We start from the raw sequence: 144,179 nt of genomic DNA, 5'->3' as shown, positions 1-144,179 counted from the left end.
GCTGGTTATTCTAGTTAGCAGTTCTTGTAACTTTTGTCAAGGTTCTTAGCTTTCTTGCATTGGGTTACAACATGCTCCTTTAGCTCAAAGGAGTTTTTCATTACCCACCTTCTGAAGCCTACTTCTGTCAATTCATCAAACTCATTCTCCATTCAGTTTTTTCCCTTGCTGGCACAGAGTTGTGATCCTTTCAAGGAGAAAAGACATTCTGGTTTTTGGAGTTTTCAGCCTTTTGCACTGTTTTTTTCCTCATCTTTGTGGATTTATCTAACTTTGGTCTTTGATGTTGGTGACCTTTGGATGGGGTTTTTACATGGGCTTCCCTTTTGTTGTTGTTGATGCTATTGCTTTCTGTTTGTTAGTTTTCCTTCTAACAGTCAGGAGCCTCTGCTACAGGTCTGGTGGAGTTTGCTGGAGGTCCACTCCAGACCCTGTTTGCCTGGGCATCGCCAGCAGAGGCTGCAGAACAGCAAAGATTGCTGCCCACTCCTTCCTCTGGAAGCTATGTCCCAGAGAGGTACCCACCAGAATCTAGCTGGAGTTCTGCTGTGGAAGGTGTCTATCAACCCCTGCTGGGAGATGTCTCCCAGTCAGGAGCCATGGGAGTCAGGGACCCACTTGAGGAGGCAGTCTGTCCCTTAGCAGAGCTTGAGCACTGTGCTGGGAGATCCACTGCTCTCTTCAGAGCTGGCAGACAGAAACGTTTAAGTCTGCTGAAGCTGCACCCACAGCCGCCTCTTCCCTTCAGTGCTCTGTCCCAGGGAGATGGGAGTTTTATCCATAAGCCCCTGACTGGGGCTACTGCCTTTCTTTCTGAGATGCCCTACCCAGAGAAAAGGAATCTGGAGAGGCAGTCTGGCTACAGTGGCTTTGCCAAGCTGTGGTGAGCTCCACCCAGTTTGAACTTCCAGGTGGCTTTGTTTATACTGAGGGAAAAACTGCCTACTCAAACCTCAGTAATGGTGGATGCCTCTCTCCCCACCAAGCTGGAGCATCCCAGGTCAACTTCAGACTTTCAAACCAGTGGATCTAGGCTTATTGGGCTCCATGGTGTAGGATCTGCTGAGCAAGACCACTCAGGTCCCTGGCTTCAGCCCCACTTTCAGGGGAGTGAATGGTTCTTTCTTACTGGCATTCCAGCTGCCATTAAGGCATGAAAATAAACTCTTGCAGCTAGTTCAGTGTCTGCCCAAACAGTCACCCAATTTTGTGCTTGAAACCCAGGGCCCCGGTGGTAGGCACCCAAAGGAATCTTCTGGTCTGTGGTTTGTGAAGACGAAGGAAAAAGCATAGTATCTGGGCAGGATAGCACCAACCCTCATGGTACAGTCCCTCATGGCTTCCCTAGGCTATAGGAGGGAGTTTCCTGATTCCTTGTGCTTCCCAGGTGAGGCAATGCCCCACCCTGCTTCTGCTTGCCCTCCATGGGCAGCACCCACTGTCTAGTGGGTCCCAGTGAGATGAACTGGGTACCTCAGCTGGTCCCAATGATGAACTGGGTGCCTCAGTTGGAAATGCAGAAATCACTTGCCTTCTGTGTTGAACTCACTGGGAGCTGCACACTGGAGCTGTTCCTATTCAGCTATTTTGCCAGCTTCCCTATTTGTTATTCATTTATATAGACACCCAAAACATCCTTATCAGTACTTTCTCTCTTTCCCATTCTCTCTTTTTCTACTTCCCAGCTTTTCCCCAATCTCTCTTTTGGTCTTCCCTTTGCTCTCTAGTGCTAACAGCCTGAGTTTGATTAACCCAATAATTAAAGTTGATAATTATATGATTTCACCAGGACAAATTATGTAAAATGTACAAGTAGATTATAAATGTAGCCTCTTTGTTTGGATGTCTTTACATATATACATATGTAAAGTAACCATGAATGAAATCACTAGAAACTAACAATATATTTGGGGAGAGAATTTAGTAGCTTGTGGTGGGGAACTAGCAAATAGGAATAGGAATAGAAACAGGAAATAAAATTTTATTATATTCCCTTTTATGCCTTATGAATGATGTTTCTTAACACCACTGTTCTCTGTGGTAGGCAGATCTATGCAAACCTACCTTCAGAAGCTCAGGAAGCTAAGAGGCTGAAGACAGGCCAACAAATCTATTTTCTTCTAAAGAAACATTTAAAAGGGACTTACAAACAGAAGCCATGTCTGTGTCTCAGGTGGCAGCAAGACAAGATGGTGGATCCCTGCACCATTGTTGCCCCAGACCAGGGCTTATATGCCATTGGAAAATGGTGATTCACAGGGATGTGTAGGAAGACTGAAGCATGAAAACATCAAGGTTGTTTTGACCTAAGGGCAGGATATAACATAAGTCTGCTCTTACACAAGGAACAATAGACATACTGGAAATCTTACAGACCTTCCCAGGATTGGGGTTAATCAGAAGTCAACATGGTGTATTGGCATCCAAGATGGATTTACTTTAGCCTTCTATTCAAAAGAAAAATTAAGTCTAAAACTAAATCTACATTTATATCTCCAAATATACAAAGTTATTAGCTTAACAGTACACAGGCAGCTCTCCAGATTCCATAAGATACTAAGTGCCCAGAGCAACAAAACCACTAAAAATAACAGTTAGCTTATAAGTCTGCAATGGAAAAAATATTTTTCTTTTCTCTGAAAATAGTTTTAGTTGCCATTTTATAGAAGAGTGCCATGACAGGTTTAGGGCACCATGTTTGAATCATTGGCCCGGCAAAGGCACACCAGTGCCTTTCCTATTGTGGTGCTCTGTCAAGCTGTATGTTAGGACACCTGGTCTGAAAACACACACACACACACACACACACACACACACACACACACACACACACACACAGAGAGAGAGAGAGAGAGAGAGAGAGAGAGAAAGAGAGAGAGAGAGAGAGAGAGAAAAGAGTGGTAGAGAAATCATCTGAAACTGTTCCTTAGTTGCATTGGAGGCAGCTGCAATGAGGTAAGAAAAGTGACAAAGTTGAATTTTAACATTGGTTTTTTTTTGAAGCATAAGTTATGGCCATTCTTGGTTACGTAAGTCATATTCATGCCCCTTTGGCAACATCTGTGTGGCAGAGATGCGTGTTCAAGTCTGAGAGTTAGTTATACAGGGATCAGATGTTCTTGATTTTGCCTCACAATTTTCTTGCTCTTCATTTGCAGGTAGTGAAATCAAAATTATCCAAAGAATATCACTTTATTAAAATGAAAAGATCAAGAAATCATGTCATAGGAAGATATTTCAGCAATCAAAGCAAACTACAACAAGGCACTGTAACAAATTTTCAATCACCATATCATGTCAGAGGTCCAATAAATCAGGTTTGTTCTGAAATCCTTCTCAGCAGGATGTGTACAAGTAAAAGGACTATGTAGGCTCCCTGCAGGAGAACTGAATCTGGAGCTGGAGACAAGCTACTCACTTGGACAATGGTCTAGGAGCCAAGCACTGTGCATCACACACATTTGGGATTGACCACACAAGCTTGTGCACACCAGCACATGTATGCACACCAGTACACACACAGCTAAAACAAAGCAATGATAACACTTTTTCTTACAGCTTTATGAATTCAAGATGTGACCTTGAACACCAGTTCATTTCACAGTGAAATATATAACTAGAAAAACGTTACTTGAAACATAATTTTTAACCAGAACCACTGTGGGCCAGATATGGCATTGTGATAATAAAGAGAAATATAAACACTTGAATTATGTGAAAAAAAGGATAATGCTCTTTTGTCTTGTCTTACCATCTCTATAGGTACATCAATATTGAAAAGGAGAAAAACCAGTTACATTCCACTGGCACATAGAGGTTGTGCTTGCATTCATTACCAAGAGAAAATGTGGTGTTTATGATGGCTTAGGCTTTGTGAATCTAATGCTTATGAAAAACATTTACTCCTATACTTTTTTAAATTTTATTAATGAAAGGAAAAGAACAAGAATGTTCCACAGGGAACTTGAAGAGATTCTGTGAGAGAGATATAAAGCGAAGTATTTTATAGTTAAAACACCAATATATTTAACTTTACACTTCTTGTGTTTTTCATAAACATTCCCTCTTGTCCTGTCTGTAAACTTGGATGGGTAACGGCAGTCTGAATTGATGAAATACATGATTTTAAAGTGAGCAAAAAAATGTAGTTCCTCATGTATTACTTTATTACGTTTCATTGATGATATTACTCAAATCTTGTGTTTGCCGTTACAGCCCTATGTAACTTAAAATTACAATTACATGTTATGTAAATACTTTGCAAAGGATTATGCATTCTCAAATCCACAGGAATTTTTTCCCATCAAGCATTTGCATATGCCCACAAGTAGTATTATGTTACTAGAATCTATATTATGATTTTCCTGAGCAACTGTATCCAATCCAAATTTAGAGTAGACATAAAATTTTTATTTTAATTAAAACTGTGGCATACATATTATACATACCTAATTCTAGTAGTAAGAATTAGGTATGTATTATTTGTATCTCTTCTATCTGTTTAGGCTCAAAATGGTAAATTTCTTTATTATACAAATGCTTTGTTGTGAGATAACATCACACAGTTACTGGATTTTAAAGGTTTGTCTTTTTTGGGGTAAGTGGGAAGCCGATAGGTTTAATTCAATACATGGCTGAAATTACCAAATGTACAAATACCTCAATTTCACTACCATACTAGAAAAAAACACCTATTTTGATTGATCAATTCTTTTGTATGAATATCCACCTCCTTTAAATACTCTATTTTTATATATATTTTTATATGAAGATAAACATGAATTTATATTTAACTGTCTTAAATTATATTTACATAAATGCAAATATCACTTGATATAAACAATACAAATCTGCATCTTACATATGATAGTTTTTTTCAGGAGAATGATGCAGAATTAACTTTAAAAATAAAAGACTTTTCTAGTATACACTTAAATGCAAACATCATTTTTAGGTTTTCAGTGATTTTTTTTAATGACACAAAATGTTACCAATGTATGCAGCCTCTTCATCATGTTTTAACATATTGTGTACTCTATAGCAGTATTACAATCAGTATTTCTTGTAATTTTCTTTTGACCTAACCATAATCATCTGACTGAGGTTAGTCTGGTATGTACCTCTGCACTGCTGAAATAATAATGGATTTTAGAAACAATTGTAATAATATCATTAATAAATAAATGTCTTACTAGTAATAGTCTGTGTTCACAGAGTATCTTTTATTTTCTTTTTTACTGAAGATGTACAACCATGCAAACAGTGACCACTTGGCAGGGATATTATCATGTGGATTCAAGTATTACAGTGTGGTTAAACAGGATTAACTATATTGTTCCTTCTAAGCTTAATATTGTCTAAGTTTGTGATCAGGCGAACTCCCCACTGTGCAATGACCAAAGTGTTTGGAGATAATGTAATGTTGTGACAAGCTTTTTAAAAACATTAAGAAGAAGACACTAATGCTAGGAATCATTTTAATTGATCCTTAACGAAAACTGCATTTTATTTTACCTAGGTGTATGCATATGCGTATACTCATGTGTTTGCATGTATTTAACAAGTTCCTAATTTCAGTGGGAGAAAAAAATGGGAGTAGGTATTTTAGCTTATTTTTAGATGTAAAAGTTACAGGAAATGTATTATTTTGGTAAGAATTTATTAGAATCCAATCCAAACTAAACTAAAAAAAAAACATTTATAACATTAAAAGTCAAGAATAACTGCATAAACATTTGCAAGCATCACTGTTGATCTTGTGTGTGGGTGGGCGTGTGTGTGTGTGTGTGTGTGCGTGCGTGCGTGCAAGTGTGTGTGTTTAAAGGCACAGTATACTATTTGCCAGCCACCCAAGTAGGTAGATAAGATCCTGCACAGACATGAAAAAGAAGGGCTCACATTTGCCTACTGGTTGGGTTTATATTTGGGTCATTAAATCTTCCTTGTGTTATTTGCCCACATGCCTAGAAGTCTTCTCTATAGAGCAGTGATTCCTACTTAAGAATTTGTTGGAAGAAATTACTGAGTTTTGAGATCAAAATATTTCCCATGATGTTTATAGAGGAAAAAAACTAATAATATTCTGAATTTGAAATGTCTTCTTTTAGAGCCCTTTCACTGAACAAATCCAAGAAGAAATATAGAAATGGCTCAAAATTATGTAACCCAGTAAGAGTTGTTTCAAAGGTATAATGCTTTGGTAGAGCAGGAAGGGGTGTCTAATATAGTGGTGAGATTAAGAGCCTAGATACTTAATCAGGGTTAGGATTTTATGAAGTATTTTCCAAAGGGGTCCTTCATGTGAGTAAATGCTGAAACAATTTCTTCATCTAAAATTTACCTGAAACTTTATCTTATAAAAAATCCCCAGATTCATCAAGACCAGTGGCTATTACTGTATTTAAAATAAACAAAAATGACCAATGAAGCTCATATAAACTGATAACTTCAAAAATACATACGTGTTCAAGCACAAAGTGATAGCATAGCAGATTCCATTTTGAGTGGATCAAGGACTAATTGCTCTCCAAATGCTACTGTAGTTTTTTTTTTTTTAATGTGTACATAAAGTTCAAATGATTTTTATTGCTCTTGGAAACTAAGGCATTTTAATAGATCACTTCAGCTTAAGGGGATGAACCAGAAGTTGTTCAGGAACCCCCAAAGACCTACTAAAGACAATAGGATACTGCCAGCACCTACAAACAAGCTTTTGTATTTGGCACAACTTCCAAGGTTTCATACTGTCAAAAAGCCTTTTATCATGTTTTTATTGCTGCAGTAACTGCTATTATCAACTTCTTATTTCTTTGATGATTCATTCACTTGGTGTAGGGGGATGTAGAACTCATTTTTTTTCTCATTCATATAGACCATGCAGTTCCTCTAAAATGGTATCCCATGTGTTTTCTTTATGTTTGCTGAAATGTAAAGAATTTCTTTTATGGTCCTATTAAACATCAGATCACTATGCTTTAACACACTACATACATGATCAAATATTATTGTAAAAACTTATCAAGAGTATTTAAATTGTGTAAGTCTATTTGCAAGTTAAAAAGAAATTATTACTTAAAACCAACTAATAGTAGTGGCAAAATAAAAACTGTCACTTCTGGGAAAACACCATAAAAGAATTCCTACAGCGTAGTACTATTTAGGTAGCTTAGGTTTTAGATTTGATTTATGTTGAGTGATGTTTTCTCCCAAGTCTGTAGCACTCTCTGCAGAGGACTTTTTAAAATTCTGTTTTTCAAATATTTTTTTTCTAGCCCTTTTTGTAATTCATCTGGGAAAAATATTGTATTATAGATTAGATATGAATAGACATTTAATATCTCTAACCAAGATGTCTTCTTAGGTGATTTATGTGTAGCATCACATGACTCATTTTATTATATAAAATTTAAAAAAATTATACTTTTTTAATATGAAAGGGTAATTCCTGTGAAATCCATTAAACTGTTTAGATATGTTTTAAAAGCAAAATAATTACAATTGATTATTGTTACATAAGAATTCAGAAGTAACATGGTTTCATAAATACAAAATGTATTCAATTGATTCTCAACTATATAGTGACTTATTTTATGGTTGGCTGGTGAAGTGCATCAATTAGATGTAGCTTTTAGCGATAACTATACAGTTTAATGATGATGGTATGTGATTTATTTATGTATTTTGTTCAATTGTATTTCCACTTTCTTTTTTATGATAAACCTTGTTCAAAATATCCTGATTGAAATTTCATTGTATGGCATCAAGGTAAACATTTTAATTTTCTTTCCAGTCTCAAATTTTTTATTTGGTCCCTAATTGGTATGCTTTTAAAATTAAATCATAAATTTGAATATTAGAAAACAATTTAAGGACACTAAAATGAAACAAATATATGTCGTAACTTGTAATATAACCAATACTGAATGTAATGCAGCCCCAGATAGTCCATGAGGTACATCACAGTCAGTGAAGGATTGAAAGGAAGCTACAGCATAGGCCTTCATATCAGGAGAAATGCTTCTCCACTGGGTTTGGGGATGGCTGTATATGAGCACCTTCCTGCTACCTTTGACAGTGCTTGGATATCTCTCTTCGGCCTCTTCTCAGCATGCAAATCACATTGGAGGGCCCAATTTCCAAAGAAAAAGCAAATAATAATTTTAAGTCTTTAGTGGACCAAAAATTACAACTTAGATTAGCCAAATAGGAAGTGAATGTAATTCTAATGATATTTTCCGATTTTAAATCAGAAAAAATAGAAAATATGCTCTAATTATCAATATAGTATATCCTCAAGAACTTGAAATAGCAACCCATTTTTTACTGTTTTTTCATTGAAGGGCTCATTCATCTACTGTGATCATTCTTGCTTGTCCTTACCTTTGCCTTTGAAATGGGACTTATGCAGTATTTTTCTGTGTGCATTTAATATGTAATCCAAGATACATTTTAAGCTTACATTTTTATGTTCTCCTTTTTACCTTAATTACATGTAACATGAAGCTTATGTTTTAATGGGCATGGGCTCTCCAGTTTTACAATATCATAAAAGGAGTTTATGAGTCTTTTGTTAAAAATCAGGGCCTATGTCATTGGCAGGGCATGGAATTATTTGCAACTACTCTGCTACTTATACGATAAAATTTGGTCTGAATTAAAAATAGTATGAATGAAAACTGAAACAATGCCTTTGTAGCCCAAAATGAGTTTAGTCATCAAATGGCATAAATTTGGGTTCCTCAGTTTCCACCACGTGGGCATACCCACTGGGGAAAAACTGATCTCTGTTCACACTTGCCTCTATAGAATACCCATTTCAATGCTTATATTAGTTATGCAAAATCAATGGCATGTTTTTAAAAGGGTGTGGATACACCCTTAGCTCAAGTTATTCCTGCCAAGAACAGGAATTATTTCAATAGGATGGAGTTTCCAGGGCCATGTTATTGGTAAACAGCCGGAACTCTCTCTTGGCCACCTATCCTATAAATAAATTGATACCATCCATGAATTATTTATGGACTCTGAGATGAGGCTGATACAGGCATTGAATCTCAAGTTCTTATTTCTCAGAAGAGCGGGCAATCATAAAGTGAGTGACTGGCTTACGTGGTGTTTTTCTCTTTCCTGGGGTCATCATAAGTCTTTGAAGTACTGAGCTTCTTGAAGTCGATTTCTCTTCCAATGGAAGCATCCCTGGGCAGTCATCTTTAGTAAACTGTTACTAAATACAGTGAAAATAAATGCCTTCCCTTCACCACTGATCGTGAACTTGTTATGCTGCCTCTGCAGACAAAAAAGTCAAAACTGTTGGGTCAAAGCCAAACCTTCCCTGGTTTGTGTCTGGGAAGAGTGTGTGTCAAATAAAGGACTTGAAAATAGGAATTCTGGATTATTTTTAAACAAAAACTCATCCATACTGTATAAATATACGTGTGTGTATGTACAGATAAAATGTATGCACACAAACACATATACACACACAACAAAATAGATAACGGAGAAGTATCAAATAATCTTAGATCCATCGAATTAGTTCCTTTAAAACATTATCCTTATTTTTGATTTATAGCAGTATGTAAAACCTTTAGTATAACAGGTTCTATATCTCTGGATATCTTTGCCAGGTTCTAGTCTGAACATGTGGGGAATGCGCTTCAGAGCCCCGGCCAAGCAGTGATGGAGCAGGGAGGGACGTGTTAGGGGAGGCGTCTGCCAGATGCTTTTCTTAAGAGGCGACAAGTGACCCAACTGCCAGAAATCACCAAAATAAGAAGATGCTAGAATATGTTGGACCATGGAGGCACGAAGTCTCCAACCTTTAAAACTATAGAGACTCGGGGAAAGAAAGAGAGCAGGACAATTCTGTGCCCTGATGAAAGTAAATGGATCAGTAAAGTTCACTTGTAGGAATCACTCTTAGTAGGGACTCCTGCCACATGCCCTACCTCTGTCCTCTGATATAATGGGCCCTTCTCACTGGCAAATGCTGAGATGGGCAGCTAAGGAGTAATTCATCCCCTCAGTATGGCTCATATGACCCTCAGTATGGCTGAGAGGTAACTTATAATCTTTAGTTATAGTTACACGGAAGAGTGGCTAAGTCCTGCAAGCTGTGGCAGAGGATCCCCTGGACATCCAGCACAATCACATCTTACAGCTCATAGCTTCCTCCCTCCAAATCGAATTTCTAGTTGGCCTCCACCCCTTTTGTTTCCCCTTTTTCACTTAGGTGGTTTCTGTGTCCACCTCCATCATTGCATTTTCACAGTATAATTACCTGCAATCATCTATGTTATTACTTTGAGCCATTCATCTTTCTACTATCCAATCTCTAGTGTACAGTAGGGGCTCGGCAAACATTGCTCTCTCACACTCTTTTCTCTGTTCACTACTTCTTAGCTCAGATGCTATTTCCTCTAGGAATCTTTCTCTGATTCCTCATATACTGATCAAAGTATTATTTCTTTGCATTCCCTTAAAGTTCTGTTTACTCCAACCCAGCCTTTTTCTCTTTGTCTAAGTTTGTCCTCCCTAGGATGTTAATGCCATGTGGAAAGGACTGAGTTTTTTGTTCATTTGATTGTGTATATGCACAATTTTTAACTTTTATTGAGATACAGTTTACCTACATGAAGTTCACTCATTTAAAGTGTAAAATCAAGTGGTTTCTAGCATATTTACAGTTTTATGATCATCATGATAATCTAACTTTAGAACTTTATTATCATCCCAAAAAAAAACATAGCAGTCACTCTGCAACCTTCCCCTCCTCCACTCTCCAGACTTCAGTGACCACCAATCTGCTTTTTGTTTCTATGGATTTGCCTTCCTTGGATGTTTCATATAAATAATATCACACAATATGTGGTCTTTTCTGGCTGCTTTCTCTCACTTAGCATTATTATGTTTTAATCTTTGCATTCTCAATTTAGAAACAAATTACCTGGCACAGTAAAGACACTCATGAATTTTTACAAAATGAAAAAAAAAAAAAACCCACAAACAAATGCACTAACAAACTCCAATATTTTCTGGGGTTAGAAATTGTGCTCCAAATAGAAATTACCTAAAAGGCTTTGACAAAGCGCTATGTTAGAAATTATATTAATATCACTTCCTGAGACCCTCTTTAGCAAGTACCACATGTTTTTTCCCATTGTGCATATGTATTATTTTTAACTGTTTTATTGAGATACAATTTACCTACCATGAAGTTTACTCATTTAAAGCATAAAATTAAGTGGCTTTTAGTATATTTACAGTCGGGATTGAGGTGGGGTATGAAAGAAGTAGTTGGAAAGATGTCAGGTACAAGTAGAAGTTGTCCTCCTGGACTCAGTGGGGAGGCTGCTAGAAGTTCAGGGAGCTGCTGACACCCAGTGCTGGGCCCTGAGGCTTGCAGTCTGCACAGGGCTATGGTGCTGCAGGCCTCGTCTTTGCTGTATCCTATACCTTGCTTATCTCTGCAGGAGCAGATGTTCTCTCCACCCTGACTCGATCAAAACTGGAAAGGATTTGATGAAGTTATGCCCATGCCTAAATGAAACATATCTCAAGCCCTTATAAGGGAACTGAAGTTTTAAGAGAGGGCAGAGTAAGACATTTTTAGTTGTGGAATTTCAGGTATCAGCTAGCCAGAAATGGGATTATTAAAGGAAGCAGGGAGTATCATATAACTTATCTGGAAGAGTCTGCTATTTTGACACCACAAATTGTGGAGCCAGAAAAGAAGCTATACTGATTGCCCCATTCAGAGACATGAGTTATTGGAGCCTAAAGTATATGGGAAGATATTCATGCTGCCTCTGCCCTTCTAACATATAGACCAATGGACATGGCTTCCGATCTATAGAAATATTTCTACTGGCTTTCTTTTTCTACCATAATATCAACAAATGCAACACTAATACAACATCAAAATTCATTTTTATATTATAAATCTTCCTTTAAGTTTGTATATAATAAGTGCTTACAGATGCAAATCATGTTTAAATAGAAGAAAATAATGGTTAAAAGAAGTATGCCATATTGTAATAATTTTGCAAACAGCTGTTTCAAGTTAGCATGTGTGCATTCCCAGTCTTGTGTATATGAGATACAAGTTAATGTCAACAGTACATTAACAATGCAACTGAATTTAATTATGGAACTGGAAGTGCTACGGGTAGAGAGATCACATTTTCACTGAAAAGCAGAGGTGGGGAGACATCTGTTTCTGGTGAGTTTCAAATAGGTACTTGTGCCTTTTACGCTCACCAATTCTATAATTTTTTTGCAACTGTGCATTAGCTAAAACATTTCTTTGCATATTTTTTCCTAAACCAAGATAGCAGACATATTCTTCAGTAATGTAGTTTTGCAATTAGAATTATATATGATTTCAAAATATGAATCTGGGAAGGATAAAGTGGACTGCAAAACATAAGATTGATACTCATACTTTTGTACAAAGTTGTGTCTGGTATTCAGGGCAAATGAAAAGCTTTCTTGCCATGTTACCAAATGATCCCCCACTGTGTCCAAAATTCTGTATTTTACTACATTCTACTGTTTGAAATCCTTTCAATTAGTGAAATCACTTAAATTAACCTCTAGGCTCACTTAAGATGCTAATACCTTTGGAAGGGTTGGGGCTATTACACATTTATGATATGAGTGAATTTAATCACATTGTTTTTCTACCAATAACTGGCTAAATTCCTTACATTTAGTAAATAAGATGAATGGAGTGTAATTTTGAAGGGAACTCTTTTGGGGAAAAGATTCCTGTAGGGGAAAGTGGAGCCTGAGAAGCAGAGGGACATTGGCTACCTAGCAGTCACTCTGACCAAGTGCTATCCTGTGCCAAGTTCACCTCTGAAGACTGAACTTGAAAATCACTTACAGTTGAGCAATGGATTTGGCATATAGCATCTCTGAGGAATTGCTAGAGGAATTTGAACTATTTATTTGGGAAAGCAGAAATTTCAGAGATGATCTGATTGGGCTACTCCCATTCTCCACTGTTTTGTATTTTACCAATACAGCATAACGAGAAGACCTAATAAATACATTTCTTGAGCCTCCATCTCACCATTTCCTGGTTTCCACCACTGCACAAAGCAGCAAAAGATTTTTCTTTATACCACTGTACTTTCAAGCAGAAGTCCACTGCATCTAAATGCAGACCACCTAGATGGTTGCCAAGGAAGAGAAGCATTGTTGAAATGGAGACAGTAATCTGCTTGAAAGTTGATGGAAATTAAAAGTTTATATTCATCCTTTATAGCTCAGATAATTTGAATATTCTGTCAGTGCAGTCTGGCTGAGATGCTAACTATCTCATGCTATGGAACAATATTTTTCTCTTCCTTTTTCTTTTTTATTTATTTTTAGTTTAATTTTTTGAGACAGGGCGTCTCTCTGTCTCCCAGGCTGGAGTGCAGTGGTACAATCATGGCTCACTGCAGCCTTGACCTCCTGGACTCAAGTGATCCTCCCACCCCAGCCTCCTGAGGAGCTGGGACTACCGGTGCATGTCACGATGTCCAACTTTTTTTTTTTTTATTTTTTGTAAAAGCAGCGTTTTGTCATTTTGTCCAAGCTGGTCTCAAACTCCTGAGCTCAAGTGATCTGCCCACCTCAGCCTCCCAAAGTGCTAAGATTACAGGTGTGTGAGAAGAATATTTTTCTGAAAAACCAGGAAGATTAAAGAATGCAGTGGTGACATTCTATCTTCTAAAAGATTTTCGAAATTTGACCATGCTCATTGTCTTTGGCCTCCACAGACAAAAGGCAGTTTAATGGCCTGAGGATGAACTACAAAAATTCTATTATTTTGTTCCTATCATGCAAATAAAAAGCAAAAGCATAGCTGTTACCTAAACAGAATCTGCTCCATTTTGCCATGTTTGTTTCTATGCTGTGTTGGCCTAAAAGATGTGCACTGACTAAACTCTTGTTGGGGAAGAGGATTCAAATGCTTAAAGCACCATTCTTATGGTTCCAAAATAAAAGACAAAGGAGGTAGTGAAGGAACATGAGAAGAATAAGGAAAAGGAAGGAATGACAGCTATAAGAATTAAAAAGAGAAAGAAAAGGTTCAGAAACCCTAAAGAAATGGTGACAGATGTCATTTGGTATCATGATTATCAGTCAGCAAAACTGGTCCAGAATTTAACCACAAATTCAGCAAGCAGATCTTGGAAGCTGCCACAAATGGGCAGCAAAGGGTCACTGCCTCTAGTTGAAAATGAAAATGTTCAATTATCTTGATGTGTGTCTGGCTTTATAGCCATGAAGTAACTGCATTGTCAACAGCATACAAAGATACTGTTAATCAGGGACAGAATGCTGGTAGTCACAAAAGGAAAATAAATGTCATATTTTGTACAAACTAATCTGATTAGCAGTACTTTTGAAAAGAACTAACCCTTTTCTTAGCTTAGTCATCAGAATCATGAGTTTTCTTGCTTCAGAAATAAAGCTAACCACTATAACTCATTTGCTTACTATATTTCTCACATCTCTTAGTAATAAAAATTGTCCTCAATTCTGATTCAAATTTTCCAAGTGTAAGAAATTAACCCTTTAAGTCATCAAACTATTTCAGTGAGTACTATATTTTCAGTACCTGGTCATGATTCAATTTTCTCTCAAAGACGCTCTTCTAATTGCTTCACACTAAAGATGATCAGCCTGGAAAGTTAAATTAACATCTGAAAATTAACTTCTTGTTTTATCAACTGCCAGTACACATTTCAAACAGAATCTATTTTCAATAATCATGATTTGAAACATGGAACTATCAGATCAAATATGACTGGCTTCATAATATACCAGACAGTGCATGATACTACTAGAATTACTGTGATTGAACATCAGTACCAAAGAGGAAATGCTGTAGGCCAGGCAAATATTTCAGTAACTAACATCAAGTCTTAACTGGCCATGGCTCTTAGGCAGTGATCCTAACAAGATCAGCTGTTTCCCAGAACTACGAACTTAGTATGCGTGGATTTCTTTTCCATTGTTCTTGTCTTCCTGTATTCCTGCTTTCATACTAGTAGACTATCTGGAGTGAAGATGGCTGAAGCTGCTACACAGTCAACCTGCTTAGATGGTGTCAGAGCAAATGACTTCAATGGAACTGTAGGAAAGTATAAAATTGCATACTGTGGATAAGCAGACTACCTGGCCAGACTAGGTGGTATTCTAAGGCCATTAAACAAGGGACACAGTGTGCTTGCAAGACTTTAAAAAAAAATGCCACAGAAATGAGCATTATCAAACAAAAATTAATAATTTTATGTAGTGGATTCTTGCTGAGGCCTCTAATATCTCTAAAAGATGCACTTAGAGATTACAGGAGGTTTACAAGAGTAGCTCAGTTCAAAGAGTTAGGATCAAGAATTTCCAAATAATTCTGCCCATCTACTCATGCATCCACAAAACTGAATAAAATCCTCACAATCAAAAATAATATGTTGTTCTGATATATTAAATGAAAAACTAGATTACTAAAACAGTATGTATTATATGATACTTTTGTATAAAACATACAAAATCGAGGACAAAATCAAAGAAACACACTAAAGTGTCAACAGAAACTATCTCTGGTCCTGGGATTACAAATGATTTTTCTTTTTGTTTATTAGAATATTCCAATCTTTCTATAATGAATATGCATTAAGATGGTTAAAAGTTTTGAAAGAATAATCAAAATATTTTAAAAATCAGATTGTGTAAGAAAGTAAAAATGAAAACATTTAATAAATATTAAAAATACAACCCCAAAACGTCCTGACATTGAACGGACCTAATCAATAACAATGACAAGTCTAAGAAATATGTCTTTTTATGGAATTTCTGGTTAAAGGTGGTGGATTAAACATGAATATTTACCTTTACTCTTTTCCAAAAGTCCACAATAACAATAGTAAATTAATGCTTAAAGAATATATATCTAAAAGACAAGGAGAGACTCAGAAAATACAGCAATATAGTTTTGAAAACTATAGAGCAGATAACTGAGTAATGACTGAATTATCAGACTCAAGTAAGCAGAATCCTAAGCCATTTGTGGAAGGTCAAGAAGCCACCCGTTCAACACCATAGTATTTCTGAAAGTCTTAGAAATTGGGACCACTACAATCCCTGTAAGTTGAATTGAAAGTAAGGCTAAAAATAAAAGGACTGGCTAAAAGTTTAGGAGGTAGTTAGAACCCAGATTGCTTCCCTCACTAAAGGGAGCTTCACAAGTGTCCATGAGACCCCAGAATAAGATGGCGGCTCTACTCTTTGAAGAATGTAACATGCAGGGTATTTGGACTGAAGGACACCAAGAAAAGTGAGAATTCATATATCAATCTTTAAAAAAAATTAGACCATGAATGCTAAGGCTTCTTAAGCTCTCTTCTACTAGACTGAAGAACATTAGCCAATATCATCAAAACAGAAGACCAAAATATTCTTCTCTGGAGAAACTGACAAACCTAAGAGACAAGACATAAATATACTGACATTGAAGATTTGCCAATAAAATCACCCATCAAAATCAACCTAAATTAAAACCCAAAGTCAATAAGTCCCACCCACATGGTGTGAGCATCTAATTGGCTTTTAAGTACTCTTTCATAATCATGAGCAACAACCAAGGATTACTAGACATCTGATGCAAGTTTCTAAAATGACAAAGAAAAACAGTGAAATAACTTGGAAGAAGCAGGAGAAAATATTATTGATACATTGTGTTAGAATAATGTCCCCTCCCCCAAAATGACCACATCTGTATCGGTTTCCATGGACTGCCATAGCAAAGTATCACAAGCCGGGTGGCTCAAAACAATAGAAATTTATTGCCTTACTGTTCTGGAGGGCAGAAGTCCAAAAATCAAGACATTGGGAGGACTACACTCCCTCTGGAGGCTCTAGGGGTGAATCCTTCCTCACCTTCTCCAGCTTCTGCTGGTTCCAAACATTACTTGTGTCACCTCCAGTGTCTTCCTTGGTCTTCACAGGGTCTTCTCCTCCTCTGTGTCTGTGTCTCCTCTTTCTCTCATAAGGATTCTTGTTACAGAATGTAGGGCCCACCCAGATAATCCAGGATGCTCTCGTTAACATTAATTACACCTGAAAATACTCTTTCCAAACAAGATCACATTCACAGGTTTTGGTTATTAAGACATAGCTATCTTGACCTCAGGTGATCCACCCACCTAGAATGGTGAAACTCCATCTCTACTAAAAAAACAAAAATTAGCCAGGCGTTGTGGTGCTCACCTGTAATGCTAACTACTCAGGAGGCTGAGGCGGGAGAATTGCTTGAACCTGGGAAGCGGAGGTTGCAGTGAGCCGAGATTGTGCCATTACACTGAAGCCTGGGCCACCAGAGTGAGGACTCTACCTAAAAAAAAAAAAAAAGGAACATAGATATGTCTATTTGGGGGGCACCACTCAACCCATTATAATGTCCTAGTCCCTGGAACCTATGAATATGTTACATGGCAAAAAGGACTTTGCAGCTGTGATTAAGAATCTTTAGAAGAATTTCCTGGATTATTCATTGGGTCCTAATTCAATCACAAGGTCCTTACAAGAGGGAGGCAGGAGAATCACAGTCAGAGAAGAAGATATGACAATAGAAGCAGAGATAGAGGAGATGTGACAAAGAAGCAAAGGTTAGACTGATGTGAGGAAGGAACTTCAAGCTGAGGAAAAGAGGTGGCCTCTCGAAGCTGGAAAGGGCAGAGAAACCAATTCTCCTATAGGGCCTCTAGAAGAGACCCAGCATTGCTGATCCATTGTAGATTTCTGACCTCCAGAACTGTAAGATGGTACATGTGTGCTGTTTTATGCTACTCAAATTGTGGGAATTTTTTAAAGGAGCAAAAGGAGACCAATACATAATATACAATGATAAGAAAACATAGCACACTCAAAATTAAAATAGGATATTTCATTTTTAAAAAAGCATTGCAAAGAAACATACAAGGAGCTCTTAGAAGACATACACATACACAAGCACCTGCACACACATATACAGGTCCACATGTATACACTTATACTAGCAAAATGAAAAACTCAATAGAAAGCTATAAAGATATAACTGAGAAAAATTACACATAAATTAGAGAAAAACATACAAAAGAAAATAGGACAGAACAGTTACAAAACTTAAAGACTCAGAAAGTTGATCCAATGTTCATAAAATAGAAATTTCAGAAGAAAGAAAAAAAATGGAAGAAAGAAAATCAACAAAATAATTTGAAAATGTTTTTCTACAAGCAAACACATGGGATCTTACATGGAGATAGGCTACTGAATGTCTAGACCAATTGAGGAAAATATATCCACATGTAGTCACATTACCATGAAGTTTCCAAACATTACAGATATTCTAAAAGATTCTAAAAGATACCAGACAAAAAATAAATAAATTCATATGCAAAGGGTCTGGAATGTTTCAGTAGTAACCACAGAAGCTAGGAAGAAATGGGGAAATGTCTTCAACTATCCGAATGAAAATTATTTCTAACTTACAATTTGATACCTAACAAAACTTTCGGAGTAGGTAGGATTAAGCTATTGTAAAACAGGTGAATTCTGGTACAAATTTACTCTACGTATATTTTTTATCAAGAAGCTACGTTAGTATGTGCTCCACTGGAACAGGAGAGTAAATGAGAAATGAGAAATGCATAAGATTCAGAAAAATGAGGTCTCTATTTAAAACAAGGAAAATATAATCGCTGGTACGAAGGTGAAGAGGATCCCTGGACAGGGGGACATCGAGTGTAAAAGCAACCGTTCCTGTTTGGAACAGGTCAGGGGATCTTGCAAGACACTGCGCCAACAACAGAATTGAAAGCACTTCTCATTCAACTGAGGAGATTTAGAAACTGATGAGGTTTGGAGTTTGATTCATGGTAAGCACATAGAAAGCCAAGCAAATGGGAACTCACAGAATGGTGAGTTACCAGAGGCTGAAGATGGAGGAGAAATAGGAAGATGTGGATCAAACAGTGGAAAGTTTTAGTTAGACAGAAATAATAATTGTTTTAAAATATTTTTGCACATTATGTTGACTATAGTTAATAATAAAAATACATTTTTCAAAACTGCTAAGAGAGTAAATTTCAAATGTTCTTACCACAAGAAAGGTAAGTATTTGATGTGATGGAACATTAGTTAGCTTGATTTAATCATTCCATATTGTATACGTCACCTCACTTTGTACCCCAAATTTATATAATTACAATTTGTCAATTTAAAATAAAATTTAGGAAAAGAAAACTAAGTGGGGGGAAAAGGCAAGTGAGGAAAAGGGAAATAATCATTGTTTAGCAAAAACAACATTATGTGTCATAATAGTGTAAAAGCTCACTGCTGATGTAACCATAATTTCAATATATCTATATTCCAAATAGAAAGGATAAGAAAGTACACATGTGCAGGGATTGGGGTGAAGATCACAGATAATGCCTAAAATTTTAAAAATTAAGAAGTAATGGCATAAGTATTAATATTTAACAAATTGAAGAAAAATATCAAAATAATAAGGTGAAAGTGCTACAAGTTGTTATTTTTGGGGAGGGGAAAATGGTAGGGAAGTGAGGAACTTGTTTTTCATTGCAAGACTTAGAGAATTGTTTACTCCATGTATGTGATTTTTAAAAAAATCTATGGTGCTGTTACAATTTTAGTGAAAGGATGTTTTATTTAAGCTGTTTTGCAAAGTTTGATTAGGCTCCCGAACAGTACCGTTTAAATATTAATATAAGGAAAGGGGGCTCAAAAAAATTTCAAGACTTGCTGGAGTCTTGAAATAAAATAAGTCTTAAAATAAAATAAAAATAAAACTAAGGGAAACAATCCTGGATGAGCTTAATCTTTCTAAGGGGTTCTTCTGTTTCCTCCAGTTGTTAAATATTTTGATGACTTTCAACTCCTTTCTTTTGTTCATTTTTGAATTCCAAGCAAGACACACCTTAAAGCAAGCAATTACCAAAAATAACCCTCCATGGTGTTATCAAATCACTTAAATTATTCTGAAAAACTGTAGTATATTTTTTTCTATGCTATCACATGCAGTTAGAACATGTTTTGTCAAGCCTGAAAGTCTATGCAAATCTAACCACAAATAATTGTGAATATTACATGAATCAAAATATTTCTTCAGCATTTTTACGAACATCCACATACATCAGTATTACATTTCTAAAATTTAACCTACTGATTTTAGGCCACCTTCTGATTATATATTTTGTGATTTAATCCCATCCAGTTTTCCAAGCTTATATTGATTAGGCCACCTGATATGCTTCTGGGCCACTTGCCTTAGATGATAACGTGTGAGGAATCATGAATTAATTTTAACGTTTCCAGAGGAAACCACAAACAGAAAAACAAACCAACTAATGTGTTCTAAGCTTAAAAAGGTAGAGGCGGATATTATTTAGAAACACTGTAATTATTGGTGAAATCATCCTCTCTGCTCCTTTGGGTTAACTTGTATAGCTGAGGGGATGACAATAACTCTGCTCTGTCTCAGCACGGCTTCTAAGTGCAGAAATGGATAGGACTTCAATGGGCATTAATAGGTCCTATACTAACCACTCCTCTTACCCCACGGCTTATTATCACTGCAAAGCTTGTCTTTTCTCAGAATACAGTCCAAAGGATTTGCAATACAGTCATCTTGTCTGTAGCTTCTGGAAAGATTCTTAATTTCCCTGCCTATTTTGAGGGCTTGCAGTACTACATTTTACAGTAGGTAGCAGAACTGATTAACTTGCCCTCTCTGCCCAAGAGAGTGAAGATTTCCTTTGGCATTTCTGTACTCTCATTTCTTCCTTCTATGGTGAAGAATATGTTCCTCCATTCCCACCTTATTGGTTGTTCCTTCCCTGTGGAAAAATAGTGGCCAGTCAGTTGGTCCCCATCACATGTGGGTGACTCAGAAGATGGTTCCACTTTTCCTCTTCATAGATCTCAGTGTCCTCAATTAGAGTGAGCTCTTCTCTCCACTGCCTGTTGCCTCTTCCTAGTTTCTTCTCTCAGCTAGATCTGATATATCCACCCAGCCCAGCTTTTGAGCCTGAAACTGGGTGGATATATCACATCAACCTTGCTTCATTGGCCTGCAGTCTTCATTTCAAGCAGAAGTAGGAAATTTCACTTTGCATAGTAAAATAATACTAGGAAGCTTTATACTTAATAAAGCTGATACTTTGCCCAAACTGGTTCAGTTCTCTCTGTACATGCGTTATTCATCAGAACCCCTGGGGAAAGGAGGGGAGTGGAGTATGAAGGGTAAGATTCCAGCACTGAACTCCACCCCAGACTGCCAACAATTACCATAAGCTTAAGGCCAAATCAGTTCCTGAAGGAAAACTCCTTCCAGCCAAAGCCTGCCATAACTCAGTTAACCTATAAGGCAAATATTAGTTCTCTCCCCAAAACAGCATTAAAATGTGGCTCCACTGTGTTTGTCTGGTGCTGGTTTCACGAGTGTGCCCTGGGGATTTCAGACAATAGACTGGTGCTAAAGTAGCAACTGGAATCTTTTACCCAGCCGGCTGGACTCCGACTCTGTTCTGGCATCTGGCCCAGTATATCAGAATTGTGGTTTCAGTCCATTTTGGAAGCTGCTTCACTAAGCCATGTGACAACCCCAAAAGTTGGTCTGGCACCAGAAGACTTCATCAGATTGCGAACTTGAGAGCCCTCGAGTTGGCTGTTTTTGTACTGATGCCTCTTTCCCATAATCATTAACAGAAGGTGAGAGGGCTGCAGTTGGAACACACCTCACACCTATTATGCAGTTTGTGTTTATGTCTCTGAACCCTCGTAAATCTCCCGGGCTCTGAGCACTTGCTTACCCAAATAAAAGCATTCTCTGGAGAAAACTCCAATAAGAGTTTGAGTGATTAGACTAGCTCAACAAACTTACCTGGAAGGAGCACATGGCATGGCTACAGATTTGTCAGAAAGATTTAAGTCTCGGTTTATTTACTGATTTTAACACTAGCAGAAACCAAAGCTGTGAATACTCTCAGCATAGCCATCTGGTGGTCCGCTTGGAACTTGTATAAATCACATGGCACATACTAATGTAATGTAGTAGGTAGAAGTCATGACAAATTTCCAATTGTGAAGTGGTAAATTAGTAGATTATGTCAATGCTGACAGCTCTCAACTTCATGCTTCATTGATTCCACAATTCCTGTAAGAGATTCCTTGTCTGTTAAAAAACCACCACTCAACCATTATTGAATGCCTACTATGCGTTCAGCCCTGTGGTAGGCAATAGCAGTTGTGAAAGAATTACTCATACTTGTTGATTTAAAGATGTTTTATAATCTAATTGGTGACTGACAACTAAGGTACAAAAGTAAATTAAGTGATAAGTATTGTGGATGGGACCAAAGGTGATATAGGAATTGGGCAGAGAGAAACGTTAACATGGTTAACTCCTAAAGTGGTATGACCTAGAAGATGGGTAGATGGGTTTGAGTAAGTGGAAGAAGAGAAGAGAAAGTTTTAGGAATAGAGGCAGTGTCTCTCAAGAAACTGAAATACAAATATGCAGGTTCTGCTTCTGGAAAAGGGAAGAAAGAAGTTGTCTTGCTTAGGAAGAATGAGTACAAGGAAATAGAGTGAATTTAATCAGAAATGACAGCTATAGACAAATCCAAATAAAGAATTTTAGAAGTCAAATCAAAGGGTTTAAAACTGTTGTAGGAGTATATAAATTATTAAAGATTTTAGGCAGGAAAGTGAAAATATTAAGGTTAAGTTTAAATGTGAACATTGAGATATAAGTAAACACCAAATGGCATTTGGTGCTTGGCCAGACTTAAAAACCTCCATTTCAACTTGCTCCCACTCATAATGAGGACAGTAACCAATGGTTAGACATACAAACGATGACCTTGGATACAAAAGCAGTATCAGCAATTGCTGACTTTTGACTGGCATTTGTTGACTCAAAGATATTTATGACATGACATCAACTATAATTTTGCAGACCAACAGGTAGATTAGGATAGAAGTAGTCAATTCTAAATGGCTTTTCCCTTAAAGTTGTTTGTTTGTTTGTTTTTTTGTTTTTGAGATTGGGTCTCCCTCCATCACCCAGGCTGAAATGTAATGGTGCGAACACTACTTTCTACCACCTCGAACTCCAGGGCTCAGGTGATCTTCCTGACTCATAATTCCAAGCAGCTAAGACCACAGATGCACACCAACCCACCAGCTAATTTTTAAATTATTTGTTGAGACAGAGTCTGCCTATGTTGCTCAGGCTGGTCTCGAACTCCACGGCTCAAGCGATCCTACCACCTCAGCCTCCCAAAGTGCTAGGATTACAAGTGTGAGCCACCACACCGGGCCCCTTGAAGTTTTAATTATTCTCTGTTAGGAAAATCCTACAAGAAGAGAAAATTTGTTTTTCCATTATAGGCAGCCTAGTGATTACTCCATAAATATTACTCTAAAAAATGTAAATGCCAGATTTTTAATTTTCTTGATAATATTAAAACATTAAAATAATTAGTTAATAAAGTTGCTTTATTTGGAAAATTTTACTGGAAAAAAGTATTTAAACAATAAAAACTATCAACATATTTCAGTTTTGTGCATTTTGCTTACTTTCACCCTCTGAATGAAGTTACCACTCTTACTTGTCAAGGAATGTTTTTACTTTTATTCTCTTATTTCAAAAAAAATTGCATAATGCCTACAAAATACCACTTAAAAAGTCTTGAGGTACCTCTTTTTTTTAATTTTAAATTTTCTAAGGATTGCTGGGGAGATGCTGGTAAGAGATACATCACTTTCTACTAACACTTGACAAGGCTTCTCCAACCTTAATTACTAGGATGAGTAAACAAAAAACTTTAACTTTTGTGGTTGTGGAAATTTAAAAAGCAAACCATCATCCCTTTCCAACTCTTTTTTTTTCTCCTGGGACTATCACTGATGTCTCCTCTGTTCCTCCAAGTCTGTCATTCCTGAGGGTTTTTCTGGCCACTAAAGGACAGCAGGCCATCCAGAATACCATTCTCCACCCCCTTCTGAGAGCCAGTGGTCACAAGCCTGTGCTCTGTTCCACACTTGTAGCATCCAGGTGGAATTTAAAATAGAATGGATGGGGACCCAGTTATGTAAAAAGTCACCTCTGGTCTTCTGTTCTATCATGGGAGTTAAGACCAGCTGGGGTGCTTCTGGTATCAGTTTCCAGCACATAAGTCTCTGTGATCTGCAGCAGAAATTCTTACAACAGGGCCCTTAGAAGTCTCGTCCTCTGATGGGCTGCCAGAGGCAGAGTCCAAGGCATATCTCTGCAGGCAGACTTTTTTTGCTGAGTTTCCTAGGGACTGAGAGAAAACTATCAGAAGGAAGAGGCTCCCCTGTGTTCTACAACTAGTAATCTACTACTGTCTTGGGTGGAAGGTGGGATTTCTTGCTGTCCAGCTACTTATCTGGTTCAGTTGGCTCTGCTGATTGGAGATGACCACAGTCACAGATTCAGTACCTTAAGAAAGCTCTTTTGGGTGAAATGAATATGCTTGAAATCTGGCTCTCCCCTTCCTAAATCCTTTTCCCAGAATACAGCTCAGGGCACCTTACCTCCTGCTAGGAAAATGAGTTTAAGTGTATGCCCTGTCTGTGGAATCCAGAGACTGCAAGTGCTTGAGTAACCTATGCAACTTGCTGCCTTGTGATTTTCTTGGTATCATTAATCAAGTTCTAGTCAACTGAGCTCAGATCACGGCATGACATAAAATTAGCTTTTATTTATTTATTTATTTAATGTTTAATGATAAAATCTTTACAACATTTTACACATATGGACACTTGAAGCTTAAAAAGTGTGTATAGTACAGTAAGCCTCAGATCTCACATTCTATTGGTCAATTAATATTTTGTCCTCTCTTCAGTCACGACACAAAAAATAATGAATAGGAAAAGAAGCTCCTACTTGCTGCAAAAGAAATAAACAGTTTGAAATATGCAATTGTACATGTTTGGATTTGATTTATCCTTTATTTCATTCATCAAGTCTAAATAGCATAATCCCTTCCAATGAGAGTAGAGTTGAGCTGCTTTATATTAATGGACGTAAATTAGATTAGGAAAGGGCTCCTCACTTTCATATGTCAGGATAAATAACATATCTGTAACTTCTTATATTCTCCAAATAAAATTTCACATGACTTGGTAAGATATTTTAAAATTCAACCATTTTACCATTTTAAATGATTTCTGCCATTAATATAGATTCATTTTCCTTGAAATCCAGAAGCAAAAGTGAAACTGGAGATATTAATACAAGATGGGGGCCAAAAAACTCTAGCCTATGCCACCTTGGGGATTGAAACGTCTTTCAGGTATACAAGGCCCTGTCAATGGCTAAGGTTTCCTCCTCCTGCAGTCCCCTAGCAAATGCACCTTCGCTCTCCTCACCACATGCACGCGCGCTTGCACACACACAAGTACCATCCTCCTCCCTTCAGCCCTATGGCAGCTCCAGTAAGAGATTCAGATCTGAAAATTAAATTTTGATAATTTTACAAATGAAAAAACTGAGACTCAAAGTTGAAATGAGTAGTCCACATATCATCACCTGCTGACAGAAGCCCTAGTTTACCCAACCCAGCCCAGTGGTCTTTCCACTGCCCCTCTCAGCCTGCAAAAACCCACGGAGGGCAAAACCAGAAAGATGGAAAGGCACCCATGCATCTCATCATTTGCCTCAGAGAGGCTCGCTTCACAGGGGCATCTCAAAAGACCTCCCTATGGTAGGTTTTGTTTATTTTTGGAGAACAAAACAATTTTTTCAACGTTTCAGTGGAGATCTGTGAACTGTGATGTAGGATTTCTTGAGCCAGGAGTTCGAGACCAGTCTGGGCAACATAGTGAGACCCTTGTCTCTGCAAAAAATAAAAAATTTAACTGAATATAATGGTGCACACTTGTAGTCCCAGCTACTCAGGAGGCTGAGGGGGAGGATCGCTTGTGCCTGGGAGTTGAGGCTGTAGTGAGCCATGATAGAGCCACTATGCTCCAGTCTGTGCAATAGAGTGACACCTCACCTAAAAAAAAAAAAAAAAAAAAAAAAGGAGGGGCCTCTAAAATAAGGTTGAAGGTTTTTATTTTGTTTCGTTTTACCCTACTACTTATTAGCTGAGTAACCTTGAGCAAGTTTCTTAATCTCCTCAAATAAATTTCCTAATCTGTAAAGTGAGTATCAATTTGGTGTAGAGAAAGATGGAGAATGAGACAGAAACAGGGAGACAAAGAAAGAGAGTAAGAGGGAGTTGAGGACATGACAGCTCTCAGAATATGAAACTTCACAATACCTGGCACAAAATCGTCATTCAAATGTCTGGTGGCTGAATGAAAACTCTCCTTCTTCAGCTGGGTCAACTCCCAGAAATATGTCTCCTTTGCTTTGAAGATAAAGACAAAATGACCCCTAAGGCTCCAGCCTACACAAAAGAGGTACAAGAGGACTCAGACCTTAAAATTTTGTCTTGTGTTTGAGAATGTTTGTAACACAGTGGTCTCAAACTGCAAGGACAGAATATCCTCTGACTGTACCCCAAAGGCTTTATCTGGATGTCTAGACTCGCTAGATTCCCAGAATAACAATGAATTCAACATTCAAGTGTCTCTTTCCCACTCTGATCTCCAAGACTGAAATAATCTTCCTCTCTGTGTTCACAGCACACTCTGCTTCATACATTTATTGCACTGTATTGTAGCTGCCTGCTCCCTTGTCTGTCTTGCCAAGTAGACTGTGAATGCCACAATCATTTGACTCAGTGCTATCCCCACTTTCTAACCCATAATAGAGACTCAATATATATTTTCGAATTAAAAAAATAAATCAAACAACCTCTTTAAAGCATCTACCACTGTTAGCCCTGAAATCAGCCTAAGGTATGGATATTGCCCAGCATCCCCAACCCCAAGATTGAAATGAAGTCATTTATCTAGTTCCAGCATTTAGGCCTCTTAGATATCTGCTCAGGATGTTCCTCATGGTTAATCCACTCAATAAACTGTGTTCAAAAACAGGATCTCATATACTGGGCCCAATGGCAGGGGTACAGCAAGGAATCCCATGGTCCCTCTTGGAGAAGCTCACAGAATAAAATGAGCTTGGATGAAACCTCTGACTTTCAGAGGCCACTAGCCATTAGCCAAAACATTTCTGGATCAGTATCTACATTCCATCATCAACTTGGTTATCTAAAATTTGGCTTTAGAGTCTGGTACATAGTGTACACTCAATAAACATTTGTTGGATAAAGAAGTGAATGGGATAGGATGAAAATTTCAGTGGGCTTTTATTGCTCTAAGCGGATTGATATAGGAGCAGCAAACGTTATCAAATCCTTTTCTTGATTTTTTCTTTTCTTTATATTATTATTATTATTTATTATTATTTTAGTTGAAGTCTTGCTCTGTGGCACAGGTTAGAGTGCAGTGGCACCATCTCCGCTCACTGCAACCTCCACCTCTTGGGTTCAAGCAATTCTCCTGACCCAGCCTCCCAGGTAGCTGGGATTACAGATGTGCACCCCCACGCCCAACTAATTTGGTATTTTTAATAGGGACAGGGTTTTACCATGTTGGCTAGGTTGGCCTTGAATTCCTGATATCAGGTGACCTGCTGGCCTTGGCCTCCAAAAGTGCTGGGATTACAGGTGTGAGCCACCGCACCTGACCCCAAATCCTTTATTTAAGTAATTTGGCTTTGGGCACCCACTGAGCTGATGCATCCACCACGAGAATTTATCAGCACTTCAGAAGATCTCTGAGGACAGAAGATGCTTCTTAGAAACACCTCTTGTGTCTAATTAGGTGAGGCAGGCTTTTCTGACACCACAGCTAAATATTTTCCACTTGCCTTTAGATAGCTCTCAGAGACCTTCCATCCTACAAAACATTGATTAACTAACCTCCAAGTCTGCCAGTGACTGGAACACTTCCTGCTTCTGAACCATCTTTGGCTCCACGGAGTACCCTGCTAGAACTTTAATCTCTCTTACTGATCATCTAAAATTATTTTCTTTTACACTTGTGTGTGGTTGACTTGCACAGTTGCAGAAAAAGATCTTGTCTTTATGAATTCCCACAAGACTAGGCACACAGCAGGTGTTTAATAAGTACGTTTTAAAAAATTCGTCTTCAATGTGTAGCCCTGCCCAAGGTCTCCATGAAAACCGTATGGTGGAACTGGAGAAAAAGGTCAGAGCACATTTCTCATGTACTCTAGACCTGTCCAGACAGCTCTCACTTTCTTTGTCCCCATCTTCTGCAGGGGACCGACAGCGTTCTCAGGGACTGCAGGGAACAATAAGACAAACAGGGAAAAGGAAATCACAGAGCACGATTTAAATATGGCAGATGAGATGCTAGGCTGGAATCTTCTCTTTTGCTCAAAATAAATGCATACATAAATGACGGTGACTGTAAGCCTGACAGCACTTCATCCATTCTCCAAAGTCTCCTGACAGTGGGACCTCAAGCAGGGGACTTGAAGGTCAATTTGTTTGGTACCAACTCTGACTCAAAAAGATTATTCTCCTGTGAGGTGAAGGAGAAGAAAAAAAGAAGGGCAGTGACATTTTCCAGCCACTACACCCAGAGGGTAACCCAGATGTTGGTGGGATGGGTGGGACTCATCAGACCCACGCCTTCCCCCAGGGTTGCTCAGACAGAAGCGCCCTGTCAGTCTTCGGGTTGAATCAACCCCACCGCGACCCGCTCTAAGGAGACTGTGACAGCAGGAAAGGTCATGACACACCCGGGTCTGGACACGCTGTCCCGGAGGCCGGGCGCGCCCCCCTCGGAGCCGCTCTCCACCAATGAGAGCCTGAGTTCCCGAGATGACGAGATGCGGGGCTGCTGCTCAGCCAATCAGGCGCCAGGCGCGGCCAGGGGGAGGAGATGGGAGGAGAGACCGGGGGCGATGGAGACGCTGATACATCAACAGAAGTTTCTCACCTAGGATTGCGAGGGGCGCTCCCTCATCTCCTGCATATCTCCACCTCTGCGCAGGAGAAGGGCCGAAGCTGCTCTCTCCACCTCTCCTACTGCTCGCTGCAAACGAGGGGGAAGCTGCTGAGAGCCCCTAACACTGCTAGCCTTTTAATGTTGTATGCAAGGAGGAAGAGGGCGAGGGATAACTTGGAGCTGGGCGACTGACCTCCGACCCGAAAGGCCTCTGGGGAGGGAGGGCAAAAGAGGAGCGCCTGGGCTGGGGGACTTGATGCGGGGGCCATGGACAGGGCGGCGCTCCTGGGACTGGCCCGCCTGTGCGCGCTGTGGGCTGCCCTGCTAGTGCTGTTCCCCTGCGGAGCCCAGGGAAACTGGATGTGAGTATGGAGGTGGCAGGGACGCATCGGGTAGGTGGCAAAAGGGGTGCCCAATCCCAGGGAACTGCCAAATGAGGCTGGGGGAGAAGGGCCTGGAACCTCGGAGGAGTTTACCTAATTTTTCGGAAAACATCTGGGATTGGGGAGCGGCTTACACTATGGGCGGCGGTGTCTTACAGGTGGTTGGGCATTGCCTCCTTCGGGGTTCCGGAGAAGCTGGGCTGTGCCAACTTGCCTCTGAACAGCCGCCAGAAGGAGCTGTGCAAGAGGAAACCGTACCTGCTGCCGAGCATCCGAGAGGGCGCCCGGCTGGGCATTCAGGAGTGCAGGAGCCAGTTCAGACACGAGAGATGGAACTGCATGATCACCGCGGCCTCCACCACCGCCCCGATGGGCGCCAGCCCCCTCTTCGGCTACGAGCTGAGCAGCGGTGAGTTCCGGGACCTTAGGGGTTGGTGGGGGACGGAAGGCGACAACTCCTCCACCGGTTCCTACAAATAAATAGTGCTTGCTACTTGGTTTTGTAGTTCTCCAAGTTCCAAAAGAGGCCCTTTAGTGCACGGGGATTGAGAGCTTCAGAGGCCAGACCTGGGGTGCAGGTGCGAGCCTGGAGGGAGGTGACGCCCCAGGTCCAGAGTGGAGCGCTCGGGGCTGGAGCTCTTCCTCTTTCCTGCGGCGCCCCATCAGAGTTGGAAAAAAACTCTAATTCTCCTACCCCGCCGACCCCCTCGGACCCCTAGCGCCCCCCTACATGGGTGACCAGCTGGAGAAACATGATGTCGGTCACGGGGAATGCGGCTGCCGCATCTGCTTTGATTTAACCAGCTCCGCTGCGCACCAAGCCCTGGACAAGTGGCTAATTGCAGCGAAGCCCCACCTTTATTGGCTCCTAGGAGCACCGAATTGACAGAGTAACGGTGATTTTTAAAGCGACTGTCCGCTACCACCCAACCTGCGGCTAACCTGAGCGGGACCATTTGCGCGCTCCTTGGTTCTCTGTCCTATCTCTTTCCTCCTCGGCGCACTCCCGCAGCGCGGGAAGCTGCAGGAAAACAAAAGTTCCACTTCCACGTGCGTAGTGACTTGGTAGGATAAAGGTACAGGGAGCCAGGATTGTTCCTGGAATATCAGCAGATCCAAACAATGTTAGGACTGGGGCGCTGATAGATGCGCTATGGTTTTTCATGTTCATTTCCGTTCCCCCTCCACCTTTGACCCTTCTCCACGCGGTCCCTGCGCGCACCCCCGCCGAGCCGCGCAACTCCACCGCTGCGTTTTGGTCAGCACGCCCTTCCGAAGGAGCCCTGGCCCCCGTAGGGGGGAAAAAAAGAAAGAAAGAAAAAGAAAAAAAAAAGACGCGTTCTTCACAGTTGCTGAAATGCAGAAGCATCAGCTGTTGAAAAGGTTTATTGGACGACGGGCATGAAACTGTTTCTACTCCAAACTAAACATCTGGAAAGAAAAAAAAAGTTGCCTGCTGATTCCCTTCTAGTCCATGTTATTAATGTTTTGGTGGACTTTAATTTTCAAAGATTTTAGCTCAAACTGTACTGCAGGCGTGCTAAATGCATGATTTTCAATGTTCAATTTTTTTTCAATAGAACTTTTGTTTTGCTAGTGACATTTTATTTATTTTACTTTGCATTGCTTTTAAGACTGTAAGAGGACTAGTTAGTACTATATAAAATGTTTAATTGTTTCATGTTAATGTAAGACTAATCTTTAATGTGAAAATATACTGTACCACTTACCAATTGCTTCGGTCTTAATTTTAATTTTCATTTTGATTTGTATTATTTATACAAACAAAAATCACACCAAAATGTTCAGCTTGTGTTCTGAGAGCACATTTTAAACTTAAAAAGAAAAATAATCTGGTTTTCTTTGGGTGTTGTATTATGGTTTGCAGTATCCAGGCAAAGAATTTTTAACTCAGCATGCATCACTGAGCTATGGCTGTCAAGTATGCACTGAACTGGGTACAAACGTACATTTTAAATTTTAAAAATAAAAAGATAATTTTAAGGTAAAGGGACAATGTATGACCATGCAATATATGACAATCTCTTCAAGTGGAATACTGAAAATTAATGTTACTTTTTAAGAGACTAGAACAGAGAAAATCTTCCTTTCTGAATATGTACTTGTTAAAGCATCCATTGTAAGCAATTGAAAAATTACTTGTCTAGTAAGATGATGAGTAGGAGGCTTTGTTCTGAACATAAACAGAGAGTTGCCTGGCTCTCTAATTTAGCAATTTATATTTTTTCTAGGCACCAAAGAGACAGCATTTATTTATGCTGTGATGGCTGCAGGCCTGGTGCATTCTGTGACCAGATCATGCAGTGCAGGCAACATGACAGAGTGTTCCTGTGACACCACCTTGCAGAACGGCGGCTCAGCAAGTGAAGGCTGGCACTGGGGGGGCTGCTCCGATGATGTCCAGTATGGCATGTGGTTCAGCAGAAAGTTCCTAGATTTCCCCATCAAAAACGCCACGGGCAAAGAAAACAAAGTACTATTAGCAATGAACCTACATAACAATGAAGCTGGAAGGCAGGTATGTATTAGAAAACGGAATAATCAAAATCCAGTGCCTTCAGGTAATTAACTAGGACAGCACATCTGGATGAATCTGTCCAAATGACTTAAAAACCTAACACTGGCAGCCTTCAAGTGAGACGCTGAGAATTAACATTGTTTACAAAGACTACAGACACAGAAAATCTTCTTTTCTAAATATATATGCATTAAAGCATCCATGGTAAGCAATTGAAAAATTTCTTCTCTGGTAAGAGGATGAATAGGAGGCTTTGTTTAGAATGAATGTGTGCTCGTGTGTGTGTGTGTGTGTGTGTGTTTGTGTGTGTGTGTGCGTGTATGTGTACACACACATTTGCATATATTTTACATAACACACACACATATATATATACTCTTTCATGAATATGTACTAATCATAATTTTGGTTCTCTATCTGATATGAGTTAAATCGTGTTATAGGATGTGTTTGTGGTTGTATACTCTGTATGCCTAAAACTTTAATTGTAATATAATAGATGCACAAGTGCCTGTAGGCTTCATTGGTTCTACCCCCTTAGTTGCAGAGCCAGAATAAGATCTACAGTATATGCCTTTCTTATAGGGCTGAATCAAATTTCATTTCCTCCAATTTAAATTTTTATTATATTTTTTGAAATCTACTTTTTAGTGGGCAGTGTTTCCTAAACACGTTGTGAGTTTTGTACTTACCTTTTTCTAGCAAACATTCTTAGTGAATACACATGCTTAACTAATATATTTTGTAAAGGAAAGTTTTTTTTAAGACAAATAGTTATTTTATTATAAAGCAATGCAGGTTCATTTCTAAAATTCATAAATACCCCTAAGCATAAAGAAGCTATAGATATGCTAAACATAGATATTTTATAATATAGGTATCTTAAAGATTCAGAGGAGGCACATTTGAAGAACCGCTATGTAATTACTGTCTTTTATGAATTCTACATTTTTACAGTTTTCTTCAAATGGGTCATTCTTTAGCTATATTTTACTTATACATATTAACGTTAGTGAAAATTGACACAATAAATTTTGAGTTCTACAACTTAGCTGGCAATTTATAGTGACTTTTCTAAAAGAGTCTAAATCCTTTGTATGAACATATATTTTCTACGTTGTAATAAACTTTTTCAGTATATGAATATTAGTACGTATCATATATTCTTGTAAATATTCAATAATTTATAAAGGTCCCAAAGTAATCATTTCAATCTGCCACATTCTTCTGAAATAAATAAAACAAGTTGCAATATCTCTTAGGAATCTTTAAAGTATATGTTGCATTTGTTTTTCATTTTTGGAAAGTGAATAAATGGAACCCATTTAGAATAGCTACAAGTTACCACCAGTTTTCTTTACTTAGTCAATTTCAAATACAAAAACAGAAAAGTCAGTAAATATATCACCGTCACCGTAACACTTCAAATTCAAATTTGAATTTTAATTCAATTTATTTAATTCAAAATAGCAAAATAGTAGGAATGTCAGTAAACAGCCATGTAAGCTTTTCGTATTTTTCTTTAAAATTTTTAAGTTATTTTATTTACTAAAATGACTCTTGCCTAACACCATAGTTATGCACGTCTCTTTCTCTTAAGATTTTACATTTTAAAAAAAAATGAGTGTGATGTTGCTTCAATTTGAACACTATCCAATAAAATAATTTTTATTATTTCTAGCATACTAATTAAAAGGGGTCAAATGTAATTAGCATATGTTGTTAAAACTCTGGAGTCAAAACTAGACATAAGATTATTCAAATTAATATAATTTTAAAACAAGAAAACAAATAAATGAATGCTTGCTATTAACAGAGCTTAAGCCTTCTTAGCCATTTTTTAAGGAAATTTGGTAGGGATTTTTAATAAACTAGAAATTCAAAACACAAAATCTCATGTTATAATTGATTCTCTTAAATAAAATCATCTTGGGACCTGTAAATAACCCTAAAACATAAATATACTTTTATTGGTAACATTCGGCAGCTATTTGATTTTATTTTATCCTGTGTGTTTTTCAAACTAGGTAGGTAATATTCCTCTCTGTAACTATGACGTTAATCTTAAATTATTATTTATATTCTGACTTTATTAAAAGCATACTTTTTATTCAGCATTAATTTTAATCCACTTTTACCGGCAAAAAATAATTTTCTAACATTACCTAGGTTCTTGCTGTTATCCTAACTAGCCTGAAAACAATTCAACTTATGCATATATGTACATTTTGTATACATCTCTGAGTTTTCTCTACTGAATTTTTTTTCACATTGTTCATTTTTGGTTCACATTGTTTCACATTTAGATGAAAGCTTAAAATATTAGAAAACGTTTACCTGGTTATTTGGTAGGTACTATGCTGGTGTTTTTGTTGTTGTTTTTATTTTCTCATGAGGTATTATAATTCAACATAGTTTTGTATTTTTCTTTCTGTGGATGGGAAACAAAACAAAAACACCAAAAAACAGGTTTCCTGGTTATTACCTAACATGGAAGAGCAATCAACTCAATTTTTTCAACATTGGCAATTAGGATTCTAATCTAAGGGGCATATTCTTCTGAGTAAAATTCAGGTCTGTATTCAATTGAGTTGATTTTCTTAGCCTCAAAATCCCAAACTCAAAATGTAGGAAAGCGTTCAGAAAAATGTGGGTACTGGCGCTTAGTAGTACTGTGAGCAGGATAGATGATTTTCTAACCGCTAACCTTAAATACTCTGATTCCCACTTGGTTTCTGACACCATTCCTAAAGTTATGACTCCAAGAATAATGTTCCTGAATGGTGATTGGCTAACAGAATGATGTGATGTCTTCCAGGGGCAGAACTTCTGGGAATAATGTGACTTGGAATATTTATGGGTATTTCTTTTGGTGTGCTTAAAATATTTCCATTCTTCCCATGTCCACCTCATAAACTTTTAAGTTTCCCTACCCCATAATTTGTTTTATGATGAGTAACTCAACAAAGTGGGAAGGGCTCAATCCCAAATTTTCATTGACCTATTCCAAGAATATTTATAAGTAGTTGACCAACACATAGTGTTTTGCTTTTCAGTAGGTTCAAATATATTTTTGGACAGAAAGGGCAAAATGGGTCAGAGGAACAAGAATCCTACGTACACCCGTCCAACCTCATGTCGCAGTTTTTATAAAAACTTAAATCATCTCATAGTTGAGAAAATGAAATGTTAGTCACAAAACGTTCCACAACAATTTTCTGGCCATTTTTGTAAAATTCAGACAAAGTAATTTACTGAAAAACAATCACCAACTGCCACATTACCGCTGAGTCAAAATTATGGAACCAATCAGTTCTTAAACCACTTCTCAAGTGGTTTCTGTGTTTACATTAAGTATTAATGATGCATCTTTCCTATTTCACTTCATTAGAAATTTATCAAACCAAAACTTACACAAGAAGCCCAGTAGATTAAATGTTACCCTCCTGATTGCTCTGACATAGTTTAAAAATATTCCACCAAAATGTGCACATCTGTTTGCAATAGTTAACAAAACATTCTTCTGTTAATATCGTTATAAACCTTAACAACTCAACTAGAGGAGAGAAAGGAATTTTCTCATAACCACACAGCACTCATTCCTTTGCTATTCTCTTATGTTCCTGTTAGCAGGAAATGATGGTGCTATCGCTGAAATTCAGAATGGCTATTTAACATTAATTAAGAATTCTAGAGGAAAACCTCCAGAATACACTTTTTGGGGGAGTGTTCATGCAATTTCCTTAAATATGCTTGCATTTTCTACTTTTATCTTTTCCTATTCTATTAAAATTATCCTGCTGCATATAAATACCTTATATCACTTATCACCAACTCTCCTTATGTAAGACAAACTTCTTAACCAGACTTTATTTTTCTGTAAAATTGAAATCATAAGTACCTGCTTATTAACTAACTACCTACTATGTGCAACAGATTTCTTCCTCTAAAACTAAATCAGGTAAAATATTTATTAAAATGTGCTCTGAGAAGCACTGAATTCTGTAGAATTAGACTTTGTGTAAGTGTGTGTATTTAACTGCCCTTGAATTTTGCATTTCATCAGTTCTGGGTGGTGATTACATTGCTTTATTCTAATTCCAGGTTGTCCAAGTTCTTTCCTTGGAGTATTATGGGGGTATAATCTTTTAAGTTCTAGGTCAGGCTACTGATAATTTTTTACTTGAAGATCATTTATCTTTCTTTTCCAGAATAGCTATATATATCTATATAGTTTATAGATATAGATATTGTAAGGATATGTATATACGTTTATAGATGTTCTAGGATATAAAAATAATATATATAATATATAATAAAAATATTATTTCTTTTATTATGTTTATTGTTAGAGACACTTATAATTCAAAGGTAATAGAATAAAACTCTTAAAAAATGTCATCACTGAAAAATTATAAATTCTATGTATGTATTCAAAAGGGCTAATTTTCTAGGAGGAAAATCTTCCCATAATTTCAATACAAATTCAGCTTTTGAATTTGAAAATCAGTCTCTTTTTATCCTTCAACCTGTGAGGTGGTGTGTAACTTTTGTAGAATAACACTATTATGGACGGGGTTAAAGCTGAGGGAAATGAAAGAGAGAGCCCAGCCGGCTCAAAATGATACCATTAACCTCTTAGCAGTGACACTTGTTTAAGAAGTGGTTTTTATTACTCCCCCTTAATTGAGTTTACCAACAGAGGATGAGATAAAACTGTTCAAGTGAGCTGGACCAATTATTCAATAAGCATTTGATGAGCATCTACTCTGCCCCTTGTGCTGTGCAAATTGGCAGCATATTACGTGATGTATGAAGTGGCCAATAAAAGAAAAAGTCGGCTCCTCAATCATGATCCAGGGGGAGAAACAGCTTTAAACCACTAAGTGATGGTTGTGAAGAGGGGTGGTCAGCTTAAACATGTAAACATACATTGTTATGTTTTTAGTGTTCTTTGGACAATTTTGTTTTGTTATTACCTAGCACTGATTGTGCTCTCTTTTTCTCATAATGTTCGGGAGCTTAAAATTTGAACAAAGGTAGGCAGATCACATTTATTTGAACATTTATTTGTCCAGAAGTGTTTTAAAGAATTGAGGGCTTCATGAATATGAAATGCCATAAATTTAATGAAATAAGCCTCTGTGACATACTTTATAAATTGCTGTCATATAATTGCAGGACACCTTTTGCCCTGGGTTAAGAAGTAGATGCATCTATTAGTTTCTTAGTTTTGTGAATTCAAAAAAAGCATATGTGCCATATGCTATAAAGGACATAATTTAAATATTATTCTGTTTATGATTTTAAACATACTAAGAAATATCAAGCATTGCACAAATCAATACCATATGCTCTTATTTGAGGTTGCAAATATTATTTGTGTGTAATATTGTCTCATTAGATAGTTCAGATATTCTTTATAGTTGTTTGAAAACATAACATTCTGCAAATGTCAGATTTGGTACAAAATAGCAAAGTGTAGTTTTGATTTTGCTGTCAATTTTGTAGTTTTGTAGTTTTGATAAGAACTGTAAATGAAATTTAAACTGTGAGGTTTTTCCTTTCTTTGGTGAGATTACATCCATAATTTCCAAGTTATTGAATGGATGGATCCATCTTTCATTTTACCCAGTATGTTGACAGAATGTCAACTCCACAGCTAGCCCTGATGATTTATTAATCTGTTCTGCCATCATCTGGGGATTGAAGGAAGCTATGCTGGCTAGCCTGGTATGTAAGAGATTAGAGCCCTAAACTTTTGAAATCTCTATATTGTTTTTGCACCCCTAGCCTCACTGGAAATGTTTATCTCAACTCTAACTGTACCTTCCTTTTTAGAGAAAGGGGCTTTTATTGAGACCTTAGTGTGTGCCAGGCAGTGGGCTATTACAAATATATGTAGTTTCATTTAATTTCTTAGTCTGTTTAAATTGAACTTAGCACTTAGAATTGGAAAACTTACATAAACATTATCGCCTTACTATTTTCCATGCTAGGATACTGCTACTAATTAATCAAGGATAGGACATATGTTTTGAATTAATTTCCCAGAAAAGGAGAATCTGCTAGGGGGAGCACACCACCACACTGTAGCCCCTTCTCCTTTTTACCAACTAAACCAGATTTGTCATAGTTTCTTATGTGGCCTGGAACCAGGAGATAGCATTGTTCCCCACCTTCCCCCCTCCCTTTATATGTAACTGACTTTTATAGTGTTCAAACTTGAGAACTCTCCGTTGAATCGATAGGTCTTATCCCTGGATGCGCATTAAAATAATCTCAGCAGCTTGGTGAAAATACCATAGCCTGGACACCCCATCCCCAGCCAGACCAATGAAATCAGAATCTGAGACATTTGAGCATTATTTGTAAAGTTCCATGATGTTTCTATGCACCATGAGAGCTGAGGGTAACTTCTCACTCTGTGCTTCTCAAATTTTAATGACAATCTTGTGAAAATGCAGCTTTTGATTCTTCAAGTCTGGAGTGGGGCCTGAGAGCCTGCATTTCTCACAAGTGATGCTGATGTTGCTGGTCCCTGAGCTGAATTCTGATAAATGAGGAGTTGAATTGTTTCAGGAACATGCAGGCATGCATGAGCATCCTACCATATTTGAAATTAGACCAGGGATTAGAAATAGAAGTAATTTCCTTTTGTTATCTCAGATAATCTCCACTAATATTAGTCTGGTCCACTACCTTAAGTACAACTTGGAAAGGTTTGCTCTGAATGGTCAAGAAATTTGGACAAACATTTGGGACAAAAACCAAAGGACAAAACATTTGAAGTCTATGCAGTTTGAAAGATTATTTATGTTCAAAACCATCATTTCTATTCAAGAGAAAATAGACGCAGAAAATTAAGTGATTAGATATACTATGCTTCCGTTGTTGAGTAAAACACTTGATGATTGATAGCTGAACACAGTTACTGTTGGTTTCAGGCTGTCGCCAAGCTGATGTCAGTAGACTGCCGCTGCCACGGAGTTTCCGGCTCTTGTGCTGTGAAAACATGCTGGAAAACCATGTCTTCTTTTGAAAAGATTGGCCATTTGTTGAAGGATAAATATGAAAACAGTATCCAGATATCAGACAAAATAAAGAGGAAAATGCGCAGGAGAGAAAAAGATCAGAGGAAAATACCAATTCACAAGGATGATCTGCTCTATGTTAATAAATCTCCCAACTACTGTGTAGAAGATAAGAAACTGGGAATCCCAGGGACACAAGGCAGAGAATGCAACCGTACTTCAGAGGGTGCAGACGGCTGCAACCTCCTCTGCTGTGGCCGAGGCTACAACACACATGTGGTCAGGCATGTGGAGAGGTGTGAGTGTAAGTTCATCTGGTGCTGCTATGTCCGTTGCAGGAGGTGTGAAAGCATGACTGATGTCCACACGTGCAAGTAACCACTCCATCCAGCATTGGGCAAGACGCCTCAGCAATATACAATGTCATTGCAGCCAGGGGGTGCCTCTCCCTGTGCAACGCTAGTAAAGTTGACTCTTACAGTGAAATCCCCAGAACCTTGGACCTCTCTGAGAGTTTCCTTTACCTGATAGCATATTTTTCTTTGCCAGATCAACCCATTGATCATGTGGATTTCTTGAGATTCTAACATTAAAAAGGTTTATATTCATCTTTTGGTGATTTGGGGACTATATATTGACAAATAAGGAAGACAATCTGTTTCCTAAGCAAGAAATAACAGGAAAGATCCCTCATGCCAGGAGGCCTGCCATACTCAGGATAAGATCTTTGAATATGGAACTTAGTTACAGGACTCAATAATGGAGGGTGATCATTACTCATTTTTAAAATACACCTCTTACAGCAACAAGGAGACGTTAACACGAATCTCATTTATTCTGTCAATATTTTAATTGAAGAGATTATACTGTTTGGGCATAGACAGAAGATGTTGAAAAGTTAACATAAGCAGTGGGTGCTGACTTATCCCTTCATGCACTTCCAAAGAAAGGTAATCAAAAAAAGAACCTTCCTAAGTGATCCCTAAAAAATCCTTGTTACAGATGTTTAGTGACAAAGAATCAATATGTAAAAAGAAAATGGATGATTTAGATTTTAAGTGCCTTTAAACTGAGAGAATCTAGAAAAAGTTCCATAGGTATATAGCCGTCTTTCATCTTTAGATTCATACTTTTATCACAGACCAGTTTCCACTGTTAAAAACCCACCTCTGACATACTAGGGGGGAGAATCCTGAAACATGCGAGAAAAGTAGAGGCAAAAAGTAGAGGTAAAAATATAATTTCATACATTGTAAAGAAAAAGCACGCTTTAAATGTGTAAAGACAGTATTTTGTAAAGTACTTTGTTTAAAATGTTTCTATTTTGTAAATACAGTATTTAAGTTATATAATCTATATTAAAACTTAAAACATTTGACAAAGCCCAAGAGCTAAGGCAGTAAAATTATCTCATAAATAAGTTTAACTTTTTTTTTCATGCTAGTAACACTATTTTTTTTTTTTTGGATACAAAAGAGAATTTAATTTAGCAGTTAGTTATATGGAGGTGTTTCTTGCTAAAATAACAGTTTTACATGTTATAGATTAAAATAAGCTGCAAAATATGAAAAATTGTGTTATTTCAGCAGTCAGATTAATTGAATTCTCTTTTCACATTAGTTATGCTTAACTCATAAGGTTATAATAAATTATATAGTAAAAGTCTTAACTGGAAAAAAGAATCTAAATCAGAATAGTGATCAATTTATGGATTTGATATCCTGGTTATTTATTATATTTTATATAATGCTGTATTTTTATTTGAATGTTGAGTGGTCTTTCTTGTTTTAATATTCATGCATGTATATTCATCATATTTTACAAGGTTCCTGGTAAAAATTACAGGGCTCTATTTAAGGTTGTATTTTAATGTAAATGCTTATTTTTTTTATGAATTGTTAAATATTTCAGTATTATATAGAAAAAACAGAATTTCTAAATTCAGAATGGAAAAAAAGGGAATATTCATTTTCATATTAATAAGACAAAGAAATGTTTCCCGGTCCCACAGTCTTCATTCTATTTCCCTTTAATTTTACTTACTGAGGCAGAGGAATAATTTTTGGAAAAAAGCACACCCATGGAAAATGTCTCAGGTCTAATATTAAAATCAAGGCTAAGCATTTAACTGTGACTCGTAAAGTTTGACAAAGTTATAATTTACTAAATGAGAGACACAGAAATGGCAAATATAAATATAGTGCATATTTAAAAGTGGTTTTCCATTCTTTAACACCCATTGAATAGAAGAATCTGAAAAGAGACACTCTTTCCTGCTTATTTTTTCAAAGTAAATTTGTTTTATCTTCATTGAACATAAGCACCCACAGAAAGACTGTAGTGTCTATTAACAACCAACTTCTTCTATTAATTAGAAAACCTTTCATATTACCTTATCAACTGACTGTGAGAATCAGGTAGTGTCTAATTTACAAACACTTGATCACTGTTTAGCCATTGTTTTAAAAACAGTGATGCTAACTCAGGCACCTCTATCTGGGATGCCTAAGCAAAAACTCTTCCTGACTCTAAACCTGTGTCTTCTGGTTCTTCTTTTCATCTCACCTTTGATATCACCACAGAAGCCATCCTTAAGTTTCTCACCTTTTTTTTTTTTTTTTTTTTTTTTTTGAGACAGAGTCTCCAGGTTGGAGTGTAGTAGCCCAATCTTGGCTCACTGCAACCTCTGCCTTCTGGGTTTAAGCGTTTCTCCCACCTCAGTCTCCCAAGTAGCTGGGATTACAGGCATGTGCCACCATGCCCAGATACTTTTGGTATTTTTAGTATAGAAGGAGTTTCACCATATTGGCCAGGCTGGTCTCAAACTCTTGACCTCAAGTGATCCACCCACCTCGGCCTTCCGAAGTACTGGGATTACAGGAATGAACCACCACACCCGGCCATCACCTGTCTGTCTTATTGGCTGACACCTGCCCTTAGTCCATTTCCATCACACGCCCAGTCATGGTAGAGGTAGCACCATGGTGCTCCTGGGATCACAATTCTGAGACCCAAAAGCTCCTATCTAGTCTAAACTACATGGGCTGTATTCATTAGGACCCCGTGTGTTGTAAGTAATGGAAAAATCAACTCTGACTCATTTAAACATTAAATGTGGTGACTCAGTAACTAAAAACTTCAGACTTATGACTGGTTCAGGGGAAGCTTGATCCATAAGCTCACACCATGTTACCTGGGCTCAGGTCTCTCTATCTCTTTAGGTTGGCAGGTCTTCTACTTAAGGGTCCACACAGTGCTATGCATCAACCTCTTCAAAACTCTCCCACCCCCTGCATCTCCAGTCTACTTTTCTTAGCAACATGGCTGCCATGCTTCCAGACCTCACATTTTCCTACCTACCTCTCATTCTAAGGAAAGGGGGGTCCCATCCTCAAGAGAGAGAGATTTTTTTCCTGGTTTGCTCACACAGATGGAAGAAAAAACTTTTCTTTCTCAGAGGGCTCAGCAAAGGTCTTCTGAGTCTCAATGGTTCTAATTGGTTAAATGTGCCTCTCTCTGAAACAATCACCATGACCATCGGGAGTTTTGGGTGAGTCATAGGTACATTGATCCATCTTAAGGCCATCATGACCCATGTCTGGAAGCGGGTTTTCCCACAACTAAAATTACACAGTGTGAGAATAGAGAGGGGGATGGTTTACCTAAAGGAAAACCAGGGTGTTATGTTTCTGGTAATGAGTACCTGTATGCTGGGCAGCAAAGACATTAGATGTCTTAGTTCTAGGGGGTTGTTTAGGAGATAGCTTTTGGTATTACATGGAGCTCACAGCAGACAAAGCAAGCCCTAAGCACTGTATATTATGTATGTGGCTATGAAGTGCTTTGATTTGTTTAAATGCCTTTCATAACATTGAAGGGGGAAGGGAGGTGCTCCAGTGGATTATTTTTCAATTTAGGAGTTCAACTTCTTTGTAAATTTGGAACTGTCTAACAAAGGCAATGATAAGAGGCCATGATTCATCCTGAAACAAAATCAAGAAAAATATATTATGATATTATCTGTAACATCTGGATTAGGAAGTTAAATAATTAAGGCATTTTCCTGATAACAGTACTTTACACAACATTAACAACACATTAATTCTTTTGAATATAAACAACTGCTTTATTTCTTTATTTACAATTTGGATGATAGTAATTTCATTTTGTATTTTAAGATACTCTAATACTTATATTAAGAACAATAAAATTTTAATTATACACATTAGATGCTGTGACCTTATATGTTTTGGCAGCTTTAAAACCATGTGATATGCACAGTAAATATTTTAAAACACATTTTAATTTTCTCAAGGACTGTTAGTACTAATATGATATTTGTTTGTACTTGGTTTAAAAGGTGGAAACAGAAAAGCTTCTCATCAAAATATTTATTTCTAGGCAATTTGGTGAGTTGCTTATCCTTTTTGCATCACTTCCCAAAGGTCGTCAAAGACTGAGAAATTCAACTTACTATTTAGAGGCAGGTACTTAATTATCTAGAACACTGATTACCTTAGGTGACTTGAGGGAAGAAAAATTTGAATCATATCTCCAGAAACCATGAATGCTCCTCAAGACAAGCCCTTCTTAAAGAAAGTTGGCCAAGATGCCTCCTTTTTAAAATTAATTTAATTTTTACTGTAGAGCAGATGTGATAAATCATGACATTTCTTGGGGACAGGATGATGACACATGGCATAGCATGACAAGGAATGCAGTGATACACCAGGAAAGGGCTAATTTACTTTGAAAGAGTAAATAATATTAGCAAACTCTTCCCTAGCACTTAGTATATGCCCATATTAATTAGTCTAAGTAAAAAAATATATAGAGAGATATATAAAAATTCAACCTTCACAACAATCTCATAAAGTAGGTACATAATTGTGGTTTTTGTTTACAGCTGAGGAAACTGGGACGCACAGTAAGTTCCCAGCCCAAGGTCACACAGAATGATCTGGCTTCAGTGTCTGTGTCCTTGACCACCACATTGTTATTGTGCTTCTCACAGTATCAAAATTGTCAGACTATGTTTACAAACATATATCATTTAAAGAGTTTAGGGGATTTTTGCTGGGCATGTTGGCTCATGCCTGTAATCCCAGCTTTTTGAGAGGCTGGGCTGATCATGAGGTCAAGACATCAAGACCATCCTGGCCATCATGGTGAAACCCTGTCTCTACTAAAATACAAAAACTAGCTGGGAGTGGTGGCACATACCTGTAATCCCAACTACTTGGGAGGCTGAGGCAGGAGAATCGCTTGAACCCAGGAGGCAGAGGTTGCAGTGAGCCAAGATCACGCCACTGCACTCCAGCCTGGGCAACAGAGTGAGACTCCATCTCAAAAAAAAAAAAAAAGGTTTAGGGGATTTGTAAATATAATGAAAGTTACAGGATGTTCTTCATGGTTTGGTTACATAAACTTGGTTGAAAAGTAGGGAGCGAAGTGATGGGCGAACTGAGATCTTCGAATTTACTATGAAATATAATTAAAATACACTGTCTCTTGATTACTAAGCCCAAAATGACTTACGCTGACTTCTATTTTAGATTGCAATGTGGCTAACAGTTGGATTGTGCAAGAATGTAACAACCATTCCAAAAGAAAATAACTGGGGGTGAAGATCAAACTAATTTAGTGTGACATAAAATAAATACTTACATCCTTTTTATTGTTGTGCTTACAGCCAAATGTTACATAAGGTGTTATTTTTAACAGCTGGATTAAAATTTACTATTTGTAATGGTTTACACTCACATCCAAAGGAAAACCACTAGAGGTGATTTGCACCAGATTAAAACATTTCGAAGCAAAATCATATTAGCGAAAGCAGCCTCTCCCATGTGGTTGTAAAGTAATAAATGAGAAGTCAACACAAACCAAAGTTTCATGTGTGACTTTATAATTTGCAGGGTAAGTAAAAGCATCTGATTTATGTGTGCGAATTGGAATGGCAGAAAGGGTGGTGGATAGAGGGCTGCCTTTTTCCCTATCAGATGGCCATTCAGAACCCTCAGGCTAGCTCTGCTCCACAGAGGCCAAGCCTTTTCTTCTACATTTTTGTAATCACCTGACACCCATGATCATGACCCACATCTACTTGGCCCTGTTTAGCCAAGAAGAAAGGGCAGGCCCTTGCCCCTAATTACTCTTTGATGAGAGAAATATCACCAAATATACTAGTACACTTAAATACACCCCGAATTCTCTGGAAACCAAAGAAAGGTATAGATATACAAAATGGAAATCAATAACAACCTATTTATTGCTGGTACATAATCCTTACTTTCTCTTAGTCCTATCCATCCTCATTGTTTCCTCTCAAACTCACTGGCAACAAGGCGTTATGCAAGGGAAGAAACAGCGTAGGACACAACAGCAAAATGGGAAACCTGAAGAAGTGAATGGGACAAATCCTCTCTAACATGTCCCCTACTTAATCACAGGAACTTTGCAAACTGAAAGATACATTTCAATTCTCAGTGTAAGAAATTATTGCCGTCACCAGCTTGAAGATGTTTTGCTTTCCCCAAAGGCCCAGTTCATCATTTTTTGAGAAACTGTGCTTTAAAATTTGTTGACTAAACACAGGAATGATTCAAAATTTCACTTGCCACAATTCCTGTAACTGTACCCATATCTAACACACCCAGTGCTTTAAAACCACAGGGAACCTAATCCAGAGTATTTCCATAATAGAATTTTAACACCCTTTTGTAAGGTCTTTTAACAGTTCCACAAGAATTAGCTGTCAATCTCATTCTTGGTCAAAAGCTTCAGATTTCTACAGAATGCTAGGGATGAGCACACTTACCTTAAATCTCAAGTCCTTTCCTGAAGGGAGAACAGGAAGCCATTTGGGGCAGGCTACAGTCCTCAGGTAAGGAGGAGGCAGGACTTAAGGCCCAGTTCTTGCTCATTCCTTATACCTAAGGAAATTCTCACCAATGGACTCTCCCACTTCCACCCACTGCAAACCACAACTCTCAGGGAATACTGCCTTCTCCACTAACCCAGCATATTTCTAACAATAGCCCAGCCATCATTTGCTTTTAAATCTCTCCTCTTCTCAGAGCTTGGACTCAATACCTTCTCCTTGGGGTCCCTTTCTTTCTTGCCAAATAGAGCACATAGTACTTCTGTAACTAGTCTTCCAAAATACAGAGCATACACAGGCTAAGTAGTTTTTGGAGTTGAAATTTAAAATAATTTGACAGATTTCCATGTTAATACGAACATCTGTATATAGTAAAACAAAATGCAAAATTCATATGAAGTTTTACAATCAGAGAACTTCACAGGCTCACACTGGGCTTTTAGCTAAAAGACAAGATTCCCAAGGGTGAGCATTAGTCTCCTCTGCTTTGAAGGATATACTTATGGAAAACAGATCAATTCTTTTGGACAGGTAGATATCCAAATCAGCCATCTTATTCCACTGGTGATACAGGAGGCTACACTTTGGTGCGGAAGTCATTGGCCTCACTGTTGAGTTTGTTCTGTGTCAGAGGGTGCCAGCTAAGCCCTAGCATCTTCCCTACCATAATCAGTATACCACCCTGCCCTGCAGCAGGAATTGGAGTGGTGAGGTTATTAGGAGCAGAAATCAAGGTCTGCACTCTGCAGTGAGGATCATCAACCACCTGCTACCACAGGAAGACATCAGTAAGAGCGCCCAGCCATTGGCCTATCTCATACTTTCCGCTAAAGGCCAGACCAGCAAGCAAGTAGAACCATTTAAAATGCCATCCACCTGAAGATACACAGAGATACCTGGAGATAAATATAACCATTTGCTGAGAATGATGGTTTCCAGCTTCATCCATAAGAACAGAAAATCAAACACTGCATGTTCTCACTTATAAGTGGGTGTTGAACAATGAGAACACATGGACACAGGAAGGGGAACATCACATACTGGGGCATGTCAGGGGGTTGAGGGGGCTAGGGGAGGGAGAGCAGGGGGTGAGGGGATTGGGGAGGGATAGCATTAGGAGAAATACCTAATGTAGATGACGGGGGGATGGATGCAGCAAACCACCATGGCACGTGTATACCTATGTGAAAAACCTGCACAATCTGCACATGTACCCGAGAACTTAAAAGTATAATAAGAAATAAAAATAAAAATATATATAACCATTTAAAATGCTAGCTGCCTGGAGATACATAAAAGCCTGAATTCTACGTATGAAGGGGAGTTGGTGTCAATGTGTAATAAGTGAAAACGTAGGTAGTATATGAAAGTTAGAGGTTTGGAGGTCAAGGAGAACCTCAGGTGAAGAGATGAATCCTCTCCTGTGATCTTACTGCTCGTCATTTAATGGTTCCCTTCTGGCTGGGTATGATGAGATTAGAAAGCTAGAGAGACTGACAAGTTACATTTTCTCTTGGGCTAAAATGCCTGTAAGACACATGGTTAATAACAGCAATATTAGCAGTTGCACTGAATGAGCACTTTGTGCCAGGCGCTTTGGTAGGCACCACAAACATGCTGGTATTATCGCTGTTTTATAGGTGAAGACACTGACTTCCTCAAGGTCCTCAAGTAGTTCACAAAGAAACAGAGATGCATTTTCAGGCAAGTCTGCACTCCTTTTTTATTTTTTTTTTTTAGTTGTACTTTAGGTTCTGGGGTACATGTGCAGATTATGCGGGATTGTTGCATAGGTACACACATGGCAATGTGGTTTGCTGCCTCCATCCCCCCGTCACCTAAATCTGGCATTTCTCCCCATGTTATCCCTCCCCAACCTCCCTACCCCATGCTGTCCCTCCTTGCCCCCGCAACCAACCCCAGTGTGTAATGCTTCCCTCCTTGTGCCCATGTGTTCTCATTGTTCAACACCCGCCTATGAGTGAGAACATGCAGTGTTTGATTTTCTGTTCTTGTGTCAGTTTGCTGAGAATGGTTTCCAGATTCAACTATGTCCCTACAAAGGACATGAACTCATCGTTTTTTGTGGCTGCATAGTATTCCATGGTGTATATGTACCACATTTTCCTTGTCCAGTCTATCATTGATGGGCATTTGGATTGGTTCCAGGTCTTTACTATTGTAAAAAGGGCCACTGTGAACATACGTGTGCATGTGTATTTATAATAGAATGATTTATAATCCTTTAAATATATACCCAGTGATGGGATTGCTGGGTCAAATGGGAATTCTATTTCTAGTTCCTTGAGGAAGCGCCACACTGTCTTCCACAATAGTTGAACTAGTTTACACTCCCACCAATGGTGTAAAAGTGTTCCTATTTCTCCATATCCCCTCCAGCATCTGTTGTCTACAGATTTTTAAATGATTGCCATTCTAACTGGCATGAGGTGGTATCTCAGTGTGGTTTTGATTTGCATTTCTCTAATAATCAGTGATAATGAGCATTTTTTCATATGTTTTTTGGCCTCATATATGCCTTCTTTTGAAAAGTGTCTGTTCATATCCTTCTACCACTTTTGGATGGATTTGATTTTTTCTTGTAAATCTGTTTTAGTTCTTTGTAGATTCTGGATATCAGCCCTTTGTCAGATAGGTACATTGCAAAAATTTTTTCCGATTCTGTTGGTTGCCAGTTCACTCTAATGATTGCTTCTTTGCTGTACAGAAGCTCTGGAGTTTAATTAGGTTCATCTATTTTGGCTTTTGTTGCCAATGCTTTTGGTGTTTTAGTCATGAAGTTCTTGCCTATGCCTATGTCCCGAATGGTTTTGCCTAGGTTTTCTTCTAGGGTTTTTATGGTGTTACGTCTTATGATTAAGTCTTGAATCCATCTGGAGTTAATTTTAGTGTAAGGTGTCAGGAAGGGGTCCAGTTTCTGCTTTCGGCACACTGCTAGCCAGTTTTCCCAACACCATTTATTAAACAGGGAATCCTTTCCCCATTGCTTGTTTTTGTGAGGTTTGTCAAAGATCAGATGGTTGTAGCTATGTGGTGTTGCCTCCAGGGCCTCTGTTCTGTTCCATTGGTCTATATCTCTGTTTTGTTTAGATCTTTCATCACTTCTCATGTGGGCATTTATTGCAATAAATTTCCCTCTAGTCACTGCTTTAAATGTGTCCCAGAGATTCTGGTATGTTATGTCTTCATTGTCGTTGGTTTCAAAGAACATCTTTATTTCTGCCTTAATTTCATTGTTTATCCAGTCAACATTCAGGGACCAGCTGTTCAGTTTCCATGAAAGTGTACAGTTCTGAGTTAGTTTCTTAATCCTGAGTTGTAATTTGATTGCACTGTGGTCTGAGAGATTGTTTGTTATGGTTTCTGTTCTTTTGCATTTGCTGAGGAATGATTTACTTCCAATTATGTGGTCAATTTTAGAAGAGGTGCCACGCAGTGCTGAGAAGAATGTATATACTGTGGATTTGGGGTGGAAATTTCTGTAGATGTCTATTAGGCCTGCTTGGTCCAGATCTGAGTTCAAGTTCCTGATATCCTTGTTAACTTTCTGTCTTGTTGATCTGTCTACTATTGATAGTGGAGTGTTAAAGTCTCCGACTATTATTGTTTGGTAGTCTATGTCTCTTTGTAGGTCGTTAAGAACTTGCTTTATGTACCTGGGTGCTCCTGTATTGTGTGCATATATACTTAGGATCATTAGTTCTCGATGCATTGATCCTTTTACCATTAGGTAATGCCCTTGTCTCTTTTGATCTTTGTTGATTTAAAGTCCATTTTATCAGCGACTAGGATTGCAACTCCGACTACCAAATTTTTTTTTTTTTTGCTCTCCATTTGCTTGATAAATCTTCTTCCATCCCTTTATTTTTAGCCTATGTGTGTCCTTGCATGTAAGATGGGTTTCCTGAATACAGCACACCAATGGGTTTTGACTTTTTATCCAATTTGCCAGTCTGTATCTTTTGATTGGGGCATTTAGTCCGTTTACATTTAAGGTTAATATTGTTATGTGTGAATTTGATCCTGCCATTTTGATGTTAGCTGGATGTTTTTCTCATTAGTTGACACACTTTCTTCATTGTGTTGATGGTCTTTACCATTTGGTACATTTTGGAGTGGCTGGTACTGGTTTTTCCTTTCCATGTTTAGTGCTTCTTTCAGGAGCTCTTGTAAGGCAGGCCTGGTGCTGATGAAATCTCTCAGCGATTATTTGTCCATAAAGGATTTTCTTTCTCCTTCGTTTATGAAGCTGAGTTTGGCTGGATATAATATTTTAGGTTGAAAGTTCTTTTCTTTAAGACATTGAATATTGGCCCCTACTCTCTTCTGGCTGGTAGGGTATCTGCAGATATCCACTGTGAGTCTGATGGGTTTCCCTTTGTGGGTAACCCAACCTTTCTCTCTTGCTGCCCTTAGCATTTTTCCTTCATTTCAACCCTGGTGAATCTGAAGATTATGTGCCTTGTGGTTGCTCTTCTTGAGGAATATCTTTATGGTGTTCTCTGTAGTTCTTGGACTTGAATATTGGCCTGCCTTGCTAGGTTGGGGAAGTTCTCCTGGATAATAACCTGAAGAGTGTTTTCCAGCTTGGATTCATTCTCTCCATCACATTCAAGTACACATTTCAAATGTATATTAGGTCTTTTCATATAGTCCCATATTTCCTGGAGGCTTTGTTAATTTCTTTTTACTCTTTTTTCTCTAATCTTGCCTTCTCATTTTATTTCATTGAGTTGATCTTCAATCTCTGATATCCTTTCTTCTGCTTGGTTGATTGGGCTATTGAAACTTTTGTATGCTTCGTGAAGTTCTTGTGCTGTGTTTTTCAGCTCCATCATGTCATTTATATTCTTCTCTAAGCTGTTTATTCTAGTTAGCATCTCATCTAACCTCTTTTCTATGTTCTTAGTTTCTTTGCATTGGGTTAGCACATGTTCTTTTAGCTCTGAGAAGTTTGCTATTACCCACCTTCTGAAGCCGGTTTCTGTCAATTCATCAGATTCATTCTCCATCCATCTTTGATCCCTAGCTGTGAGGAGCTGTGGTCTCTTGGAGGAGGAGAGGCGTTCTGGTTTTTGGTGTTTTCATCCTTTTTGCCCTGGTTTATTCCCATCTTAGTGGTTTTATCTACCTGTGGTCTTTGTAGTTGGTGATGTTTGGATGGGGTCTCAGTGGACCTCCTTTTTGTTGATGTTGAAGCTATTTCTTTCTGCTTCTTAGTTTTCCTTCTAACAGGCTCCTCTGCTGCAGGACTGTTGGAGGTCCACTCCAGATCCCACTCACCTGGGGATCACCCACGGGGGCTGCAGAACAGTAAGGGTTGCCATGGTTTTTTCCTCTCTTATCCTTGTCCCAGAAGGGTACCTGCCAGATGTTGGCCTCAGCTCTCCTTTGTGAGGTGTCTCTTTGGGTATACAGGGCTCAGGAAGTTGCTTGAGAAGACGGTCTGTCCCTAATAGGAGCTCAGGTGCTGTGCTGGGAGCTCCATTATTCCATGCAGAGCTGCTGGGCAGGTACCTTTAAGTCTGCTGCAGCTGAACTCATAACCACCTCTTCCCAGGTGCTCTGTCCTAGGAAGTTCGGCTTTATTTCTAAGTTCCTGTCATGCTGCTGCCTTTTTTCATAGATGCCTTGCCCCACAAGGAGTAGTCTAGTCACAGTCTGCCAGCAGAGGTATTGCTGAGCTGCCACAGGCTTTGCCCAGGTGCTCTGTGAACTGCCTCGGTAGTGGTGGACTGCCTCGGTTGTGGAGGATGCCCTTCCCCACACCGAGCTGGACTGTCTTGGGTCCAACTGCACTTTCTGTGAAACTCTCAATCCAAGGCATTTCAGGTTGCTTGTTTTGTGGGGGTGGTACCCACCGAGCCAGATCACCTGGGTCCCTATTTCAGCCCCCTCCCTTTCAGTTGAATGTGCGGCTGTCTCTCTGGTATTCCAGGCACCAGTTGAAATGGCCACCCAGACTTGTTTGAGTTTGTGTGTGCCAACCCGGCATGGGCTGAAACCTCCGCACTGAAAACTCATGGAGCTTTTCAGCCCCGGAATCTCCTGGTCTGTGGGCAGTGAGAATTTGTTTGGAAATGCCGTGAGCACTCACCTTCTGTGCTGTTTTTGCTGGCATCTGCACTCCGGAGCTGTTCCTATTCGGCCATCTTGGTTTCACCCCCAATCCGCACTCTTAACCACTGTACCACACTGCCCGCTATAGAATTTTCTCCTCTTTAAAGGTTTTACAGCCCCTTTTCTCTTTCCTTATCAAGTGAAAGAAATATGGGCTGACAATATGGAACATTGCAAGTTTGCAGGTTATAATTTTTCCTGACAAAAGGGAATATCTTTTATCAATGTAGCCTCAGCTTGCTCTTTCAACATTAAATGCACCCCAGTGGTTGGCATAACTGAAGCAGAGCTGAATGGTGAGGTTAATAATGGCAACAAAGTTGTACCTGTGAACTAGCTGTACTGAGAAGACTGTCTTCCCCTTGTTAAGTTTGTTCATAAACTGCCATAGGACAAGCCCAAGAGAAATATCTCTTCTGTCTTTAACCTGAGAACTGCCCAGTCCCTTTTCCTTTCTGACCACTCACAGAAGAGACATCCAACTGTCCAAAGTGTTTCCCCAGTACAGCTGCCCTCAAGGTCTCTAACCCCTCACTGGCCAGGAGGAAGGTTTTGATGGCTGAAGAACCTCTTAAATTCCCTGGAGGGCTTTTACCATGCTGCCTGCACCAACCTCTTGATGCTCTCTTCATGCTGTCTAGCAACAAATGACTGACACTTCTTGGCCAGGCCTGCTTTTCACTCCAACTAGCCTTTGATTTGACTGAAAACTCAATAAAAGGGATCGCAGTAAGGCACAAGCAGAGGGAAAAAAAAAAGGCTTAAATTGAGGGAGTTTTGAGATAAATATAAATTAACTAGTTACAGCACATAATCATCAAAAATCCAGTATATGGTAGAAAACTCATTCTGAAAAGAGACAAAGAATCCTTTTGAGGAATGCAAAGATGCAATCTGTTACTTTATTCTATAGCTCTAAATTTACATAGATTTATTGTTGTACAAGAGGTTGAAGTAATTAAAGAGGTATAAGTGGCAATCTTCTCCCTAATCCACACCATTTCTCGCTCCCATATTCACTTGAAAAAGTATTCTTAATCAATTTCCACTTTTAATTGCTCTACTAACTGAACATGGCACATTTTGCATTCAATTAAAGGAGTTTGTTGACCAAATAATTTTTTTGGTCAAGTTATTTATAATTCGCGTAAATTTTTAAAGTATAGAGTGCAATACAGGCTAAATGAACTGAGCTTTTATCTGTCATAAAATGATAAAATAGGTGATTCACTTAAAAACAAGTCCAATATAGAAAGAACAATGATTCAGGCGCGGTGGCTCACGCCTGTAATCCTAGCACTCTGGGAGGCTGATGTGGGTGGATCACCTGAGGTCAGGAGTTTAAGAAAGAGCAATGATAAATTTCACATTAATCCAATTAAATTCAGGACTATAAAGATTCTGGTTCAATTTTTCTTTAATTTCCCAAATACCACTTATTTTCCTGCTTTCTCTTGTTTAACACTCATACTACAATACACTTATTCTGGGACAGTATTGGATTACAAATAAAAAATACGCATCGATAAGCCCTTAAGCACCATTTCAAATACTATGTCAATGTTAATTTGATTTTAATAAAGAAAATTATTAACATTAAATGAGCATTGTTTCACATCTAAAGCATATTTTAAAGAAATCTGAAAATGTAGTATAAAAGTATTGCTTTCAAAGTTAAATTGGCACAACCTACATGAGATTGAACTGAGACAAAAGCAAAACTGCACCAGTTACACAACCAAACTTTGTCTTCTTTTGACATTTGATAGATCTGGAAAAGCCATCCTTTTACAGTCTTAATGAAAGGGCTTTTCCTGCCATCTAGATACTTAACTTCTTACATGTTAAGATACATTAAGGATATTACCGTCTTTAACCAAATCAATATATATTTTTCCATGTTAGGCAGTATAATAAATGCCTGAAAAACTTTGTTTTTGTGAAGTTCTTTAAGTATATTACTTTGCCAGATAATACAAAAAAAAAAAAAATTCACAAAGCAAAACCAAGAGTATTTATTTTCATTATTTTTAAAAAATGCAATATTTATTTCACAATCCCCAGAACTGTAAAATAACTATTCTTTTAATTTACAGAATTGTGGGGAAGTATTTTAAATGTCAAAATACACATGCTGAAGGTGATTTAAACATATAAGCACCAAAAATCCCAAGTATACAAAAATTGTTTAAACATATAAGGTGCATTTATTCATGAATTACATTCAATTTAAAGGAAGAAACAGTACTCCAAAGTTCAGTAATAATTAAGAAATATCCGAATAGCTTCCAACTTGGTTTACAGCTAAGTAACAGATACTGCTTTTAGGTTTTTTTATACAACCTACCTAAAATTCAGGTTCAAAATTTAAATGCTGCCTTATATTGTGAATGGCAGTTTAACCACTAAATTTGTTCCAGTTTGAGATACTTCATACACAACATATATTTAATGCCCTGAAAAATTCTGCTTAAAAACTTGAGTTATTTAGTGAACATCTGAAGGTAACAAAAATGTTAGATCTTCTATATTTTTATGTAGGATTGAGTATAAAGTCATTTGGGGTCAAATACAATTATTTTTTAAATGTTATCAGTCCACCCGGTAATAAGAACTTCTGTAAATATGCCACTATGGCTTCAGGCAATAACTGCTATTATGAAGTAAGATAAACACAGGATTAATTTCTTGGTTTACAAATCAAAATTACTGTGATATTAAAGCATGCCTCCTTCCAAACCACTTAGTCAATGCTGATAACAATTAAGAAAAACATATGCTAGTATTGCTCTAAATATACTGACTTAACTGTCCTGAATGACCTAATTAGATTGGGGAGAGGACTTGGCCTGGTTCTCCAGTTCAGTGAAGCTGCCACCTCCAGCCTTACTCTAAATAGCTTATATAAAATCAAGTTATTCCCACAGCTAACACAAATCCGGCAAGTTGTGGTCCTAAATGCCATCTGCATTTACATATTTCCTTTTTTACTGTATACATTAAAAAAGAATTTTGTTGTGCTTTTCACATATCCGATGTATGCTTTCATATTAAACATTTCTCAGTTTCTTGGGAAGGAAAGAAAAAGACCACAAAAAGAGGTACATCAGGAGAGTTGGACTGTAAAGTAACACTGTACACACAACTAGCCAAATCTCTTTTTAATTTAAAAGATAATGTCATCACAAGGCAATATATAGAGGTGTAATAGAAAATAAAGTACCCGCCCTAAAATCCATATTATTCCATGATATTTTCACAGCAACTAGTATATATATCAATATATTTTGCACAATCTGTTCAGTTACACATTGGGTATGATTTTAGAATTAAAGTATGTATTACCATAGCAGTCTAAAAATTGTACTTTTAAGGAAATGTGCTGAGACATGGTTCAGTGATTTGATCATTGTGATGACTATTTACAATGCTATCTATTTATGTTAGCAATAAATAATCCTGATATCAAAAGAGACAATACTCATGCACACACCAAGATGGCTGCATGCTCTTAAAATATTTACACATAGCTTTCCCCTTTATAGCTCTCCCATTAATAGTGAAAGTGCGCTTTCTTCAATTCTCTCCATATTTCCATTAATCTTGCTTCTGCGGGATGCATCCTTCCATTTCTACAACTTCAGGCCATCCTTCATATTTGTTTGTGTCCTTATTGTTCTTTATGTGCTATTGGAACACAGTAATAGCATACAGTTTAAAAAAACCTTTGTGAACTAATTTGCAGTAACATTTTACACATTCTCATTTCAGTAATACTCAAGTCAATGAGTTCATATAAATTACTGTTCAAGATATTAAATGAGTGACCCTCAGGCTGTATCACACACAGGCAGACCCTCAAATAACAGCTGAAAGAATAAGACACTACAGATGCTTTTAAAGGATTATTTGCTAGTCAAAACCTAACATTTACATTCTACTAAGTTCTAGATTATTTCCAAACTTAACTGATTCTAACATCCAAAGTTCAGTTAAAATCTTTAATAACTAAAGCTTCCTAAAAGGCCTAAGATAGGCAATCCTATTCCAATGCATTGTCATGTAGGAAAAAAACATTCCTGTGCAGAATTTTTAAGTTTTGAAATTTAAAAGTATGATGGTTATTTCAAATAACTGATTACCAAGAATTTGTGGCAAATATATGATCATATTACTATTTGCTTTATCTAATTTTCAAATAGCTAGGATGGGAATATGTACGTAAGATTTCACACACTTCGTTTTTGTTATTTCTGAGAGTCTAAGATACTAACCTGTTCAAAAGGGCTTTTTGTCTTAATGCCCTTCCCACCACAGAAGACCCAGTTGTCTCTAAAACCAAGATTAGTAATGGATGTGCTCCCCAATTCAGCAATGAGCCGTCGTGCCTCATCATTGAGTCTTGAAGAGGGAGAGGAAGAATACAACAATAAACAGAGAGTACTATATGCTAACACTGATTCACTAGGATATTAACACATAACATGAGGCAAAATGAGACTTTAAATAACAGAACAAGTACCTGTTAGGTTTTTATTTAACAACAACAATTCACCTTCATTTAACTTGTTAAATTACACTCATCAAATACATAAGGGATACGAGGGATACCACAGTTAGTAGATGCCTACTCAGGCTAACCCAAGGTCTTAAGCCACCAATATTTTTATTAAATTATTGAATCTCCACTAAATCCTCTGTAAATTGCATTTGAAAGGAATAAAGGTAAATGCTGGCAAAAATCTGTGTGTTTCTAACACTATGTTTTATCTAAAAGAAAATGAATTTTGAGAACAGGGATATAAATTGTATTTCAGTGATAACTGCCAAGTGGTTACTTAATAAAAATGAAATGATTAACCACACAGCAGCTAAATGCCTACTTGCAGGAGGAGGAGCAGTGGCAAAAGTCAACAACTAGGGAAACTACTAACTGAAAGATGTTACTAAAAAATTTTATGTAAGTGATCATCCTAACGTTCAATGATTTTCTCTCTCCTTTAACGGAAAAAGAAACTTAGTAGATAAATGCTAGCTGTAGAGCTGAAAAAAACAAACAAAACAAAAACAAAAACAAAAACAAAAAGTTAACTAAGGGCTACTTGGGCACATATTTGGCATTGAGTCCTATATATTGCCAAAAAGATATTTCTAATAGGTCACTTAGAGAGGTCTGTTCTGCTAAAACCTGAGGTAAGGCAAGTTTTATATTTGCAGAAAGCAGGAAAGTCAGTGAGGAAGGCACTTACTCATTCTACATTATTCTTTCACACATCTGATGCTAGTATCAGTTAGCTCCTTTAATATCTTAGTGAAAGAAACACTACATAGAACAGTTCTCATTTAACTAAAGAAAAAGGGATACTCATGTTTTTTTTTTAAAAAAAAAAAAAAAAGCTTCATGAAACAGGAAAGAACTACGCATATCATTAAACTTTCATGATTGATGCCAACCACATCTGTAGAGGCAGTGAAGCTGTTCTGACGACCACAGCCTGGGCAGTGCTGTCCACCTGGAGGAAGTTCACTAGAATCAGCAAGAAAATAAGCCACAGCCTGTGAAGTATTTAGCCTTTCAGATTCACCTCCTATATAAAGCAGTACATTATAGCCAAGTGAACTAAAAAGAAGTGAAATGACTGTGCAAAAGAACCAATCTCAGCCTCTGTGAAGACTGTGAGGCTTTCACATGAAAACTGTGCATTTGCACTGGCTTTCCCTCCACAGATCCTCTGTAGCTTTGTTTCCTGTGCCCACCCTTACATGAATTATCCATCACTTTTCACTTGTTTGCTCACCTGCTAAGCAACTTTTATGCTAGAGGGAAATGCCCCAAAATTATCACCTGTATCTTGTCTTCTTGTTTCCAAATGCTATTAGGATACCATGGATCTAAAAGACTGTCAAATTCCACTTGCATAGTTTATTCAAATATTCTATTTCTAACTACCTACAGAAATCTACACTTGCATCATCTGCGCTAGTGATAAGTTTTGCTGCTGTAACAATAAACAGTATTGAAATATGCAGAGCACAAGGCAGTAGTCTCAGTTGTCAGCTAAGTGGACTGCCTCCTGCAGAGAGGCTTTGGGGGGGTTCCATTCACATTTACATATCAAAAAATTATGAATTGACACCTCATAGGCATTTAGGCCTACTCATAAACAGCTGAAATAATGGATGTGAAGTTCACAAATGATATGAGATCGCTTTATACAGGAAAAACTTCCTGTACAGTAAGAGGTTATCTAAATGCAGGCCTAGCCTGCTGCAAAAAGGAAAATCTTATCCAAGAATTTTGCAACAACTAAGAAATATGTTGAAGGGCAGGCAGGCATTCTTATTTTTGTGCTTCTGAATTTCAAAAGTGATCATTATGATCTGTATGAATAAACCAAGCTTATTTAGCTAGAGATCTGGGGGCAACTTAGACTGAGCTTTATGTTTTCACTCCATTAACCTTTCTCCTTGTTTTTCCATTAGAAGATACTGAGATCCTGTGCAGACACGTATTAACATAGCAGGCCTGAGCTTGGAAAGGCCTACTAGCAAGGCTGACCCTTGACTGGCATCTGGCCACTTGAATTTGGGGAGGGCTCCTATCATTTTCAAAACTGGTAAGGATGGTTCACTGTGTCTAAATAGTGGGCAAAACAATGAAATTTATGTTGAACACTTGTTTTTTTCTCTGGGAGTCTGGTATTTTGCAACAGGTTGGGCAGAGGGTGCCTACACAATCAGCCCCTAATACCATACCTGGGCAATGAGTCCCTAATAAGCTTCCTTGTAGATATTTCCCATGTGTTGTCCTAATTGGTTACTGGAAGAATTAAGCATGTCCTGTTTGACTCCACTTGGGAGAAGACTCCTGGTTCCCTCTAGACTTTGTCCCATGAAACTTTTCCCTTTGCTGCTTTTGCTTTGCATATTTTTGCTTTAACAAATCATAGCCCTGAGACCTACTGGAGAACTATCAAAACTGGGGGTGATTTGGGGGATGCCTGACACATAGCCCTGTTTATATTTAACTATAGTTTTATAACAAGATGACTCTGTCAATGACTTCTAACACTTTCTGATCTGCCTATGTAGAGTTTGGTGGATTATTTTATTATTATTTTTAGATACCTTCTATTTAAGTAAAGAAAACCTTTGTATTTCAAAAGTTTAAAATCATGTAACATAGCCAGTATTTTGAACAGTACAGTGAATATACAGGAAATGTCAAAATGCCCCCTTTTTTTAAAAGCCAGGGCAGCAAATATGTTTTTATATAGCATAAAGGTTAGATATACAAGCTTTTTATTCTACATAGGAGCACCCTGAGTTTGTTACATATATTTCAATCCTTACTAATGGTCTTAACTTGCTGAGTTCTTAAAAATTTATGTCAAATGAATTATTTTAGTGAAGATTTTTCTTCAAAATGAACAGAAATTATCCTGCGATAAACGGGGACAGAGAAAGGTATCAAGTTTCACTATAAAACAACCTAACGTTGCTCTGAGGCAATCTAAAGTAGAAAAGGGAGGAAGTAGGAACTAGACACAGGAGTCTGCCTCAATCCTTGCTGGAAAGAAGGCACATCTGACAGTCCTACAGTCGCACCATCAAACCAAGCCAATGCTGCCTTTCTGGAAGCACAGAAAGCAACAAGGACAATATTATGGGCTCACTTCTAATTAATAGGGAAGAACAAGCTGGGAAGAAGTGTCAGAAATCACCATATTACCTTAGGCCACTGAAGAATAAGAAATGCTAATGATTTATGGCATAAATGGTGACCCAGCCTAGATTTTAAAAAGAACACATTATAGAAAGTTCAGATTAGACATTTCTATGAAGGAACACAACTCTTTAAAAACAACAGAAAAACTCGATAATTTTCACTATATAATTGCTAACACTCCCAGAAAAAAATGGAGCATAGTTTCTAAATTAGTGCTACCATAAGGAATGTTTTATGATGGGCTCAAACTTAAGAAATGAAGTGTGCAAAATTACAGAACAAACCATATTACTAATGACAATATTTTTACTACTACTACCAGGGAAGACCTGTCGTGCTCAGAATGAGATGAAATTCATAAAATTATTAAAAGCCACAGAAATAGCTTTTGCTACTAAGTGTGAATAACAAAGGAACCCACTGCTTCATGAAAATGATATATCATCAGATCAAAGCATGACTATTTTTTCCAGGGAGGCAAACATTCTTTGATCAACATAAAAAGGGAATAGTAGCTCAAGAAGTCCATACACGTGCTCTAAAGTAAATTGAGGCCTCCAGTCCTGTGAACCTCTCTCCGCCTCCACACTTCTAGATTGTAAAGGAACTTGTTGACATAATCTTCAAGGTGGTGTCAGTTATTTTAGAAGCATCATGGAAAATGGGGGATGCTAATACATTAAAAGTAAAATATCCCAGTTTTCAAAAAAGGAAAATTTTAGAAATTAGGCCCAATAATGTGAATTCCTACCAAAATCTTTGAAGGGATGACAAGAAGATCCTATGAGGATTAAAAGGCAGTAAGGAAAGAAAGGGGAACTAGTGGGAAGGAGAAGAAAATAAGTAAAGCCAAGTTAGCGTCATCTCAACTATTTCAGCTTTTGAAGAGGCTTTCAGGCAGTAGATCAGGGTACTGTAATTAGCATAGTCCATGAATTTCAAGTGGGCATCTGATAGTCTCAGAAAATAATCTGTAAGAATAAAATAATGAAAAAGCAACTGGATGGTATGCCTGTTAAGGTACACTGGCAGCTGTTTGAAAAGTAGTTTCTGCAGCTGATTAACAGATGCATCCTTTGGAGGAAGCCTCTAGCAGGGTGGCATACCACCCTTGGTAAACACTTTTATCAATGACTTATATTTAGACATAAGCATGACTTTGGAGAGAGTACAAAGCCTGGATCATGGAAACCTCACAGGACAAATGTCAGAATCGAGACCAAGTGGGCCTAAATCAGCAAAATTAAATTTAACAAGGATAAATGAAAATAAAGGCCCTCATTTAGATTAAACAAAGTCAAGTTCTGAATGAAGAGAAAGACCTGATTTGACAGTGGTTTGCAGAAAAAAGAAAAAAAGCCCGAGATCAAATAAAAAGATCTGAGAATTTAACTTGACCAAAAACTCACAAGCCAAAAATGTGATGTGACTGTTTAAAGGAAGCTAATACAATTCTAGTCTGCATGAATAATCAAAGAAATGTAATCTCTACAACATGGTAAGCTAGCATCTGCATTGTACCTTGTACTGGCCAGACCACATCTGGAACTCTGTGTTTGATTTGATGCACTCGTTTTAAGAGAGACAATAATCAACTAGAGAATGCCTAAGAAATATGGCCAGGAGGATTAAACAAATTAGAAACTAAACATGATAAAAAGTGAAAAGAGTCTGTGTATTAAACCTGAAAAAGAGAAAACTAAAAGAAAAATACCAATTAGCTTCAAATACTTGAAGTATCAAATGATTTCGGGAATACACCTACTGTTTTGTTGTTTCATCTATCCAAATTAAAGAACATCATGCAGAATTTAGAGGGAGACTACTCTGAGAACATGACATTGTCTTGTGACTATTTTGTTTCAATCTATTTCAAATGGAGAAATGAAAGGGTACTGGCACATTTAGTCAGTAGGGGGTTAAGCAAAGGTATTCAAAGAGAACAAGGAAATCTTGCCCAGGCTCCAATGCTGCTTTAGATGACCTTTATAAGATCCCTTCTTACTCTAAGACATTCATATTGAAACCCTATACTTAGGCATAACATGTCAGAGTATTCTCTCTAAAAGGAAAAATACAATTGCCAAGTTTAGCTTGCTCATTTAAGCCACTATATACTTTATAAACAAAGAAAAACTTATTTTAGTGAGGGTCAGGGAGGAAGGTAGGCATCATTAGAGAACTACATTCCCTCAAGCATAAGTTTTCTTAGATGTAAGTTTTTCTCTATCTTGTTTTATAAATGGGCTTCACAGAATCAAGAAACACCATGATTAACACAGGGAATGAGGTTTCCTTAGGGCAGAACTTCAGAGCCTTTCACTGTAAATCCCGAAGAGGGGCAAAATACAAGGCACAGTCCTCCAACTTCTTTGACCATTGCATGTACTTGTAAAGGACTGGGGTTCTACCAAACACACTCCGGGAAACGATGTGATAGAGATCAGTCCTAGTCAATATGCTGAAGTTCACAGCACTTTACAGCAGGCTCATCATGATTGGGAGAAACTAGGATCAGAGACAGCTGGGTCCTCCTTTCTCTGGACAACATGCCACCCAACTTTCTCTCTTGGAAAGAGCAGGGACATTCAGTTTACATACTTAACATTCTTGGGCATTAACTAGAAGAAAATAAGGTAAAATTCAATGGCCTTAAATAAGGAAAAGCCATAACACATCAGCAGCAATAAGCAGAATTTATATTCATATATAAGAGAGGGTATAGCACAACTGGTAAATCACTGCAAATGTGCCACAATCAGACACCTGTCAAGATAAAAGGTTTTTAAAATATATTTAATAGATGTAGACTTCATAAGGTTTGTCCATTTCAATATAAAAGATACGACATTTACAATTCCTTTTTACCAGTATTTAGGAAAAGGAAATCTCTGAAATATAAATTCATGTGCCCCAAACTCATACAACCCAATTCATTTAAAAACGCAGAAGATAAATCATATATTGACCAAGTGACCAAATGTAAAGAAAGTTTGGATTTTTACTTTTGCTCTAGAGGTTGAACTCTTTCAATGTTGCTTCCAGTGTATTTAATGGGCACCAAAAAATAGCTGTAAAAGAGTAAACATCATTCCCGCCCTAGTTCTTAGTTGTGTTCCTAGTTCTTACAGTTTATTATTAGCATGTTAGCAGATCAAGGAAACAATTCTGATTCCCATCAGGTATAACAAAATAATCTGGTGAAAAATAGAGGTCATATTTGTCAATTCAGAAAAATGGGGACTTTTCTTTTTAGAGTTAAAAACCTCAAATTTAGCATGTAATAGCCTATTCTCTCAGTAAAAGCAAATAGCAAATTACCTGTTTTTTGATAATGAGAGCCTAATTACATCCTGTTTCATTCTATATAGGTAGATGAAAATGCTTGAATAGGTAAATTTTATGCTAGCCTTCAATTTATGGATTTAATATATTCTTAGTTGAACCAGATAAAATGCACAATGTCAATGAAATTACTTCAGTTTACAACCATTTATAAAGTAGAACTGTTTTCTTCATGCAAATCTGTGATAATATAGATATAAAATAATACATTTATAAAAATCAATACATAAAAAGACATAGCATATTTCTGTATAAATCTTGTAGTATTAAGATTTTCTGTCAATTAAAATTTATAAAGGATGTTTCTTATTCTTGATTAGTCATCTTAACAAAAGTCAGAGAAAAATTTATTTTTTCTAGAAAGAAGAATATTAAAGGGGATTTAATCTCAACCAGAGGCATAAAGTACAATTACTTTTATAAAACAATTTTAAAATAATTGAAATAGTGTCTTTCTGGAACAGAGATAAATAGGTCAAGTGAAAGGAACAGAACAGAAATTCCAGAGATAAAGCCAAATCTACATAAGAACACAGGCACTGTGTGTCATGGGGAAATTACAAATGGATTTTTAAAAATACATGAAAACAGCAAAATCACTGGAAAAGAAAATCTACTAAATATCTAATCGAGATGGAAAAATACTTCTCAAGTATAAAAGTAGATGAGACTCATAGAAAAATACACAGAATTGACTATATAGGCATTAGTCTAAACTTCTAAAATTCAAAAAGCAACCTAAACCAACAAAATTAAAAGAAAATATCTTTTCAAACTCTTAGAAATGAAACTTAAAAATATTAAGAATTGGTGGCATGGAACTTCTGCAAAAAACATTGGGAAAAAAATTTTAAAAATCCATTTTTAAAAACATGCAAATCCTTTAATTGATCATTTCCACTTTAAGATGGTATATTTGGCTAAGTACAAAAATTAGAACCAGCCTGAGTCCAGCAACAGGCAACCCATTAAACAGGCTATAAATCATGACATTTAAAAAACCAGACTAGGCAGACAAACAATTTTTTATAAAGAATATTTAATAATAAGGGGAAATATTCACCACATAAGTGAAGAGATGTGCTATAAATACTATCATTCTAAATATTTAAAATGAAAAAAAAAGAAGTGTGTTAAGTCATCTGGAATGGAAACTAGAACACCATCAATGGTTACTGCTGCACAGTGAGACAGATTGAAACTTGGCCTCTTCTTTTGCTTTCCAAATGTTTTCCAAATGTGTACAACATATACTATTTTAGGAAAAAGTTATAAAACTACTACTTATTAAACTTATTTAAAATTCAGCACACTTGTATCTTTGACAATTAACTCCATTTCTAGAAATTTACCCTAATGACATAATAATAAGGAAACTTTTAAATAAAGGTGAGTCCATCTAGTGAAGAATATTAATGCCAGGAAAAACAATTTGAGAACGTTAAGAACCAGAATATAAAAGAAAGTATAGAAAATGTTATATATGTTGTGATTCTAATTTCATGATAATATATGTGTGATACATATTCACACAGAAAAACAGGAAGAAAGCAAAGGAAAAAAAAATTGTTAGTTGTGTTTATCTGGTGATTTGATTACTTTGCTCAAAGTTACAGATTTTTTTTTTTAATGAAAATGTAATGCTTTTATAATTACAAATTATAGCTCCAGAAAGTTCTGTAAAGCTTTAAGTTTACATACTTGGTTGCTCCATCATCGTATGTTCCCATTAAAACTATTGTTCCATCTTGTATGGCTTTCAGGAACTCAATAAATGGTGCCACATCTGAAGAAAAATAAAGGGTTAAGAGTTTTAAAAAATGACTGAATAGCCATCATGATCATCTCTAAAAGTAATATTATAAAACATAAAGTATCTGTAAATCAATAATTTCTAACATAAAGTAATCCAAAAGATAGACAAATCTTATACAGAAAAACTGTTAAGTTTTGTCCCTTAATATAATTCCACTATCAACTTACGATTTCCCATTTCTGATTTAACCTGTGTCTTTTGTACCAATATTCCTGGGACTAAGTATGAAAAAAACATAGTAAGTTATGTAAAAGCATGACTTATGAAGTAAGAAATTTAAAGATCTCTCAGATGTGAATAATTGGGATCCTGAAAAACATTCTGGGATCCCAGCACTTTGGAAGTTCAAGGCTGGCGGATCTCCTGACTCCAGGACCTTGAAACAAGACTGGGCAATATTGTGAGACCTCATCTCTACAAAAAAAAATTTAAAATTAGCTGAGCTTGGTGGCACGTGCCTATAGTTCTAGCTACTCAGGAAGTTGAGGCAGGGAGACTGCTTTCAGGCCAGGAGGTGGAGGTTGCAGTGAGCTGAGATCATACCACTGCACTCCAGCTTGGATGACAGCAAGATCCTGTCTCAAAAAACCAAAAACCAAATGAAAAAAAAGCATAATATTGTTTGTAAGGGTACTTTACTGGAAAGGATATACAGCTTTTCTCCAATTCTCAAAGATATCTGTAATTTTTAGAAAATCTAAAAATATACATATACATGGATTTAAAGAATACTTAGGTATAACACTTGTTATAAACTGGAAGAAGGAATGTAGGTTAGGTGATCACTAAAAGCCAAACTAATTGTACAAAACATTATAGTCACTACTCATTTTATCTACTGCATCAAAATCCACAAGGATTTCAAAATAAATCACTTCAGTGACTATAAACTGTTGATGCCAGATACATGGGTCAGATTCTAGAAACCACTTAACATCTTGAACTCTTTACAATGTCAGGGTTCCTTACAGCTCCAAAGTCTAATTCTACTCCAAAACGGGGTTACTTCAAATGTACTCAAGTTTCTTTCCACAGCAAAGTTTCCAAGGACTTTCTGTAATTGATTATATTTTATAATAGCATTTTCAATTCAAGAAGATTTAACAAAGCAGCTAACAAATTACTTCAATTTAAATGCAAAGGTGGTAATAAACTGCAACAATTTCCTAACTAGAAGAATGTTTCTGGCAGTAATTAATCCACCTGTGACAAGAGGAGTAGGGAATATCAGAGCTTCTGGTCACATGACTTATTGCAGTAACAGTTCTGTAAGACTGTTTCTATTAATAAATTTTGGCAAGACCAATTTATGCCTTTAGAATCTAAAGTGGATGGTCACATTTTAAGTTTACAGAGCTTTGATGGCTATGGAATTTTGTCCTAATCTCATTTAAGAACAAAATAGTACATGGCATCTTATTGCAAGCTGAAGATATGTTAGAAAAGCTAAATTATCTGAGAACTCTTCATGTGAATTTCAGGAAGCCTAATCGCTGTTGGCTTCTAGGGAATATATAAATGGAATGGGGAGGTGCAGGGGAGATCGTCATATTGATATATCTCTCAAATTAAAGAATCAAAAGATTGTGTGGCCTTCCTTCAAACTTGAGGAAAAAACCCCATTCTTCTGGGCAGCGTTCTTCTTTGGGGTGCCAGTCCCTTGCCTCCGAGTGCTGTTGACTTCATCCCACTCCTTGTGGGACTTTCAAATATGGAAGGGGAAAACATCTGTGGATTGATTTACGTCCAATGAACAAGAAAGAAAATTCTATTTCTTCCTTCAAATATTCATCTAGCTAAAAACTTAGCCACAAGTCAAAGGGTAGAACCGGGATGAATAACAGGACTGCTTTTCTAAAACTGATAGTTTATCTTGTCTTTCTAATGCTCTTAATTATGATTTATTTTTGAGACTGAAAAATCACATGTCGAAAAAAAATCAATTCCCGTAAGTTAGAAATGCTTACATTGGTTATTCTGGTCTTCAAATTACTTATTTTTTTTTTTTTTTTAAATTTTAGACAGAAACCTAAAGGAGCCCAAAGCTTTTGAATTGATTATCCTGTAGAAAACAATTTTTTTAAAAAATCTCAATTTTGATATTACTGTCTTCAATTACACACCACAAAAATCTTTTCTAAGAACAAAGTATATATAACATGAATGATAACTTAAATACAACTGGACGATTAGTGAACAGAAAGTGAGGGAAACAAAATGAACTAACACAAATAGCATCATCATTCTCTCATTAATGGGCTGCATTGTACTGAGGTTGATTAAGTCAGTCCCAGCAAAAGAACACAAAGTCGTATGTTATTTACACTTACCTCCTCCCCACATGTCAAAATATTTGGTGTCTAATACTTCTCCTGTTTTTCCTAAAAGAGATTAAATTCATATCAAATTATGCAACTGAAATATATCACACACTGTGGAAGACCAATGATCTTATCCAATGATTGATGTGAATTCATTAGGATAGAAAAAATTATTTTAAGAATAATGTAAAATCTGAATATATTTTTAAAGGGTAATTTTTAAATAGAACTTTTTCACTAATCTTTTAAGCCAAAGGATGATAAACAAGTTCATTACTGACTGTAGACCATTCCAATTCAGTTAGATATATTTCATCCTTATTTGTTACCATATTCTCTTATTTTAAAATTACTCAAAAATAAACGTTTTACAAAAAAAACTCCTTGAATCAGATGCCATGTTCTATATTAAATCCATTTTTTAAATAAAATTTACATTAACTTGCCCTATAAAACGTATTTTCTGCTATTAATGAAATAGACAAATATATATCAAACCATTTACCTAAGGAAATGAAGAAAGCAGAAACATAAAAATTTACTTCTTGCTGTGAAAGTAGTAAAATATATTTTTTTACACTATGAAACTAGAGTGGTTTCTATATATTCCACAAGCATCCTACACAGCTTTATGTAATACTTATTGTACCAGAACAGAGAGGATCAATATGCAGTTAGGCCTCACTTTATGGTTTCAGGGTTTCGGCTTTGATTTTGAAGGAAAACTTGAGATGTTCAGGATTCAATGAACTTACTCATACTAATTAACCTACCAGAATGTGGCCAATAATGAAAAATTACAATAAATTCTTATTCTTTGTTCCTCCCCCTACACTATTTAATCATCCACCATCCTTTGTCATTTTACACCCCTTTAATCCTGTCAATCTGTTTTCTTGTTAGGATTCCAAAATTTGAAGCAAGATTTTAACAATGTGATGTCAGATTGCTTGTTTTCTGACAATCCTGTGGGAAGCTCTTGCACAGCAAGTTAGGATACTTTCAAGAACATGCTATGGATTCTTAGATACCAAGTCTCTACCTATAGATTTTTTGCAGGGCAAGGATGGGAGAGAGGGCTTTATCATCAAGAGCAGCACTTTCGAACCTGACCCCTTGATAGTGCATTCTACTTTGAAACACAAAAATACCCAGATTACATCCATAAGCTAAAATAATTGTTCATACCATTTGCCAAGGCAACATTGATCCCTCTTCCAACATTATTCTTAACACCACTCATTAAACTGAAGGGAGAGAAATTGAAATAAATTTAGAATTAAATATTGTACAATAACATATCAGAAAAATAAAGTCATGCAAAAAAAAAGGTTAGAGAAACATTATACATATTTTCAATTGTTCAGCACTGCAGAGGAAATTAAAAACATGTCTAAGTCAGAGAAGACAGTCTAATACTGAATAATTTTAAAGCAACATCCTTAAATAATAATTCACAAATAGAAATATATATTTTAAAATATTAGAGCTGAAATAATAGACCATTTTTGTACTGTTTTCCTTCAGATTATTCATAGACCATGGACATTAAGCACATGTTTTGCACCATTCTTAAGGTATCAAACAACAGATAATGTCTTTTCTGCTTTCTGCAACATCAGCGTGACATGAAAAGGACATGAGATACTATCCCCATCTTTTAAAATTTAAAAACAGAGTTGAGAAGCACTCTTTCATGAATGTTTTACCTAACTGTGAACATTCTCCTAGCAATTAGCACTGTAAAGTTCCCCTATACTAAGAGGGAATATTGTACTCATGAAATTACTGCAGGTTCATCCATGTCCCTACAAAGGACCCAAACTCATCGTTTTTGATGGCTGCATAATATTCCATGGTGTATATGTGCCACATTTTCCCTATCCAGTCTATCGTCGATGGCCATTTGGGTTGGTTCCAGGTCTTTGCTATTGTAAACAGTGCTGCAATGAACATTCGTGTGCACGTGTCCTTATAGTAGAACGATTTGTAATCCTTTGGATATATACCAGCAAACTGACAGAACAGCAGAAGATCAAACACCGCATGTTCTCACTCATAGGCGGGTGTTGAACAATGAGAACACATGGACACAGGGAGGGGAGCACTACACACTGGGGTCAGTTGGGGGGAAACAGGGGAGAGACGGTGCGGGGTGGGGAGCTGGGGAGGGATAGCAAGGGGAGAGATGCCAGATGTAGGTGATGGGGAGGAAGGCAGCAAATCACACTGCCACGTGTGTACCTATGCAACAATTTTGCATGTTCTTCATATGTACCCCAAAACCTAAAATGCAATAAAATAAATAAATGGGAAAAAAAAAATTACTGCATTGAATGAGTCACTTACATGGTGACTACCTGAGACAACTGACTTCCACAGGCAGCTCAGTGACCATGATATAAAGACAATGACACTGTATAATGGAAAGAACCAGTGACACATTTGTTGGTTATCAGTTCAGTCTGTTCAAATGTTCAAATTAGAATTATTAAACCAAAATTGTGAGTTCTTTTAACTCAAAACTTCAAGATGTAAGTAATACTCCCAATGGTGTGCTATTAAATATTTAACAACTGGTCTGTGTTTAGGAGAGAGAGGCAGTATGCATACACATGACTACACATGAACACATATATCCATATATTTATAGACATATATACACGTAGGCAAATAATTTATTATAAACTACTGATATAAAGGATGTGTAGCATACAATTTCATAAATAAAATCTATAATTTACTTTATTATAAATCCCATAGTCAATTCTCACAGAATGTTTTAGTTGATTTTTCAGACAACTCACAACTGCAGCTAAACTATGGTTGCAATTGATGAACGAGCTCAGTTCTAACAAATGTTGGATGATACTTTAATGTATGTTAATAAGTAAGATAAACAAATAATGAAGATTCATGTTGGAATTCCACTTGCCTGTCAATGATAACTGAATCAGATAATGAGTTTTCAAATATTGGAAAACTACTTTCTACATTTTTGGTGCTATCCACCATATAACAGATATAGATATGACATATATTTCAATTTAAACTGTATAATATTTTCTCCCTCACTTGATGTCTAGAACTTGAGTCTGCAAATGTTTTCTGTAAAGAGAGAAAGCACTAAAGAAGCCATAGCAAGATACACTCAAAACACTATAAATAAATCAATAGAAACAATTTTTTAAATGTTCATGTAACTCATAGAAAGGCAGGAAAAAAAACAGATAATAAAAAAGTAGACTTAAGCCCTCATATATCAATAATTATAATAAATGAGAACTGTTTAAACATATCAAATAAAGACAGAAATTGGCATAGTGAATTAAAACAGGAACTAACACCACATTGTCTACAAGAAACTCACTTTAAACATAATGATATAAATAGCAGAACGTGAAAGGGTAGACACATACCCCACACAAACATTAATCAAAAGGGAAATTACAACTCAATAATAAAGAAACAACCCAATTTATCAATGGGCAAAGGGTCTGAATAGACATTTCTCCAAAATACACAAATGGCCAATAAGCACACAAAAAGATCACTATTTATCAGAGAAATGCAAATGAGATTCCACTTCACACCTACTAGGCTGGTTATAATCAGTAAGTCAGATAATAACAAGTGTTGACAAGGATGTGGAGAAATTGGAACCCTCATGCTGGTGGAAATGCAAACAGATGCAGCCACTTTGGAAAACAATCTGGCAGTTCCTCAAATAATTATACAGAGTTAACATCTGAAACAAAATCCACTCCCTGGGAGTATAAAAAAATAAAAACATATGTCCACATAAAATGTGTACATAAATGTTTCTGTGTTATTCATTATAGCTAAAAAGTGGAAACAACTCAAATATCTACCAACTGATGAATGGGTAAAGAAAATGTGGTATATCCATACAATGGAATACTGTTAAGGCATAAAAGAAATAAAGTTCTGATACATGATATAACACGAAGGAAGCCTGAAAACACTATGGTAAGAAGCCAATCACAAAAGACCAAATATTATATACCATTTATATGAATTGTCCAAAATCGGCAAATCTCTAAAAAAAGAAAGTAAACTAATGGTTACTTAGGGTTTGGGGATGGGGAAGTAGGGCAGGATAAGAAAGGCACAGAAGGGTATTACCTGAAGGGTACGGAGTTTCTTTTTGGGGTATAAAAATGTTCTAAAATTGACTGTGGCACAGATTGCACATATCTGTGAATACAATAAACCACTGACAATGTAATATAAATGAGAGAAGTGGATGGCATGTGAATTATATCTCAAAGCTGTCTAAAAGTACTAGTCTGGGGCACATACATTTAAAAAGTTCTATGCTTTATTACTTGAACTATTGGCTCAGCTGCACCAAAGAAGAGGGAAGTTTCCGAATGCCTTTGCTCTGTTTCTTTTAGGAATATATTCCATAAGTAAACTTCATCATTAAGAAGCAACTGCTGTGATTAACAGGTTAAGTGCCACAGTGACTTTTCCAAGTAAAGATCATCTAGGAGTATGACGTTGCATTTTACAGACTGAAATCTATCATAAAGCAAAGAAATAAAGGTAACAAAGAAGCATGATGACATAGGCTTCCCACAAGAGGGCAGCAGTTTATCAATTTTTAAAAAACTGAAATTCAAACAAAATCTAACACACAAAACCCACTGAGGTTTAAAATGTATAAAGGTTAGTCACCTTACTAACACAAGCTGAAATCTTTTCTTTTATCCTTCATGAATATAAAGGTCCCCCTCCCCACACCTCTAGGCAAAATTCTAAAGGAAATGATTACATCATCTGTAGATAAATTCTGTTTTGAATAGCTACTCTATGTTAGCTACCACCTCTTAAGATGGTTAGTTTAAAGCAGTGCTTGGCAAACTATAGCTCCTGAGTCAAATGCCACCAACTGGTTTTTTAATTTGTTTTACTACTCATGAGCTTAGAATAGTTTTTACATTTTAAAATGGTTACATTTTAAATGATTATGTACCTACATAATAACTTTGATTTTACCACTTTGCTCTCATAGCTAAAAACATTATCTGATCCCTTGTTAAAAAAAAAAAAAAATCCCTCAAAACCATCTTAATTATTCTTGCAGCAAACATCACCATTACAATCAAACGTAAAGAACTATTCCTAATATCAAATTCATACAAATTGAAATCAAATGAATATACGCCTCAGATGAAAATTATAATTGGAGCAAAAGTTAGTTCTATGAGTGCTCTAATAAGAAAGAAAAAACCTGTAATCCCAGCACTTTGGGAGGTTGAGATGGGAGGGTTCACCTTGAACATTAGAGTTCAAGACCAGCCTGGGCAACACACTGAGACCCCATTTCTACAAAAATAGAAAAATTAGCTGGGTGTGGTGGTATGTGCCTGTAGTCCCAGCTACTTGGGAGGTGGAGGTGGGGAGATTGCTTCAAAGTTGCAGCAATCTATGACTGCATCACTGTACTCCAGCCTGGTGAGACCCTGTCTCTAGGTGAAACAAAACAAAGCAAAGCAAAAAACAAAAGAGGAGGAGGAAGGGGAAGGGGAAGGGAAAGGGAAAGGGAAAGGGGAAGGTGAGTGGGAAGGGGAAGGGAAGGGAAAGGGGAATGAAAGGTAAAGGGGAAGGGGAAGGGAAGGGGCAAGGGAAGGGAAATGGGAAGGGAAAGGGGAAGGGAGGAGAAAGGGGAAGGGAGGGGGAAGGGAGGAAAAAGGGAAAGGGAGGGGAAAGGGGAAGGGAAGGGAAAGAGGAAGGGAGGGGAAGGGAAAGGGTAAGGGAGAGGGAAGGGAGGGAGAAGGGAAGGGAAAGGGGAAGGGGAAAGAGAAAGAGAGAGAGAGAGAAAAAGCTGCAATTCCTGTCTCTCCTGACACCTGAGGCCTCTGCCTCTCAAAGTGCTAGGATTACAGGTGTGAGCTACTGTGGCACCTAATATATCTCCATAATAGATTTTGACTTGATCTACTTATGACCACCATCCTAAATCGTAATTATCATCTGTATGTATCAGTTTCTCAAACCCAGCCTCTCATTTTAAGGGCCTGGTAATTCTTGCGGAGGAGCTGACCTATGCACAGAAAGATGTTTATGTGAGCGATCGTGGCACCTAATACATCTCCATAATAGATTTTGATTTGATCGACTTATGACCACCATCCTAATCGTAATTATCATCTGTCTGTATCACAGTTTCTCAAACCCAGCCTCTCATTTTAAGGGCCTGATAATTCTTGTGGATGAGCTGATCTGTGCAATGAAATATGTTTAACAGTGTCTCTGGCCTCTACAAGTAATACCTCCACAGGTATGACAACCCAAAATTACACTGTCCCCTGGAGAGCAAAACTGCCCCCATTGAGACACACTGATCCAAGAATAGTAGTTTCCAAAACGAGTTACATGTACTCAGAGCAGGTGTTCTGAAAATATTAAATTATCTGCTTATGTACTGTTATTATCTACTTATATAATTTTAGTGAATGTACAAGCAGTAAAGTCTGTTACCAATAGGGAGGCAGTATCAAAGGGCTGTGGCAGCGACTGGCAACGGGCTTCAATTGTCCTTTCTATCTTCTTTCTTTACTTATTTTACATGACAGCCAGATAACTTTTTTCAATATAAATAAAATCATGACATGCCAGAATTTGAAATCCTTCCACAAGCTCTCAATATACTCAGAAAAAAAAGTCTCAACCCTTTACCTGCATGGCCTACAAGTTCCTATACAGCATAGCCCTAATTCACATATCTAGAGCTGCCCAATCTTAGGCCTGGGAGCAGGCTCTTTACTTCTGTCTAGGATGTCCTTCCCTTTCATCCTTCATTTCTCAGAATACACAGTCTTAGAAACTGTTCCATTATCCTCGATCTAAAGTTGGACACCTCCTCTCATCCACTTCCACCACTATTCATCACACACTGCTGCCCTGCAGGGCTGGTGTCACAATTTATAAGTACATATTTGCATTTACTTTTTAAACATCTTTCACCCCTACTAGACTGTAAGTTCTGTAACAAAAGGGACTATGCTCAAAAAATACTTACTGAACAGGTGAATAAATGATTATCAGAAAACTCAAGACTCTTTCTTTGGACTTCAAAACAAACAAACACCTTTTCATAAGCTTTCAACATAACAACAGACTACACTGGAAAATGCCTTGGACTATGCACTGGTCCCCGCAGTGTCTACACTGGGGATCCCTGGACAATTATTCAGCCCTTTTGTGGCAACTAGTTTTAAAAGCTGAGGCTTGGATATAAAATCCTGCTAAGTATTTAATCTCTCATGGTAATGGCAGAATGGTTCCTGAATAAGGATGGATAGGTGGCCTGCCACCATGTAAAGTTAAAAAAACTTAAATACAAATGCTACATGACATGTCCACCATGCTAGAAGCAAATTGTCTGGCTCTAAGCCCAGTGTGTATTTTACCAAGCTCCAACGTATGCACTGTTCTCTTTTTGACATTAGATCTTTAGCTGGCCAACTTAGGTTGATGGATAGAGAACAATTTCTAAGACAGTGATATGTACTCCGAGAACTGAAGGACAAGAAGGAAGACAGCCAGGTGAAGAGTAAGGAAAGACCATCTTAGACAGAAGAGCATGCTCCAAGCCTCCAGGATCAGGAAGGTCTGGAGAGAAGTGAATAAGGGTCAGGACACACAGGAACTTGTAGGCCATGTGGGTAAACAGTGGAACTTTTTTTCTGAGTGTGTTTTGTTGTTTACGGTTTTAATCTATGAATAAAAAACCTGCTAGTAAAAATAGTCTGATCTCGTCTTCTCTGAACTAAAATTTACATGCATCAAAAGTGCAGAATAGATATCCAAGATAATCTATGGGCTAGGTATTCTAACAGAAATTTGTTCCTGTTACTTAGAATCAAATTTGGGGTTTATTTAGCCAAACAAGGTAAAACGAGAAAATGAAAATGTTTTCAAAAATATACAAACTTCTAAATGCAAGTGCCTTATTACATGTCAGTAAAACAGGATTATTCTAATGAGAAATCAGAAGACAAATGGATTAACAATAGATCATCATTATAATAAAGGAAAATAAAGACAATGAGCACAGACCTTAAAGATCATCTAGCTCAGTCCCTTAATTTTACAAGAAAAGTGTTGTCCCATGAAGCTCAATAAACTTCTTATAGCTAACTACCTGAAAAGCAGCTAGGATAAAAATTTAAGAGCTTTTATATTAAAAAGAAGAGGCACACAAACAGCTCGGAAAAGCTGCCTAGGTTTCCTCTCTGCTATAAAACTCTCTCTTTGTTCTATATAATTAGTGACAAATGTATTTTTTTATATGAAGTTTAAATAAGCTCACATCTAGTTTTCTAGGCAATAGCATATTAAAAGCAACCAATTAAAAGCAGGGTTTGCAATTTAAGTGGCAGGAACTTGCAAACAACAGTTGACACTGAGGTAGGATATTAAAAATCCTAAAAACCATCCTTTAGAGAGTATCTCAACATAGGAAACCATTCACCTTAGTGGCAACCAGTTTGTGCTGTGATGGACCTGAGGTTATCACTGGATCGCATCATACTTCAACAAACAGCACTCAAATATTTTAAATGAAAGACGATGGTTTTTAAGAGAACGTGTTCATTGTCCAGGGCAATGTTGCAAATAGGATTTTTACCATGATGAAAATGCCCTCTCTGCTGTTTCATTTGGTGACCATGAGCCACATGTGGCCACTGAACCCCTGAAGTGTGGTAACGAATACCAAGGAATTGAACTTTTCATTTTAATTTAAGTGAATTCACTTTCTTCCTAATATTTAAGGATCAAAATTAAATAGCCAATGTGTTTTGTTGCTAGTAAATGGGACAGTACAGATCTAGAGAATTCACTCAGAGGAAATCTCTTATCTCTCTAAAGCTACGTAAGTGTTATGTTCTTAGTCATTCTCTAATAAAAAATTTAAGAACTTTAAGGTCCCTTGAATTCATGAAAAAAAAAGCTGTACAATAAAAATTGAAATCACTTTCCATTAATAAAGTATGCCTAATACATTTTCAAAATATCCATTAAACTCAGGTTCAATTGGCTGTCATTTAATAGCACACCTTACAATCTCAAGTCAACAAATACTTACACATTATCTTCCAGGCAGATTTTGGGTCCCACCACATTGGCTGCTCCACTTGCCATTTTAAAAGCAAAATGTTTCTCAGGGCAAGCTTTTGAGATCCCACACTTATATCTGGGAGGCTTTGTAGCTTTGGGGGAGAAAACATGTTTTTTTTTTTTAGAAAACAAGTTAATAGACTACCTCACTTTGTTTCAAATCTCAAACCACAAAGGGCATTATGTAAAACATCAAAATACACATATCTTAAAATACATGCTATTTTTTTTTCCCCCAGAGGGTTTCAAAGAACCTCCAAAAAACTTAAAAAAAAAAAAAAAAAAACAAAAACAAAAACAAAAACAAAAAAAACAGCAACAAAAAACCCCACAACAGACACCAGAAATTCCTATGAAACCAACTAATAATGGATGTAAATGGATCAAGTAATATGATCTTCATTAGTGTAAATGTATTTTATCTAACTATGAGTTAATTTTAGATTTCAGGATGTGGGAGGTTCTGAATGTTACTAGAAGTTCATATATGGACTTCTAGTCCATATATGCACAAAAAATCATCACCTCCAGGATCATTAAAAAAAAAAAGCCTAATGTTCCACTGACTACCTGCCCATGTAAAGTATTGCTCTAACTAGGAATTCTGCTCTTGCTCCTCACACCGATTTCTGTACTTATAATACTGGAGCTAAAAAAACACAAAATATCCGTCATGAATAACTACTAAAAGTATTTGGGCTGTCCAATCAAATAGCATCCTTATAACTTTAAAAAGCAATTAATCAGTTTTTGCTCACACTGAACTACTGACACTTTGTAAGCTCGCATATGCCTAAAATAAGGCAGAATAAATCATATATAAAACATTGAGATGAAATACTTACAACGTGCAGCTGGGTCCAATGCTGATCTTGCTGGAAAAAAAAAACAATTACTTTTGTTAGAAGGAATGAGCCTACTGGTAAGTAGCCACATTTAAAATATATTTAAAAATAAATGTTCAAATAATTACTCAGTATACAACAAATAAAACATGAATATCACTTCATAAGAAAAAGTGAGAAAGTAACATTACACTGTACAATTCATTATAAGCTATTAAGTAGAGAAATGAAGGGTAGTACTTTAATGCCAATGGAATGTTTTATTTTTTCCTTTCCATTCTGAATTTTAGTTACTATAAGTTTAAATTTAAATCAGGAATTACTCTACAAACTTACCTTTTAATGTTTATAAATCTAAATTTGGTGACTATGATGGCGTTTAAAAGTTGTTGCTGCTGTATGGTGGTGTATAAATATGCAAAGAAAGCCCTAGAGAATACACATGAACTTATCTTAGTGATGAGGTTAGGTGATTGCGAGTGCCAGGGATGGAGAAGGTCATTACTCAAAGATTTACAATTTATCAGTTCATGGAATCCATTAAGTCAAATCTTAACTTGAATGTGGTAGTTCTCAACCTGACCATCTATCGTAATTACAGTTAGGGCTTTTTAAAAGCAGTAACATCTGATCTTAGCCCAGGAGATTATAACTCAGATCATCAAAGTATCATGGGCAGCCATTTCCTGATTTGACTAGTAAGTATGCAGTGTGATAAATGTTAACCAGCTGTCTTGCTATAAATAGTCACACAGTTTTTAGTTCTGAACTATTTTAGATAATTGTGAATTTCCTGTAAGTCCAATACTCAAACTGGTAAGCTGAAAGTTAAAGCTAAAAGACTGTATTGAAATGTTTAAAAAGAGGAAACTGACCAAGTAAATAAAAGCTCATTAACTCAATAGAACACTCAGTAGAATATTATGCACCATTAAAACCATGAAGGTAACATAGTAACACGGAAACAGCTTAATGCCCAAAACAAAGCAGAAAACAAAACTTATCTACACTCAGTTTAGGGGAAAAAATAAACTTTACTGAGATATAATTTTGGGAAAATCAGTTTTTTAATCATCAGGCTTTTAAGTAAATAGTATCACCTCCATTTAATTTGTGTAAAAGTAAGGGGAGTAGATGGTTGAAGGTGAAGAAACTTCTGTGACAGACTTTTTTTTTCTAGAAAAAGCTCATTTTTTATCCAATACACATCAAAACCAAAAGGCCTATACTAAATCTTGGCACTTGGTGACCAAACAGATAAACTAACAGGCTGCTGTGCAAGTACAGAATACAAGAACAACATGCAAACACAAAAATCCCTCCTCTCCTACAACTTTCTTCCCCTCAAACTACACTGATAGCTTTAATCCTTAATTTCTTTCTGCATATACAATGTTCACTTCAAGGAACAATAATAAACATTTAGTTATTGCATTTCATCAATGAGTATCTTTCAATAAGTCAGGCTAATGAATCAGAAATATTTTGTACTTTATAATGATGTCTCAAATAATTTATGTATATGCTACATGTCGACGGTTTAAATCTGAAAGGGTAAAAATAAATCAGTTCAATAGAACATTAAGTATTTGCTGCATCAGTATACACAAAAATAATTTCAACTGTGTTTAGTACATTTACTAGTTAAGTATTCACACTGGAAACAAACACTACATTAAGCCACAATGCTGAGTAAGATGGGTGAATTGTATAAGTGTTGATATCCTGATTGTGATAAGGTATTATAGTTTTGTAAGATATTACCAATGACAGAAGCTGAGTTAAGTGTATGCAGCATCTCTCTGTATATTCAAATGCATTTGTAAAAAAAAAAATACAATTATCTCAAAATAAAGTTTTATAAAAATTGTTTTTAAAAACTCACAATTGATATTGGTAATTTCAACTACTAATTGTGGACAAAATTTTCATTCTTCCTTTCTAGAAATGTGTGTTTTATTTTTCTAAATTAATACTACATAATAAACATGAATCTACATAATTAATAGAAACTGTCAAGTAAGTTTAAAAAATGGAAAACTGTCACCAAAAGAGCTGTATTTATTTAACCTTATGGGTCCTTAAGACAGTAATTACAGCAAGAATTCTCCTGCTGGATTAAACTCACTATCCTTTCAGATACTAAGATGCTAAACGAATGACAAAGATAACCATACATCCATCTTTGCTAAAAATAGTCTGAAATGAGAATAAAACCACACAAATTAAATTTTGGCCAATTCAATAGATTGGCAACCAGTAAAGTTACAAAGTACTACACTTCAGTTTTGACATCAAAATAACCATCTGTCCTAATAATGTCTAAATCAAATAGCTAAAATGCATGCAAGAACACTATGCAGGTTCTTCAGATTAGGAAAAATCAAAAAAATAAAAAGGAGATTAAAGTAGCTGGACGTTTGTTCATAGTTGACTATGAGTGATTTTCCAACTAATACAGCTTTTTGTGAATCTCACTTTGGAAATATTCTTCCTTTCCATGTAGAAATCCTAATTCTCTGTTACCTACATTTTTTTCACTCAATCAGCATTTACTATCTGCAGCACCCAATGCTAGATGCTGAGTGAAGCACCAAAATATTGCCTTTAAGACTCATTCTTGGGTGAAGGGAGATAGACACAGGAAAAAAGAAAAAAAAGAAAAAAAGAAAAAAGTTATTTAATGTAAGGCTTATGATTAAAACCAGTGCCAAACTAAAATATAAGTACTATGAAATTAGAACAAACATTCAGAAAAAGAAGCAATACATTCTTAAAGAGGGAGATTCAAACACAATTTCTTCCAAAGAAGGGGAATTTATGCAAAGTTCTGAAAAGTGAGAAAGACGTGCAGGGTGAGGAACTAGGATGAGCAAAGGCTAGGGCTGAAAGGACAGGAGGGGATTTGAAGTTGCAGAAGGTTTGCAGAGTGGCACAAGTGTGTGACCCGTGCAGGAAGGAGAGGTGAAGAATAGCTGAGAAAGGCAGGCTGGGGGAATTTGGGTGCCACCCTAAGTAAGGAGTTAGGGCTTTATCCTCTAGTAATAGGAAGTACTAAAGATTGTTGAGTTTTAAGAAAATGGCTCTGAAAGTGGTGAGACAGGCAGATATCAGAGATGAGGAATGACATAGGAACATCACTATGTGTTTATAAAAACAGTCTAGAGATGAAGATCCAAAGTAGGGCAAAGATGGAGGACAAAGGATGGGGACAGACATGACTGTTACCACAGAGAGGAACCACCAGTTACATGTGTACAGTGACTATATCACACTATAGCTTCATCCAGCCTTCTCTTCACTCTTCTTTCTAAAAACATTGTGTCTTTTCCCATATAACTTCTATTTGTACCAATGGTCCCATTGCCTCCCTTCTCCCAAAAATCCTCCTTTCCTTGCTGGTTCAGTCTCTTCACATTCATTTGTCATTCACTGCACTTTCATCTAAGGCCTATAGACAAGTGAAAGCCTATTACTTTAAAAAAGAAAAATATGTGCAATGTGCTTTTCGGTCAAGCTACCGTCTCATAAGCTTCTTCTCTTACCGTCAACATGTCTTAGAAGAATTAGCTATGCACGCTGCTTCCAGAGCAACACAGAACAAGTCCTCTATGCCTTCGATGTGGTTTCTGCCCCATCATTCAACTGAAACCAACTGTACTCTCAAAGGCCAGAAGGCCAGCCACTAGGTAATAACATAAGTACACAGACCAGAACAACTAAAGTAAAATCTCACTATACTTTGCAATAACTACTTTATGCGGGAACCTGGATACTTCATTTTAGGATGTGTGCTGAAAAACAAACAAGTTTAGGAAGAAAATAACCAGTTTATCAAGAGGAATGGCTGAAAGGGAGGACTCCATTATTAGAAAAGATGAAAACTTGTACAGAAGGTCTGACAGACAATGACTACAATTTAACAGAGCGATGAGTGATGAAAAAGGGAGCTCCAGCAGGCAGAAACAAGATCAGTGAACTGAAATCACTTGAGAGTACAAAAGGAAGAATTCAGTGCAATACAGGTTAAGAATCCCTTATCCAAAATGCTTAGGACCAGAAATATTTTGGATGTGGATTCTTTCAGATTTTAGAATATGTGCATTACACTTACCAGTTAAGCATCTCTAATCCAGAAATCTGAAATCCAAAATGCTCCAATGAGCATGTTCTTTGAGCATCAGGTCGATGTTCAAAAGATTTCAGATTTTGAATTTTCTGATTAGGGATGTTCAACCTGTACAAGAAAGTACTTTTAAGTAGTCACTGTAAGAAAAGTCACCTGAAAAGGCTTATGCCAAAACTGAAGACTACGTATCAGAATTGTTTAAAGCCTTGGTACTCTGTATGCAGTCCACGGATAGGGATCTCAACATCATCTCGGAGCTGTCAGAAATGTAGAATCTCAGGTTCCACTCCAGACACTAAATCAGAAATGTGCATTTACCAAGATTCTCTGGAGATACTTTTGGCATTAACGTTTGAGAAGCACTGGAATAATGGAGTCTTCAGATTAGATGTGAAAGGGAGTGATATGGTTTGGCCGTGTCCCCACCAAATCTCGTCTTGAAATGTAGTCCCCATAATCCCTATGTGTTGTGGAAGGGACTGGTGGGAGGTAACTGAACCATGGGGGGAGTTAACCCCATGCTGTTCTCGTGATAGTGAGTTCTCACAAGATCTGGCGGTTTTATAAGGGACTTTCCCCCCACCCCGGCTTCACTCTGCATTTCTCCTTGCTGCCACCATGTGAAGAATAATACGTTTGCTACCCTTCTGCCATGACTATAAGTTTCCTGAGGCCTCCCCAGCCCTGCAGAACTGTTGGTCAATTAAATCTCTTTCCTTTATAAATTACGAAGTCTGGTGTATTTCTTCACAGCAGCATGAGAACAGAAACTGAATTAGGTCTTGGGGATTTTTCTTTTCAAACATGAATTTACGGAAGGCAAAACTCACTAGTCCAAAGATCTCAGTTATTTTAATTGACTTCTGCCTATTACATCAAAACATGGTTTCTAGGATTAATCACTTTTCATGCTTAATTATTTAATATTATAAACAATAATTTAGTCATAGCTTACTCAATGTAAGTACAAGGATCTATGAAGAATCTCATTGTTTCTCTAGATTCAAATAAAAATCTACAAAAACAGCTTCCAGAAGAGATTCTGAGTTACTGTCCGGTGGTGCCTAATGACGTTTCAGTCAACAATAGACCATATACAGAATGGCAGTCCCATCAGATTATAGCACTATGTGTTTACTACACCTTTTCCAAGTTTAGATACATAAATACTTACCATTGTGATCAACTGCCTACAGAATTCAGTAGAGTAACATGCTGTACAGGTTCATAGCCTAGGAGGAATAGGCTATACAATGTAGCCAAGGTGTGTGGTAGGCTATACCATCTAGATTTGTGTAAGTACATTCTATGATGTTCTCACTATGACATAAATCACCTAATGATGCATTTTTCAGAATGTATCCTCATCTTTAAGTGACGCATGACTGTGCTCTTATATAGCGCCTTGGTTAAATAACTGTTTTCCACTTCAATGTCAACATTAAATTTCATTCTTCACTCTCATAATGCTATACTTATAGAAAAGAAATGCATGCTTGGCAATTACTTGAGATTCAATAAGATATTCATATACAATCATCTACAATAGCACTATGTATAACTAGTTCCTATAAAAACATTTCAAATGTTGTTTTATGAACTTAAGGATTCTGTTAAAAAACTGGGTTAAGGTACCTTATAATGGTACATTTACAGTATGGCAACATTAAATGAGTGGGTTAGAAAAAAAAATGCCACAGAGGGAAAATAAGGGTAGGAAAGCAGGATGGATTGATTTCTTTTTTTTTTTTTCTTTAAGAGATGAGGTTTTATTCTGTCACCCGGGCTTGAGTGCAGTGTGGCATGATCATAGCTTACTGCAGCCTTGAACTCCTGGGCTCAAGTGATCCTCCTGTCTCAGCCTCGCAAGTAGCTGGAATTACAAAGTGCAAGCCATCACAGCCAGCTGCAAGATGGATTTCTATGGCTGGGATCTAAAATGGATTATTGTGATTCCTAATCATATGGTTAACTGAGAGCTCGATTCGGTTTCAAGTTTTCTAGCAGCTAACTCAAATATGAAAACTGTTTAAGCCTGGAGGTATTTTATGTTTTAGAAGTGCAGTTAGAATGCCATGATTAACGCCTCTAAAAATGTATAAAATAGACTCATTACATATGTTCCAAATGTTGAATAGAAAATTCATTCTTTATACTAAATTTATTCCAAGATGTCTTGCTATACACTTTAAAATATTCTAACAAATCACATTTATGGATATATAACAATTATATTTCATTTTCTAGATAAACTAAATAGCTGAGTGACTCAGTGCTGATAATTGATAAAATTTTAGGCCACATCAAATATAAGATTTCGGAAAGGAAAAAAAAGTAAAACTTACCAAATAGATTTCCTAAACTTGCATCCATTTTTATTTCAAATACTTGAGAAATAACATAAAATGTCAGTAAAAACACGGCCACAGCTACCACCAACTTTGCAGCACCTAAAAGACAGAAATATTTCAGCATAACTTCATAAGCCCATAGAACTTTTATTTTGCATTTCTATGAAAAAAGTATGTTTTAAATTAAGATTAATAAATTCCTACTTTGTATCTATTAGCTCTTAATTTTACTTGAGTTACACAAAAATTATACAAACAATTCAAGATAAAGAATTTTCCTGATCAAATAATTCTCAGATTATCTAGCTATCTAGACAAAGAACTGCTTGAACCATCTGCCTAGTTTTATATGCAAAAAATTATCTATTAGTTGCTGACTACATGTGGCCGGGCGCGGTGGCTCAAGCCTGTAATCCCAGCACTTTGGGAGGCCGAGGCGGGTGGATCACGAGGTCAAGAGATCGAGACCATCCTGGTCAACACGGTGAAACCCCGTCTCTACTAAAAATACAAAAACATTAGCTGGGCATGGTGGCGCGTGCCTGTAATCCCAGCTACGCAGGAAGCTGAGGCAGGAGAATTTCCTGAACCCAGGAGGCGGAGGCTGCGGTGAGCCGAGATCGCGCCATTGCACTCCAGCCTGGGTAACGAGAGCGAAACTCCGTTCCAAAAAAAAAAAAAAAAAAAAAGTTGCTGACTACTCAAAAGTGTCATGACTAATGGAACGCCACCACCAAGTTTGTTGAATGACACACTCCTTATCCTTTAAAAATATAAAGAGCAATACAATATAGGATGTTTCAAAAACAGTGGACCTTCTGGGGATGCTAAAGCTATGATGTCCACTAAGCAAGGAATTCTTGAGTGACATGTTAGATTTGTTGTCCTAACACTAACCACACATCTCCTGGAGCTACATAAGCCCTCCTAGTATGGTAATCAACAAAGCCTTCTTCTTCATACTGAATACCTTAGTACCTTAGGACAGGCCTTCTTCATTCCTGCAGGATATAATTTGGTATCTATCATATATGCTTCATAACATGGCTACATGCAAAGCTCCAAGCGGGCAGACTCTTCAATGAACTGAAGATGCTCAGAAAGCTACTGCTTCTCAGAGCCTACTCATTTCTATTTAGAAACACTCTACCGATGACTATGTGAAGAGTGGGGCAGGAATTATGTGGAAAATCTCTGTCCCTTCCTCCCAAATTTGCTGTGAACCTAAAACTGCTCTAAAAAAAAAAAAAATAAAGTCTTTAAAAAGCCAAAAGAAATACTATTAATGCAGAAATGAAAGATCGATGAGGAAGCCTAACTATAATACTAATCTACTAATCAATTCCTGCCTCCCTTCTCCATTTCCTACCTTGTCCCCTCCAAAACATGCTTCCTATTTTCAAGAGCAATTAGAATTTGGCTACATTTTTAGTGCATAAGACAGCAAAATTTCATTAGGCTTTGAACCCTTCTCCCCAGAATCTGGCAGAGTGCATTCTATATAGTAATACTATCAACAACTGTTTGCTAAGTAGATAAGTAGTAACAGGTGGCATAGTCCTTCTTGATCAATTAAGACTAAGACCAAGAGTTCGAAAATTACATGTCACATGATAGTCTTACCAAATTATTTTCTAGCAATCATAGGCACATGCAACCAGAGATAACTTTTCCCTGTCCCATAAAACAATCACATGAAAACTTCATTGTTCAAAACTGAATAATTAAAATATCAAGACAGTAACATGAACATTACAGACTAAATTCTATACCAAGCTGAATATGAGCCTACATTAAAAAAGCTATATACAGCAACATGGATGAAGCTGGAGGCCATTATACTAAGCAAACTAACAGAGGAACAGAAAACCAAATGCCACATATTCTCATTTATAAATGGAAGCTAAACACTGAGAAGGGATCACATAAACATAAAGAAGGGAACAACAGACTCTGGGACCTCCTTGAGGGTGGAAGGTGGGAAGAGGATGAGGATTAAAAAACTACCTATCAGGTACTATGCTTACTACCTGGGTGATGAAATAATCTATACAGCAAACCCCTGCAACACTCCATTTATTTTACCTAGATAACAATCCTGTACATGTAACCTTGAGCCTAAAAGTTTTAAAAAAGTGATATACAAACATTATATATACACACACACACATATATATAATACACACTCACATATACCGTTTCCTTAGTGTCTTCTGTAGCACTAAATGCTTTATAAGCATAATTTCATTTGCATAGCTTTTCAAGGCATTATTTTTTTCTACAAATAAGGAAAACAAGGCTAAAATTTTACATCATTTGTCTAAGGTCACATAACTAGTCAGCATCAACACTGAGTCCTAAACCAAGACCTATTCACTTATACTGAACCATCAGAGCAACTAGGAGGAAAGTGAAGCTCTCAGAGAGACAAAAGTTAGAGGTGGAGAAACTAGCAGTCTCCACGAGGGTAGAGTTCTGGAACTTCTGTTACAGAGATCGCCCCCAGAGCTGGCCTGAGTCCAGAACCAGCATCCCGTTCTGGACTTGATGGAACCTAAATACTCAAATGACCATACCAACCATAATTCCCATTCTTAGCTTCCCATAAGATTCCCTCTTCCTCCTAGTCACATACTGCATTAATCTGAGTGTGTTCCAGTTTTTCACAAGCCAAAAAGTAAACACTTCAGACATTCATGACTCACTGTAAGAAGAATGGCTATGAGGATATTTCAAAGCAATCAGATTTAAAAAAAAAATTAGAAGAGATTAATTAGTTAAAAGCAATAAACTAATAGCTAATTGTCCTTATTCATTCAATTAAGGCAGTTCCCTCAAGACCTATACTAGGAAGAGTGCCAAACACAAAATAAGCACTCAGTGAGTAATTACTCATCAATTAACCCGGGAATTGTCAGAACCAGAGAAATGGACTAAATGACAAAGTTAATTTTGAATAACATGAATTTAAAATTATGTGAGAAGAAGAAACGTACTTTATTTCAAATTGGCATGTTTAAATAATGTACTTTAAAAATCATCTGGAGACATGAAATCATAAATAGGAAGTCCTGCTGTACTCAAAGATCATACACACATACACACACACACACACACACACACACACACACACACACACACACACACACATAAAAAGACAATATTTATTTAAACCACAAACAAGCTCTTCATTTCTGAGAATATTTTTCTTCAACAATTGTACAGTTACTTTAAAAAAAATGCTTTATAATTTCACAAGAGATTCAGTTTTTCAAGTTTCTACAAAAGTGTTTATAACAGCCCTCATCTGTGTTTAATAATCATGATGTTTAATCAGTTGCCCCTGATTCTATACAAGTATGACCACAGTATGAAGACTGGTTTGTTCACCCAACTCAACGTTACGCATTTCTAAGAGATGCACCCTTAGGAAAACAGTTGGTTTGCTGGTGAGATGGTAATTAAGAAAAAGACTAATTATCCTGATTTTGAGAAATTACAAGTTACCTATGTTGGGCACATGCTTAGTAGAAATTTCCATGTAAAGTATACATTTCTTCTAGGGCTTTGGTTGATAGGACTGGTTAGAGAAAACACAATTATTTTTACTACACATGCAGGAAGAGGTCACCAGCCCCTCCATTTTTAGAATATTTAAATATAACTACCTTAATATTATGAATATCTAACAGTGTTTTTTTCTCAATATGCTCCTTAAACAGATTAATGTTCTTACACATAACCTCACCTATGCAGATTAAACTTGAATAAAGACTGAGCAAAAACATGTATTTTATCAAATCCTTCATACACCTTAAGTACATACATATGAAACATTTAAACTTTAAAACTTTATAACTTACTTTTCTCGAGAAGCTAGAACATAGCACAAACAAAAATCAGCCTCCCTAGGTTGTCAAACCATTCTTTATATGGGCATTATATATAGTCTTTTGATTTTTTTTTTCAGATTTTAGAATATTTGCATCATACTTACCAGTCAAACATCCAAAATCTGATCATCTGAAACCCTCAATACTCAAATAAACATTTCCTTTGAGCATCATGTATTGGCATTCAAAAAGTTTTGGATTTTGGAGCATTTCAGATTTTCAGATTTAAGATGCTCACTTGTAATTTCAACAAAAGACTTGAACAACAACAAAAAAAACATGTAATATTGACTAAATGTCCAATTTGTGATTTGCCAACTACCTAAAAATAAAGGGCTAAATAATTATTTAGATTATATTTCAGCTTAACTTTCTCAATATTGAGAAAGATTATTTACCCTATCCTTTAGTCATTCTTTAACAAACAGATTAAAAAGTACAATTACTTCTACTAAATTAAATATCTTACCTGCTACCCTCATGTTTGGTTTTTCAGTCTATGGTGCTTTTCATTAAATATGCTCCTAAAAAATCAAAACAAAAAGCAAATATCAATAGCTCTAGAATAAACATTCCTCCTTAGATTGAGATTGAAATGGGGTATACAAACTAATAAATTTTATGACATTGCTAAGTATTATGCCAACATTGGCACATTAAAAAAAAAAAAAATCTCATCACTGGGCCTGTCTCCTTCCACTGGACCATAAAGACCTCAAGAGGAGGGTCTGTGTCTTATTCTGCTGTGTCCTCAGTTCTCTAGCTAAATGACCAAAGAGTAAAGTCTGCTATCAAGCTTGTGAATAGAAGAGAATGCCTTCTTATTCTCAGTGATTATGCATCTGTAAGAAACTTTTGATTCTTAGCTCAAAATCTTCAGTTTGCAGATGAAGTCCAAAGAGGTTAAGCTGCTTATGTAGTTGTGGAACAAATTATTTGTTGAAACGGGGAAAGAATTTAGGTCAGCTGGCTCACTCCAATAAATAATGCCACTTCACATTTGATATGACATAATTCAAGTGTCACTATCATAAGCATTTACAGAAAGGGCTTCCAATTTCAATACTAGGAACCTCTTCATGTTTTTCGATTCAAGTTTGTAAAATAATATGTTGAGAAGTACACAATTACAATTTTTAAATATCCCAGCAATTATCATGATTGACAGAGTAATATGAATACATCAAATAGATAAACTGTTCTTTGATATTATCATAGTATCAACAAGAAACAGGTGCTGGAAAAAATCTGTATGTACATGAGTATTTCCCTCCTAAGAAATAACTCAAGAGAGGTAACATTTTTAAAAGAAAATGAAAAAATAAATAAGTTCAATAAGAAAGCCACATTCAAATTTAGCTGGAGAGCTTCCACATGACTGTGGAATGGAATTCAAAAGGAAATTTTGATGGATGAATCACATTTACCAGCAGTACATAGTTCTCTGTTTTAGATTATATTTTGATACCTATGTTTCAATATTGTTGCCTGACCTAGTAATTCACAGAATGTGTCAAGAAAATACTAATAACAGCACATCCCTGAAGGACACTGAAAAGAAGTGAGACATGCAGTTTTCTTATTCATTGGACTAGGCAGGGGGGCTGGACAGCACCCAAAACTCCAATGCTCTTAGCTAGCTCTCTTTCTTCTGCACAATATACCCTAAAGAAAAAATGACACTGAGTTGTGCGTTATCGATTTATTTTCCTTTGTTAATTATCTGAACGCCTTCCACGTAATAGAAAAAGTCAATGTTATATATCTATTTCAACTAACTACTTAGCCACAGGCTAGGAAAAGACTAAAAGGAAACAAGATACTGAAGTATCCACAAACCATCACATAAAAGCAGAAAAAAACCTCGGCTTTTTAAATGAAAACCCCAACTGGTTATACATCCTCTTTCTGGCTTCTGGCAAAATTGAACTCAGCTTTCACAACACATACATACCTTTCCTGCCAGCTAACATTCCAAAATAATTTCACTCTTATCTGAGTGTGACCTAGGAAAATTTCTTTGCAAGTGTGAAAGCAGTTATGACCAGGTACTTGATGTTCTATTTCATTGTAGCCTGCTGAGGCCACACCTTATAGTGACTGCTGATATACCTGCCACCTGTTTGTACCTCCCAACAAGTCTGTTTCTGAACTCATCCCTAATACAACAATATAAGCTATTACGACTGTCTAGCTGAATACAACTGTTTTCCATTAAAATTTCTCAAAGAATTCACATTTAGTAAAATCTCTAAATTAAAATCTCATCAAATTAAATCTCAGCCATAACATGCCTTAATTAATTTGCTTAAGAAGCAAATTAATAATTCAAGAATCTAGATCAGCATAGGAATACTGAATATATTTGGGAGCAAATCAAGGAGCATCTATGTATGATGATAATGTGCTAATTCTAAATCATTCCTATTTGTCTTCTAAGAAGGGGTATTTAAAAACAAATAAAATATTTACATATAATCTTATGGCGGGAGAAGCAAAAACTTAATGGAAACTTCAGGCTGAAAACCATCAATGATTAACCAAAGATCAAACAGGTCCAAAGAAAATGACCACAATAGCAAAGGGAGAAAAAGGCCTTTGTTAGAAATTCAGAACTCTAAATCTAGAGGCAACAGGTGAAAGAGCTTATACATTTTTTTGTGTCCATTAAAAGGTACAAATACAGAAATCAGAGCCACTTACCGAAACCAGAAAATGGGTCATAGAAGGATACTTTTAGGATGGAAAAAAAAAAAGAAACAAACTCAACTTAGATAGGCCATTTATACATTTGCTCCAAAATGTGTTACATAGGCCAAAACTTGCTTTTGTGTTTTCGATAAATATGCCACTGAATCAAATCTGGCTGCTAATATGTAAGGTTCACAATCACCTGAGATTCAACAGCAAGCACACCCACCACGATGTCACTGAGCAATGAAACACTAAGCTGGAAAGAGCGCCTGAACTAGGGCCTCAGATGAACGTACTAAACTTCTTTACATGGTTTACAATTTAAGTATTCCCTTTGGCCCAACTATCTACTCTGATTTAATTTAGTGAAGTTTTGTTACTCAGTAGAAATCAAGCTACTATGTGAATAAGGAGTCATTGTTCTAGGATCAATTACCTTCACGAACAACAGAGTAAAATCAAAGGTCAAGTGATACTTCCATTCTCTCCTTGAGAAATAGACTAAATCACATAAACCGCAAAAACATCATCCCATATTGATAAAACCATCATAAAAAAACTATTTACCAGGAGGGGGGTGTCTTGCCAGTTAACATAAACTAAGTAAGAATACATAACATGTGTCAGTGCAATTCACACACATCTTTATTTTATGTAATCTTTCCACCAGCCCTCTAGGTGCAGGGGTTATTAAAACAGCATCATAGACGAGGTCAGGGGATTTCTCTAGGGTCACATGGAAGGTAAGTAAGAAGCTCACACTATAAACAAATCTACTTCCTTTTCTCTCCAGCTGTTCACTGACACACTCTAATATGAGAGGCTTGTTGACAAAATGTCAAGCCAATCAAATTGGCTTTTGCAAATTGCTTTGAGAATTGCTGCAACCTACCCACTCCAGCAATTTAACAGTATGTAAAAATGACTAAGCTTGGGTATTAGAATCCCTCCTCAAAATAGAAATGATACAAGAAAATGAAGCATACAAATACACCCTTTGATGTACATACTTAATATTAACAAACAACACTTAATTAAACCAGAGGAAAATACTACAAGTTATCCTTTACAAATAGAGAAACTATTATTCAATTCAATCCAACTTCAACTCAACACTGGACAAATGACAATTTTAACTGAACCAACTTAGAAACTTCCCATGATTCTAATAATCATGGGACCTGGGATTTCTCAAGAGGTCTAAACATAAACATCAAAGTGCAAACAGACAGACATAAAGTACATTTAGGTCTTGTGATGGTTAACTTCATGTGTCAACTAGACTGGGCCACAGGATGCCCATACATTTAGTTTAATTTTAGTTCAGTTCTGGGTATATCTGTCAGGGTGCTTCTGGATGAGATAAACATTTGAATCCATATACTGAGTAAAGCAGACTGCCCTCTCCTCTGTGGGTGGGCCTCATCCAATCCACTGGAGACCTGAATAAAATAAGAAAAACTGATTAAGGGAGAAATCACCTTCTTTGCCTATCTTCAAACTGAGAAAATGCCTTCAGACTTAGACCAGACTACACCATTTGTTCTCCTGGACTGTCAGAGCTTGCCAACTATAGATCTTGGACATCTCAGCATTCATAACCTCATGAGCCAATCCCTTATAACATATATGCATATACATACACACACACAAACACGCACATATAAATCATACACCTGTATATAAAACTATCTCCACGTCATTATTATAAGGAATATATGTCTATATATCTAGAGCTATATCTATATGTATACACACACACACACACACACACATATATATATATATATATAATTGGCTCTGTTTTTTTACAGAACTCAGACTAATACAGATCCCCTCAAGAACAGAATGTAAAAAATTAAATTTTTATCCCCAGAGCATTTAAAGTAAAAAAGAAAAATGAGGTAATACTGAAATCAAAAGAATGCTACAATTAGAAGAGTCATTAGGGTAAGTTACTCTGATGTTACACTTACAAACAAAAGTATGGTATTTTTTTTTTTTTTTTTTTTTTTTTTGAGTCGGAGTTTCGCTCTTGTTACCCAGGTTGGAGTGCAATGGCGCGATCTCGGCTCACCGCAACCTCCGCCTCCTGGGTTCAGGCAATTCTCCTGCCTCAGCCTCCTGAGTAGCTGGGATTACAGGCACGCGCCACCATGCCCAGCTAATTTTTTTTGTATTTTTAGTAGAGACGGGGTTTCACCATTTTGACCAGGATGGTCTCGATCTCTTGACCTCGTGATCCACCCGCCTCGGCCTCCCAAAGTGCTGGGATTACAGGCGTGAGCCACCGCGCCCGGCAAGTATGGTATTTTTTAAAAAAAACTGTTTGCTATAAATAGCTACTTTTATGTGAGTAAAATAGGGCAAATGTCGGCAAACATTTTCTGTAAAAGGGCCAGATGGTAAATATTTTTAGGCTTTGTGGACCACACAATTTCTGTTGCAATTACTCCACTCTGCAGTTGTAGCTAGAAAGCAACCATAGACAACATGTGAATCAATTTGTCTAATTATATTCTAATAAAGCTTTCTTTATAGACATTGAAATTTAAATTTCATAAAACATTATGTGTCACAAAATTCTTTTTTTTATTCAGCCCACTTAAAAATATGAAAAATCAATTTTGGATTGTGGGCCATATAGGCCTATGGGTTGAGCTTTGCCAACCCCTAATAAAGAGGAATAAAAATATAAAATTTAAAAATAAAGGAATAAACATCTTTCCCAATCAGGCCCTAATTGTACAACTCTTTTTGCTGGGCTACGTGCAGGACATACAACTTCCACATGGCTTCCATAGATCCTCTTAGAAGTCCTACTATAGAAGTAGGACAGATGAAATAACCATAATTTCTGTGCTCCATACATGTTCATCAAACATTTTCATAATCTACTCTCCATGGAAAGAAGCATAATTCCACGAGAAACAACAGAGTGGATCCTCTGTAAAAGGAAGAAAAAAGTCCTTCCCTTCCTGTAGATGAAGCTATCCATCTATAGCAAAGGTAGAAATAAATTTAGACACCGTTATGTTTCCAAACCAATCCCACGAAATGTAAAGAAATTGATAAAAATTAATCTCACTATATTACACTTCAGTAACTATAAAATTATGTTCTTGGGAAAAAAACTGACATTACTATTTCCTTTATGTGGGTGTTTATATGGGATTATTTTGGGGATAAGCTTTAAAAAGAGGTAAATGTGCATCTAATGCTTAACAAACATCTAAAATTCTGAATATTTAGCTTTAAAAAAACTTCTCTTTAATAACAAGTTATTACTCCTGCACATACAGGCTGCTGTCAAGTACACTGCCTCCCCTGAATGCAACTATACACACATCTTTGCAAAGCTGGCTAGGTTTTTGAAATAACAAAACGGAAACGAGTAAGACGACTGCATTCATTTGAGAATACATTAACATTTAAAAACTCAGGAGAAAAACTGAGCCACTATCATTGTGTTAGAAATATTGTGAATTTAACAGAATTTAACAGTTTTTAACATTAAAGCTTAAAAGAAAAATCCAATTACTAACTTAAGAAAGTATTTAATACTAGCAGGATACCAAATCCTAGAAGACACGCTCTTTTAAAAGAAACTACCATTCTTTCACAAATATTTTCACACACATTTTTAAAGAATCAAGCTAAACTTACATTTTGAAAAGGGAAAAAAAGGAACAAAAACAAAAACAAAAATGGGGTGTGGGAAAAGGTGATCCATATGAATTCTATAACACTAATAACCAATTTTTCAAAAGATCACCAATGATATGATGTAAATGGATCCACTCCTTCTGCAAAGTTGTCCACTAAAAGATGAGACTGCAAAGCAATAGACCAGAAACTTATAAGTGAACCAATAAGTGTTTTATAATAAAGTGTTTTATAAAGTGTTCTATTGAAAATCTTGGGAAGAAAAGAATATAGATGATCTATGCCTGGATTTTTGACAGTTACCTGAATCAACATCATCTGGCTTTTCTTATTTTCTTAAGTAGCATCATATTGATATTACATTTAAAAGAGGACTAACATCTAAATGTGGCTAAGAAACAGAAATAGATGAAGAAGTATACTATGGAAAAGCACAAATGAGCCAGAAAGTGTTTTTAACATTCCCCTAGAAAGTTAACCAATGCTACATATGAAGCCAATCGGGATTACACCAGGTAAGTTTAGCTTTCCTCCACAATTCACCATAAACTGCTCTACCTTGCTTTTCATTTGGCTTTCCTGATAGTAAATGAGAAAAACACTTCAGAAAACTTCTATCAACAGCAATTTAGATAAAATTCCATTCTTCTAAGAATGAAATTGGTAAAATATAATACCTGTTTGGACCTCCACTTAAAAACAGGTCAGCAAAAGTACTCAGTTAAATCACGAAAGTGCCCCATCCAGGCCAACTTTTACCCAAAGACTTAGTATAGGGAGAGGCAGCCAAGCCTGACAGACCACACACACTACATCCTGAGAACATAAGTATTCCAACATGATTCATCTCAACATTAAGAATTTCACAGTACAACCCCTTCAATCAATGTGAATTAGCTAAAGTGATCTAGAGTTATTATTTCCTCTTTAGAAATCTGGTATTTAGTGGATTAACAAGTATTTAACCATGTTTTCCCAAAACACTTTAAGGACTTAAAAACTAAATGTATTTCTTCTGCTCCTCTATACCCAAATATAACATGGCTAGGCAAATTTTCCTAACAAAGTTATTTTGTTTTCCAAGATACTACTGAAGGAAGCACGTTAAGCAAGTGGAGCTGTTCTTCACTGAATTCTCATTGATGGGGAAAGATTTGTTCTAACATACATACTAGATATACCCTCATTGAGTATCCAATATGCCACTACAGCATTTCTCTTTGAGTTGGCAGCCAGAGTTCAGGTTTACACTGACACAGATTTGGTGTTTACCCCAAATATTGCCACTGCATCCTACCACTGCTCAGTACAAGCTGTTACGTGGCTGGTGTATATGTGTATAATCAGCTAGTTGGCATTAATGAGGGCTGTGGACTCTCTAACAGGAAAGTGGCAATAAAAAAAGTAGAAATCAAATGATTATGTCACACATTACCATTTCAGTGGACCTTAACTACAAAACAAATCACTAAAGTACAAGGAGGATAGAAATGAGACTTCTGAACTGAGCCAGCAACATCTAAATGACTGGAAATAAGTAGGATGAAATTAATATGGGGTCACACTGTAGTCTATTATACCCCACATACACCTAAGCTGCACTTTAAAACAAAGTCATCAGTACAATCTTCAATACAAATAGATGTCAACCTAGGACACCTTACATAAACTCTTCATTGCAATCAAATAATTCACATAATAAAAAATCTGAAGAACTGTTGCTTCATAATTTTTTAAAATCTCATATCCACTATGCCTCATAATAACCTGTTAAGATAATAAGAGGGGCCTCTGGTTGTCAGGCACTTAATACTCTATTTTATTTAAAGTGTACATTGCTTCCCTCATTTTAACTAAACTCAGGATGAGGCTTACAACCACATTTTTATTTCTTAGTATTGAAACCACCATTGCAAAACTATAACTGAGATGGTAAAAAGGATCTGGCCTAACCAACTCCGTCTTGTTTCTAACCTGCAAGTTGTCCTTGTTCATTCCTGCGCATAGGCTAAACTAACTTTGGGAGGAACTTAGTTTATAGTTTAAAACAAAGACAGTAACACACCTTTCCCAAAACAATATGGGGTGTAACAGACTCCAGTTTGGCCCCATATTAATTTCATCTAGTCCCCTTCTTTCCTGGGGACTAGACTCCCTTTGTAGGCTAACAAATTAGCCACAAGATTAGAAATTAGGGTTTAGGAGTCATACAGCTGAAAGCTACCAGATTCTGACCCTTACAAACTATGGCATCACAGATTCAATGAAACATCGCATGTTCTTTGAACCTCTTATTACAGGGTCACCCATAGTATGCACACCAGAATTACTAGTATTTTTTAAAACGCAAACTCCTGAGCCAACAGCAAACCTGGAGAAACAGAATCCCTAGGAATGGGATTAAAACTCTTGCATGTTTAACAAGCTCCCCAGATGACTGTCATTCGCGCTCAGATCTGAGCTTCAGATCTACAGCACACCAATCCAAACACACAAGGAAGCCTACAAGGGTCAAGGAAGGCTACAGGGGTTCGGGGGAGGGGGGCGGTGGTGGTATGGCAGATCTAAACAAAAAAAAAAAAAACCAAAAAAATTCAAAAGTAAAATTCATATGACAAGATTTTTCATTCTTTCTTGAACAATGAATTGAAATCAACCTGCCTCCAGAACAGGTCTTCAGTTTCAGTGGGCAATGAATCTTGAGAAATGTGGTAAAGCATAAGTAATAACTCCTGTTTGCAGTAGTTAAACTTGAGTACTAGACTTAAAATTACTCAAATGTTTTCTTGCAGTTTTTATATGCCAAAGCAGAATTTTGCTTAAAAAGTTACAATCCATTTGAAGAAATGAAATAGTGATTGGATTTCTGTAACCCAAGCATAAACGTGCCCAAAACTGAAAACAGGACAGAACTCTACAAAATGACATTCGGTTTGGCCTGCTGAGTTCTATAATTGTTTAAACAGTTGTAATCTAAACTACCTTAATCCTACAGTACGCCATCCAGGGAGAGATGGATAGATGAATGAATGGATGGACAGAAAGAAATAGCTATTCTTGGAAACAATGACAACAATTAAACACATTTGAACTATTAGAGGTTGAACATAAATGGAGTAATGAAGTGTCCTGCTTGTAAACTACTAAAATGAGATTAGAGAAAGGTACACGGTTACATACACTAGAACTGCTATCTTCATCTCATGTGACTATTTTACATTATACAAGAAGTTACAGGTTTCTGTTCTAAATGTTGAAGAATTCCCTTAGGTATCCACTCTACTTATGGTGTTTTTAAAGAGCACCAGGATAGACATAATTCCATCACTCACACTCTCTAAGTGAAGAAATGGAGAAACAGAATAGTTCCAATGCCCAATGGCCCTGGCTGAAATGCAGTATTGGCACACTATTTGTATCACAAAAACTGAATGCGAATTAGCATTGCTAAAGTAAATTAAAATGGAAAACAGGCCTGAGGAATCCCTGAGCAGACAAAACCAGTTAGGCCTCATAAGTGGCCTCAACCTTACTTGATTTGCAAATACAAGCGAAACTTGAAGTTACTTCTTATAAATGCCTATGCTACAGAAAAACAGAACTTAAGCTCAACGAGTCAGAAACATCCAACAAACTTCAATTACACATCTAGGGACCTTCCAACAGGACAGACGAAATAAAACAACTGTATAACTGTAGCCAATCAAATATTTTCTTTGCTTTACATCTATGACCCACCTATCAAAGCCTCCCTCCTGCATTCCCCCTGATGGAGCTCCCAGATCACTTCTGGTTTGGAGCTGCTCAATTCATGAATTGTTGTTTGTTCAAATAAACTCTGAAGTTTATCATGACTTTTTTTAACAGCAACCACCTGCAAAAAACAGACAGTAAGATGCTTCTGTGTAAAATTTTATGAAAATGTATTAGTCCGTCTTTGCACTGCTATAAAGAAATGCCTGAGATTGGGTAATTTATAAAGGAAAGAAGTTTAACTGTCTCACAGTTCCACATGGGTTGGGAGGTCTCAGGAAACTTACAATCATGTCCTAGGAAACTTACAATCATGGTGGAAGGGGAACCAAACACCTTTTTCACAAGGCAGCAGAAGAGAAAACAGCGAGAGCGCAGGAAAAACTGCCATTTATAAAACTATCAGATCATGTAAGAAAACTCACTATCACGAGAACAAGGGGGAAGCTGTCCCCAAGATGCAATCACTTCTTTCCCTTCACGAGGATTACAATTTAAGATTTGGGTGGGGACGCAGAGCCAAATCACGCCATGTATCAACTGAACCAACTTAAAAATCCATTTTTATTGACTTTGTGTCATTCAAAACTCATTTAATAATCAATTAACTGCAGATAATGAATCGTATGTGTTAGGTAGCAAATCTGATACCATAACACTACCTTAGCAAGCCTTGTAGAGATTATGATGAAAGTCAATTTAGAGATGTTCACATAACTTTCTCAACAGCACATAAAAACTCAATAAATAAACGAAATGTGGTACGTATCAATGGAATGATATATATGTAATGGTGTATATGAATGGAATGTACAATGGAATATTACTCATCCATAAACAGCAATGAAGTACTGATACCTGCTACTGATTTAGAGGATAAACCTATAAAACATGCTAAGTGAAAGAAGCCAGAAACAAAACAACACATATTGTATTATTCAATGTTTATGAAAATCCAGAGTGGATAAATTCATAGGGACAGAAAGCAGATCAGTGACTGCCGGGGATTGGCAGGGAGAAGGGAATGAGCAACAACTGCTTACTAAATAGTATGAGGTTTCCTTTTGGGGTGATGAAAATGTTTTAGAAAGGTGACAGTTACCTAACATTGTGAATGTGCTAATAAATGCCACAATTTAAAATGAAAACTTTGGCCAGGCATAGGGGCTCGCACCTGTAATTCCAGAGCTTTGGGAGGCTGAGGTGGATGGATTTGCTTGAGGGTAGATTTGGCCAGCCTGTGCAACATAGCAAGATCCCATCTTAAAAAAATTAAAAATTAAAAAATTAGTCATGTGTGGTGGCACATACCTCTAATCCTAGCTACTCCACAGGCTAAGGTGGCAGGATTACTTGGGCCCAGAAGTTCAAGGCTGCAGTGAATTATGATCGCACCACTGTACTCCAGTCTGCAGAACAGAGGGGGACCCTGTCTCTGTAAATAATCCAAAAATAAAATGAAAAATTCTGTATAGGAATTTAATTTAAAATAGAAAATTGGAAAAAAAAACTCACTGAAGTGAAGCTAGAAAAATCATGAATAGCAGATTTTAAAAATTAGATTGGAAATAAGGGAAATATAAGAATAGCTTCAATCAGAGTAGGCCAATTAAGAAGAAAATGGAGGGTACATTGGAGAGACTCAGAGGTATCAGAACACTTAATTTCTTCCTGAGAGGAAGTCAGCTGATTGTATTTCAAAGAATTGTATTAAAAGAAAGTACAAAACCTTCAAAGAATTGTATTAAAAGAAAGTACAAAACCTTTTAAAGCTTCAAGATTTTGCGAAATTACCTGGTTCAGTCTCCTCAATTAGATTAATAAAGTACTGCATGATATTAACTAATCTGGTCAATGCCATTACTTGAAATAACCAAATATAGAACCAAAGTTTAAAATCCTGATCTTTTGATCCCAAGAACAGAGATGCTTCTGGACTAAATTCAAGACAAAGTTTTGCTATTGTACCAAAGTCTCACAAAAATCTATCTAGCTCAGAGCTAAGATAAAAATCTTTTGCTGTTTGGGTCTCCCACCTTTCACCTTTAAGAAATGGGTATAAAAATTTTTTTTAAAAAAGAAACCTCCCTGCCTTGGAGAAAATAAACTAGCTTTTTGAGTGCCCAGGCTGTCTTATTCATAGTATTCATGACATCTATAATTACTGACACATGGGTAGGCACTCCAATATTTTTAAGAGTATAAAAATTTTTGAAAATTGACATGAATCATTTAAAACCTAAAATATAAAGTGAAAAATAAAAGTCTTATGATACCCCCACAGGGAACATTACTTTCTGCCATTCCATAGCCTCTTAGCCTTTGACTCCCTTTTCCAATTTCTTTTTTCTTTTTAATGCATCTTCATAAATTATGAAATATTAGTTGGCAATGCTTAAGGCAGCAATCCATATTAAAACTTTGTAATTGTAATAAGACATCCATTAAGTTTATTTTTAAAGTCACTTTAACCCAGCAGTGTTGCCTTATTTTGACTCCTTTTTGAAACAGAAGCCCCTTACAATGAGGATTTTGAGAAACCTGTCCTGTGTCCTGCTTACAAAGTTCCCACTGGTAATTAACTCAGAGAGGTCCTCCGGTTAAGAATCGCTGGACTGAACTCCTTTTATTGGCTCTAAGTCTTATTTCTTCCTATGAAGAAACGCTAGTCTTTAATGAGCTGAGAAAACATTACAAGAAATCTGTGAAACAAAACTCCTAACACCTGCATAAAACTGAAACCTTGTGACTTAATTGGTAAACAGCCACGAAACGCAAGAGACTAAGAGCAGCCCCTAGAAAGAGGTACAGGTCAATGAAGTGAACAAAACCAGATGCTAATTTGCTGATTCTGCCAATTTTTTGTTAAATGGCTTTCAGTAAGCGATTAACTTTTATCTTTTAAATTCAGTGGCGATCTCCTGGTACTAAGATACTGTATGACTAACAGTAACGCTTCCCAAAATTTAGAAAATGTAACTGCAAATTGGCCACAAGTTCAAGAGGTCTGAGCCTCCGCTGTCAGCATCGACATTTACTCTCTGGGAGTTCATATTTTCATGTGTAAAACTGGGAAAGATAAGAGACATATTCACTGAGCTGTTGTAAGAATAAATGAGCACATGAAAGCATTCGGCAGCGCCTAGTACAAAGTAAGCAATCTAGTATTATTTACGTCATTGTATCCATATATATGGAGATACGCACACACACGCACGCACACACAGACACACACACTCACTCTCTCTCTCTCTCTCTTAAACTTTATTTGTTGATACGGAGTCTCGCTCTGTCGACCAAGCTGAGGTGCAATGGCGCAATCTCGGCTGATTGCAACCTCCACCTCCTGGGTTCAAGCGATTCTCCCGCCTCAGCCTCCCGAGTAGCTCGGTTTACAGGCGTCTGCCACCACACCTGGCTAATTTTTGTATTTTTAAGTAGAACCAGAATTTCACCATGTTTGCCAAAAGAAACAAAGGAAACGTCCTATCAATTAGATAGCAGTTCTGTATTACACGCAGTATTTTTTCTTTTAAAAAAAAAAAAAAAAGGTAAGAGGATGATGGAAACAGCTCCCCCCACAAATAAAACAGCTGGGGAGCTCAATCTCAAACTGCCAATCCGTCACTCACGTATTCAGATCTAGGGGCACTAACCATCATCCGTGGGCCTCAGCTGTGAGGACAGGAGCAGACAAATGGGAAGAAAAAGAAAAGACACCGAACACCAAAGGACTGGATAGGCTGTAAAAAACCAAAAGTACCTCTAGTGCAGGAGACACTAAAACTTTACAAGTGAGTCAAAACGGCCCCCTATGGAGTTGAAATGCAACACCCAACTCCGTCCCCGCATCTCAGAGCCCTCAGCCTACCCGCTGCCGGGCGCGAGCCACTGCCTACGTGAGGAAGGCGCGCCCCAGGTGTCCGCCCCAGGCCAGGACGCCGAGAGCCAGCGCCAGGTGCAGACGCCGCCCCGTCTCCGAGGAGCCCAGGGATGCCCTCGCCCGAGCAGCCGCCGGGACCCCAGTCCCTCCGATACCCTCCCCACCAGCCGGACACGCCATGACTACGCGGCTGGGCCCCGGGGCCCGCCCCCAGCCGGCGACCACGGAGTGCACGGAGGCTGAGGACGAAGGTGGGCGTCCGGGTCCCCCGGCCTCCTACATCCCTCCTCGAATCCGAGCCCCGGCTCCGTCCGCCTCCCAGCCGTCTCACCGGCCTCCCGCCCGCCTCTCCGCTGCGCGCGACTGCCTTCCGGCCTCCCGCGCTCAGTCCTGCCGGAGGCCGACGGGAACCACCGCCGCCTCCAGCTCGCGCCTCCGCTTCCTCCCAGGGTCCTCCGGCTTCCCCTCACCCCTGCGAGTGGCCAGGAGAAAGCCAGCTCGCCGCTGGGCCTCCTCCCACGCTTCCCCCGCCGGGACCAATGAGCCCCCGCCGCCTGGGAGCCGCGCCCGCCCCCTGGCGGTGGAGGACCGAGCAGGCGCCTGGGCCGGCCGGAGGGAAGGGCGGGAGAGCGGAGGGAGGGGTCTGCGGTCCCGCCCGCCGCCCCTCGCTCGGCGCTGCGCAATCTGAACTTGCCACGTGGGAGCTGCCGCAGCGGCGGCCCTACGCAGGGTGTCACCACGGGAGGGAGAAAGATGTGTTACCGTCTCCTCCCCACCATTCACACGCACAAAATCCCAGCCTCAAGGCCGGAACATTTTAAATGACCCACCCATCCTAGAGATTCACCAGCTAGGTCATCTTAGATAGATATCCTGAGATAGCTGAGATGGTCAGATCAACCAAGGACCTTGGGTTATTTGCCGTTTGGCTTCTTGAACCCTAGGAAACTGATACTGAATATTCTACCTGTCCAGCGTATTAGAATTCTGATAACCTTAAATGCGCCACCCAAGAAGAAAAGTAGTGCTTGCGTTTTCCAAGTCATGTTTATTTTTCAAACTATGAGCTACGCAACAGTTAGAAATGTTTTTTCTCAGGACATTTTCCCACAATTGTGTTGATAATTGGGAAATTAATCCAAATCTTACTATGCAAGACCCGAGAATGCAAAATATTTTATAATTCAGGTACATATTATAAAATAATGAATATTGCCTATCTGATAGAATATTGGGATCATCAGTGGTTGCAGAAATTAAATTGCATTAAAAAATAGGGATTGACTATAGTATGTTAATATAGAATTGATATTCCACCAAATTTTTGCTTTCTTCCAAACATATTTTAAAAATTAGATTGTGTAAACTAGTAATAACTGTGAATTCTGGAGTGATCCGTGTTCAGGGGAGAAAGCATGAAATGAATTCTGAGTTTCTTCCATGTGCCAATATTATGTTATTTGTGTGTTACTTAAAAAACTAAGACTCCAAAACTGAGTTTAAATATCTTGCTCAAAAATACAAGGTAGTTAAGTTCTGAAGTTGGAATTCCAGTCTAGTTTCATATAGCTCCAAATAAACAAAAAGTCACTTTGCCTGTTATAGTACCAAACAAAAAGTCACTTTGCCTGTTACAGTACCAAACAAAAAGTCACTTTGCCTGTTATAGTACCAAAAAACCATAGCACTTATTGTACACATGCCTCTCCTAGACTACTATGTCTCACTGAAAGAATTTATGAAGCTTCTTGAGTAGGGGGGTCAGGGTGAATTTCTGAAAGAGCAATTTGCTCTTTCAGAGCACGTGACATATTATTATAGCACCACACCTGAAACAGTTCCTGTGCGTAAAGTCTAATGTGTTAATATCCTATTCTCCATTGACCATAAGATATAGCTTAGATTACAACCAACATTCCTTTGCTGTTGATTCGCTGAAAAAAAGAACAAAAACAGAGTTCAAAGCATAAATTCAGGATAAGTATTCATGAAACATTTGTACAGTGTTATGTGTGGGTGAGTGTCTGTGTGTCTATGTCCTGGGATACACTAGAAATTATATTTCTGAATATGGGTTTCAATTTTTTTAACATTGGTAAATTACTTCTTTAGGACTCCTGGTAATTAGCCAGTTCTTCCACCTAAAAAAGACCAAAGGTAACTTACTTCTACTTGGCAGGAAGTGGGGGAGCCAGGAGAAGATAATCAGGATTAGTGATTAAGTTTAATAAAACCACAAAGCAGGAGGTTGGTACAAGCCAAAGGTGTTGCTGTTACATAATAATAGTTACTGATAATTTATATTTATAAAGCTGATATTTATTGTATACTTACTGTGTACCAGGCACTTTTCTAAGCACTTTATGTATATAGACTTATTTAATTCTCACAATAATCCTACAAATACAGAGGAGAAAAGTGAAACTTGCTCAAGGTACTTCTGCTATGACCAGAAAGAGCTAAGATTCAAACCCATGTGCTCAACTTCAAAACCCACCTCTTTTGTTGACTTGAAAAGAAATTTAGAGAGTGGGACATCTGACTTCTAAGTAGGAACCTTCGTAGCAGCAGCGATGAAAGAGAGAATTAAATATGGATGCTGTTGAGAAAGGCAAGATTTGTGTTCAGAACTGTGCTTAGCGCTACACTGTGGAAAGGGAGCTAAGCACAAGACTGGGCCTAATCTCCATTGTCTCTTTGAGCAGAAGACAGGTCAGGCTATTGAATTGTCTTACACAGACGCCAATAAGAACAAAGGCATCACCTGGGGAGAGGATACACTGATGGAGTATTTGGAGAATCCCAAGAAGTACATCCCTGGACAAAAAAGATCTTTGCTAGCAATAAGAAGAAGGCAGAAGGGGAAGACTTGATAGCTTATCTCAAAAAAAGCTACTAATGAATAATAATTGGCCACTGTCTTATTTATTACAAAACAGAAATGTCTCATGACTTTTTTATATGTACCATAATTTAATAGACCTCATACAGCAGAATTCAGATCACGAATAACTGACAGAATATTTTGTTGGGCAGTCCTGATGTAAAACTATGACTAGCTTGTGGTTAAATGAATATGTTCAGTTTTTTGAATTTTAATAGTAGTTCCAATTTAGTAAATGCTATCACTGTTTACCCCTTCTAAAAATATGATTAGACTGACTTTTTGGGGAATATTCAACTTTTCACAAAGATGAGAATGCCATCATAAAACTTATTGGCGATTGGTTTTATATTTAGATTTATATAACTGGTTATATGAATATATTTGAATACTAGGGAAATTCCTTCACTATCTCAGAACCAAGCAAGATTCAACCATGTTTTGTGTTCATTTGCCTCTTAAAGGCAAGGGTTGAAGATAAGGTAGCAATGTCTACTTTATATTTTTGGCCTTAACTATTTCAGTCTAATTAGAATTCTCTGTATTCCTTTTACTTATTGAAAGGCATTTTAGTGTGGTTTATATGTAATATCAAATAAAGATTAACACTTCTCACATTTTATAAATGATCTATTAGGTCACATGCTTTTTTTTTTTTTTTTTTTTTTTTTGAGACAGAGTTTCACTCTTGTTACCCAGGCTGGAGCGCAATGGTGCGATCTCGGCTCACCGCAATCTCCGCCTCCTGGGTTCAGGCAATTCTCCTGCCTCAGCCTCCTGAGTAGCTGGGATTACAGGCATGCGCCACCATGCCCAGCTAATTTTTTGTATTTTTAGTAGAGACGGGGTTTCACCATGTTGACCAGGATGGTCTCGATCTCTTGACCTCGTGATCCACCCACCTCGGCCTCCCAAAGTGCTGGGATTACAGGCTTGAGCCACCGCGCCCGGCCAGGTCACATGCTTTTAAAATAGTACCAAGTTAAACTCCACCCTTGAATTATTTCCAATCTAAGTCAAACTAAGTTATAATTTAGGATTGTCTTTAAACAGCCATTCAGAAACATAGAGCTGTAGAACTGCTGTGTATTTGTGACTGGGAATGGTGCTTTTGCCAACTTAAAAGGGTTAAAGCACAGGAGATATACACAAATTTTAAAATTATGTGTGATCATAAGACTTAATTAAAAGCAAAACCACAGATCATGATTTAAAAAAAAGGAATATTTGTTTTCTCTTCAATGAGTACCATATTTTATATAAAAAATTTAACCTGTTTCATATTACTATAACTATGTAAGAATATATGTAAAAAAATATGTATATGAATTAGATAATACTGTTAAATACAAAGTTTACCAAAAGCCTTAGAATTTTAATTGTACCCACTCTCAAGAAGAAAAGTCTATTTGGTATCATTTTTCTGTATATGGAGTAGGAAATTATATCCAAACATGGCTACTAACAATTCCCCCATTCCTCTAAGTTCATACCACTTTGTTTTTTACCATCGAGAGGTCATATCTATATCCCCTCTTCATATTCTCTCCTCTTGAACCTGGGCTGGTCCTGGGACTTATTCATACCCATAGAATGTATGAAGGTGATCTTATGTGACTTATGGGCTTAGGCCTTAAGAGACCTTGAAGCTTCCATGTTCACTGTCTTGGGGATCTAGTCACCGTATAGGAAACTCAGACAACTACTGAATAATGAGAAACTACATGCAGAAAGAGAGAGACCTATCTATCCCCAACCATCCCAGCCACCTCCGCTGAGGCAGCAGTCATGTGAGTAAAGTCATGTTGCATGTTGCAGCTCCAGCTAAGCTCCTACCTGAGTACAACACATGAGTGACTCCAGACGGTACCATGTGGGGCATAACTGCCCAGCTTAGACCAACAAACCCACAGAGGCTTGAAAAATAACATACTTTAGGCCAGGTGATGTGGCTCACGCCTGTAATCCCAGCACTTTGGGAGGCCGAGGTGGGCAGATCACGAGGCAGGCAATCAAGAGATTGAGACTATCCGGGCCAACATGGTGAAAACCCATTTCTACTAAAAATACAAAAATTAGCTGGGCGTGGTGGCACGCACCTGTAGTCCCTGCTACTCAGAAGGCTGAGGCAAGAGAACTGCTTGAACCCAGGAGGCGGAGATTGCAGTGAGCCGAGATAGCACCACTGCACTCCAGCCTAATGCCTGGTGAGGGAGCGAGACTGTCTCAAAAAAAAAAAAAAAAAAAAAAAAAAAAAATACACAAAAAAACTTAAAAAAAATGTTACTAAGTATTGTGGTAGCTTGTTACAAAGCAATAAATAACTGAATCAGGGAAGAAAACCTGTGTGTGTGGAGGGGGGAAAGGCTGAACAACTCTGGTGGTAGGATTACTTTAAAATATCCTAGCCTGTTTATATTGGATTATAAACTCAAACCTGTGGCAAGATGGCCAGAAACTTGCCTAGCTTTTAAAGAACACATGGACACAGGGAGGGGAGCATCACACACTGTGGTCTGTTGGGGGGCACTAGGGGAGGGACAGCAGGGGGTGGGGAGTTGGGGAGGGATAGCATAGGGAGAAATGTCAGATATAGGTGATGGGGAGGAAGGCACCAAACCACATTGCCATGTATGTACCTATGTAACAATCTTGCATGTTCTTCACATGTACCCCAAAACCTAAAATGCAATAAAATATATATATATACATATATATATATATGTATATATATATATATGAATATAGCAGAAGGGAAGAGAGAGAGAGAGAGAGAGAGAGAGAGAGAGGGGTAGATTAATGTAACTGATAAAACCGAAAGTAAATGCGTCAGATTTTATATCTATACAGGATAAAATACCACAACTAAGTGTTGTTTAAAAACTATTATTCAGAGTTTTTATAAATACGTGAATTTAAAACCCTTAAAGTTTATCCTTGCCTGTAAGGGCAAAATAGTACAGTTCAAAAAACTGGAGCCCACACAGATTTCCATGGCACTGTATTTGATACATTAGCAACATAGCCTATAAGATGTGGTTTAATTTACCATGAAATGTGTAAGATACGGTAGAATGGTATTATAGCAAATGTATCTTTTTATAAAAAAGACTCTAAGTTTTCAATCTATTACCACTTTTCTAGTAACATACAAGAAAATTCTAGATATCATAACAATAGGAATTTTTAAATGAATTGAATAAAAAATAAATATTCAAATAAAATTAACTTTTGATTCCACTCCACAGAGGATTCTAGTTTGGATCTGATGTTTTAATAGGTCTTTCAGTGTGGGAAAATTTGGCATTTTTGTCATGCTTATAAGTGATATTGAATGATATATTGTAATGGTAACCCACATCTAAAAAATGTATTGGAATCATGACTATAAAGTAACTTCCCTTTCCTTGAAATTATGCACAAATGTGTATTATAAACAATTATTAAGGTGATTAGGGGATTCCTCTGAAGAATAATTTATAATTCTTTCATAAAATATTACCATCTATCAGCATCATATTCTACAGCATACTTTTTTTGAAGTTTTATATGGCAGTGTTAACTGTTGGTAATGCCAAACAATGATGCAGTAACCATGCATTCACCTAAACAGACCACACCACACACACACACACACACACACACGCACACATCCCTTGCATATACATAATATACACATAGTGTATAAGGTATTTGGAAATTTATATTCATGGGACTTCTGGAGAAAATGCTTTACATTTTTCACTGCCACAGAACAAACGGGAAAATGTGACTACACCCCTAACATTCATATAAATCTACGTAAGTGCAATGAGTAAGCTTCACGTTAAATCATCTAAAAACACTTCTATTCACATTCCATGTTTAAAAAGTCTACCAAAAAACTCTCAGAGAAGAAGCAACTGAACAAAGTTTGTGTTTTCCTATCACATAATTGCTTCAGTCTGTAACTTCAGTTCTTTATTAAGAACTGACTATGGGAACCTTTTAGTCTAAGCACAAAAGGACTCACTGTGACTATGGCATTTTTATTAAACATTAAGATCTCTAGTTACATTGAATTGCAATGCATTGTTTGCTTTGAAAGGCAAAACAGTAGAAATATGAGTAAAAAAAATCACTCAATTATTAGTATTGCATTAAGACCTGTTCTTGGCTGGGTGCAGTGACTCACGCCTGTAACCCAGCACTTTGGGAGGCTAAGCGGGTGGATTACAAGGTCAGAAGTCCAAGACCAGGCTGGCCAAGAGGTTGAAACCCCATCTCTACTAAAAATACAAAAATTAGCTGGGTGTGGTGGTAGGTGCCTGTAATCCCAGCTACTCGGGAGGCTGAGGCAGGAGAATCGTTTGAACCCAAGGGGCAGAGGTTGCAGTGAAACAAGATCATGCCACTGCACTCCAGCCTGGGTGACACAGTGAGACTCCATCTCAAAATAAAAAAAAGTAAAATAAACCTGTTCTCTAGTGAATTTCATGGTTGCTACAGATAGTTCAGCAACACTCCAGCCAGCCAAAATTCCATGTGGTCATAACAAGTCTAAGAAATATACAAGTAGCAAAACAAACACAAAATAAATCAAAGCAAAACAAAATATAGTGCATATTGTTATTGCAATATTTGTGTGCTTTTTCATGTGTTATATAGTCTCATAAATTTGTTGAATATTTTTTCCTAACATGACATGTCAATAATACTTGTCCCAAGGAATTAGATAGAACCATTGTATTCTAGTCAATGACATTGACCTTTAAAAACTTACAGGCTGACAGTATTTCATGTGCAAGAATGCTTTTCCGTGGTATACCTGTGACCTAGATAGGAAGCTGGAATCAGCCTACCCTTCCAAATATGTTTCACTAGCTGCATTTCCAATTCTAGGTCACTGTCCCACCCCTCACCACCACACAAAGGTACCACATCTGTGCTGTTGTGAACTTGTTTTCTGATTAAATAGAAAAGGTTATGAATCCCTCAGCTGCTCATTTTTTGCACTTTTATTTTGAAATATTTTCTGTAGAACTGTTGTGGCCTTGCTGAGGCTTGGACGTATTTTTAAGTGTAATTTATTTACTCAGAGAAGCTCTGCTCAAATATAGCATCTGGTATTTCAGAGCATTTTATCCAATAGTCAAATTTTCCATCTATTCATGATGCCAAAACCAAGAAAGCTTCTCACTTTACTTTGAAAAATCAAGCATGGGGAATTACTAACTTTTAGATTCTATAGATTCCAGGATAATCTCACCTTCCAAAATTCTCTATCTCTTCTATACCACCAGGCTACCCTCCTTGCCCCCCATCGTTGTCTAACTCATTGCAAGGGTTGTGATGGGAGGATTGGACTTGAAGTCACACAGATGAATTTGGATCCTGGCTACATCTATTAATAGATCCTGAGTGACTTCAGGCTAGTTGCTTAGTCTGCCCAAACCAGTTCTTCCCTGTACATGAGAACAAGAACAATTCTCTCACAGATTTTTAGTTAGTTTGTTCCATTTTGTTTTGGTATTGGAGAATGTTTAATAAAGTTTTTAGTACTGGAGGTGAAATTCATTTGCCACATCAGATCTGTGGTTCCAAATAATTCTTAAATGCTGTTACCCACTCTCCCCTGATTTGCATGAAAAATTTTGGTGAGGTATCTCCTTATCAGTTCAAGCTACCAGTTGTCCTAGAACTCATTTGCATGGTCTCACTGTAGCCTCTCCAAGACTCGGGACTCATTTTGCAGACATTTTTTTCCTTGTGTTTTGCTCTTTTCTGCACTGCCCTTTACACACAGCCTGCACTGATTCATAGAAGACAACATTTTCCACCTTCTCATTTCCATTGCTTCCATCCAGCCCAGCAAAACTGTTATCTCCCCATCACCAGTGGTGTGTACCTACTGTATGTTCATACTCATTACTGGTCCATTTGCCTTCTTCCGGGACTCCAGAGGCTTACTCTCCCAAATCCTTAACTCAGATGACAAGTCCTCTTACAGTTTCTCCCAGTTCTTTGAGGGAGACAAAACTTTTAATTGGAGCTTCTCGTTCATGATAGATCTCACCAAGAGTTTAACATGTGATTTCACTTTTATGCTTCTCACTGGTTATCTTTGAGCATTTCCTGAAATAGCGATGAAATGTTTTCAGCATTTTAATAGAAGCAGGTACACAGACAATTTCTTCAAATGTCTATTAAACTAATAAATTAATCTGAAATACAGGACAATTTGGAATCATACATGACCCCTGAAAATTTTGAATACATATCACTTTCAAGAGGATACACACCTCCTGGCAACCACTGACCTGTTATCCATCACCATCATTTTGTCATTTTAAGAATGTTATTGAAGTGGTATTATGCAGTATGTAGTCTTTTGGGACTGGCTTTTTTCACTCAGCATAATTCCCTTAAGATTCACCAATTTGTTATCCTCAAGGTTAGGAGAGAAGAGAGAAGAAAATGGGTGTGTTTTTGAAGAGGCATCATGAAGGATCCTTGTGGCAAGAGACGAGTTCTGTGTCTTAGCTGTGGCGGTGGATACACAACCAACACAAGGGATCAAATTATTTAGACCAAAATCATACACACAACTCAGTGCAATTAAAACTGGGGAAATCCAAAGATAAGTAGATTTTATCTATGTGGATATCCTGGTTGTTACATTGCACAATAATTTTATAAGATGTTGCCATTTGAAGAAACTGGATAAAGGCTGCATAGATCCATTATTGCTTAGAATTATATGTGAATCTACAATAATCTCAAAACAAAAAGCTTGATTGAGGACACACCAGAGGAATTTATGACTAGCAGAGGAAGACAGCACACTTGAAGAATCATGTAATTCGAATGTCAATTTTTGACAAAGCTTAAGGGATTTTGCACATGCCATTTTAAAGAATTCAAATAATACATATTATGTAAGGTGCCTGGGGCAATTGTCCCATCAGTCTCTCACATAAAAATAGTTATACTATCATCCATAGAGACTAATTTCTACAAACAGCCCAAGGGAATGAAATATCTATTAGTTTCCTAGAACTGCCGTAACAAATTACCACAAACTAGATGGTTTAGCAGAAATGTACTCTTTCACTATCCTGGAGAACAGAAGTCTGAAATCAAGATGTTGGCTGGGCTGAGTTCCCTTCAGAGGCTCTAGGGTAGAATTCTTTCCTGCCTCTTAAAGCTTCTGGCTGCCCCACGAATTCCATGGTGGCAACGTAGGGTCTCTAGGCCTGTAAATGCATTGTGACAATCAGTGCATCCATCTTCACATGACCTTCTCCCCTTCTGTTTCTTCTCCTCTTCTGTGTCTTATAAGAATATTTGTCATTGAATTTAGGGTCCACCTGGGCAATCCAGGGTGATCTCATCTCAAGACGCTTAATTTAATTACTTCTGCAAATAACCTTTTTTTTTCCTTTTCAAATGAGATCACCTTTAAAAGTTCCATGGGTGAGAACATGGACATATCTTTTGAGTGTGTGGCAGGTTTGGGAGTGGGGAGGCCACTATTCAACCCACTACAGTGAACAATGATCAATTCATCCATTTATTCTTTCAAGAAATGTCCCTTGAGCCCCTAACAGGAATGTAGCAGCACTCTATGAAAGACAGTCCATACACTACGATGTCTGAATAGTTTGTAGTCACATTGAGGGGACATGCCAAAGCTTAAGGACAACAGATAAAATGAATGCATAAGTACAGGTGAGGGCAGTGGTCGAGGCAGTAGATCAGAGAAGGCTTATGCATTGTAAACTGGATTGAGGTAGATTTTCCAGGGGGCTTATCAAAGTAAGGTAGCTTGAGATGGACCTGAAAGGGTGGTGGATTGCATTTTTGTCTTAAGGAATAAAGGCACTGTGGTGGAAATAACCAGTGTTCAAATGCAAGTATGCAGGAAATAAAAATGGCCAGGACAAATGCCTAATATTGTGTTTTACTACTAGAACATTTGCATGGAGGCTAGATGCCAAAGGGTAATGAATGCAACTAAGAAAGCTTAAGAATTTGTAAAACTATGGGAGATTTCTCAGCTAAGCGTGTCACTGATTGATTGTATTTGTGGAACTCTGGAAGGGAATTGTCCAAAGGGAGGGACCAGCTAGGGAGCTCTGGCATAGAGCAGGTAAGAAAAGATAAAGGTCTGAGTTTAACCAGGAACAATGGGAATTGAAGAAACTGAAGGATATGGGAGATACCCAGGGGCAAGCTTCATGAGCATAGGGGCAGTTATACAGGGCTCTGAACTTAGAAGCATCTTAAACTCAGAAGGGCCCTGCTTGAGCTTTGAAACTCTGTGTCACCATCTTAAAATTCTTATTAATTTTCTCTTTGAATCTGTGCTTTGTAAGTAAAACCTAATGGGAGAATGGGGGAGGCTTGGAGCTACTGCTCACATACGATCCCAGCTCCAACAGTCTCTTCTCGCCAAGACAGGTTCTCTGGTTCCAGCCTCACCATTTCCTGGTGTCCTGAGGCCTGTCTGACTTCCTCCTTTCTGCTCCAGCCTAGTGACTTGCTGCCTTATGCCCATGGTGGGGCTTGGTGCAGGCATGGGAAGGATCACAGTTGGAAGTGTATGTCTTGTGGCATCGCACAGGAGAGTGTGGAGGCAGCTGTCCCAGCCCTAACTGGTGGAGCCTTGCTGTGCTCAATGGGCAATTCTACGGGAGTGAGCTTCTTGCCCTTCCCCAATCCAGGGACTGAGCACGTCCTGACAGGGAGGTTGCAATCATGTGGGTCCCTGTTCCCTAGGAGTTGGGGAGAGGACTTTGAGCCCTGGAAGGTGACCCAGCAGCTAGCAGGAGGAGCAACCCAGTGGTCAATCCCCTTGCGAAGGGCCTGCATGACCTTATGCCAGAGGGAGTGGGACATTAAATCTCAAATAAAAAATACTGTGACAGATGGAAAGAGAAAGACCATAGTAAGATTATTTAGTTCCTTTAATAGTATCTTTCTTTCTGCTTTTTGAATAAAGGTCTTGCATTTTCTTTGTGCACTGGGGCCCCACAAATTATGTAGTTGGTAGGTATATATCACAAAGAAAGAATAGACAGGATTTGTAATTAAATGTGAAATTTGCAGAGATGAAATTTATCAAGATTATGACCCTGGATAACAGAGAAAGTAGAAAGTACTACTGCCAGAAATTGCCAGTCAGAAAGAGAACCAATCCCCAAGGAAGGTAAAGAGTTGCTATGGTTTGGATATGATTTGTTTGTCTTTACCAACTTACAGGTAGACATTTGATCCTGTGTGGCTGTATTGGGAGGTGGGATCTAGTGGGAAGTGTTTGGACCATGAGGGCGGATCTCCTCTCATGAATGGCTTGGTGCTGTTCTCATGACAGTGAGTTTTTGCTCTCCTGATATAGGATTGGTTCTGATGGGACTGGATTAGTTTCTCCACCAGTGACTTGCCATACAGCCAGTATCTCAGGTTAGATCTCTCTTTGCACATGACCAATTCCCCTCTCTCCTTCTCCACCATGTTTTGATGCAGCACAAAAGCCCAGGCCAGATGCCAAACCAGATGCCTGCAGCATGATTTTTTTTTAATTATTTATTATTTATTTATTTATTTTATTGCATTTTAGGTTTTGGGGTACATGTGAAAAACATGCAAGATTGTTACATAGGTACACACATGGCAGTGTGATTTGCTGCCTTCCTCCCCTTCACCTATATCTGGCATTTCTCCCTGTGCTATCTCTCCCCAACTCCCCACCTCGCTCCGCTGTCACTCCCCTATTTCTCCCCAATAGACCCCAGTGTATGATGCTCTCCTCCCTGTGTCCATGTGTTCTCATTGTTCAACACCCACCTATGAGTGAGAATATGCGGTGTTTGATTTTTCTGTTCTTGTATCAGTTTGCTGAGAATGACGGTTTCCAGGTTCATCCATGTCCCCACAAAGGACACGAACTCATAATTTTTTATGGCTGCATAATATTCCATGGTGTATATGTGCCGCATTTTCCCTATCCAGTCTATCATTGATGGACATTTGGGTTGGTTCCAGGTCTTTGCTATTGTAAACAGTGCTGCAAGGAACATTCGTGTGCACGTGTCCTTATAGTAGAACCATTTATAATCCTTTGGATATATACCCAGTAATGGGATTGCTGGGTCAAATGGAATTTCTATTTCTAGGTCCTTGAGGAATCATCACACTGTCTTCCACAATGGTTGAACCAATTTATGCTCCCACCAACAGTGTAAAAGTGTTCCTATTTCTCCACGTCCTCTCCAGCATTTGTTGCCTCCAGCTTTTTTAATGATCGCCATTCTAACAGGCGTGAGATGGTATCTCAATCTAGTTTTGATTTGCATTTCTCTAATGACCAGTGATGATGAGCATTTTTTCATATGTTTGTTGGCCTCATGTATGTCTTCCTTTGTAAAGTATCTGTTCATATCCTTCACCCACGTTTGAATGGGCTTGTTTTTTTCTTGTAAATCTGTTTTAGTTCTTTATAAATTCTGGATATAAGCCCTTTGTCAGATGGGTAGACTGCAAAAAATTTTTTCCCATTCTGTTGGTTGCTGGTTCACTCTAATGACTGTTTCTTTTACTGTGCAGAAGCTGTGGAGTTTGATTAGGTCCCAATTGTTTATTTTGGCTTTTGTTGCCAATGCTTTTGGTGTTTTGGTCATGAAGTCCTTGCCTACGCCTAAGTCCTGAATGATTTTGCCTAGGTTTTCTTCTAGGGTTTTTATTGTGTTAGGTCTTATGTTTAAGTCTTGAATCCATCTGGAGTTAATTTTAGTGTAAGGTGTCATGAAGGGGTCCAGTTTCTGCTTTCTGCACATGGCTAGCCAGTTTTCCCAACACCATTTATTAAACAGGGAATCCTTTCCTCATTGCTTGTTTTTGTCAGGTTTGTCAAAGATCGGATGGTTGTTGATATGTTGTGTTGCTTTTGAGGCCTCTGTTCTGTTTCATTGGTCTATATCTCTGTTTTGGTACCAATACCATGCTGTTTTGATTACTCTAGCCTTGCAGTATAGTTTGAAGTCCAGTAGTGTGATGCCTCCCACTTTCTTCTTTTTGCTTAGCGTTGACTTGGCTATGCGGGCTCTCTTTTGCTTTCATATGAAGTTTAAGGCAGTTTTTTCCAGTTCTGTGAAGAAGGTCATTGGTAGCTTGATGGGGATAGCATTGAATCTGTAAATTACTTTGGGCAGTATGGCCATTTTCATGATATTGATTCTTCCTAACCATAAACATGGAATATGTCTCCATCTGTTTGTGTCCTCTCTTATTCGTTGAGCAGTGATTTGTAGTTCTCCTTGAAGAGGTCCTTTATGTTCCTTGTTAGTTGTATTCCTAGGTATTTTATTCTCTTTGTAGCAATTGTGAATGGCAGTTTGTTCTTCGTTTGGCTCTCTTTAAGTCTGTTACTGGTGTATAGGAATGCTTGTGATTTTTGCACATTGATTTTGTATCCTGAGACTTTGCTGAAGTTGCTTATCAGTTTCAGCAGATTTTGGGCTGAGATGATGGGGTCTTGTAGACATACAATCATGTTGTCTGCAAATAGAGACAATTTGACTTCCTCCTTTCCTATTTGAATACCCTTTATTTCTTTTTCTTGCCTGATTGCTCTGGCTACAACTTCCAGTACTATATTGAATAGGAGTGGTGAGAGAGGGCATCCTTGTCTAGTGCCAGATTTCAAAGGAAATGCTTCCAGTTTTTGCTCATTCAGTATAATATTGGCTGTTGGCTTGTCATAAATAGCTTTTATTATTTTGAGATACGTTCCATCAATACCTAGTTTATTGAGGGTTTTTAGCATAAAGGACTGTTGAATTTTTTCAAAGGCCTTCTCTGCATCAATTGAGATAATTTTGTGGTTTTTGTCTTTGGTTCTGTTTATGTGGTTAATTATGTTTATAGACTTGCGTACGTTGAACCAGCCTTGCATCCCTGGGATGAATCCTACTTGATCATGGTAGATAAGCTTTTTGATGTGCTATTGCAATCGGTTTGCCATAGTGTTTTATTAAAGATTTTTGCATCTATGTTCATCGTGGATATTGGCCTGAAGTTTTCTTTTCTTGCTGAGTCTCTGCCTGGTTTGGTATCAGGGTGATGTTGGTCTCATAAAATGATTTTGGAAGGATTCCCTCTTTTGGATTGTTTGAAATAGTTTCAGAAGGAATGGTACCAGCTCCTCTTTGTATGTCTGGTAGAATTCGGCTGTGAACCTGTCTGGACCTGGGCTTTTTTGGGTGGTAGGCTCTTAATTGCTGCCTCAACTTCAGACCTTGTTATTGGTCTATTCAGGGTTTCAGCTTCTTCCTGGTTTAGGCTTGGGAGGATGCAGTGTCCAGGAATTTATCCATTTCTCCCAGGTTTGCTAGTTTATGTGCATAGAGTTGTTTGTAATAATCTCTGATGATGGTTTGAATTTCTGTGGAATCTGTGGTGATATCCCCTCTATCATTTTTTATTGCATATATTTGATTATTCTCTCTTTTCTTTTTTATTAATCTGGCTAGTGGTCTATTTTGTTGATCTTTTTGAAAACCCAGCTCCTGGATTTATTGATTTTTTGAAGGGTTTTTTGTGTCTCTATCTCCTTCAGTTCTGCTCTGATCTTAGTTATTTCTTGTCTTCTGCTAAGTTTTGAGTTTTTTTGATATTGCTCCTCTAGCTCTTTCAATTTTGACGATAGGGTGTCAATTTTACATCTCTCCTTGCTTCGCATGTGGGAATTTATTGCTATATATTTTCCTCTAGAGACTGCTTTAAATGTGTCCCAGAGATTCTAGTATATTGTGTCTTCATTCTCGTTGATTTTGAAGAACATCTTTATTTCTGCCTTCATTTGATTGTTTATCCAGTCAACATTCAAGAGCCAGTTGTTCGGTTTCCATGAAGCTGTGTGGTTTGGGGTTAGTTTCTGAATTCTGAGTTCTAACTTGATTGCACTCTGGTCTGAGAGACTGTTTGTTATGATTTCCATTCTTTTGCATTTGCTGAGGAATGATTTACTTCCAACTATGTGGTCACTTTTAGAGTAGGTGTGACGTGGTGCTGAGAAGAATGTATATTCTGTGGATTTGGGGTGGAGAGTTCTGTAATTGTCTATTAGGTTTGCTTGGTCCAGGTCTGAGTTCAAGTCCTAGATATCCTTGTTAATTTTCTGTCTTGTTGATCTGTCTAATATTGACAATGGGGTGTTAAAGTCTCCCACTATTATTGTGTGGGAGTCTAAGGCTCTTTGTAAGTCACTAAGAACTTGCCTTATGTATCTGGGTGCTCCTGTATTGGGTGCGTATATATTTAGGATCGTTAGCTCTTCTTGTTGCATTGATCCTTTTACCCTTATGTAATGTCCTTCTTTGTCTCTTTTGATCTTTGTTGGTTTAAAGCCTATTTTATTTTTTGAAAAGGATCTTACTCTGTTGCCCAGGCTAGACTGCCAAAGGGTAGTAGCAATATCATAGTTCACTGTACCTTCACCCTCAAATGACTGGGCTCAAGAGATCCTCCTGCCTTGGTCTCTCAAATAGCTGGGACTATAAGCATGCACCACCAGGCCTGGCCTAGTTTCAAAATTTTTGTAGAGACAGGGTCTCCCTATGTTGCCCTGGCCTGTCTTGAACTCCTAGCCTCAATCAGTCCTCTCACTTTGGCCTCCCAAAATACTAGGATTACAGGCATGCGCCACCATGCCTGGCCCATGCTTCTTGTACAGGCTGCAGAACCATGAGCTAAATAAATCTCTTTTCTTTGTAAACTATTCAGCCTCGGGTATTCCTTTACAGCCACACTAAATGGAGACTATGCCATGCATCGTTAGAGGTGTTAAAGTGTGAACTTGTGTAAACCCTAGGCTGCCAGGACTAACATTTGGGTTCTGCTCACTGAGTTGACCCATATATGCTCCTTATGCTTGGCTTTCAAGGTGCGGGGCTCCCACCTTACTTCTGGGGAGTCCTCCTTCCACCAAACATTCCACTCTCCCAACTCCCCAAATGCTGCTTTTTGCATGTGGTGTAAATAGCTGGTTTAGCTTAGAAGCAGTCATGGGTAGATGTCTCAAGAATGAAAGACTTGCTTACAGGGCTGTTGTGACATACGTATTTTACCGTCAAGCATTTCAGGCTTGGAAGTGTAAGAAAATATTTATTTTAGTTTGAGATAAATTCTAGGGTAACCAGTTCCCCCAATCAGAAATTCACAATTTAGGGATTGCCTGTTCACATTTAATAAAAGTTGTCCCTTAGATGCAGCTATGGTACAAGTGTTTTGGATATCTGTATCTCCCATCAACACCAATGGCTTTCCTGATTAGTAAAACAAAGGTTAGATATTGCCTTATTAGTGAAATTAGTGCCCTTGATATGCACATAATATATATTAGACTATATACAGAGAGAATATATATAGACTATATAATACATCCAATGTGTGTTCTATATATAGTCTAATATATATATATTATATATATATATTATATATATATTATATATATATAATTTATATACTATATATATATATAATATATATATAATATATATATATCTCAAAACACTAATACATATATAAGAAAAAAATTTTGGAACACTTTTTCTCCATTGCATGAACAAGATATAAGAATCTTGTAAGGCTGTATCCTTAAGGGCAATCCCTGAAGGTACTGCCTCTGGAATGTTTTTGCCAGAATATTGTTTCAATATCAAATGAATCTCTCATGCAAGTTGTGTTCAAATCTCTTCAGGGTCCAGAGAACTTGAATTTCATTGAGTTTATAGAATAGGCTATATGAATGGCTTTATGCTGTTTTGTGCTCACTTGCTAATGAGTATTTGTTTAATACATGTGAATGTAGCAGATTTTAGTTTGAGACTCATTTTTATTATAAACCATTAGGAAGTTTGTACTTATTAGTTAACCCTTAACCGCCTCTATTGGCAACTACCATTAACTACCACAATTAAGCTAAAAGTTGTAATGAGCAAATTGGTTTAGAACAGGTTTAAACTATGCATGAACTCACGTGCCAGCCCCATATAGACATTCAAGGGGCAGATGTTATTCCCTTTGGTGTGTTGCCAGTCTATATCTAATGGAAATTCATGAAGTGAGTTTCACAAAGGAAAGGCAGAGAATTTGTCTTTAAAATTTAAAAAATAAATCCAAGGAAAGGATGGATTATCTTGGCTCTGAAAAGATCTTTGCAGCAACGTCAAAGTACAATAACTAGAAAGAAGAAAAATAGGAAATGCCAAAAAAGAAACTTAATTTCCTGGATATGTTGACTTGTCTTTGTAAAAAAGAGGCACATGAAGATTTTTAAAAGTACAAGCAAGTCTGGAAATATGCAATATAAAATTACTTTTTAAAAAGTGTTCCTATTAGTTTCTTTTCTTTTCAGTTATTCCTTTTCTCCCATGTACATTACATAGAAGAATCCCATTATGTACATTCTATGTAATATACAGAAAACAGATGCCAAGAAAGCAGATTGAGATGCTCATCCCAACAAATATGCCATCTACTCAGCAAGCAGCACCAAGCATTTCCTGAGGCTTCATGGTTTCCTGTAACACATTAAACTTTCTTAGAAGCAAGTTATGTTTCAAAATAGCATTTTTTCCTTCTTGAAATGCCGATCATTTCAAAAGACATATGAACTTTCTGAAGCCCATCAACAGACATCAGATTATAACCACCTGAGCTACCTTTCCAATAACAAAGGGCTGCTAACCAAAGCACCTCAGTGGCCAGGTCCCCTTTCATACAATTAATTTTTTCTCCAAGGGCTAACATGGCTTTCCTAAGGTCGAATGAATTTAATGAGCTGGGAGAAAGGCCATCTCTTGTATAATATTGTTCAAGTACTTCACCCCTACATACAATGCAAGGGATATAACTGTGTTCAGAATTTCATTTTATAGGGTTAGCATTTGATGAAACTTTCATAAATGCCATAGTTAGAAGGGTATGTTGTTGGTTATTTGTACACATTTGACCACCAGAACTGATAAAATGTTACTAAGCATACCTAAAATGTTTAATTTTCATTTCTTAATCTAGAAAACTCAGGACTTTAAAAGTTTATCGCATAAAACCTTTATACTTGTTGCATAGTGATTTTTCATGGTAAAGTTTCAGTGACCTTAAATGGACATTTGAATGACATTTAATATGCAATTTTACTATTTTCTACTGCTTTCCCCATGTTCTATATGTAAAAAGGAAGGTACAATAGTCTGAGACCTTTCTAAAGATCTAGTTCCTGGGGTTTATTTTAACACAATTATCTGCTACTGTCTCACTGGAACCCACTCATCAGGTTCTGTGGATTTTATTCATTGTCACCACCACCATAAGCCAACTTTGAGGCTATTTTGGCTTCCTGTTCAAGGTAGGAGATGAAAAATCTTTTCGCCTTGATTACTTCTGAGCAACTTATATGACAAAATGAATTCATTAAGGAGTTAAGAGAAAACAAAATCAAAATAAAGAAAAGTAACAGAAAGATAGAAGAAGAAGCTATTGTATGGCAACATGGCATCTTTAAAAATGAGCAAGGTGAAGCTATGGACTTGGCTAGAAAAAATTTTCAGGACAAACATCCAAGCATAAGGAAAGAAGTCAGAGACACTCAACCTCTGGTATCTGTGTTCTCCCTAGAGCTAGAAAAGATGGGTGTGTCACTGGGGATCTCTGTTTCCCCAGAGACTGCTTTCTAGCTTTCTTTTTGAGTTTATGCTCTTGACTGTCACCTGGTTCTGCTCTGGTTTCCAACTGTCTGGCTGTCTCTTTCCTCAGAGCTCTTTGCCTCATCTGGTTAAGAAAGCTATGACTTTAGGCTGCCCTGGTTTTTTTTTTTTTTTTTTGGTCCCTCTTTTTTTCCTTTCTTATAACTATAATGTTTTGCCTCCTTTTACTCCTTGATTTCTCTCTCCCACTACCACAATAATTTTCCTATATGCCCAATTAATTCTGAGCCAATGGAGAGGGGAAATCCCTATTTCAGAGGACTGTTATCATTGGACATTAATGTGATCTCATCTTTCAGTGATTTGGCTTCTTCACTTCTAGCCTCACATAACATCTTATCCTAATCTCTGTGGCAGCTGCATGGCCTTTGATTGTTGTGCCATTTTATAAAATATTCATTCATTTCACATCTGTCTTTCTCTCTGCCCATCATAAAAGTTCTTTTTGAAAAAAAAAAAAAAAACCTAATTGCCCATACTCCAATGCACTCTCCACTGTTCTGACCTGAAATTTCAGATAAATAACTTCATCCTAGTTGGTTAGTGGTACAGATGTAATCACTCAATGCACCTCACCCAATAAGCATGCAATCCAGTTTCCCAGGTGCTGGCTGATGGCTCCCTTCCCAGAAATGGTTTACTATTCTCTTAGGATGGAATTTTCTGCCTCCTCCTCCTTCTTTGTCTTTTCATTCAAATCCCTTGAAGTCTTTAAGCAAAGAATGATGATAATTAGCAGAAGAAAGTTCTGTCTTTTAGTTACTTCAATCTCATGCCTGTGAGAATTTATTCACTGAACAAATGCTTATTGAATATCGACTTGTGTGCCAGATACAGCTCTGAGATTTGGAGAGTTGGAGAGAATATGAAAAGCCCATGTCCTCAAAGAGCTTACTTTAAAATTGGGGAGAAGTGAGCGTAAAGGGGGCCCAAAATGGTAGGTTCCAGGGTAGGAGAATTTGATAAACGCTGCAAATTCAGAAATAGAGACCAAGACCAATACAAGGAAGAGATCTAATTGAAAATGAAGGGCGAAAGGTGGCTCAGGGAAAGAGTCTTCTGGGTCCTGAAGGAAGGCAAACTTGTCATTGACCTAAATGTATATCAAGGGAAGAATAAATACAAATTTATATCAGCCTCTGGACTCTAATTCAACACTTGGTTTACACAGTTAGAATTTTTTTGAAAGGGAATGAATTAAGCTAACACAGTGTATCTTTCTAACTCTCAGAAATCAAAATGGAGAGGGATTTTATAATAACAGAAAACGTAGATTTTAGTAACAAACAGTAAAAAGAATTGTTATAACATGTGTCTACTTATAAGGAAAGTTGAAATTAAGCTTAAAGTTTATAACCAATCAAAAGGTTTACTCTAATCATAAACTATGCTAATTTATTAAAATTGCTTGAAGTTATGATTTTTATAGACTTTGTTTTTTTTCTGCTTCTATATAGAAGAAATAAAAAGAGAAGGGGGAAAAGAGAGGTTAATAACACCTACAATTTCCTTTTAGTAATAATAAATTTCAGTTCACTGATAAAATATTTCAGTACATGCAGACACGCACATATCATTTTTTAAACACCAACTGCAGCACGGAAATTTGAATAATGACCTCCACTTTATTGAAACCTGAGGATGACCTGAATTTCTTCTCTTTAAGTTGAAATCTAAGAACACCTCCAAAACAAACAATTAAAATTTGTTTCATTGTTTTCGATACTCCCTTAATAAAATACAAGTATATGCTGAGATATATCACCACTAAAATGTCATTTAAAGTAATTTATCAGATTTGTTTTAACCCTATTATACAAAAAAAGAGCAAATTCACATCAAAATAGATGGAAATTAGCAGCATGGTGATTAGGTGTTTTAATTAGATATATTCAAAAAAGTTAAGAATCAACTTGTGTAAATGTAATTGATAGTATGAATTTGTTTATATCCATTCTATATCTATATTTATATCTATCTCTTTCTTTTCTTTTTGCCTGACAGGAAAAGTACAGCAGAAGTCACAAAGGAAGACGAAAAGCTACCTTACCATCTATTTTAAAGAGTTTGAAGGAACATCATAAGCCTAGTCATAGCTTGCATTCTCCACTGCCCATCCTAATTTGTATGTGTGTCTGCGTGCGTGTGCACGCATTGTCTCCTATACCTAATATGTATTTATTTGACCTACATTTGATATATATAATGCCTTATTAATAGGTTCAGGTGGCTGCTGTGACAAAGCACTGCAAACTTGGTGGCTTAAAACAAAGTTTTCTTCTCTCTGGAGGACAGAAGTCTGAAGTCAATGTATTGACAGGCTTCAGCCCTCTTGGGACTCTAAGAGAGAATACTTCCCAGCTCCAGGTGATCGGAGACATTCCTTGGTTCCCTTGGCTTATGGCCACATCACTCCAACCTCTGTCTCTGTCTTCAAATTGCCTCTCCTCTGTTTGTCTTCTCATCTGTGTGTTTCTTGTTAGAACATTTACAATTGGATTTACAAGGGAATCCAGGATGATCTCCTCATCACAAAGTCTTTAACTTAATTACATCTGCAGATACCCTTTTTAGAAGTCAGGCAATGTTCACAGGATCTGGGCATTACAATGTGGATGCATCTTTGCAAAAGTCATCATGAATCCATCAGGTTACTCATCACACCTTAATAACCATTCAAGTCTTGTTTCATAGGGAAATCCTGATGTTTATACGAAGTATCTCAATGTCAAACTCTTCATGTTGGAAAAACTCTTCCAAACTATAATCAAGGTCTACTTTTCATAGACATCTGTCAGCAGCTAGCCTTCTTCTCCTAGGCTTCTGTGACTTCTCAATTTTGTGGCTACTATTTGTTAGTATGCTCATGTGGCTACAACAGAGTGCCATAGATGTGGTAGATTATAAACAACTGATATTTATTTCTCTGGAGGCTGGAAGTCTGAAATTAAGGTACCAGTAGTGTCAGGTTCTAGTGAGGGCCTTCTTCTGGGTTGCAGACTGCCAACTTCTCCTTGTATCCTTATATATAGAGAAGACTGTGAGAGTGTTCCCTAGGGCCTCTTCTACAAGGGCACTAATCTCATTTACAACAGCTGCATTCTCATGACCTAACCACTTCCCAAGGCCCTCCTTCTAATAATATCTCATTGTAGGTTAGGATTGCACAGCATATGGGAATTTGAGGGGACATAATCAGTCTGTTACAATATTTTTTAAATCTTTCCTTCTAGGGACAGTCCTGTGCTTGAAAACTACAGATCCATAGTCTCTTTGCCTGCTGTTGCTCTCAGTACCCACGGCTGAGTTAGCGCTCACTTCAGCTAGATTTAGGCTGCTTAGCCCATAATCTTGTGTTTTCATTTTGTTGGAAAACCTTTTTTGACAAACCTATTATAATGCAATAACAATAAACACAACAATAATTTTTTTCAAAAATATTGTGATCACTAATTGTGTCTTAATGTTTTACCTTGATAAATTGAGAAGACTAAAACTAAACGAAAAATATCACTGGTATAAATACATCAGAAAGATATTGGGAAGTGAACTCGTGTGTGTGTGTGTGTGTGTTCAGGGTGGCTTCTAGTTGATAATATCAGAAGAAAAATAGCTAAAAATGTTGAAAAATCTAATAGTGATATATACAACATATATAATGTGTGTGTGTGTGTGCGTGTATATATACATACATATATATATATACACATACACATTATGTGTATACATTTATATTATTCATTGCTGGATTTGACTTGCTAATATTTTGCTAAAGATTTTCACATCAATATTCATGAGAACTATTGGTCTGTAGTTCTCCCTTCTCATAATACCTTTGTCAGTTTTAACACTGGTATCATAGAATGGGTTAACAGTTATTCCCTCTGCTTCTACCTTCTAAAAGAGATTTGGAAAATTTTTAGAATTTCTTCCTCAAATGTTTAGTAAAATTCACCTGTGAACCCATCTGGATCTGGTGCTATTTTAGAAGATTATTATTGATTCAACGTATTTAATAAATTTAAGCCTATCTGAATTGTCTATTTCTCCTGTGAGTTTTGGTAGACTGTGTCTTTCAATGGACTTAGGAAATCACTATAAAGGCCGTTCCATTGGAGAATGGCTTCCCCTGCCTTGGGCCTCTTCTAGAGTTCACCACTACTAGAAAATGACAAGGTTACCCTGTTGATTGCCTTCATCTACCCTCAGAGCTCTCCGTGGACTGACTACAGCACCTATAGCTAATTTGGAGTGGTCACCATTTTCGACTTGATAAAGATTCTCATGATATTTTCTGGTCCACCTCTTCTGCATGCACACCTGTATGTCCTAATCACCTCCTTCATGGTGGCTTCCAAGCATTACAGCTAGAACTGGACTGGTAGCAGGAGTGGATAATCCAGCCAACTCAGTTGTAAATATAAACCCACATGTGGGCATTGAAGCTGCCTCAAATGAGAAGGGCCGAGGGTGGTGACCCAGAGGCTTGGTGGCCAGGTCTGACCTGGACCCAACCTAGGGGACCTAAGGCCAGTGGTTGGGCCTCTCTGGGGTTCACCTTTGCACCTGAGTGAGGATGAGGTGAGATGATTGTGTCAGATGACTACCCAAGCTCCTTTATGGCCACATACATACAGATAACAGGTATAGAGATGAGAAACAGAAAGAATTGCGCAAGTGATAGGCCTTTGGCCTGTAATTTTCTCTCCTCTCTCTTGCCTGCATATCTTTGATTTTGTGGTCACCTTTCGTGCGTGGGAGGCATATGGCTGTCCTACAAGATCTCATCCCAAGCTACAGATGTAGCTATCTGATGAAGCCACAGGCTGTGGACCCTTACGGAGCTCTATAGAAAGAAGGACCAGTGACCCTAGGCAAGGCTCTGGACCTGTGTTCCTGTGCCAAAGTCTGGCCAGGCTGGCAGGCACCAACGTGGGACTGCACTTGCTTCCTGCTTTCACAAGAAGCTCTTTCCCAGAACTTCTGGGGGGAGCCTCTTTCTCCAGTCTTCTTTGGAGGATATTTCTCCTCTTCTGGGAAAGGAAAACAATCTGAAGAGAAATCAGTTCTCTTCTTTCTTGCTTCTAGAACCACCTTAGGTACTCATGAGCCCTCTTAGGACAACTGGAGGGTGTGAATACTCCTGTATAAATCTCTTCTACTTTCCATTCCTCAGAAGAGTGAAGCTGCCTTAAGTCCTCTTACAGGCCAGGTGCGGTGGTTCATGCCTGTAATCCTAGCACTTTGGGAGTCCAAGGCGGGTGGATCGCCTGAGATCAGGAGTTCGAGACCAGCATGCCAACATGGTGAAACACCATGTCTACTAACAATACAAAACATGAGCTGGGCATGGTGGTGCTGGCCTGTAGTCCCAGCTACTTGGGAGGCTGAGGCAGGAGAATTACTTGAGCCTGGGAGGCGGAGGTTGCAGTGAGCCGAGATCACACCACTGCCCTCTAATCTGGATAACAGAGCAAGAATCCATCTCAAAAAAAAAAGTTCACTTACAAAAACCAAGATACCTCCTCATTATCTAGCTTGTCAATCTGGTCTTGAAGGTGTCTTCTTTCTTAAAGTGAGGCGTGCCCTGTAGAAATGCAATGAGTTTCCTTTCCCTGTCTCTGCTTTTGTTACTACTATGCATGTGTTTTTGTGTTTCTTAATACATATTGACTTGGCCAGTTAAAAAATAAATAAATAAGAATAAAAATGGCAATTTTCCTGCTATTGCACTGTCCCCTTCTTGGTTGGTATTTGTCTGGATTTCTGACTTTCTTGTAGTGCTTCCTTCAGGTGCCTGGTGTCACTTGGTGTAACTTATGTCAAAGATTGGGCCGTTAAAAAACTTACTGGAAGCTTTAAGCGTAGTTGTGATGTACTGTTTAAGTACTTCTGTTCTAAGTTGAACTGCAGATTATGATACCAACCACAACCATATTTATTTTCTATAATACACATATAATTCATTTCTGTTCTATACAAACTCCTGACCAAGGCTTACATAGCCCAGTATAATCAAGCACTTTCTTATCTCCCTGACCTCATTTATTCCCACTCATTCCCTCATCTGTTCACTCTGTTTAGTCATTTTGCCTCCTTTTTGGTCGACCTGCCAGGCTGGCTCTCGCCTCATGGACTTTACACTTCTTGTTATCTTTACCTGGAATTCGCTCTCCCCAGATATTGCATGACTACTTTATCTCATCATTCAGTTCTCTGACCACTTATCAACAGGAAGCCTTTACCTGACTTCCCTACTTCAATATTCAGTAGACTCTTACTTTACTTTCTTCATTGTACAAATAGTAAGTTCCTGTCACTAATTTTTTAAACTTATTTATTGTTTATCTTTGCTATAATAATTTAAGCTCCATGAGAGCAAGGGGGTTGTTCAACCACTCTTTCCTTAGAACATAGAGCAATGCCTACCACCCGGTAGCACTTAGTGAACACTTGTTCAAAGAATGAATCAAGGGAACACTGCCATGATTAGCGTAACCTCTTCACTGGATTATAAGTATTGTAACAAAGAAAGTACAATTGTAGGTGAGGACACAATCACTTCTCGAAGGCTTTATTCTAAATTATTAAATTAAATACTCTATAAAGTCCTGTTATCCCATGAGAGGCCATCTTCATCACCATCTATGCCACACATATGTAGGAAATTTTGCAATAGAAATATTGTACAGTTTCTAGTTCAATTCAACAAAACATATATGAGCCTTTTCTATGTAACAGACATTGTATTTGCAATCAAGTAGACTAAGATTATAAAATATTACCTTGTGAAACAACTAACTAAACTAACCCTATTATAAATAAGTCAAGATTAAGTTCCCGTGATGACAGAAAGTTTGTTGCTAAGAATGTCAGTAGCAATGATAGTAAATGGAAAACAATTATGTGTTAAGTAATTCTATCCTGATATTACCGCTAGTTGCTTTATTGATACAGAGTAAAAATGCTTCATGAAACTTTGATTTTCATATAGATTTAGACTTTTACAAATGCATATTCTGTGAGCAAGTATGTCTTGTTTTCTGTTCTCTTTATAATCTTTATAATCTCTGTTTTCTCTTTAAAATCATTTTATCATACTCTAGGATTCAGGTTATAGCTTAAGTGGTCATCCTTGCTTCCATTCTCTTTCCATGCTGATCTGGTTTTCTTACCATTGTATCAATGCTACTTTATGGATTAAGAACCTAAATTTCTGCATACATAGCCCTAACATACTCACTCTTTCCTCACATTGTGAAATGTACACGCCAATCGTGCAATTTCATATTATTTTCTTCACATAACATACTCTTTCTGACCCCATACATTTACTTCTGTAAATTTGAATGTCCTTCCTGTTCTCATCTTTTGAAAATGATTTTACCCCTATTTCAAGACTTTTCTTCCATCATCATAAACTTCTTCAACTAATCCAGTTCTTTCACTATGAGTATGAATGTTCTGTACTAGTTAGGTGAAGTGTTTCATTGTCCAGATTTTCTCTCCTGCATAAGTTTTTTTCCTTGAGTTAGAAACTCAGTAACAGAAGAGAAAATATTACATATTCTTATGTTTCTTCCTCAAAACTATGACACGTAACATTAAATAAATAGAGTGCACTTATTCTACAGTGTCTATATTATTACATAGGGCGAAATGGTATAATGACATCTTTTTTTCTCATGCAACAGGTGAGAAGAAGGTGGTACTTTAGAGAGGTGGGCAGTTTTGCCCCATTAGACCTGTCACTCAGGGTCTTGGACTTCTTCTAGCCAGCTGCTCTGCTCTAGGCTTTCTCTTCATCTGCACGGTCCAAATTACAGGTTAAGGGAACATGAGAAATGGAGGTGAAACCCTTCTCTTTAAGCAAGTGGAATACATTATTCCACTTGGGATATTCACTTGGGCATATCCAGCAGCAGGGGAGTCTGATCACCTCTAGCAAGAAGGGGCTGTGCCAGACACAACTATACTATTAAGAAATAGGGAGAACAGCCTGGCGTGGTAGCTTAGCCTGCAATCCCAGCACTTTGGGAGGCCAAGGCTGGTGGATCACGAAGTCAGGAGATTGAGACCTTCCGGGCCAACATGGTGAAAACCCATCTCTACTAAAAATACAAAAATTAGCTAGGCCTGGTGGCATGCACCTTTAATCCTAGCTACTTAGGAGGCTGAGGCAGGAGAATCACTTGAACCCAGGTGACGGAAGTTGCAGTGAGACGAGATTATGCCATTGCATTCCAGCCTGGGTGACAGAGTGAGACTCTGTCTCAAAAAACAAAAACAAAAAACAAAGGAAAAAAGAAATAGGGAGAACAGATATTGGTAGACAATTAGCTGTCAACTTCAGTATTGTAAAATCAACAAGTGCTATACAAACAGACAGCATAAGTGTGGTTCAGTATCTCAGAAAAGATCTGGATGCTTTTTCCCAGGTTAATTTCATTGGGTAAACAATTATTTTAAACGGAGAAAAATAAAATGATTTATCAACCTGAATGTATAAATATGTCCAAATCACTAGTATTTATATATTCAAATTATAAAAGAATTCTAAAATTGGAAAACTTAAACATTTATTGTCCCTTACTAATTGTTTATGATGTAAAAAATGTGCAACACTGGACAGTTTAATAAGTTTAATAAAATAAAAGAAAGATTGTCTCTATTAATTAAACTAAATAATTTTGAAATTAAAATAAAAGCTCAGTATACAGTTTAAGGGTCTTGACTACTTCCCCAGTTTTTACAAAATTTAAATCAACAACTAAAAGGCTATGCCATTAGAAGATGAAACAAGAAACTCCTAATAGAAGAGGGTTCTTTTGCTAGACAACTTTTTAAAAATCTATTAAATCTAATTAATTCTGAGCTGGTTATTATCACCTCTTGGGAAGAAGCAGCAGTCAAAATTCTTGCCAAACTGTGGGTAGATCTATATTTTTCCCAACCTACACTCTTTTTATTTTTGTCCCATAGGAGCTGTTAACAATCACTCTGAATTTATAAAACTAAAGGATTTTATCCCTCTCATATTTTACCACCTTCTGTTGAAGTGATAGGTAATGTTATAGACTGAATGTTTTTTTCCCCAAAATTTGTGTAATGAAGACTTCACCACCAATGTGATGATATCTGGAAGTGGGGTCTTGGGGAGGTGATTAGGTTTAGATGAGGTTGTCAGCATGGACCTCCATGATAAGATTAGTGATATTAAAGTAAATTAAAATGGAGACCAGGCCTGAAGAATCTCTGAGCAGATTTCACCCGTGAGGCCTCATGAGTGACTTCAACCTTGCTCAATTTTCAAACATAAGCAAAACTTAGCTTGAGCTAAGTTTCTTGTAAATGCCTATATGAAAGAAGAATAGAATTTAGGTGCCAACCACTCAGAAACAGACAAAAACCCTAAAATCATGTTAACTAAGAACAAGATAAGCCTAATAAGGCAACTGTATAACTATAACCAATTACATATTTTCTTTGTTTTGCTTCTGTATTTTTCCTGTAAAAGCCTCTCTCTTGCATTTCCTTGGTGGCGCTCCCAGTCCACTTTTGGTTTGGAGCTTCCCAATTCATAATTGTTGTTTGCTCAAATAAACTCTTTAAAACTTACCTTTTTAACAACGTCCTTATATGAAGAGTAAGAAAGATTAGAACTCTATTTTTCATCATGTGAGGACAGGCCAAGAAGGTGGACATCCACAAGACAGGAAGAGAGCCCTTACCAGGGAGCCAAATTGTCTGGCACTTTGATCTTGGATTACTCAGACTCCTATGAAACTGTGAAAAATAGGTTCCTGTTGTTTAAGCCACCCAGTCTATGGTATTTTGTATGGCTGCCCAAGCTAAGATAGGTTAAAAAACACATCTAGTGAGAGAAAAGAACTGTGCAAAGCAGGGATGAATTACACATTATCAGCCCACACTGCAGTGGATGGATATAAAGGGGTTAAATGATAATCTGACTCGAGAGGGGACTCTATTTAAAAACAGAGCATCATAGTTGTATATTCCATTTTTAGCCCAGAACCCAATTAGGGAGTGAATTTTGAAATTTACTACAAGTCTACAATAATCAAAACAGTATGGTACTGGCATGTGGATGGACATATAAATTAAAGGTATCAAACTAAGTCCAGGGGTAAATTCATTTATCTATGGTCAAATGATGCTTGACAAGTATAACAAGATTATTCAATGGAGAAAGTATTTTTTAACAAATGATGCTGGACAGATTGATAACCACATGTAAAAGAATGAATTTGGATTCCTATCTGATACCATATATACAAATTAATTCCAGCACTTTAGGAGACCCAGGCAGGCAGATCACTTGAGGGCAGGAGTTTGAGAACAGCCTGGCCAACATGGTGAAACCTGTTTCTACTAAAAATACAAAAATTAGCCAGGTGTGGTGGTGAGCACTTGTAATCCCAGCTACCTCAGGAGACTGAGGCAGGAGAATCGCTTGATCCCGGGAGGTGAAGGTTGCAGTGAGTCAAGTTCGCACCACCACTGCACTCCAGCCTGGGTGTCAGACTGAGACTCCATCTCAAAAAAAAAAAAAAAAAAAAAAAAAAAAACTCTTAGAGGGAAACATAGGGACAACCCTTTGTAACCTTAGGTCAGGCAATAATTTTTTAAATATAATACCAAATGCACAAATATCAAAAGAGAAAATTTTGATTTCATCAAAATTAAATAATTTTGTGCATCAAGGGACACTCTCAAGAAAATGAAAAAAAAACCACCCAGAGAATGTAAGAGTATATTTGCAAACTATGTATTTTATTAAAGTCTAATATGCAAAATATATACTGAAAAAAACTTTCATAACTCAGCAACAAAAAGGCAAATAATTGAAGCTAAAATGGACAAATGTTTGCATATGTATTTCTACAAAGAAGATGTAAAAATGGCCGATAAGCACATGGGAAGATGCTAAATATGGTTTTTTTTTCTTTTGTTGTAGAGACGGGATCTTGTCATGTTGCCCAGGCTTGTCTCGAATTTCAGGGCTCAAATAATCTTCCCACCTTAGCCTCCCAAAGTGCTGAGATTATAAATGTGAGCCACCACATCGAGCTGAAGATGTTTAACATTATTAATAATTAGGAAAATGCAAAGCCAAACTGCAATGAGATATCTCTTTACACTTACTAAATGGCTATAATTTTTTTTAAGTGGATAAATTGGAACTTTATACATTGCTGGTGGAAATATAATAGTACAGCAGCTGTGGAAAGCAGTTTTGTGGTTCCCCAAACAAATAAGAGAATGAAGGCATGTATTTGCACAAAAACTTATATACAAAGGTTGACTGCAGCACTCTTCATAATAGACAAGAACTGTAAACAACCATCATTTCCATCAATTGCTGAACGGAAATGTGACATATCCGTAAACATGAATGAACCTCTAAAACATTAAAACATTATGCTAAGTAAAAGCAGTGAGACACAAAAGGCCACGTATTGTTCAATTTCCTTAATATTAAATATTTAGAATAGGCAAACCCATAGAATAGAAAATAGATGAGAAATTGCCAGAAGCTGGAGGGAGGAAGCTTGGACAGTGACTGTTTAATGGGTAAAGGTTATCATTTTGGGGTGATGAAAATGTTCTGAAATTAGACAGCAGTGATGCTCACCTAGCATACGGAATATGCTAAAGACCATTTAAAATAATTAAAATGGAAAATTTTATATTATGCAAGTTTATCTCATAAAGCCTTCAAAAAACATTCAGCACTTTGTCGGTCATGTATAACATAAAACACAACTTGTATTTACTCCTTCTTTCCAGGCAAGGATGAAGTGGTAGATAAAACTTGAGAGAACCATGATTATTTGATTTTGTTCTTTCTCCCATTAGGAACTGCTTGCAGAGTAGAAGAATATCAAGATCTTACTACCCCAAAACATATTTTCCATGGATACCCAAAACCCAACAAGTAAATAGTTATTTCTTTCTATTTTACTTTTTCTGTTACCATAAGTTTCTGCAGGTGATGAAAACATTTAAACTTCTTAATCAAAGGTTAATTTAATAGTGTGTGTTAGGTTGGGCTAGATCTTTTTAGAGAGGCGAGCAACCCCAAAATTTTAGTTGCTTAAAAAGGCAAAAATTGGCTGAGCACAGTGCCTTCGATCCCAGCACTTTGGGAGGCCAAGGAAGGAGGATCACTTGAGTCCAGGAGTTTGAGACCAGCCTGGGCAACATAGAAAGACCTCCATCTCAGAAAAAAAAAAAAAAAAAGAAAAGAAAAGTAAAAATTAGCTGGCATAGTGGTGTGTGTCTGTAGCCCTAGCTACTCTGGAGGCTGAGGTGGGAGGATAGTTTACGCCCAGGAATTCAAGGCTTCCATGGCCATGATAGCACCACTGCATTCCATCCTGGGTGACAGAGCAAGACCCTGTCTCTAAAAGACAATAAATAAGCAAAATAAAATGAAATTTTTAATGCACAAATTTATTTTTCATTCATACTACATGTCCACCAAAAGTCAGATGTATGGCTTTGTTTATCATAGTTACTCAGGAATCCAGGCTACTGAAGGCTTTTTCCTAACGCACACTTGTGGTCACATCAGTATGCAAGAAAACAGGAGAAGTATGTGTTACTCTGCAAAGTTATCAAATAGAAACGACACAAGTCACTTCTACTCACATGCCATTGGCCATAACACATAGCATGGGCATGTCTAACTTCAAAAAGAGGTGGGGAATAAAGTTGTTGCATATGGCTAGAAAGCAGAGAATTGGAAATACGTGAATAACACTAATAACTGTTTCATAGAAACAAAAATCCCCAAACTGGGGTCCTAAACTTTGTTGAGGTGATTATGACAGTAGCTTGATTTTGTACTAATATTAAACTGACATCTGCATCATCTTATTCCGTGCTGTATCTCTCCTAGAGTACTTTTTTAGATAGAATGTATCCTTCAAATAATACTTTCAACCTTCTTAGATATGCCTTGTGAAAAGCTTATTAATTCTTATTTGCCTAGATTTGTTTTTTTACCCATCATTTTCCTTAAATCACTTGTCCAAATTTATGCCTATAATGGTGAGAAAAAGGGAAACAAAAAAATTACTGAATAACAATCTATTCTTAGAGAATGAAGACAATTAGGTATGTAGGATAAGCACCCATTTAAAGAGCAAAATTACCATTCTTTAATCAAGCACCAGTGGAAAGGAAAAAAAAAGAAAATCCTCCCTGCCAACACACACACAATTTGAATGAAGGGAGGAATTACTGGAGGATAAGAATTGTCAGTAGTCAGTGACGTTACCATCAATTATTTACATATCGCCACGCTTCTTCTTTCTTCTTCCTCTTCCACTTCTTTTTCCTCCTCTTCCTCCTCCTCCTTCTTCTTCCTCTTCTTCTCTTTTTGAGATGGGGCCTTGCTCTATTGCCCACACTAGAGTGGAGTGCCACTCTAACAGCTCACTGCAGCCTCTACCTGTCAGGCTCAGGCAATCAGTCTCCTCCATGACCAGCTAATTTTAATTTAATTAATTAATGTATGTATTTATTTATTTTTGTAGAGACAAGATCTCACTATGTTGCTTCAAATCTTACCCAGAATATAATTCAAAATTCTCATCCTTGTACAAGATAGCCTTTTGGGATGCTGCTGGAAATGTCCCATATTTTCATCTAGGTTATGTTTATATGGGTATATATAATGTATCTGGGCATGTAAACATATGTATGAAATATATAAACGTGTGTGTATATATAGAGAGAAATATTTATCAAGCTGTATAATTAATATGTGAGTATTTCACTATAAATAAAACTAAATATATATATATTTAAATTTATTTTCTCCTACAAGACTTTGAAAATCTGATCTACACCATCTAATCTCTCATCACTCACCTCCTAAAACTGTGTTCCAGTTACACGGGGTTCCTGAATATTCCTGGAATTATGGGAAGCATATTCCCACCTCAGGGATTTACACTTACTATATGTGCTATATAGAATGCTTGGAAACTAACCTCACTTCTTATAGGTCTGCTACAATTGCCTGAGAGGCCTTCCCTGAACTCCTATGCAATCATACTCACCCTATTACACCCTACCCATCTATTTATCTTGAATTTTGCAGGAGAAAATCACACCAAGAAGCTGATTTTATCTTAAGAACATAACCACATACCTTGCATGGATTCTCAATGCCATCCTACAGTCTTACTCGATGTCTTCTTTTCCACAATCTGATCTCTTTTTCTTCAAATCTTCCCAACCCTCCTCAACTTCTTTTCACTTTGGATAATGACATCACTGTTTTACTCAAGAGAAATGGAAGCCAGCAGAAAATTTTATTAGTTTCTCCACCACAAAATCTATAGTCCTATTAGTAATTGAACATGTCTTTTCTTTCCTTCCTGTTACAATGAGAACTGTATTCAACTTGCTTTCAAGGGCCTATGCGGTGGGTTTCTTCTTTTGCCTTCTCAAGAACTTTGATCCTTCAATTATTTCTTATCTTGTTGCAATATCAGTCTCTCTCTCTCTCTCTTTCTTTCTCTCTCTCTCTCTTTAGGTATTCCCACTAGCTTGCACATATTCTCTAGTATCTGCCATACACTAAACACAAAAAAATAACTTTACCTTCATTCCCAAATCTCCCACCCTGTCTGATTTCTCTGCAAAACTTCTCTAAAGAGTTGTCCTCTCATGCTGTCTCCCATTCCCTGTCGCCCACATATTCTTCAACTCACTCAAGTCTGGCTTCTCTCCTGCCCACCACTTCTGTGGAAACCTCGGTGTTTAGATCCACAGTGGCCCCCTCTCTATCCCGATGTATTGACCTTTTCTTGCATTGAACATGTCTGCTCTCTCCCTCATTTGCACTTCTCTTGGCTTCCAGAACCTTCCTTTTTCTCAGCTTTCGTCTTGCCTCATGATTTGTTCCTCTGTCTCCTTTGATGGCTCCTTCCTATCTACTCAATCTTTACATGTTTAAGTGCCTCAGTGTTTGGCTCCGGACAGTTTTCTTTTCTCATCCTATACTTGAGTAATCATATCAAATTACTTGGCTTTTGAATAATTGAAACATACCTATTCTTAAGCATTTGGAATATAATCTAGTTTATTGGCAGGATTTATGTACTAGAGATGTTGGACTGAGAGTTAGCCAAATAGATTTACTAGTTGAGACTCTGAAATTTAGAGAGCTTGCAGAAGAGTTGAAGATAGGAAAAAAAAAAAAAAAAAAAAAAAGTCCGGCACACTGACACTGAAATCCCAGCACTTTGAGAGGCGGTGGCAGGTGGATCACTTGAGGCCAGGAGTTCAAGACCAGCCTGGCCAACATGGTGAAACCCCATCTCTACTAAAAATACAAAAATTAGTCTGGCATGGTGGCATGTGCCTCTATTCCTACCTACTTGGGAGGGTGAGGTGGGACAATCGCTTGAGCCTGGGAGGTGGAGGTTGCAGTGAGTTGTCACACCACTGCACTCCAGCCTGGATGTGAGAGCCAGACCTTATCTCAAAAAGAAAAAAAAAAATACAAGTCTTTTGATAGGGCCTTCTGTTTGACGGTTAGGTGTATTAGATGTAGGAAGAGGTGAAGTAGAAAGGCAGCGATAGGAGAAGGAAGAACAGAGCAAACATGAAACTCCGAGAAGAGAGACATTCAAGGAAAAGAGTCTTCTACACAATACAATTCTGCAGAATTTTTGGATAAGAAAATAACAGAAAGAATTTTTAGGATTTGAAAAGAAGAAAAGGAGATCATAATATCTGTGAGGGCAGTTTTGGTAGGTTATACATGGTACATTTTGGAGTAAGGAGTAGAAGGAGAGAATTGCCAGGCATTCATCACTCATTTCATAAGTTTAACACTGGGAGAAATAGTTTGATAAATAAAATAAAATATTGGGATCAACCTTGTTTTGTTTGTTTGTTTTGGTTTTGCTTCTGTCTTTTTTTTTTTTTTTTTTTTTTTAATGCTGTTTATTGGGACAGGGAGATGAGAGCATGATTTTATAAAAGTATCTTCAGAGAAGGAGGAATTGAAATTGTAACAGAAGGAAACAATTAAAAATTAGGGAAAATAGAAGGATTGGACTTTGCAGTATAGGTGAAAGAGTGGAGGGATCCTTTTTCAGAAATAAAGAGGATTGTCTCTTCCTTTGAAACTTATGGCAGAGACTGAAAGTCCTATCAGAAACGATAATGCTGGCTGGGCTCGGTGGCTCACACCTATAATCCCAGCACTTTGGGAGAATAAGGCAGGCAGATCACCTGTAGTCAGGAGTTCAAGACCAGTCTGGCCAACTTGGTGAAACCTCTTCTAAATATAATATTTTATATATATATTAGCCAGGTGTGGTGGTGCATGCCTATAATCACGGCTACTTGTGAGGTTGTGGCACAAGAATTGCCTGAACCTGGGAGCCAGAGGTTACAGTGAGCTGAGGTTGCAACCCTGCACTCCTGCCTGGGCAAAGAGTGAGACTTTGTCTCAAAACAAACAAACAAAAAATGATAACGTTTCTTTAGGCCAGGGTTGATTTTTTAAAAGATGATAATGCTGGGCTATATTGAAGATGATGGCTGAGATCGTTAGTGTGACATGGAAGGCAATATCATCTACTAAATGATCAGGCAGGAATCCGGACTTGAGAAGCATGAGGAAAATAAGAAGGCTGGCTGTAATGCATCAGGTGGGAGTCAGGAGGTCTGAGTTTCAGCTGGCTAAGAATATCTACTGACCTCAGGCAAATCTACAAGTGTCAGATTTTTCACCTATAATGTAAAGGTACAGGGCTCAATTTCTAAAGTCCCTAACATTCTGTGTTTGATTTTGTGATTGGAGACTGCAACATCTTTTGTAAGGAGGGGATTTTCTGAGTTAATGAGAAAACAATGAAAAGATCAAGCAAGAGCATGAGGATCCAGTTAAAAGCAAAGCTGAGTTAGTTCTGAACCACTCTGCATCCTCCTCTAAGAATCCTCAGTAGGCCGAGCGCGGTGGCTCAAGCCTGTAATCCCAGCACTTAGGGAGGCCGAGGCGGGTGGATCACGAGGTCAAGAGATCCAGACCATCCTGGTCAGCACGGTGAAACCCCGTCTCTACTAAAAAATACAAAAAATTAGCTGGGCATGGTGGCGCGTGCCTGTAATCCCAGCTGCTCAGGAGGCTGAGGCAGGAGAATTGCCTGAACCCAGGAGGCGGAGGTTGCGGTGAGCCGAGATCGCCCCATTGCACTCCAGCCTGGGTAACAAGAGCGAAACTCCGTCCCAAAAGGAAAAAAAAAAAAAAAGAATCCTCAGTAGCCAGGAAGCAGCAGGGGAGAAAGCCAGCCATGGTAGTGGCCCTTTATATAAGACAATGGTGTCCAGTTCTGCAAAATGTCAGGGTCCAGGACATCTGGCCTAGTAGAGATGGAAGTATTGTAGACCATGCTGCCCAGTCTGAGGACAAACTCTAGTTTCATAGAGAGGTCCCTGATAGGATGAAGTTAATTCAAGGATATTGAAGGCCTGGGGATCTCTGAAGTTAGAATGTTTGTTTTAGAGGGTGAGAAAGCGGGCAGGGGACGCACAGAGAAATTTGATATAGAGCAGGTAAGGAGCACATGGTTGAATTCTAGAGAAGTAGCAATGCCTATTAAAAGTAAGATCTGGGCTGGGCGCAGTGGCTCAGGCCTGTAATCCCAACATTTGGGGAGGCCAAGGTGGGTGGATCACCTAAGGTCAGGAGTTCGAGAATAGCCTGACTAACATAGAGAAACCCCATCTCTACTAAAGATCAGCCTAACTCAACATGGAGAAATCCCATCTTAGCTAGAAATACAAAATTAGCTGGGCATGGTGGTGCATCCCTGTAATCCCAGCTACTCAAGAGGCTGAGGCAGGAGAATTGCTTGAACCTGGGAGGTGGAGCTTGCTGTTAGCTGAGATTGCATCATTGCACTCCGGCCTGGGCGACAAAAGCGAAACTCCATCTAAAAAAAAAAAAAAAAAAAAAAAAAAAAGCTGTGATATATTACTATCCTAGTGTGTAAATGATGTTAAATAGAGATGCAGAGGAGTTAAGGCAACAAACTCAGTAAATATGGCATCAAAGCAGCTTAGTAATAAGAACACTGAAGGGGCTGAGGTCGTTGCTCATAGACAAACAAATTATAAGCCAAAAGTGTAAGTGTGATGAATATGGAGATAAGATCTGCAGAATATGGTAAAGATTGCATTTTCCTTAAGGCAATATGGGTATGTATGTGTGTGTGAGAGTGTGTATGTGTCTGTGTGTGTGTAAGAAAGAGAAAGAAAGAGAGGAATTGTACAATGAAAGAACGAAGAGTCAACAGAGACTGTACAATGAGACAAGTCAACGGGTAACAAAACAAAAAACAAAAAACAAAAACCTCAAGAAACTGAGGAAGAAAATTACTACTCATCTCTCTTCAAATCAGGTATAGGAGAATAATAGAGCAACGAGTTACTGTTAGAGAGAAAGTGTTTTTATCAACCTGAGTGAGAGGAGACATTAAGGGACATAAGAGCAGCACTTAAACCATAATGCTTAGTAAACAAAGCACTTAAGGTAAGTTTTGTTGAATACAAATGCTTAGACCTGCCTTTTCCTGAGTACTTTCACACGTATCTGCTTTAATCTTGTGAGGTTTTTAAATAGATTATCTTAATCTGTCCCTAACTCTTACTTTACAGAGAAATTGGAGTCAACCCAGCAGAGGATAACTGGTGTCAAGATTGCCAAGACTTTGCAACTTGGGCATGGGTTCCCATTCAATATCAGAGAAATAAGCACTCTTTTCTCAAAGGGTATAACCAAGATTCAAATGCCAGGACTACCAATAACTAATTTCAAATTTAAAAGACTAAAGGTAGCACAGCTGGGACAAGAATTGGGTAGAGCAGGGACCAGAGATGAAGAGCAATTAAGGAAAAAGTGAGGACAAATGATCGTTTCATAATGTAAACATATATAAACCGTCACACTGTACCTCATAAAAATAATATATGCAATTATTATTTGTCAATTAAAAAGAAAAGAAAAAGGAGGGTTCATGGAAGCAGTACTGGTGAAACTTCAGCCATTCATGGTGTGGGTGGTCTGGTCTAGTTTTAAGAACAAACAATGGGGCAGGGTGAAATTGGCTCTTGGACCTTCATCTGATAAGTTGTGATTGATATTTACATCTTTTGTTCTAAATCTTCGGTTGAAATAAAGGTCTTAACTGAAAGGGAATCTGTCTACCGTGAAAGAATAGTTTTACAATTTATTCAGTCAATTGTTCCAAAAATTCCTGATTTTTAGTTTCACCCTTTCCTTTAATCCAAATAATTAGCTGGTGTCATAATCCATGTGCTATTGGAAAGAAAGCACATTCCCTTCCCAATGTCACATTTCCATGTCTTCCTGTTCTCCTGTTACTCATAATTTCTGCTCCCTCTTAATTATTATCTCATATTTATGCCCTTGATTCCTTTTCCCTGCACATGGCCACTGTTCTCCTACCAGCATTCAGCAAAGCACCACGAACACTGGGCTGTTTTATGGAATAGATGTCTGCCCATGGTTTGAAAATAATAGGAACACAGGATCATTCATTCATCCCATTTAGTAAATAGTTTTTAACAACTGTCATTGACACGGCTCTTATAAGTGGAGGAACACCACTGGAGTCGAATTAGATAAAACTACACGGATACACGTGGTGTGGTTTTAAGGGGTGGAGAGTTAACAGGCAAGAAAGAAAGAAGAAGGCAGAAGGAAGAAACACCCCCATAAAAAGAGGGAGAGGAGGGCTCCAAAGTCCAGAGAGGGAACCCCAAGTGCGTTGGATAACAGCCAGGTATATATGTAGAGGCTGGAGGAGGTGGTGTCTGATTTGCATGGGGCTCAGGTGATTAGTTTGACCAGGCATGTCATTCATGTAGCCCACGAAAAAGCTGGCCCTCCTACCCTAGGCTTTTAATATGCAAATGTAGAGTGCCATGATGTTCTACATACGTGGAGATATGTGGGGGCGGCCACGGTGCCAGGAACACAGAGGCAGGGGCAAGAAGGCTGTGGGAATTGCCATGTTTGGGTGGACCCAGGTTCTAATGCTCAGCATTTGCATATCAAAGCTTCCCGGCCTGGCTCTAAGAGCCTGGGCTTTACAAGAAACTTTTCCTGAGATGCTTTAAAAAAATGAAGACTTCCCAAGGACCCCTTTTACTCTCTATCTGCCTAAAATGATTTCTTAATAACTCCTACCACATTATATAGACATTTTTCTAGGTGATGGGCACAAAGCATTGAACAATGAGGATAAAATCTACGTCTTCATATTGCTTACATTTTATTTAGATCACAGACAGCAACTAATTTTAAAAACTATATTAAGGTTGCAATTAACTTTCTTTGTTAAACAAACAGTGGCAATATGATCTTGAGAATTTAGAAAAATTTAGAGCTTAGCTTCTTTAAATGATTGCTTAATGGGTTCCTTAAGATTTCCTACACCCCTGTGTTTCTCTGAAGAAAAAGAAAGAGGAAAAAATGAAGGGGAGAAAGGTGATAAGATGAGGATTCCTAAAAACAACAGGCCAGGCCAGGTGCAGTGGCTCATGCTTGTAATCTCAGCATTTTGGGAGGCTCAGACAGGAGGACTGCTTGAGCCAGGTATTTGAGACCAGCCCGGACAGCATAGCAAGACTTTGTCTTTACTAAAAATAAAATAAAATAAAATATAAAATAGCCAGGCATGGTGGTGACTACCTGTAGTCCTAGCTTCTAGGAGGCTGAGGTGTGAGGATTACTTGAACTCAAAAGTTGGAGGCTGCAGTAGTGAGCTATGATTGTGCCATTGCACTCCAGTGAAACCTTGTCTTGGAAAAAAAAAAGGTAACAAGACAACTTTAAGCGAGGCACCTTCACAGAATTCTGAAGAGGGAGTCTGTCTTGGGGTACATTTTTTCCAGATTTTTATCTCCTCAAATGGATGATCTGACATATGAAGTCACCCCCCTTATTATATCAGCTGGAACCTCCTCCAGGGTGCAGGTCCTTTCCTTTTAATTTGTAGGAACAACCTCCCTATATACTTGCACTCATGCCTCTCGCATTGATAAATGGCTTTCACTTAGTGCTATGACAACTCTTCTCCGGAACTCTCTCAGTTCTTAACTCATGATTAATAGTTATAGTTAACATTCTTTCCTTTACATATCTTAGTAAATTACAGAAGTGAACCTTCTTTCTCTGTTGTAACAAGGACAGGTAGCTTTTATATTTTATACACTCCATTAGAAAATGGTGCAGAAAAGGAGGATCTCTGATCAAATAAAAGAGAGGGTCTCTGGTCTCTGACTAGATAAAGATAGTTCTCCTAACGCTTCCTGACCACAGATATTTCTTTTCCTAAAGTGCCCTAAATATCCTTATCAGAGGAGTAGTCTCACTTTTTACTTTCTCTCTTTTTTCCCCTCAGGCCTTTCTTGCCCTCTATTTAAATCTTTCTTCTAAAGCTTCTCTTCCAGTCCTAGGACCCCCAATTCCTTGTCTCCCTTGACTTCCAAGGGGATATTTCTTTTAAACAATGCTTCATTATGCAAAGAATTTTATTTCTTCATTTTCTCAATCATTGCAATTCTAACTGAGCTCTAGGGCCTACCTACATTTAACTAAATGAACCTAAACAACAAAGTCATTATTTATATGGCTCTCCTATGTTATGAAAGCAAGCTTGGGTCATTTTTTGTAATAGGAATTTTGTCTTCTTGCTACAAATGCATTGTTGCCAAAGAGAGTAATAATAGAGGGAAGGATTTGGCATAGGAAGAAATGAGCTTGGGATGGATAGATCAAAATTTCAGAGAGTTTTTAGGAGTGGATAATGGGCTTTTGCCCAGAACAGTCAAATAAAGAAAAGGAGATGAAGGGAGCCTTTCAGCTGAAGGTGGGTAAGATTTTTATTAGTCATTTGTGGGGAGAGCTAGACGGATATTAAAAGGATAGTTTACATATATAGAGATTTATAAATACCTAAATACAAACACAGGAAAGACAACCCACCTGTTTTCAGCATCTTAGACAGCACATTTATGTGGAGCCAATAAAAAGTGTACACAAATAAGCCAATTATATCCAGGCATGTTTTGAAGAGCCATGTTGACTGGCCTAAGATGTGGAAAAAAGGCCAGGGGTTTTGTTCACAGTAAGTTCAATACAAATAAATCCAGTGATTTGCCAAAAGAGCTGACTAGTATCTTAGGCTGCATTAATGCAATTATAGTTTCTTTAATAGTGTAGTAGTATTCTACGGTACTTACCATGGGGAGTAAATGAAGCATTTGTAGCATAGTAATGAAACTATTGGTAGTACAGTCATTAATGAACTATCTGGGTTTTTTTTTTTTGTTTTGTTTCAGTTTTTATTTGGTCATATTAAGACACAGTAAGATTTTGCTTCTATAAAGTGAATAATCATTGAACTTTTTTTTTAATTCAAGAGAAAACTTATGTTTGGTTGGTTAATGTTCCTTTTCCCCCTCTATATAGATGCTCTTAAGAGAATAATTGTAATTTTAAAAAAGATAAGTAATTATACTTTTGGAAGCCAGAATGTTACATTACAATTGTGCAGGGAGGATCACAGGTAGAAACCTCAAGAAGCTACTGCAGGTCTGACTCCCTCTTCCCTTCTTGTCCAGCACCTCTAGTTTTGCCTGAGGGATGCGAAGTAAACTACATCAGCAAAGGTCTAGGAACCACAACAATTCTGAGGTCACAAAACATCTAGGTCTGCAGGTGGTTGCCCTAGATTGTATGCATTGATGCCAAGGAAACAGCCCACCCTCTAACACCTCACTGTCTGTAGGGCATTGACAGCAGGAGCTTTGACTCCTCAGCCTCCCCGCTGAAAGGCCCTGGTTAGGAAGTAGCTGAGTCACCACAGAAAGGCCAAGTATCTGTAACACAGCCAACC

At 37.5% G+C, this 144,179-nt stretch overlaps 3 protein-coding genes across 9 annotated transcripts in view; 2 read left to right on the top strand and 1 right to left on the bottom strand.

The window, feature by feature from the left end:
- The window catches only part of CPED1 (cadherin like and PC-esterase domain containing 1), a 306,287-nt gene extending 301,087 nt beyond the window's left edge, over positions 1–5,200 (top strand). Inside the window, exon 24 of the mRNA XM_032276171.1 lies at positions 3,159–5,200. Within this exon, the coding sequence (XP_032132062.1) occupies positions 3,159–3,371 (213 nt within the window). The 3' untranslated portion in view covers positions 3,372–5,200. The remainder of the gene's footprint in view (positions 1–3,158) is intronic.
- Positions 5,201–28,988: 23,788 nt separating this feature from the next.
- On the top strand, positions 28,989–41,233 carry WNT16 (Wnt family member 16). The gene is made up of 4 exons (XM_032276162.1): positions 28,989–29,375; positions 29,555–29,805; positions 31,649–31,935; positions 38,883–41,233. The coding sequence occupies exons 1-4, from the start codon at positions 29,281–29,283 to the stop codon at positions 39,345–39,347; spliced, it is 1,098 nt and encodes a 365-aa protein (XP_032132053.1). The 5' UTR covers positions 28,989–29,280; the 3' UTR covers positions 39,348–41,233.
- A 12,751-nt stretch (positions 41,234–53,984) lies between these two features.
- FAM3C (FAM3 metabolism regulating signaling molecule C) lies at positions 53,985–102,194 on the bottom strand. Of its 7 annotated transcripts, none has more exons than XM_032276164.1 (10): positions 101,900–102,194; positions 88,042–88,096; positions 83,674–83,778; positions 77,200–77,229; positions 76,323–76,446; positions 68,393–68,451; positions 67,214–67,264; positions 64,769–64,853; positions 56,268–56,394; positions 53,985–55,680 (listed from the first exon to the last, which is right to left on the bottom strand). In XM_032276164.1, the coding sequence occupies exons 2-10, from the start codon at positions 88,052–88,054 to the stop codon at positions 55,591–55,593; spliced, it is 684 nt and encodes a 227-aa protein (XP_032132055.1). In that variant the 5' UTR covers positions 88,055–88,096; positions 101,900–102,194; the 3' UTR covers positions 53,985–55,590. The 7 variants fall into 7 exon arrangements, with proteins under 7 accessions (XP_032132055.1, XP_032132060.1, XP_032132058.1 ...); XM_032276169.1 differs by having other exon boundaries at positions 102,039–102,100; XM_032276167.1 differs by having other exon boundaries at positions 102,002–102,043.
- Between the last annotated feature and the right edge of the window lie 41,985 nt (positions 102,195–144,179).

This window comes from Sapajus apella, unplaced genomic scaffold (genome assembly GCF_009761245.1).
Source record: "Sapajus apella isolate SASKATOON/1434 unplaced genomic scaffold, GSC_monkey_1.0 scaffold7, whole genome shotgun sequence".
Taxonomy (NCBI): domain Eukaryota; kingdom Metazoa; phylum Chordata; class Mammalia; order Primates; family Cebidae; genus Sapajus; species Sapajus apella.
This window is presented reverse-complemented; position numbering and strand designations above follow the sequence as displayed.

Coding starts and splice junctions, on each gene's coding strand:
- FAM3C (XM_032276164.1), bottom strand. Junction 68,452..76,322: donor ATCTGCCTGGAAGATAATGT/GTAAGTATTTGT, acceptor CTCTCCCTTCAG/TTTAATGAGTGGTGTTAAGA. Junction 56,395..64,768: donor TACGATGATGGAGCAACCAA/GTATGTAAACTT, acceptor TCCCTCTTCAAG/ACTCAATGATGAGGCACGAC.
- WNT16 (XM_032276162.1), top strand. CDS start 29,281: ATGGACAGGGCGGCGCTCCTGGGACTGGCCCGCCTGTGCGCGCTGTGG. Junction 29,376..29,554: donor GGAGCCCAGGGAAACTGGAT/GTGAGTATGGAG, acceptor GGTGTCTTACAG/GTGGTTGGGCATTGCCTCCT. Junction 31,936..38,882: donor ACAATGAAGCTGGAAGGCAG/GTATGTATTAGA, acceptor TGTTGGTTTCAG/GCTGTCGCCAAGCTGATGTC.